The sequence below is a fragment of the Falco biarmicus genome, chromosome 8 (genome assembly GCF_023638135.1).
Source record: "Falco biarmicus isolate bFalBia1 chromosome 8, bFalBia1.pri, whole genome shotgun sequence".
Lineage (NCBI taxonomy): Eukaryota > Metazoa > Chordata > Aves > Falconiformes > Falconidae > Falco > Falco biarmicus.
In genome coordinates this window covers 65,249,615-65,392,030 of record NC_079295.1, presented here as the reverse complement: position 1 = coordinate 65,392,030, position 142,416 = coordinate 65,249,615, and the positions used below count along the sequence as shown (strand labels likewise).

The window sequence follows — 142,416 nt, the reverse complement described above, 5'->3', positions numbered from 1 at the left end:
CAGTTTAGAAGGCTGTATATTAATAATACACCATATAGACCTTCCAACCAACCAGCCAGCCTTCAGGTGCCAAAAACAGTTTCTGTTGTGACAGACGTTGATTTTGCAGCTTCCTTGGGCTGCTGAAAGCCTCACTGTAAGTACACATAAAAGATGTATATTCCACCAAGAGAACATGCACGAACATGCCTGGGTAAACATACAGCCACAGATACGCCCTTTTCATTTCCAAAACACTATTATAATGTTCATGTCAGTCTCCTATCCTATCTCAAACAGGAGGATCTTGCATTACGTGAAAACTCTGATTTGCATGAATCAAACTCAGCTCATACTGCATTTTCTTGAGAAGCTTGATCTATCCCTTTCTCTTCTAACTCCTGTGTGAATCAGGCCTCAGCATTACTGCTTCTTCAAAGGTACACCAGCAGTCTTAATTTGACATAAATCATATTTTGTAAGATGCCTTAATTGGAGTTCATTTTCTTTTGATTAAGGGAACAATCAAACAGGAAATGAAGTTCAAAGCAGCAATGAGAGAACACAGCGCGAGCACCACTGCCGCCTTCCGCACTTGTAAGACAAGCAAAGCAACAGCCCATCCCAACCCATCCTTACAGTTACCTACGGCTGCTGTCAAAACACAGGAAATCTACCCTGGCCCTGTAATTTTCAGGTTAGAACCACCCCATCCTCTGCAGCACTATCAGCTGGATGTGCTGTTTACTTGAACAGCTCGGGGCTGCCTGCGCAGGGGAGACCCAGCCTTCTGCAGAAGTGCAGAGTCCTACAGCCACATGTTCCCCGTGTAAAGCCACGGTCAACGCACCAAGGCTGCTCGCCAGGCTTTGCTGCAGAGGGATTCCTCACTCACCTATGCACGCACTTCATTTTATGTCCCTGTACAGATAAATATTGCAAAGAAAAGATTTCTGAACAGCCTTTCTGCATTTGTTAGCTGTTCTGAACAACTTGGCTCGACCTTTCCACATTAAATATCCCAAACAGGGACTTTCCAGGTGGTGTTTCATGAGGCCATCTCCAAGGCCGTACCTGCCGCGTGCTGGGGGCAAGCGGCACAGCTGTGAGAGCTGGGTATCGGCGGGTGAAGGATGGATGGATGGTCTATGAGCAGCTTGACACTGCCTGCTACAGCCCTGCCGGCCTGGCAGCATTCATGCTGTTCTCGCGTCAGCATGGGTTTATTTCCCACAGCTAGCACAAATCTTCCTAATAATACAACAATGATCATTTTGCATTCAACAGTGAAATCATTAAGTTTCATGATCTAGATCATCACTGCACTGTGCTTTACCTCAGACTCTGTATTTTAATGACATCTGTCTTTCAAAACGGGCCCTCTCTTCGCTGTCCTCCCCATCTCAGGAAATACGAAGTGATTGTTGGAAGCGTGCTGGAGGCTCTGCAGAACAAATTGAGACAGCCCTTGCCCTAAGGAGTGTAACATGTTGGGTTAGATCTATTGCAACAAAGTAGGGTATGTACAAAAAAGGACAGAAAGAAAAGCTATTGTGAACTGGACTGTAAGGCTTTGAAGGCATGTTTCTACCTGCAAGTTTTGCTGAAAGATGTTTTGTTGTGTTTCACTCCCTTGGAGCAAGTACTACAATCCTCCTCAGGAAAGCACAGGGCAGGCAGTGCATCGGGATGGGGAAGAGCATTGTGGTTTCAGCTGCAGCAATGCCCAAACGCTTCAGTCCTACCCCACTGCTCACATAATTCTGAGCATGCACAGCATCAAAGTAAGATCTCTGGGTGACTGCTAGAGAGGAGAGAAAAAAAGGGGGCCTGAGACAGCATTAGGGGCTACAGAGAAGAGCTAGAGGTCATGGATAAGACAGCAGGTCAGATACGACAGAAGCAAAGGAGCAAAGCAAATGCTTGAAAGCAAGGACACAAGCATTACATTTGCCTCAGTGTGAGAGTAGCAAGCAGAAAGGTTCAGATCAGCAGGTCAAGAAGATTTTAGCTGATAATTTCAAGGAATTGGAGCAGGCTCTGTGTGTGCTGAAGAGGCCAACAAGTAAAAGCAGGAGCAAAAAGATGTTGCACGAACTCACAAACAAAGCTGCTTGCTGCTGCCCTAAGGAAAAAGTACATTTTGGATATGTGCTAGGAAAAACTCACCAGCATTTAGACACATCTTGGATGCATGAAGAGAAAGAAGGGAAGGAGTCAATATTTGCAAGACTTAATGGCAAGACAGACAGCGGCATTACCACCGTAGATATGGAGGTGTGCATGAGGAACTGTGAGGCATGCCATGTGAACCATAATTGACCGTTAGTAAAAGAAGGAAACTTTTTTCCCCTGTTGTTCTGGGTTTCCTTGCAGCAGGGGGACAGCCTGTCCCTCACGAGAGAGGAGCACAGTTAGACACACCCAGCACAGGCAGGGCTCGCACCAGCGCATCTCTTCTAGGGTGAGTTACTGAACCCCTGAATACAGGGGTCTGCACCACACTGGGCTTGCCCAGCCTGTGTGCTGCCGTGGCTGCGATACTGCACCATCCCCTTCATGAGCTAATTAGGCAGCCGGGAGCATCCTGACATCTTGGCCCCTGCTGCTTTGTCCGAAAGGCTGCTACAGATGCTAGTTTGTTGCACAGTTAGAAATATTCTAGCTTCTGGCCTAAATTTATTCACAGCCCATTGGTACTCGTTTATGCTTGTGCCAATACTGTCCTTTAGTTTAATACCTCTTCTATGCTGCTATTTTTTACCTCCTGATGAATAGAGAGAGCAGTCATATCCCCTCTGAGCCTTTCGTCTGCTGGGCTTAGCAAGCCCGTTAGCTGACGGCTCAGGCATTGAGACAAGTCACTGGAAAGCAGAAAAACCAAACAAGGTGGGGAGCGTCAGGGGGTTTGTCCAAGCCAGAGCTGGGTTTTGGCTCTTTGGTGGTTATTCACACATTTGCCCTTTGGTCCAATTTTCAGGCCTCCTTCTGCCATGCTCCATTTTCCTCCAAATTTCAGAATTGCCATCAGGAGGTTTCAGAGGCATTTCTGTGCCCCAAGAACAGGTCTCTCCCTCCTCTGCTGCTGCCAGCAGCTGGGGGATCCATGCTGTCCCTGCCCAAGGGGCACCCCCTCCTCTCCTCCTGCCCTGGGCCCATCGATGTGCGCAGCGGGGCTGGATGTGCTGCTCGCCACAGCCACGCTGCCCACGGGGAGGCTCGTGCTTGCTGCCGGTGGGAGGGTTCACAGCACGGTGCCAGCAAACTGAGGATGTTTCTCAACATGCTACATGACAATGAAAAAAAGCAGGGCTTGGGATTCCCAGAAGGGTGTTTGCAGGCAGCACGGTCACTGCTCCACCTGGCCTGACAGCCTGTGCTTAGATTTCATCATTCATTACAAAATGAGGGTTTTCCATATATCATTGAACAGACTGCGTGCAGTTTCCTGATAGCATCTGCTCTGCAGGACTCACTCACTCAAACCTGCCAGCCAGGAGGATTTGCCACCCAGCAGGCAGAATGGCTACAATAAACCCCTCATATTTCTGATCTCATAAAATAAAGAAAAAAACAGTTAATTCCCTTCTAAACCAACTTGCTGCAAGCACAGACTGATGTTTGTACACCAGCCATACTCCCTCACTGCTGGGGCCAGCCTGCAGAGGACCAGCCGTGACAGGATGGGCGACCAGGCCAACAGCACCCGGACCAGACACGGGGAGCGGTGACATGGTCTGCACATGGAACAAGACATTTTGCCCACTGATGCAGGACAGCCTAGGAAGTTATGCTGGTTACAGGAACCTTGCACCATATATAGTGCCACAGCAGGTGCTTGATGAAGGGAGTGGCTGAGACCAGACTACTTCACCCACCAGCGTGAGGAAGATATCCATGAGGCTGTTGCCTAAATACAGCACTTGTTTCTTCATCTGCAGAAAAAGCCTCCCAGTACAGTGTGTGGGGTTAGACTGGGACCTGGAGTAAACATGTATTGATTTGTCTGGTGCAAAGTCTCAAAGCTCTCAAACTAGGGGTCTTCACTGTTGCTGGCTCCCCTTACTTCACCCAAGTCTGTCAAACACCCTCCTGCATTTTTAGCTGAAGAAGTGGTGAAACACAAGCCTCCTCCAGCCAGGCTTCCATTCCAGTAAATGGGAGCATGCCATTGATACAAAGAATCACATTTCACCATTCCTCTTTCCATTAAGTACTACCACAACACATGGATCTGTATTGAAGAAAGTTACAGTAATTAAGCAAAGCACAGCAATTCTGAGGAAAGATGGCAAAAAAGACAGGACCAGACCAGTCCTTATATACGTAGCGAAAAAAATTCTCCCTTTTGGCATGCCTTAAATGTGTTTCAGAAAGTCCTATGTTCCCATGTAAAAGAAACAATGCAATACAGTGCCTGTCAAGCAGTGAGATCACCATCTTTTCATTTCAAGCACTGAACCTTTCCAGTGCTCACACTGGATCACCACCTTGATCGGACAAGGTCTGCACTTGAATCACCCAAAGCCCTCCTTAAACCCAGATATTTCCCTCCAGATTAGTTGATAGAAGACTTGCCATCGCTGCAAGCAGCAACACGGCATGCCAGGCTGCATCATTTTGTCCTCACGTGGTCCCCAGCAGCAGAGCCTATCAGTTCAGTACGGCCACCTCCACACTGGGGACATGACAGTGACACAGTGCAAATACATTGCAGAAGAACGCAGGTGGAGATGCAGAGCATGGACATGAGATCTGGAAGACTATAACCTTATCCCTCTGCTTACCCAAAGTATCAGGAGATATTGGCATCTGCAGCTACAAGTATATTTTAGCAAATAAAAGTATTCTGCAAATTACTGCTCTGTATTTTCCTATTCAGCAGCATCAAGAAAGTCTTAGCTGAGGTTTTATACTGGGGGCCTTACAAACCAGTCTACATGAGAAAAGACAGGCAAAGGTCTGCTTCTAGATATCTTCCATTTATCTCTGCAAGCAGCTCATAGTATTTGTAATCTTCTATCTGACATTAAAGATTGTATCATTTTTTAAATGAACAATTTAAAAGTCTGAATAATTTTCTTAATATGAGTTGCCCCAGCCAGATCTGACTGAACAGGGAGGTCACAGGGTGCTCAGTGCTAGCTATACAACGCTCATTATTAGATTTAGGATCACCAGGGTGGAAGTGACCTCAAGAGGTATCTAATCCAGCCTCCTGCTCAAAGCAATCTGTTCACTATTCTCTGTTCCTACAGATATGCATAGCAGTGAATTTGTTTAACAGTATTAGCAGAAAACAGGCACAAAAGAGCAACACACAGCAACTGAAATGGGTGGTACCAGTGAAACTAATTAGCCTGACAACACAATTTCAAAATCATGGAAATCATTACGAGATTGGCTCAGCCCTGGATGCAAGTGTAAGCTCTGATGGTCAGATCAGGAAGCACTACGTGTTGTCTCCATTTGGTGATGGTGAGCAGTCTGACCTGCACAGTGCATGGCTGAAATCCACAGCCATCTTCATCCTCTACCAAAGATTTACATAAAAAACCCTGAAGCATTGGGCAGGCAACTTGTTCCTGCTACGAAATACAGGGGCAAGCATGGACCCTGCTGAAATTCCAGGGAGCTGAAGCAGGGGTTTCCCTAAGGCAGGGCACACCCCTGGCTCCCACAGCCAAGGGACCCATGCTGCTGCGGAGGGTTGGTGGGTGCAGCCCCAGCACTCCCACTCCCCTCTAGGCTGGGGTTGCTCAGTGCCAGTCTGCTCCCCCAAAGGTGTTCATTCACTTGCTGATGAGCATGTGCATCAACTGGCAATCAGTTGCTGCTCATTCACCACCAGCCCTTGCTGAGCATCCTGACCATGGGGCTTCTTAACTCACTTTTCTTTCTCATCCTGCATCCAAACTTCTTGTTACAGAGGGCTGAAATCACGGGTCAATACACCCCCTATAGGCTAAAGGACCAGGACACAGCATAAATGAAGCCATTGGTATTATGGTAATAACTAGCAGGCTTATGTGTAGAGCAGCTAAAGCAAGCCCGATTCCATATGCATTTAGCTCACAGTTGGATTCTCTGATGTCCGTTAATAGGCAAACATCCTCTCTTGTTTGGAGCACCTTTACCATCTCCTGTGGTGAGTTGTGAGCATCTAATTAGATTTGAAATAAGGCATGAAGACATGTTGCATCATCTCCCTTCACGAGAGGGCTAACAGGGTTTCCTTCTTTTGTGCTCGGCCTCCTGTTTTCACAGAAGTCACAGGATACTTAAAATTCTGGATGCTTTTACTCTCCGCTGAACTGGATTCACAAGTTATAAGGATGCATAGAGACAGAACTACACATGCTCACCTTCACCTACACTGCGAGTTCGTAAGACTCCATTTTTGTAGGAACCCAAGCTCAGAAGGTCTCCTTCTGCTGGCTGCTGCCTTGCCTGGCGCAAGGCAGGTCCCGCCGTGCATTCCTGGAGGCTGAGCTCAGTGGGAGTGGAGGACACCCAGCACTTCCAGGAGCGTGCAGGCTCCCTGATGAAAGCCAGCTTACTTAGCACCCACCTTAGCCTTAGAGACTCTTACATGTGCGGGTAAGAGTCCCAAGTAAGCATAAAAATCTTGAAGTCACAAAGAAAAAAAACCAGGAAAAAGCACTTCAAAGAGGGAAATTCCCAAGGGTTGAGTTTTACCTACAGAGGCAAACATCCCTTGGCTCCAGCTGAGAGCAGCAGCACAACCTGAAACTGGAGTGCAGAACACCACATGTGCTCTGGGTAGAGAGCAGAGCAGCAGAGACCACCATTGTGCAACAACAGCATGGCACCACAAACACCCCCAGAAACACTCAGTGACTACAGCTGTGGAGAAGAACAACAGGAAAGAAATGGGCAGTGCTTGGATAAACACCACCTCACATCAGAGGCAAGTGCATAAGGAACACAGGTCTGTCCCATGGCTGAGCTACAGCTCCCAGGCACCTGCAGACATGGAAACTGGCCTGCCAGTGTGGAGTAACTCTACCACAATGACTCCAACCCCACTGTGCCTTTCCACTACACTCTTCTTCACAAGGCTTACAGGCAGCCTGGGTCCTGCTCTCCAGACCTCCTTCCACAAGGAGCACTGCTCTGCAAGTAGTTGGAGACACAAACTCAAACCACCAGCCCTCAAATCACCATGTGACAAAACAGAGCAGCAGCAAACAGCTCATCCAGCTGCTACTTAACTCAATAATGCAGAGGTACATCTGCAGCAGTCCACTAAATACTTACCCCCATCATGCTCACTCTCCCTCCCACAACCATCCCACCCTAGTGCTTCCTCAGCAGCAGTATTTATAACCTGGCTGGCTTCACTGGCTGAGCTCCAGGCCCTGCTCTGGGCTGCAGCACACACTGTTGGCCAGAAGCACCTGGAAACACTAAAAGGTGATGCATTGTGGCAAGCAGTGTTGTTATTTGCATCTGTGTTTAATTAGGTAACTGAAGCCTGATATTTTCTGTGGTCAACCTATGTGAAGAACAGCTGAGAAGTGCTCAAAGCAACTTGCAAAGGCCTGTTAAGTGGTGCTCAGCTCTAGTGCCACTTGGAAACACTTATTTCTTCTTGTCTTAAAAAATGGAAAATTGCATCTCTGCAGATTCAGCCCTTATCAGGCAAATCCCAGTGAAGCAGGATTTAGTGCTTGTGTTCTTTGGTTCTTCACTGCACTGTAGGGAAAAAGGATAAACGTACCAGCAAGCAGAGAGAGAGAAAGCCGCAGCAGGAGAGTGGAGCAGAGGCTGCCAGCAGCGACCTCTTCAGCCCTGGCTTTGGTGCCAGGGCACCCGGGGCATTGCCTGCTGCAGGGGCCACAGCCGCACAGGCAGCTTAGGTCCAAACTGGGGTTACTTGAGAAGAGGCTGCCCAGTGCCCTTCCCTCCCCAAGAGGAAACTCCAGCACCAGCCCTTGCAGCACATGGCGCCCAGGGTACCTGCCCTTGGACGGGTGGCGGTGCTGCCCCATCGCTTGCCAGCGGCACCCACTTGGGACCCAGTGCCTGAGCTCAGACCTCGCAGGTGCTCACTCAGAGGTGTCAAAGCCTCTTCTGGGGCTGCCCCAAAATCTCATAAGCCTGGTTTCAGCTTTAATCACCTTCGTTCCCCTCTTGGACTGGCGCTGCAGCCCTTGGTGCAGCAATCAGGTGGCAGCAGGAGGAAGAGGAGGAGGAGGAGGAGGTGGACTGGGTGACCTCCCCAGGCACTGGGAGGATAGCATCCATCCACTCACTGCTGCTCACCCAGCTCCACCACCAGCTACTTCTAGTGATATTTCAACAAACACATAACAATCTGTGTTAAGGAAAACCAGTGAATAAATTTCATTTAAAAATACTTCTCTATTTCTGGATAGGCACTGCTCTGCTCCAGCTACTTCAGAATTGGCTGAAGCCTTCACATTACCCAACAGCAAGACTGCACAAGGCTTTTATGGGCAAAATACAGCATTCAACTCTCCACGAGATTAATAAACAGCTCTTTGAACCACTCTTCTTACATAAGGGTAGATATCTTCTCAACGTTTGGCTTCTATCCACCATCTCAGGCATAGCTCATGAAAGGGAAGAAGGTGAAAGAAAGACTACATATCCAGCTGCTGGTGGGTTTGCCCCTGCTGTGTGTCCCTCCGGAGGCTGAGGAGCTGGGTGCTGGAAGCAGAGAGGTGGTGGCGGCTGGCTGCCTGCCATACCAGGACGTAGCAGAGGGGACCAAGCGCTGGTTTGAGAGATGGAAAATTTTAGGAAGGCTTTTGCTCTGCTGGCTGCAGGTCCCTGTGCTGTGCACATCCCTGCAGATTCACACTGGCCTAATTATGCCTTCACACAAATGCAATGTATTTACTAAATGTGCAGGCTTCTCTAAATTAGCATTAGCCCATGTGTACAAAACCCACTGCTGCAGCTGTGCACAGCCGCTTGCCGCAGCCAAAGGTGTGCTGTCAGCTGGGGAGCCGAGTGGCACAGCAAGCCACCCCATGCTGTGCCAGGGGACTGCTCTGCGTCCCGCTGCTCGGGGTCTGGAGGCATGGGCAGGTCCTGCCATTCGCCCCCCTGCAGTGGCAACACTGGGCGTTATGTTTGTGGGTGGGTAGGAGGACAAGCTGTTAGCTTCAGATCTATAATTTGTAGCAGCTTGTAAGAGGCACCCCCTCTCCCTGCCCTCCGGGAGCTAAAAACAGCCTGAAAGGTCCCTCTTCCCAAGAGGAGGAGGCATGTGCCATCCACTCGCAAGATGCAGAGTAGCGGAGGCTTTTTATAACTCCCAGGAAGGGCACAGGGAGCGCTGCCGTGGCCATGCCCTCTCCTAGCATGCACAGTCCCCTTCTGAGGCAGTGCTGCAGCCTTCAGCCAGCCACAGCTTGGTGCCCCTGTGGCACTGGCGGGGGGCGCAGGGTCCCTGACACCCACAGGGTTGGCTGCCCGGGCACTGGGCTGTGTGGTGGGATGAAGGATGGGGCGAAGAGGATGGTCCTGAGCAGACGAGGAGAGGGGTAACAGAAAGAAGCTCCTCTCACTTGCTCACATTATTCCCCATTGTTATTTCGAGTAGGGAGCCCAAAGGGACACAGAAACAAGAGCTGCCCCACCTGCTGCCAAAGGGGCTTCCCGGGAGCCCGCTGCCAGAGCCATGCGGGATGTCGGTGCTGCCGCAGAGCCGTGCTGCCCAGCCTGCACACCGGCAGGCAGCGTAGAGAACGCGGCATCCTAGAGGTGCAATAGTCCCACCGGCATGACTCCCTATGCCGGGAGAGTGGAGACACAGATGCACCGTCTCCATCGTTTCAGCCAGAAGACGGAAGGTCGCAGAGCTCTGTGAGTCAACTTTCTGGTGGGTCAAAGTAAACCTGTTTGGTTGGACAGACCAGACATGTAAAAATGGCTTTGGCTGTACGGACCAACTGTTTGCTTTGCAACAGCAGGGTTTTCACGATCAGTTTCCCCATGTTCTGTTGCCCTTCAATATTGAAACTGTATGATACATGTGAAATGAGTGGAGTTTCCCATTTCTTGTAACAGTGCCTTATCTTCTGGTAACTCTGCCCAGACAGCCACAGGAAAAGTGATAAAATTAGTTTTCATACTGTAAGGATGCATCCCAGTGCATCAGGCCATGAGTGAGGCAGAGCTGATCACAGAGGCTGTTTGATGTAAGCTCCCTTCTCCACTCTGCCACTGATTGCTTTTATGACCCTGAAGAGTCACCCCACCTCTGGTTTTCCTCCTCTTTAAATGGAAGTAATTATATCCAACTTCACGGAGCTATTTGTGATCTAAAGGTATTAAATACAAAGCCTCTGTATATGTCGGAGTCTCATAACCACCAGAACTGGCAATAGCCAACGATATTAAAACATGAAATTCAAAGCTGGTAAAAGGCAATACTTTTTCACTGGTCTCATTATGCATTGGATGCTCACAGCCTGCTGGTCAAAGAGAGAGGAGGAGCTGCACACACTCAGGTAAACACAGAAATCTGTCCAATTTTTCTCCCGGAAAAAACAAACAGAGAAAGGTTTGGAGCAAGGTGGTGGGAGAGACTGTGGCTCTCACAAGGCACTTGCCATGACAGTGTGGAGAAAACAAACCTCACACTTCTCACCATGGCACATATCGCCAAGCCTCAAGAGTCAGCAGTGAAAAATACTGCCGTAAACCCTCCGTGCTCTCAGGAGTGACAGGGCTGGCTTCCCATCATGCGTTGTGTGCTCTGGTAACAGCAAGCCTTCTCCTTGGGGGAGCACACAGATGAGCTGCTGCAAGGCTGGGCACACTCAGCCTGTCCCCGGCATTGACGTGATTTGGGTGCACAGAAGCGCTTACTGGACAGCCCGGCTCCTGCAGGACAATGGGGACAAAGTGTATTTGCTATTTGGGACCTGTCTGAGCTTTCTCTGAGTCCACTGTGGAGGTGGGGGAAGCCAAGGGATGCAGCTCTCTGGCGAGACACGGATGCACAGCCACTCAGCACCAAAGTGAAGAACAGGCCCGTCAGAGCAGAACAACTATTTCTGTTCTCAATGTTGTTTCTTAGTTTCCAGCTTCACGACAAACCACCTTGATTACAAGACTCACAATACGTATTTCAGTAGTTTCATCCCTGTGGTACTGGTAAGCCGAAGAGAGCTCCTGCAGCCAAGCGGGGCCAGGATGGCTGTGCCCGGGGAAGGAGCTCTCTGCAGCGACAGTGCTGCCTGCTGCCCGAGGAGCAGCGTCCTCCAGAGCAGGCACCCCACTGCATCCAGCCTGGAGTTAATTACAACACCAGCATCAAACAGAGACTTTTAAAATGAAAGGGAAGGACCAGCAGCTTTCTAGTTCTGCCTTTGCTTTTTAACCCCAATTACGAGACACATTGCAAGGGAGAGGCGGAGGCAGATAATAAAGTTCAATGGGATGGTCTGAGTGTTAAGTGGAGAACCAGGAAAGCCTCACATCATGATCCCAAATTGGACATTGATATGCTGTGTGGCCTCATCTCCTGGTTTTCTCCATGCAAAGTGGGGGTGATGCTTAGCCCGAGGGGCGTTCCACAGATGAATTAGCATTTGGAAAGTGCTTTGAAGATTTAAAGTGTTATATAAATGCTAGGTGTTAGCATCATCAACTTTTATATTGCAGCAGAATGCAGAGACTGCAATCAAGATCAGAGCCTCGCTTCGCTGTACCAGGCAATTTAGAAACTCCTGCTTGGAAAAAGCCCCTGTCCCTGCCTCGGTGACCTGCAGCCTGCTTGCTCCAGGGAGGGGGATGGAATCACTCTCAGCTTCAGGGGGAAAGGCTGCCCCAAGCTTAGCACCTGGTGGCATTCTGAAGCGATGGACAACACTGCATGCTTCCCACAGCTGCACATTGCACTGAGGGGCAAGACCCAGCCCTGCAAGGAGCCCAGAGAGTAACTGCTGCCTTGGCCTGGCCACCCTGCAGGCACAGTGCTCTCTGGACCCCCCGGATCCCCCTGGATCCCTCGAGTACACTCAGCGCCGCTGGATCCCCTGGGCTGGGCCCTCCCGAGGTGCCAGGTGTGCGGGCAGCAGCTGCTGATTTCCTTTGGGAATTTGCCAGGAACTGTGCTGCAAAATGCACACTCTGCTCCCCAGCAGTTTCAGTCCTGCCTGTTGTTTTGGTAGCACAACTAAAGCAGACTGGCCTTTAAAGTTTAGGAAAAATTGAAGAAGCACTCACAAAACAGATCTGATCAGAGATTAGCATTAACTGGCGTGCAAAAAACTAGCCGGTCAACTTCATTTCCACCACTACTTGCCCACTGCAAAATATTTCATGATTCTGTTTCCTTTCTAATCAGATGAAAATATGACATGAGTGTTAATCACAGAGCACAAATATGGAAGAATATGTAAGAAAGAAAAACAACCTTCAAAACCTTTGTTTTCAAAATAGTTTATGTCACGCATTGCATTTAAAAATACCAGTAGGTAAGATGATGTTATTTGCAACATTCATTAAAAAGTGTGCACTCAGTCAGCCAAGCACAAATCAACATATGACAGACTACAAAGAAATACCAAAGTAAAAGGAAACTCAAGATGAAACAGAGTGAGGTCATTGGTTTCTTGCATTATCCTGAAGATGTTTGTCAACATTTTAATTTAGCAAATGGCCACTATTTTTTTTAAAAAAGAGAGAGAGAAAAAAACCCTTTGTTTTGACAAAATCATGATCTGGGGGGAGGAACTTCTGAAAAATCACATTAACTATTTCCACTCTGTACTTCTGAATGAGTCCTCCAGCGAAAAGGGAAGGGACGTTATGTGCAATCTGGTAGCGTTATCTGTGAGAGGATCAAGGAGAAACCATTCCTTCAGATTTAACTCTCCTCCTTTAATATCTGTCGTACTTGTAGGTTGTAAACACACAACTGAGATATGGCAAGGATTATAAGGAAAACTATCTTGGATCTTCACTACATCTGCTGCTCTCATTAGGCAATCCATCAGTATGTGTGAGCAAGGCAGACCTCAAGACAGGAATTCAGCTGATAAAGTGAATGCAAATCACAGATGCCATGAAATGTCCCCTGGCCTTCCCATGCCACAGCCAGTGCCTCACTGGGGTGAGAAGGCGCAAAGCCCACACTGCTGTTGTTGGGTTTGGGTCCCACTGCAGCGTGTGGGCACATTTCCTGCGGGGAGCTGTGGCAGGAGCTGGACGCACTTGGCACCTCATTGTGGCCACCGCACCCCAGCACAGAACCCATTGCCCCACCAGCCCGGGAGTGGGAACAGCCGGGAGCTGCTGGAGCGCGTCGTGATGGCACTGAAGGTCACACAGGGAGTCAGCTAACAAACGCATGCTTTTCGGCTTTTCCCTCTTGCCGCACAGAGCGGTTGCTGTTGAGGCGAGCATCCATAGGGATGAGCAGCTGGAGAGGCTGCTCCCTGTGCCGAGGGCACAGAAGGCCGAGGCTGGGTCAGGTCTGGCACACGTGGCTGCTCCAGCAGCTGGCCAGCGGTGGGCACGGGGCGTCCTCTGCGCCGTGGGGATGCATGGCTGCCGCAAGTCCAGACTTGAATCACGACGTGGTGTGCACTTCAGTCTCAACCAGCGTGCAGCACCGGGGGAGCTGAACAGGTTGAGTGACTTCAGGCTGTGGGAGGAATAATCGTCTTGGGTTGCTTCAGAGAGCTGAGGCAGCCAAACTGGGCGAGGATGGCACTGCGGAGTGCCTCGCGTCTCTGCCAGGTACCTCCGGAGAGTGTTTGTGTTTGAAGGACTTTTTATAGAACTGCTGTCAAAATGGGTAGAGAGAAAGTTTAATTGGGACTGATCTGAAAAACGAGGTGGCATGTAGGTGTGCGAGGGATGTATGCAGCAAGTGGCTGCTTTCAGCCGGAGCCCAGTGTGAACAGGTCCAGTCTGATGTTTATCATGGACTCATCTCCTGAGCTAGCAATTTTTTTACTGTTGTGTCAGTTATGATCCGCAGACCAGGAAGCATTAAAGACAACTTTGTGTACTGTGTAAGTAAGGCTGAGCATCCTGTCCTGCTGCAGCCAGCGCTGCCCCAGCCGGCAGTGGGGAGCCAGCTCGCCCCATCTGAGCTGCGGGATCTGTCTGCCCAGCGAGCAGGACCTGCCTCTGGTGCCAGCCCAAACGTCGTCCCCTCGCGCATACTGAGTCACAAGTGACTCACTTCAAACTTGGATGTGAGCGCAAAGTATACATTTGCAAATTGGCTGGTGAGGCACTGCTTTGCAATGTAGGTGGGATGTATTACATACTCCAGCAGTCAAGTTCTGCTCTTTTTTCCCTCCTCCCTCTCCCTCTGTGCAGGATAGCTGTTTCAGCCCAGGATTTTGGTGTGGTTCTTGCAGGCGCAGGAAGGCATATCAGCCTGCTCCAGTGGATGGGGCATGTGGATGGCTCTGCTTGTGACAGAGCTCTGCACTGAAGATGGATGATTTAGCGCTCCTTGACCTGTTGGAGTGTCCTGTGTGCTTTGAAAAGCTCGATGCCACAGCAAAGGTGCTACCTTGCCAGCACACTTTCTGCAAGCCCTGTCTGCAGAGGATCCTGAAAACCCAGAAGGAGCTCAGGTGCCCCGAGTGCAGGACCCTTGTCCTTTGCAGCATCGAGCAGCTGCCCTCCAACCTGCTCCTCATTCGCCTCCTGGATGGAGTCAGGTGTGGACAAAACGTTACCAGGTTTGGCTCAATCCAGAGGTCAGGGGTCCTGTCCTCCCCTGCCTCCATCAGGAGAGTCCCCAGGGGGTTGCAACTTCATCAGCACCGGCTGCTGACCAATCCCAGGATCCACATGGAAGGGGTAAGGAGGGTCCACGTTCTTTACTCTCTCTGTAAGCATAGAAAGCTTTCTATCTGTGTGCCAAAAGCTATGAAACTTTCCTGTTAGCAGTATTGCAGAAATGTTTGAAGTAAGAGAGATCATTTTGTTTGCAAATCTGTCTGCTATTTCCTTGTGTATTTGACTATTTAAAGTTCATCACAGCAGTAATTGCACGCTCAGGTTGAGACAAAATCAGCTTGCCCTTCTCCTTACAAAAACTTCACAGCAGCTGTTTTCCCTAGGAGTTTTCAGGTGGTTTCTGACTTTTGGGGGGCATTTCAGGTGCTTTGACTTTCAGGCAATGTAACAATTTTTGAATGATAGCAATTAAATCAGTAATTGCAAAGCTGTAACTGTTAAGAGGCAGAGAAAGGTATTTCCCATTGCTGCACCTCAGTTTCCCCCACCATTGGAAAGGAAGGAGAACACCTAATGATGCTTATGTCCATGGCAAAATACTCTGAGGTTTACTAATCAAAAATACTAAACTCAACTAACTTACCAACTTTATGTTAGTAAACTAGGCTGATTTTAAAATTCTAAGATGTTTCTGTCATTTTCTTTAACAGTACAAAAGCTGTTCTTAAATAACGAGGACATGATATTAGACCTGTTAAAGGAGCTTGGCTCAGATTGAATTTGGGGCAGAGACTGACTTGTGGATTCACCTTTCCTGCATAATATTCCTGGATTTCCATTTCTCCCACCCAAACTATTCTTCTGTACAATGTCTCCACAAACCTCTCCATAATATTCAAAAGCTTTGCTTAAACGGCTGTTAATTCTCAGAGCATTTTTCACAACTGCAGAGCTATAAACTCCCAGGCAGACATAGGACAGGTTTTCTCACCTGCGCTACAGGGGTGCACGTGTGTGGCTATCGCGGCGGAGCTGACCCCCTAGGTCGTGTGGGCACAAGCTGGTGTGCGTATCCCAGGGAACCTCTGTGGCAGTGTTAAGGCGTCTTGGATGGATCACACATCAAAACCAGGCACCTCTCAGGTTTTCCCACTGGGAAACAGGGCAGCATGGCCCTGAGACACAGGAACTGGGTGCCTTTCCTGGGAGCCCTGCCCAGCCCACAGCTTGGCAGGCAGGCAGGCACGCTGCCCGCGCACGGAGGCAGAGCCTGGGCCGGGTGGGCAACCTGGGGTGGCCTGGAAGCGGCCATCCGTTTCTCCCTCATGCACCTCGGCAGCTGTGAATTATGCCTTAGCTTAAGGCAAGACATAGCTCAGTCCCTGCAGGCACGGAGCGATGCTGTGCTGTTGGTGCTGGGGTGTAGGGGTGGGTGGGCAACAGCGCAGCCCAGCAGCCATCTCCCATCTTCAGCACCCATGAGGTGGGTGGTGGCCGGAGTTCACAACAGAGCAGGGCGAGGGTAAGCACGGTCCTTGGGCTGCCGTGACCTGTGGGGCTTGGTAGTCTCCGCCGCAGCTGGCCCTGCTCCATCGGTGTCAGCCGGCTCCTGCCAGCAGCAGAGCCACGGCCAGCAAGGCCCCTCGCCGCAAACCAGCTCCCCAGGGCAGTGGCAAGGGGCTGCTGGTGCCGTTTGCGCACGGGACACACCATCGGACAGCCACAGCTTCCAGCCACTGCCGTTACGGGCGGCATCTCAGCTGAAAATGAGGTTTGTAGGTTTTCCAACCCGCCTCCCCGAGCTGTAGATAAAGAAGCACAAATACGCTCATCTTTTTTCCTTCTCTCTCACCTGTTTCACATTTCTTTTACTAGTTCTCAGGTCAGGTAGGGACTTGTTGCTGATATTACATAATGGCAACATCCATCAGTCTGCAGCTCCCAAAACCCTTTTAAGACCAAATTCCTGGGCATCAGCAGAGCTAGCGAGCACCAGTGAAGGGGCTGGGGCCCCGCTCCCTGCAGCGCGGGGACACGGCACTGGGATAGCCCTCCGATTCCCTGTGCCTCTCCAGCAAAGGGATATAAAAACACGTTACACTGAAATGCTTTTAGACTTAATTAGTTAATGAATTATAAAACACTTCGGAATCCTCAGCTGCAAGGTGAAGAATGTAACATATTAGTCATGTTTTGGTGGTTATAACTACACGCAGACAGGACTAGGTGTTACTTTACGTGCTCCAGTGGGGTGTTCACGCATGCGGAGCCTCCCCTGAACCGGCCCCCGGTGACAGCAGTGCTTCACCTGGCAGCAGCAAGGCCTCATCTGGAAGTGCCTGTGTGCTGCAAAGTGACAAGGCAGTCATAAGGTCTCCCTACACTGCGGAGTGCTAGAGTTCCATGAAGGGTGTTCATCTGAAGTAATCTGGGTGAGCAGAGGCCTCCAGACAATTCCAAAGGCAGAACAGATGCTTTTTGTCAAGAATCACAGTGAGAACAGCTATCGTGCAATCCTGCTCCGCCACAGTTAATCCCACCACAACTGCTTTCCTTGGTACGCTTAAATGCAGTATCCATTTGCAACTGCAGTGGAAGGTCGTGTACTCTCCAAAGAAAGACTGCCCCAATCTGCATAGTCCGCTAATTACTGCTAAAACTATGCACCACTTGGTGCTACAAAGCAAATAAAATTAACGAGCACCATGCTGCACTGCAGCCAGATATGCCATCAAAAGCAGGATACAGGATGTGTTTTGTTTTCACCAAAGAACCCATTCTATAAATAAACTTCCTTTACTCCATGGAGCTGAGAAATTCACAACTTTGAGCAAAGTTTCTTTTCTCAGCAGAGATGTTCCTTGCCAGCTTTTTGCTCTTCATCCTCATGAGCATCCATGAAGACAAAAAAGTAAAATAAATCCCCTCATCACCAAGCAAGCCAAGAACGCATTCCATTCCGAGAGGGAAGTGCAAGCAGGCCCCAGAAGAGCTCTGAATTAGCAGTACTGCAATACTCATTTTTCAGTCAGGAATTTCACACAGCCAGTCCTTTAAAAAGCAGGGAGTATTCTAGTTACAGCCCATCCCAAACTATTTTTTATTTTCTAGCATATAAATCCCTTTTGAATCCACTTCCTATGTGCTGATGTGGGGTGGGCACATGCCGGGTCCATGCACGTGGGCACATACGTGCGTTATTGATGCACAGGCTGTGCTTCGCAGGGATCCGATGGGCCCTGAGCAGCCACCGTGGGAGCAGCCGCTCAGGCAGTGCAGTGCTGGGACCGCTGGCACTGCCCAGCAGCAGCTCCCGGGATGTCTGGCCAGGTTTTAAGATCGTTTAACATCTATGCAGAGGACAAGACTTTGGATTTTCAGGATCTCCACATAATAAACTGTCTGGAATTTAAGAATAAAAGGATTTGCTAGGAGGTGAATGCGTAACTAATCTACACTGAAGCCTTTGAACTCTTCGGAACCGCCCCTGGCATGTGCCAGATGTGGTTACATCTTGTGCTGAAGCATCCTTCTTATTTGGCCTCAACCCTGATGTAAGCTAAACATGGCTTTGCTGCTGGTGAGAGAACAGAAAGATTGTGTGTGCTGAGGTATACACAAAACTCCCGTACTTCTCTGATGAGTAGCAAACCTAAACCATACCCTGCACACGGCAAAAATCCATCCAGGCCACTAGACAGCTACTTGGATGATGAACTTTGTCATGCAACAAATACAGGGCAGTGAGCCAGAGGAGAAAAGTCCCGAGTATGACATCTTGCCTTTGGAAAACACAGACCACACAAATTTAACTGTGACTTCGGCTGTTTTCTCTTTGCATGAACTCAGTGCTGTAACACCCCCCTCCAGTATTTCATGGGAGATAGACAGATAACACCTCTATTGGGATAAAAATACACTGCGCTCCAACATCGCCACCTTCACACGGACGTCTATATATAGTGCCTGTGTCTTGATATTTTCTTCTCCTCCACAAACATCTCCAACTCCTTTCCAAATTTGACAGACAGGACTTAATTGCTGGATCTTTTTGAAACCTTACTCAAAGCAACCTTCACATCTGCACCCAGAGGCAAATATGTTTCCTGACCCACTCGCTGTGCAAAAGCCCAGTAGTTCCTGTGCAGTCACGGCAATGACCTCATGACGCATGTCATATCACCTCAGGCTGGACAAGCACTACGCAGATGTTAGAAACCCAGAAACTCTACACAGGCACATTGGCTCTGACTGAACAGGTGTCACCAGCTGCTTTTCTGCTGGAGAGGGGCAGCATCCTTTCGCCCAGCAGTGCTGTGGGTTCTGGCTGCTTGTGCCACAGGGTCCCTCAGCTGGAAGTGGAGCCACTTTATTTGGCTAAAACAATCCTGCTGGCCTTACAGCCTTCTGGGAGAAAGGGCTTGCCCCAATTCTCCTCCACAGCCACATCCCATCGGGGTTTGTCTCATTCTAAAAAAATGCCGAGTGTGGCTTAAGGAGCTGTTTGCACAGTGCTGGCTTGCACCTTGCGCAGGATACTGTCGTATGCCTTTTTTCACCTTTGCATGTAGTTTTAGCACTTTTATCTACTGCAAAGTGAGAGTGAAGTCACCTTGATATAGATTGCCTGACAATACACGCCCCAAAAGCTGTGCGTGCAACAACAGATTTGGGAGCACAGAAGCAGGAAGCTTCACAGTAGCTGCAAGCACTGCTGCAGCCACGAGAACGAGTTGGTGTTACACCAGGAGACTGAGCCATTCATTTCTGTCGGAGAGGAGTGTGGGGCAGAGCCACAGCCTCAGGGTCAGGGGATGAGGGCTATGACAGGCTCCCTACAGAAAGCTTAAAAAGAAAACACCGTTTTGATGGGACAAAGGATGAAACACCCAGTTGCACTGTAAATGCGAGGTGGCACTGTTGCACTCCAGGCAGGACAGGGTGGTGTGAGGGTGGCTCTGCAGTGGGCTGGGGTGGGTGCGTGATTGTTTTAAGACTATTCAGGTCCATTTCACTTACCAGCAAACAGCCCTCCATACTTTCGAAGGATGAGCAAGGCGGGACACGGGGCCACTCCCAGGTGATACCGCAGAGCGGGGGAAAGCCGAAGGACCTCCACGAGGTCCAGTTTCCCTGGTTTTACAAAATTAGGTTCCGAGCTGCAAACACATGGAAGTGTTTTAATTTGTTACCAAGGCAATGAGTCAGGCTCAGATGGCAAGTCAGGAATAGAACAGCAGGGTTTCTCAGCATGTGTGTTCACCTGCTAAGTATCGTGGTCAGGCAGGAGGCTGGAATTCTGAGAGTCCTCCTCTTCTCGCAGTTTCCCTGTTGGTGGCTGGACGACATCCCTGGGTCCACAAAGTTGGTCATTGGCCTCAGTTTGTAATTTTCCACTCTGGAGGGAAGGGAGAGGAGGAGGCACGTTCATGTGCAGCTCTGCCGATGCGCTGGGGCTGGAGATAAAAGATGTCCTGAGAGAGGCAAGACCGGACCCTGGCAGGGAGAAAACCCATTTATTGCTGCCGTCTGTACCTTGCCTGGCTCCCCCTTCACTGTGGCACTGCTTCACTGTAGGAAAACTGCGGTGCTGGCACTGAACACTGGACTTTGTTCTGCTGCTACTAATTTTCAGGTATTGGAATTCCATTTACCATCAGGAGCCCACGAGCAAGGCACTGGGCAAATGAACAAAGAACTATGACCTTTTTTTTTTTTTAAGAAAACCTTTTCCCTAGGAGCTTGTAGGTGGAGATTTGCGCTTACCCTGATTTGGGGAACCTCCGTTTTTTTGATGTCGGCACAGGGGACAAAGTTTACGATCTTGTTTGTAAGAGACAGGCGCGTCCTTTGGCCATCCAACCCCTTTAAGGGGGTTTTCTTTGGGCCATGAACAACTGATGGGCCCAGAATTTCTCACTGGCTTTGCAGGGAGGAAAGAGCAAGCCTCACCTGCTGGGAAACCACACTGGCGTGCAGCGTGTGTAACTGGGCTGCGGAGTCAGTCGGTCTCCCGAGGAGATGGAAGTAAGGAAGGGGAGAGCAGCTCCCTCACCCAGCCCCATGTCTGGGCAAGATGAGGACGCCCAAGGCCAGGTGGACAGTGTCCTTCCTGGGCTCAGCCTACAGCTGAGGCAAGGCCCAGCTAGCGGCCATCACTTCATGACAGCCGTTAATTTACCATCAAAATGGCTGCTAAGTGGAGGTGGCAGGCTAATGGAGAGAGGTACCATCACTAATTAAGGACTTCCTTGAAATACTGTGAAAACCCAGTCCTGGGCTGTTGGGCAGTCGGAAGGCACAGGGCACCAGCAGGGCAGCACTGCTGCCAGGCCAGGGAGAGCAGCGGTGGCCACAGCACCCGTCCCCAACGCAGGCAGGGCAACGCGTTGGCAGGGACAGGGCTCAGCAGCAGCAGGAGGGAGCGGGATGCAGGTTTCCTCCCTGCACAGTAAACAGCCACTTCTGAGAACTGCGGTGCTGAGGCAGAGCATCATGACCGGGCACGCCAAGGGCTGACACAGTTTGTTTTCTGCACGGCTTAAAACCATGACACACAACTCAACCATTGCCCGAGATTGCTGACTGCAGCAGAGACAAAAACATCTGATAGCAGCAATGAGTGGAAGAGATGCAAAAAGGTTTCGTGCAGACACTGCAGCTCAAACGCTGGTCCCCAGCATCACCCTGCCATGCCCTGAGCCAGACTGCCCTCTCCCCTCCCACTGAACAGCTCCTGCCTTGTGCCCCTGGCACCCCTCCTGCCCACTTGAACCCCTTTTGGGGCAAAGGGAAGCCTGACCCAGCACTGTCCTCCCGCAGAGCCATGGGGACAGCACCGGCAGGCAGCCAGGCACCCTCTCAGGCTGGGCGTCTGCAGCAGCACCTCAGCCATCACCAACAGGGCACCCACTGGGCCTCTCCGTGACAGAAGTTACTCTGTATTTTCTTCAGTCTTCTTCCCCATTTTCCGTTTCATTCCTGCAGTGCAAAGCCAGAGTTAGGACAGGCAAAGTTCAGAAGTGGCAGCAGCCCTGGTGCCGTGTCACACCAAAGGGGGTCAGTTGGCAGGCGGTGGGAGGGCTCCCGCTCGCCGCCACCAGCGCCCACAATGCACAGACTTTGCAGCACAGAAACCAGCCCCAGCACCCTCAGCAACAGGCTCCAATACCTGCTTCTGCAGACTCCTTCAGCTGCTTTAATCTCCTCAGTCTGTAAATCACACCCACTTACACCTGTAACTTAAGATGCTGTTTTCCACACCCAGCTAACTCTGTACAATCGACACCTCCAGCTTGCCCCCATGCCGGCCTGTTGGCTCACGGTGCAGGAGGGCCACCAGCTTTAGCCATGACCAGCGCTGGCCTCACGTCCTGGCAAACCCCAGAGGGAACGGGGCAGATCCGGTCAGCTCCAGCACCAACGTGAGCGGGAGGGGACTAACTCTGTTCTCCCTGGTGCACTCAGTCAGCTTGTGCTTGGAAGATGGGAGCAATCCTCCTGAGGGGAGAAATAATGCAGAAACCACCCAGCTCTCTGAATCCTCAGAATATAATTATACGAAGAGATTGAAATGACAAGTTCACTTCTGATGGTTTTGTTCTCTGTGACAAGGCTGAAGTTATCGCCTCTGCTGAAAAGCAGAAAAACAGAATTGTAATGGCAATTAATTTACATTCAGACAGCTCTTTTCATCCAACTGGATCCTAAAGAGCCCTGAAACTGTGCTAACTGAGTACACAAAGGAGACTATGTGGGGCTCATTCATCCCATTGAAATGTGGGCAGTCGGTGGCAGGATGCTGAAGGCAGCTTGCAGAAGTTAGTAATCAAAATGTATGGCAGTTGTTGTTGATTATCTCTTTATGAAAAGCCAGCATGTCCTTTGGCATCAGAACGTAGGTAATAACCAGTTCTCCATTCATGGTGTGTAAATCACTGCTCATCAGGATCGTGGCCTGGGCTGTGCTCTCAGATCTGTCCTGGAGTTGCTCTCTGCCTCTAGGTGAGTCATTCACACTCCCCTGGTACTATCCCCGCAGGTAACGCAGGGAGAGTACCTCCACCATCACCCCAACCTTCATCTGCACAGTCTCTTAAATTGCCGGCTCTCCAGGGCAGGAATCTGCTGTGCTTGTACAGTGCCTGGCACAGCACTAGCCTCTGGTAACATGTACCGTGCCTGAGCATGGGGACCACTGGCCATCTTGCCCTCACCGCCCGCATGGCGGGGTCAGCACACAAGCTTTCCATTTCCTTCATGCATTGAGTATTCTAGATGTTTCCATGTGTGCTGTGGAACAGCCTGTCCCTGCACTGTGGGGGTCACCGCATTGAAGATGCAAGCATCTCTGTGCAGAGCTGGATGGGTCACTCTGGGCCCAGTCGAGAGCAGAGATACTCGTAACATTTCTTTAGCCGCGCCGGTACACCTCTAGCACTCGCTTGTGGATCTTGGGAATGAAATGTGCCCTCACCTACCACATACCACCTCTTCACACCACGCAGTTCTTATAGGGTTGGTAGGAAGAGCCTTCTCCATCCTTTGGTGTTGGAGTGGGAAGTTCTTTCGAGCACCTCAGTACAATTTAACTGTTAGGCTGTACTTGGACTCCTGCTTCTAGGCGTAGAGCTGGTGCCATGGAGTTCAGAGGCTTGCAGGACCCAATTCAACATGCTTCCCCAAAAAGCAAGTCCTGGTGAATCCTGGTTCCGGCACCCCTGATGCCACCTCGTGCAGCACACCCATGTGCCAGTCCCCTCCGACTGACACCAGTCCTGCTCCAAAATAAAAAGTAATCAAAAAACACCTGCAAACCGAACCCACAGTACCTAGTGGGGGAAAAATCGAACTGGAAGACATCCAGGACTGGATTTCTTTTCTTCCTGGCGCTATCCTAGAAATAAACTGTTCCTCTCAAGGAGGCTGTTACGTGTTACAGAAATCATGTATCTACAGGAATATCGCTGCCTCTGCACAGCACAGCTGTTTAGCTCTTTGCACAAATAACGCAGTGCCGGGGGTGGGAGGGGAAGGCAGAGCTCGTGCAGAGCACGGGGCTGAGCTGCCTCTCATGTGGGCTCCGTGGACTGTGCACCAAGGACGGGCGCATCTCCCCTCTGCATCTTCTCCATCCCCTCAGACCTTCCAGGTGATGCAGTGGGGCTGGCCCGGCTTGTCACAGCTCACCTGCAGTGTCCTGGGTCAGTTTCTGGTCAACCAGCTTCTTCCAGGGTGGGACAGCCCGGCAGTGCCGCCGCTGCTCCAGTTCAGGGGACCGGGGCTCCCAGGCATCCCACACCTGGGCTGCTTCTCCCGCACAGGGTCCAAGGGGGTGACTGCTTCCCTGCACGTGGGGCAACACCCATGAAACCCAGATCAGGATCAGGCCCTCGGTATTTACTGCAAAGACATTCAGCCAGTGGGGGAGGAGACCACATGCTTGTGGTGGCTGTCTACCTTCGAGGGACGAGGCACAGCGAAGAGCCACTCCAGGGCATTCCCTGTGTGGAGTTATGAAAATCAGAGCTGGGAAACCACCTGGGTGCAGGTCCAAACCCGTCTGAGGCCATTCCTGATCCACCTACCAGCAGCCTCCTCAGCCCCATGTGTCTGCCTCCCCTGCCGGAGCCAGCAGGGCGCCTGCCAAGGGCTGGGGTCCCAGCTCCAGTGCTGCTCCCGGGCAGCGGAGCAGGAGCAGGGGTGCCCGCAGCAGGCAGCGCTCTGGGGTACGCTCCTGCCAAAACAGCTCCTGCTGCTCTCCCTTCAGCATGCAGAAAATCAGAAGGAAGCACCCCTGGACATCAACAGCCATAAGCTATTCCAAGGATTAATTCGTCACTCATCCCATATGTCCATCTACACAGTCATGGATGCTGGTGAACTCAGAGCATCTGGGAATCAGAGGGATCCCACCCAGCATCGTTAGCTGTGTCTCGCTGAAGCCATTTGCAGTGAGCCTTGCTTGGAAGTGGGTGAAGGAGTAAACAAATCCCAGGTGCAGGGAGGTTTATGGCATTGTGCTCATGCTCAGCCCGGGGTATCACAGGCAGCGGCGCGGTCTGCTTGTGCAGGGACAGTGTCACTACGGGGCCATGCTGCTCCTCGGGGGGCGGTTAAATGGAGTCACCTGGGACAAGGTTTACAGGCATTCACAGCCTCCATCAGAAATCTCTCCACTGCACTCCCTGGCTTTGCTTTCCTCCTACGGTGACAATTTTGAATGTCTCTCCCTGGTGACCACCACCCCAGCCAGCCTCACACATTTCTTTCTCTCTCTCTCTCTCTCTCTTTTTTTTTTTTTTTTAAATACCAGTGCTATGAGTGTGTGGTCTTACATTAATCCACTGCCAATAATAAGGAAGTTATAACTAGCTCATTTAAGATAATTATAGTGTGCATTTCTCCCAGCTATGAAGAGATGCTTTGAATTGCTTCCTCACACACACATGTACATATTTTTAATTTGCTTCTTTGTTTTGTACGGAGGGAGACTCAGATGCATTGGATGGCTGCCCTAGCGCAGCTGATGTCAAATGCCAAAAATAGGAAAAAAAAAATATTTTCTCCCTTAATGGCCTTAAATCCACTAAGAATGGGGACAACGCTTTGAGATGCATCTGCCATGGCCATCCCTGCTGGCAGTACGGCCAAGGACAGAAAAGTACCTCACCTAGACACTACGCACCACATAGCACACCAATGCAAGAGGCCGTCTCTGGTTCCACATCCCGGAGTTCACCTGCTGCATCTTCTCACCTGGGCTCTCGCAGCAGCTCCGCAGGCAGCCCCACGGCAAGGGGGCTCTAGCTGCTCTGACAGACTGAAATACCTCCGGGGGGCAGGGTCATGTCTCACTTGGGCATGACAGAGAAGAACACAGGGGAGGGGGGGAATCTGAAAAAAAATGTAGCAGCGTTGAAAAATGTTACAACTGCCTAGAAGACAGAGAGAGGGAGAGGCAAGGCTCTCTGCAGCCATCAAAGGCACCACAGGCAGGAAAAAAAGCATTTCCTCAGCACCAAAACCCACAGGGGTTTGGGTTCGTGACCATCGGCTGCCCTTGGCCCAAAGGTCTGGGCAAAGCATCCTGTTGGTCTCCATCTGCCTGACAGCCTGAAAAGTACCAGTGGGCAATCTGATGTACTATGGCATTCCCTTCTTCTGCTCAGCTTCCCACTGATTTTAGAGGCTTTCACATAGGAGTACGTGAAAAACTCTCCTCTCTCCCTCTCATTTATTTAATTTAGCATTGCTACTAGAGCTGCAGTATGGCATGGCATCACGGGAAAAGAGCCTGTTCTGTTCACCGGTGATGTTTCTTTGTAGTTGCTGCCTCTCTGCTACAGGGCAGCAAATATTCTACACAACTTCTCAACCGCCTTTAGCTGAGTTTTTCACGGAACTTCTCACAGTGTTTTCCCAAATGAATTTAAAAACAGGTGCTGAACTCTGCAGCAAGGGAGCTGCTAATATTTACAGTGTTTGGCTGAACATTTTGCTGCAGCTACCACCCTGCTGAAATAAAATGCTGCCTCGGATTAACAAAAAGCAACTGGACATGCTAACGGGAGAAAAACCCATCACAACAAAGCAGCTCCCTCTTCACCCCACGCCCACGACCATGTCCTCTCCTGGGAAAGCCTCTCCCTCTGCCCTTAGCCCGGAGCGATCTACCTCCAGGCACACCTTGTCTTTATCACCAGCTTTAATTGGCACCCCAGTTTCTGTCATTGCAATTAACCTACTTTAAATAAAGCGAAACAGATGCCTTGTAGAGGATCTTATACATCCAGGAGTGGACAGAAACCAGCCAAAGCCTGAGAAAGAAATCAGGTCTGAGATGCACCTACAGCGGCCTGTTTCAGCCCCAGGAGGAGCGATAAGCAATGAGCTCAGCTCCCGCGGAGGGCTTCTGCTGGCTGCCCCCCCACACACACCGGGCAGTTGCTGCAGGGGGTTTAGCTGCTTTTCTTTGTCTTTTCTACATCTTAGGAACACATTAGAAAACAGTGACCCTGATGTATGCCCTTCTGAAAACTTCAGCTTGACTACTTTGTGAAAGGCCTGCAAAGCAGGAAAGTGAAAAGTACAGCGAAAACCACACTGGTTGCTCCATGTGGATAGATAAAAGCTTGGTTTATGTCCTAAGTAAAGTTGGGAAATCAATGGGATATTTTTGGCTCAGTATCTGAACAGACAAAGAACATTTTTTTAAAAAAAAGCAACAAAGATAGACTTGTGAAAAAAATTACTTGGGCCTTAAAAATTACTTGAATTATTTACTATTATTTTTTATGAAGTGAAGATCATTAAAACCTTCATTTCAAGTTAATTTCAATTGGTTCCAAAGCAAAATGCTTTGTATTGCTATGGCTTCTTTAAATTCTTCTCCTCTTTGTTTAAATTACATTGATTTTTGCTGTTAACAGACTATTAAAATATTAGAAAAAAATATTTTGGCAGTTACAAAGAATATGTAACTATGAAAATGTCAGTCATCAAGTGCTGAAACAGTCCAGTGTGATTACAGTTTTTCCCTGTTATACAACTAGAAATGCACATCCAGTTGTGGAATAATCATTGAACGGCTTGGGTTGGAAGGGATGTTAAAGACCACCCAGTCCCACCCCCTGCCACGGGCAGGGACACCGGCCACCAGCCCAGGCTGCCCCCAGCCCCGTCCAGCCTGGCCTTGGGCACTGCCAGGGATGGGGCACCCACAGCTGCTCTGGGCAGCCCGCGCCAGCGCCTCGCCGCCCTCATGGGGAAGGATTTCCTCTAATATCTAATATAAATCTCCAAATCTCTTCATAACACCATTCATCCCTTCGAAACAATTCTGAGGTTCCCCACCCCAAATATGGGGAACTGCAGAGCCCTTCCCTGGAGTACAGGGAGCTTTAGCAGGGAATAAGTGGTACAGATCAAAGGGCCACCAACGTCACAATAGTTCCTGAGCAAAACATCTGTGAAGGAATATACCTGCATTACCTTGTAAGTGTTTGAAATTACTAGCAAGCCCCAAAAGACCAACGTTCTGAGTACTTTTTGGGTGCTAAAGCAGCATGTAGGCATTAACTGTTAATCACTTAGATCCACAAAAGTTTTACAACAAATTTCAATGACTGAATACAAGCGCTCTGCTCTATAAAGCGAGGCGTAAGATTATGTCAGTGGTCTGCAAGCTCCAGGAAATGGTGACAGGAAAGAAAACCAGGCTTAGATGGAAACCTGAAAACAGAATGGCTGTGAGATTGGAAGAGCATGGAAGTGGGATGAAAGGTGAAGAAAGGAAGGTTGTGACCATGGTTAGAGGAAGAAACAGCCCATCCATCCAAGCAGGAGAGGCAACTTTCAGCCAGCCCTGATGTCACCAGCACGCCTATCCTACCTAGTTTTCAGTTATTTATTCCAGCCTGCCTGCCTGTGTCATCCTTTTTCTTGCTGAAGAAAGAATATTCCAGATTCAGCACCCTACTGCTTGTTCACTTTTCCCAGTTAGTAACAGGCATGCTTTTCATTTCAGAGTTTCTCTTACTTTTAATACATTTCCATAACTCGTTCCTGATGCCTTTTATGTTTTGCTTTATTTTGCTGTGCAACCATACTCTCATCATCCCCGTCCGTTTGCGCTCCTCCTTCACAAGCCCTGGCTTCACAGTTTGCATGAGTCCTGTTTGTTTTCTGGCTGCTCCTGAGGCAATCAAGAGTCTCTTTCTGTGTTCCTTGTCCTTGGTTCACACCAGAGAGTCTGTCAGCTCAGTCTTTCCGAAGGAGAACGGCCCTCCCGTGATGCTGTATTCCCACAGCCTGTTTCTGTGTGTGTGGAAGCGCGGCCGCCAGGCCCAAGTCTGCAAGGAGCGTTCCCATCCTGGCACACGGTCCCCACGTCCCATACGTGCTCGGGGGGCTGATGGAGAGCAGCGCTAGCCACAGTCTCACTTTCATCATTTTCTTTTTTTTCCAGCAATGTACTTTTCAGTGTCACTAAGCCGAGTGCACGTCTTTACTACTAGCACAAATTACCAGACAAAATGTGTTAATTAGAACTAAACATTAAACTAATTGCTTCCTGTTTCAAGTGCTTTGAAGTAAACACGGTACATGACATTTTTCTCTTCTTGGTTCCTTTTTCCTATCAAGCATCAGTATTTGAGAGTGCTGGAAGATGTTATCTTCCCAAAACCTAGATCATTTCCATGAAAAATTTGATCTTTTCCACACTTCAGGAAACTCCTATCAAGTTTCTGTCTTCCACCTTCCTGACCTCCCAAACGTGGCTGATGGGGGCGTGAGCCCTGCAGAAATCCTGCCCAAGCCCGGGGCACTGACACAGGCAGACCTGGCGAAATGGGTTTATGTCCTTCCACAGAAGAAGGCTGGAAAAGCCTGACTGGGTCACTGGTACAAATGTGCCATCTCCCACGAGGTCGGCAGGGGTTTGGTGACTATGGCTTGGAAAAACAGCAGTGCAGGGTCCTGCTCAAAGGCCGCAGCACTTGGCAGCTGACAGACAAAAATCCACCCACAGGAGCTGCAGAGCCAGCAGCCCTGGGTCCCATCACCCCCCCCAGCACGCTCCCCTTTATCCCCTTCACACCTGGTGCAGCACAGCTCTCATGGGACAGGACCAGCTCCCCGTGGTGCCCACACATCTCAGCCAGCAGACCAGAGCTGGAGAGAGCTGGGTTTGAAGCACTTGGCCACCGATGGAGCTCCTCTGCCATCCGCAAAGGTTCTTCCTGCAGTTCCCACACGTGACATTACAAATACTAAAAAGTGGGGAAGGACAATGTAAATCTGCAGACTGGCACAGAAGCAGCAGAAAAGCCTCTTGTCCCTGGCTGACCTGGGCACCGGCACCTCTGCTTAAAACTGATGGAGGTTCTGGAGCTGTGGACAATCACAGCTTCCCAGTTTCTCAGCATGTACCTCATGCAGCTAAATAGAGGCCAGAAACAGAGCTCAGCATGTGGTTTATTTTCACTTAAACTTTAGGGGTGCATTGTGTGCAGAGGCACCGCTGTGGTGAGGGCAGGCACCCCCGAGGCAGAGCACAGATTCCCACGCTGCAGAGGTGCAGAGCCGTGGCTGCCTCCATTGCAGGTGCCCAGGAGACACTTGATGGGGTTTTTATCTCATCGACCAGCACAGGAGGGGCAGCCAGGACCCTTAAAACTACTTTCCCATTCCAAATTCAAGGATTCCCCTCTTGGTCCAAGGAATCCTTTGAAGCAGCTACTGCCATGTCTTGGAAAGCAGGCAGAAACCAGAAAATGGATCTGTTCCTTATTTCCAGATTCCTACCAATTGCAGTGAAGGTCCTGCAATGAGAATCAGAGGAACAGTTATTCAAAATTAATCAAAGAAAATGAACCACAACGCAAGATATTAGTGAAGCTGAGAATCTGGTACAGTTCAAGGAAACAGCAATATCTGCAGCATTAACAGTTCAGATAATAGTTTAGTTACAGCTGTCTGTCTTCATGCCAAAAACAGTCACTGTTTGCCTCCAGCAAAGAAGGAAACTCTCCCAGTGGCGCACTGTGCAGCAGAGCCGAGCGCATCATCTTGATTGCTGCTTCCAGTTGGATGTGAGGCTGGATGGCCCACTCCCCCAGTACAGCACAGAAACGCTGCGTACTGACAGGGGCCCGTGCTAGAATGGCATCATTAAGCCATCGAGGCTCCACAAACACACATGAGGATATTTGTTCTTCCAACTTTTATTTCTAACTTGTCTGCAGAGATGACAGGACAATGGGTCCACTGGCAGCCTGTCCTGTGAGCACGGCACACCTCACAGCGTTCAAACACACGGAACAGGACGGGACGGGACAGGATTCCAGTTGGAAGGGATCCGCAGTGATCACCTGGTTGAGCTGCCTGACCGCTTCAGGGCCGACCAGCATTTAAAGGAGCAGCATTCGGTTCCAGCCAATGGGCCAGCGGGACAGAGCTTAACACTCGGTGTTTTGCATTTCATACACAACTGTGATGTTGCAAATGGCAATACACTCAAGTTGCGTATTTGTTCTAGGATGCACTTGTGTGGGATGCAGTACTCTAATCCAACAAACATGCTAAAGGTATCTCCGCCTTGTCTTTAGCACAAGTAGGTAAAGATTGAGCCTTTCAGTGTTGCTGATTTCCAGTGCACAGGACCCCCCAAACACATACCTAGAACAGCTACACAGAGCACAGAAAAGGGTGGCGTATCTGCACTTCTCCCAGGAAAAACACCCCTCAGGCTGCCCTGGAGTTGTACCGCGTGGGTTCACAGCACCGGGCTAGGGACAGCTGTGGATTTATTCAGCTGTCTAAATGATCTGTTGCACTGTGTATTAAATTGAGGTTTTGAGTATAGATAAGTGTCAGTAAAGCAGTTATTTTAAGTGAACTCTGTAGTTTCATTTTTATGAGAGTCAAGACGGTAAAGTTCCCTCATCTCTTCTGGGTTTGGTATATCTCTTCTTTCTCATATTATACTGAAACAGCAATATTAAGAAGCCTGTCTTCCTGTAACCCAGAAATAAAATCACAGTGTTACAGCAGGGCGATAACCACAGGAGAGCAGTAACCTGCACTCACCTTGCTCTTGCTATGTTCTTGCAGACATGCACAGTTGGCCACCGCAGGTGACAGCCGCCAGGGAAGCTGGACGATGGCCGAGACCTCCGGTCATTCTGAAATAGAAATACTTGGGTTCATTAAAATAGACATTGTATTAGAGGAGGCCATATAGCAGGCAATAAGATCCCATGGGAAGACTAGTTTAAGGCATTAATTGTTTCTTAATATTCTTAAACAAGTTCAGCCTGCTTTTCATCTTGATAGAAATTTAGCATAAGTATTTTGGAGCTTGTCTTCATTAGAAAAACAAATCAAGAAAGGATGTGGGTAGTTAATCCCAGCAAATGCATGCTTAAGCCTTAGACCTCTAAAATTTTCCCAGTAATTATTTTTGGGGAAAGCTTTTGGGGAATTCTGTCTATGGTGAGTATTGCTGTCACAGATGAACTGCAAGGGCTGTTTCTCATCCCACAGGTCCCAAGAGCCAAGGCCCTGTACACCTACCGAGGGCACAACCCCGGGGAGCTAAGGTTCAACAAGGGGGACATCATCATGCTGCTCCGTCAGCTGGACGAGAACTGGTATCTGGGGGAGGTCAACGGGATCAGCGGCGTTTTCCCAGCCAGCTCCGTGCAAGTCATCAAGCACCTGCCCCTGCCAGCACCCCTTGGCAGAGCACTCTACAGCTTTGACCTGAGGAGCAGGGATAAGACTGAAAACAAGGACTGCCTGACGTTTCATAAGGTAACAGCACCCCACAGCAGCTGGGCTGGGCGCTTTTCTTCTTTAGGCTGTGTGCTGTTCTGCTACTCCCCAACTCCATAGGAGCTCCCCTTTGGAAATCAGTGAGGTTCCCAAGCCCGCTCAGACACTGCCACCAGCAGTTAAACCTCCTAGGACTGCCTCATGGGGGTACGTGCAGGATGGGGGCATCCAGAGAGGGATGCTAGTGCCTGCTACGAGCAGCGATTGCAGTCCCTCAGCTCAGCTTCTAATCATGCTGCTGTTGCTGATGAGGAGTGGCCAACGGTGGCAGTCTGCTCTCTCTTGACCAAAACACTCCAGGATCTCTAGAAGACACCTACTGACATAGTAAAGAAAATTGCTTCCAGGTCTGGGGATACATCATTTATGCAGCTTGAACATACCCAGCCTACTGGAGGCATGGATTTGCAGAGCTGAATTTTTACTATATTTCCCTTTATTCCCCAAAGGCTACAGAGCTTGCCTCTACTCTGTTAGAGGACACACTCTTCTGAGTAACTGCACCTCCCAGCAAAGTCAGCTGCCCCTGTAGTGTCAGAACGAGGTGAGGCACGGCAGAGCAGAACAGCAAGTGCTGTCCAGAGGCATCAGTGTCCTCGCAGAGAAGTCATCTCTTTCTCCGTCCAGCCAGCAGCACAGCTGCTCTAATGGGTGGGAAGAGGCAGGAGAGAGAGGCTGTGGCCCAGGCCAGGTTCCCCAGGGAGTCCATGCTGGATGTGGAGTGGCTAGCAGGGGGCAAGAGAAATCAAACAGCTGAGAGCCAGTTGTGGCTTATGATCAAGGGGAGGAACTGACAGAGAGAAGTCCATTCAGAGCAGCAGCATTACATCACCAGCAGCTCTATAAAATGTGGGTGCTCAACTTGCTAGTGCAGATGCAGAGATGCCAGGCAGCCAGCAATCCTCCCTTTGTCATTTGGATTCACTTATTAGCAGGAGGCACCTGCCTTGGTTTTCTGCTGTCTGCGTTCACTTGTTTTTTCTCTTTCACTCAATTTGCCTTTGTTTCACAGCTTACTCATTCTGTTTATTTGCATCAGGAGGCTGTGCTCATCTCCACTCCCACAGCAAAGTTCACACGTGGGGAGTTAGCGCACATCTAAACAAACAGACGCTTCTGCAAAATGGCAAGAGCATCTTCCTGTCCCCCTGCTTTGTGACAGTGGTCGGTTGTTACCGTACGAAATTACAAAGGCTGAAGGAGTCACTTCAGCAACTCCCTTCTGCAGTAACCTCGAGGCAGTGGCAGCACTCGGCATGTTAGTTTAGAAGGGAGAAAAACATGAATTTTTTTCTGTAAATTCTCTTTATTCCCCCCCCCCCCCCAAGGCAGATATCCTTAACAAGATGAAATGAAAACATCTTCAAAGTTAACAAAATTTACTTCTGCTGGGCTGCTCAGGAGTGTAAATCTTTCCAAAGAGATGTACCTATCAGTCAATACAAACTAGCTTTTTTTCCTCTGCATTATTTCAAATACCTTACTCCAGCAAATGTCAGGTGATCTCGGCTGCTGAAATAGAGATGGGAAGTTCTCAGCAGTATGACACCAACTGCCTCTGCACTTACATAGGGGTTTTTCTCTTGCTTCCTAGCTACAGTGCTACTTGTATTATTAGTTGTGTGCGTGGCAATTACAGAGGCATTTCCACGCCATGGAAACCACCCAGCAAGTCAAAGGCTTCTCATGCCCTCACCCTCAGACTCGTGTCCACAGTCCCGGTTCAGCCACGCTCCTGCCTTTAAATTAAAAGCAAGTTTGAGCTTTGTGCTGAGTTAGGCCAGACAAGGTGGCATTTCAGAACACACAGACACCAAAATCTGTGCTGAACAGGACCCGACAGGACCGCGCCACGGTGGGTGTTCGATGAGGCCGCTCTGCGAAATGGCAGGGTGAGCCCTCTCCCACCCTGGCACCCACCTCTGCCGCAAGGGAGGGCGGGTGACACCATGTTCCTGCCCTCCAGGGTGACAGCATCACCACCCTCGCAGGGCTGATGGGAACAGAGGGCACGTTAGGTGACAAAGCAGGGCTGGCCCTTCCCCATTTTGGGGGTACAGCCCCACCGCCACTGTGCCCACCCAATGCCATGCCGGGCAGTGGCTGGTGCCAGCACCCATGGGCAGAGCCCCGCTCCAGCCTGGCAGGGCCCCCTGCCCCAGCCCTGCGGGTAGCCAGCCAACAGCTGTCCCTCACCGCCGCAAAGCCTCCACAGTGACAAAAAAATCAGGGACAAAAATGGAAAATTCAGGCAAAACATCAAAACTGCATTTTTAGCAGGTTCTGTTGTAGCCAGCTCCTGTGTAGCTCTGCTCTGCGTGGATCTGCCCTGTGAGCCCCCCCCCAGCTGCTTCCCGGGGCTGCATGGGGGCTGCAGGGGTGTTGGCTGGGCACAGTGGCTCCCAGCCACCACCAGCACATCACGGGTCGCATCCCCAGCACTCCAGTTCTGCAGACCTTTAAGCCACCCGCTCCCTGACAGAACTTCGTTAGCACTGGTCTAGACATTAATTGTATTCCTGCCGTTTAGCTTGAGATGCAGGGTGTAAGTGGCACCAACAAGAATTCCTAGAAATAAAATTAATACTTGTAATCACCATAATTACAGCAAGCACTTCTTTGTGGCTATTTTATAAAAGGATACTAGTAAAACATCTTATTTGAAGCTCTCATACATTTTGTAAAATGTCTTTTCATTTAATGAAATCATTTTCGTTTCAGTAATTACTTAAGTCTGGAGTTAACAGAAATAAGTTAGTTAGGGCCACATAAAGCCACGAAGGAATTAGAAATTAATTATGGAGAAGGCAAAGGTAGGTCTGTTTTGGGAGATGCCAGGCTTTTCTTGGCTTTGACACTTAGGTTTATGCTCCATTTTATCGTGTCTCCTGGTGTTTAGAGAAGGCAGGAAAATGTTTCCAGTTTAGGCTAAAGTTTAATTACATACAAAAATGACAATATTGCTATCTTATATATGTACAGATGCACACAATATGGTTTTTAAACCTTGCTTTAAGGAGTGAGGAGGAGGGAAATGTGAAAACAATCCCTGCTTTAAAATCATAATGCTTGACAGACACCTGTACCTCTCCTGCGTTAGAGTCAGCCTTGTCCATCCCAGGAGTCGGGCACATTGCCTCATATGAGTGGGTGAGAATCTCAAAGTTTTGCAATTCGTTAATGTCAGCAGTAAATCATGATTAATTCCTCTGGCAGTCATCGTGGTAAAAAACACTGTCACCACATGCCCTTTGCTATTAATACTGTATGATCAGCAGTTCCCAAGAAATACTGTTTGAACGTTGCCTGTATGCAGACTCAGGGCCTGACTCTTCCCTCATTAAACCCAGTGGTTAATGAGCCAGGCTTTCAATGGAAGCAGGACCAAGCCATGAACGTTTAGACCTACAGAGACGTAACTGGGTGGCTTTACTTCTGCTGGGAAAGTCACCATCAGTGAGGGCTTCTCCAAGCTCTTGACTTCGAGTCAGCTGCAGGGCACTGACACCCTGCTGCCAGTCACACCTAAGCATGCCAGCACAAAGTAGAAAAGAAAGATGTGCCCAAATGTCCCTTCTAATTTAGAGTTAATTTTTTATAATGCTGCTAGAGAGTCAGCCAGCTCTCCTTATACCTCTGCAAGCCAAAGGGTTTGACAGGAAAAAAGCTTCCTGTAAAGTACTGGGCAGGGGGGGAACGCTCAGCTTCAGTAACATGTTGTCTAAGCAACACATTTTTCAAACCAGTTTCAATTTTGCTGTCAGCTTTGCATCAGTAATTTTGCATTCGGGATTTGTTACTGAAAACATACCAGGGAAACGACTGAGCCACGGGTTTTTAAAGATCACCTGTAACATCATCTGAAATCTGCTGGCAGCTCTGCTGCCAGGTAGGAAAAGAGAGGAAAAAGGAACAACTGAGCAGGTGCTGGGCTGTGCCAGGCGTAACTTCTGAAGCATGCCATCACATCTCCCTTTGTCTCTTCCAGCCAAACACCACTGCAAGGCAACTCCTGCAGACCAGCAAAAGCCACTGGTCCCCTCAGTTTAAGTGCACATCCCTCCGAACGGCATCTCCCAAAGCAAAGGGCGCGGATTCACCAGCTTTCCCCAAGGTGCCCGACTCCAGGTGCAAGAGCCTGCGGCAGTTCTCCATCACCACTGCCCTGAACACCCTCAACCGGATAGTCCACGCGCCTGCTGAGCGGCAGGCGCTGGAGATCAGCTCCCCCGTGCTCATCAGCTCCAGCAACCCCACCGTGGCCACCCAGAGCAGCGAGAAAGCACAGTTTCCCTGCAGCAGCCCTCTCCAGGTAAGGAAGTGGCAGCATGGATGCTGTGGGAACAGTATGAGTCCAAAATGCAGGTCCTGGGTAGGGATACTCCATGTGCAGGTGGCAATGCAAAAAGCATACACATGCAAAGGCAAAGCACCTGTGCTGATAGCATCAGTAAGAGATGTCACCCACATCAGGCTGCCTGGGATTTTTTTCCACTCTTTTTGAATCTGAAAGGTCTGTCTTCAGAGTTCAGGGGCCCAAGGGAATTAATCAAAAGAGAAAATCCGTTATCAAAGCACATTGGTAAAGCACATTCCCATTCTGATTTCTGCCCTACTGCGGTGAGCTCCATGTGCAGAGGGGGAGAAAACAGAGAGCTTAATTTGCAAAATAAAATATTTTTCATTTTAGGAAGTAAGGAACGTGACTTCCCAAGGGAGCTAATGGAGCCTCAGTCCATTCAGACATGCACGTGTGTGTGTGCTTGGATTCACACTGCAAGCAAACATCTGTTTTGTCACATCAAGATGTAGATCAAAACCAGATAGTTCTGCAGTTCTCAGCATTTGCAAAATTAAAGCTAAAACCAGCCATTGCCCATGTTCACCTGTGTTGCTTTGATGATGAGCCTTTCTGAGCTCCTCACAGAATTAAGTTGCACTGGCATGGCAGGACCTGCAGAATCAGGCCCTGAGTTATGAGCAAATAAATGCCCAGTAAGATCGGTGAGGAGGCTGCCCTGCGCTGAGCGGATCTGTACTGCCAGGGATTGCTTGCACAGCTTTTTCATCTAACCCCTATGCTTAAAAGGAAAGGAGAAACCTGCTCTTGTTAATAATTGGTATTTCAATTTTTCTGGTAAAGTCTCAAGCATATAAAGAGTCCCCGGCATCCCCAATGCTCATCCTTAACGGTAAGCATTGGGCTTAATTGAAAAAATTTATCAAGTTTAATCGCTGCCTGAAATCTCAGCCCTGGCGCTCACATTTGGGTATCTATAACCACCACCTTTACTCTGCCCGCTGGGGCACACGAAGGCGTTGCGGAGGCACAGAGCTCCATTACTGTACCCTAAAACACAAAGTTGTCTCCAAAGGCAAACTGCCTACAGAACAGGCTTCCTCACACAATGTCACCTCAGCAGTGTTACAACATCTACAGACATAATGAAGAAGCCTCCTGCTTCTTCTAACCAGGGCTGTCAGCCCTTCTGAAAAGCAGTCGGGGTCTCTGCCACAGCCCACGGCAGCCTCTGCCTGCACCTGCCCACCTCCTCCCGGGCACCGGCTCCTGCCAGGGCAGCTCCTGCTGGGGCAGGGGGCACCCCATGGGTCCCTGCCAGCCTGCTCTGAACCCAGGACTGTGCTGAGAGAAGATGAACCTGTGGCCGAGATAATAAACATAGACTGACCTTTTGGAGTATATCTGCTCCTTACTTTAGGAGGCAAAAGATTCTTATTCCTTCTTCACACTCTGACTAAAGATCTCAATACAGAATCTTCACAGATCATCTGAAATGGGAGAAAAAAAGGTTTTGTTTAGATTTATATGACATCTTTCATATTCAAGGTTGCTCTAACGTTTTATAAAGCAATAAGCCAGCCCCTGGTAGTTCAGTGTCTGCAATAAAACCCAGTAGGCATTTTGTACTTAGCAATAGCCTGCAAAAAGCCTTGGATGTTAGATCCTGTTTTATGTGAGAGGAAATGAAGCCTTACAATAGAACTGTAATTCAATTGAAATGGTATCATGTCTCGCGAACCCAATATAATTTTACCAGAAACATCTCAGTGTGAACTATTGTCAATAGCAGAAGCAATAGAGGGAACATGTTAACGCTGTGCCCTGGAAGGGTTGGTGTTTCCTTTCTTCTAAACAACGGGTTATCTCCCAGAGGGCTGCAGGAGGATCCCTCTTGTTCACAGGGCCACACAGGTTGCAGCTTTTCCTTTTTCCATCTCCGGGTTTGCGTTGCAATGACTGACCTGCAAAGTTGTGACTCCTCTGCAAGCCCAGATACACGCTGACAGGCTGGACCATGCTGGCCATATCCCAGTGAGGTCACTCATCCTTCCTCCTAATATTAATCAGATGCAAAAGCTGTGGGGGTGAACGTGTTGATAAGGCAGCTCACATGATCAGAACAAAGTTGCAGCATTGAGGAATAATAGGAGAGACAAGAGCTGATGCCGATCCCGAGGGCTGGTCTGCCCCACTCAGCAGCTTCTGGTGGAAGTTCAGCTTTGACAGCAAGTGCTAAGACTTTGGAAAAACTGCAGTGCATCTCCAAAAGTATGGTTGTTCCATGGCAATTGGTTTTATATACACAACATTACTTGAAAGGAAAAGATCAATGTTTCTTGGGTTTAAACTACTCCAGATAAAAGTTTGGAAGCAAGGAGCAGTTCCGTGCCTACTGCCAGCCCTGGAGTACAAGTTCCAAGCTGGGGTCTTCTGTTATTAGCAATATAGTAAAGAGTGGGTTGAATCACACCCTTAATTGCTTCCGTGCATTTTCGTGCTCCCCGCTAAGCCTGCAGAAGTTGAGTAGCCTGGATCTTTGTGGGTGGTCACAAATATGGTGCAGCAGATGGAGCTGAGTCTACAGCACCGCTCAGCCTTTCTGACTCTGGGCTGAAACCCTGCCCAGGGCTGACCCGGTGCCGCGCCTGCACTCACACACGGCTGTGCTGCGGCGGGAGCAGCGGTGGCCGCTCTTGAACCCCCAGGAGCCAGCCCCAAACAGCACAGCCCCTGCGAGGAGCTCCCGACACCCGCTGTGCAAGACTGAACAATTTGCGAGAATGAAGTAGGCAAGGATTTAACCAGTTAAGTGGGAATTATCCCAGGAGAACCAAGCCCAACATTGGATAACCTCAGCTGGCAGGCAAGGGTGAGGTATACCAGAAAGGCCGGGCGATGGGGGGGTGGAAAGTGCCCCCCTGGCCGCCAGCGCTGACATCGTCCTCCACGGAGCAGAGGGACGGTGTGGGAAGGCAGCAGCCTGCCCGAGATGGCAGGCGAAGCCACGGAGGCTGCGCATGGTTAGAGGATGAATCACTGGCAGAAGGAATGTGCACCACAGCATCCGCCCTCCCTGGGAGCCAGGGAAAGCCTGCCTCCCCATCTGGGGCTCCATGCGGAGCCCTGAGAAATCTGAGAGCATCCCAGGCCCCTGGGCTCCGCACCCGAACACCGGAGCTTTTCTCCACCCACGAAAGGAGCTGCCCCAGCAGCAGCAGCGCAGCCCCGCGCCCGCCTCCGCGCCGGGCAGGCACCCGCTCGCCAGGAGCGCACCCTCCACCGAGCACTCGGGGCTCTTGTGTCCTTTCAGGCAACGACCCCGTTTCATTCCCAGTTCAAGACAAGGATTTAAGGCCCCACAAGAGCAGGTGGAAGGAAAGGAGCTGTGCTGCGACCAGGTTTAGCACTAGTGAGGGTTAGGATCACAGGAGGGGGTGTCTAGCAGCAGCCATCACTTGAGGATAGGGCAGGAGAGCAACCTCAGCCATCAAACTGGAAAACATGGAACCCTGAAACTACCTGAGCATTTAAATCCATCGCCTCTTCCAGGACAGGCTTCCAGACAGATACTGAACATACGTTTGGATCAGGTAATTTAGAAAAAAAAGATTCCACACATTTTGAATGGATGCATTCATTGCTTTCTTTGGGGTAGGGGTCAAAAAAAGTGGTATTTTTCCAGTAGCATGTAGTTATGTGACATTTTCCCTATGCTATAAGACTACACATGCCTGAGGGGGACAGAAGAGATCATTAGCATCCCCCAAAGCACCCTGTGCGTGACACATTCCCCCATGGCATCACGTCTCGAGCGATGCTGGTGCTTGGTGAGGGGAGAGGGAGCAGGAGGGGCTGCACCTTGGGCACACACCGCAACAAAGCACGGCTTAAGAAGCGAAGCTGAAGAGGCTGTGCTAGGTGCTTGTATGGCTTTCCAAACCACAACGCGTCTGCCTGCCTGGCATTTCCACCACCAAGGCCCAGGTCGGACTCATTTCAGCCCATAAAAGGGAAGAACCGGCAGCAGCCAGCCCTGCCGCCAGCCCTCCTCCTGCTCTTCCTTCCCCTTCCAGGTGCCAAGCCAGGCTCAGGCGGGAGCCAGAACCAGTTTGCAGGGCTTGTGGTGCACCGTGTCTGTGCATGTGCCTGTTGTGCAAGCCCTGACTGCCGGGGCAAGGGGAGCAAGCACTACCGAGCTGCGCCCTCCCTTGCCGCGTCCAGCAGAAAGCACCAGCAGCTGCAGGAAGCTCTTCCCGGTCCCAGCTGAGCTTATCCCGCTGGGCTGGCCGGTACGTGGGTCAGGGAACATCTGGCTAAGAGCTGCTGCTACCCTTTGCTGCTCGTTCAAGTGAGCTGATAAACCCGGCATCTGCCTTCTAGTACATTTGGCTTTTCTATGCAATAAATGATCTGAAACTGGCGGGATCCAACTTTCAGCAGCACCAAGAGCACCGGCTGCCCCGTGATGCAGTGGGGAAAATCCTCCTCCCCACAAGGCATCTCATGAACACTCTCGACAGGGAATTGCCTGAGTCAGCAGGGCACTGTAGAGAGGAGCCAAGCTAGAAATCATGTTGGTGACAAGCTAGGTGGGGAGATGGAGTAAGAGAGGGATTTAAGGAGAAGCAGGAAACAAAACTCTTTGTACTTACAAGGGCTTGCAAGGTATTCACAGGAGATCAGCAAAAGTGAGTACTGAAATCAGTTTTATGTGGCTAGAAAATATTTCATTCAACCTTTTTTCTTCTCTGTTGAAAATTCAAAACCAGCTTTGATGCAGGCTCTGAAAGGATTGCTGCTTCCACGAAGAGGGGGAACAGAGAGAGAAAAAACATTAAGCTTTCCATCCAGAGGTGGACATTTCAGCACAGTTCCATCAGGACAACCAGCAAAAGGTTGTAATTTTGCTCCAATGCAGGAAAAAGAAACTCCAAATCCCCAAATTCTGAAGGTTTTGATTATGAAAACTATTAAAACGGAATTATAATTTCCAGTCACCTTTGATTATATGAGAGCCTAGTCTGACCCTACCTGGACTAGAAAATGAAGAACACAAAGATGGTTTGAAGCTGACCTGCCACTCTGGGTCCAGAGACAGAAGCTATAGTTGCTGGGTTTTTTTAATTAACTTCATTTACTGGAGAGCAACAGAGCTGGTGAGTCATGTTTTTTTTCCCCTAGGTCCTTGCTAAGCCAGTGCTTCAGCACCGTGTTACAGACATGACCACTAGAAATTAGATTTGAAATGAATAAGAGATTAAAGCCCCGACAACTTGCATCATTAAAGGTCCTGTGGTCTTGGCTGGAGAGCATGACTGCCAGCCACATCCCAGCCCAGCGACTTTCCACTGGGCTGAGATTCCCCAGAGACACTGCTCCAGCTGCCCTGCCTTGCTGGGAACTGGCTGCAGCGGCACAGCTTGGCTAGTGCCTTCCAGTGCACATAGTGCTGCATTCCAAATGGGATGAACTACTTGCTCAGTTCACCCCAGGACATATTCTTTGCTTTAGAAGGGACAGATCAGCAGAAGAGAGCATTGTCAGGATGCCAGTTTGAACGCTGCCATCCTTTCCTCCAAACCCGCAGACCCAGCCCACGCAAACAGGCCAGGACGCTGCTGAGCACCCTCCCTCACCGCCTCCAGCTCTACTGCTGGCCAGAAAAGCAGAAGTAGAAAAGAAACTGAGGAGGAGGAGCAGCATGCATGGTGGGCACAGAGCAGCGGGGTCAGTGACTGGGACCTTCCTGGGCCGGGCTCAGCAGCACCGCTTGTTCTCACTGTTTTCAGAAGCCAGCGCTGCTGGGGAAGGGCAGCAGAGGGACGCCCCCAGGCCAGCGCCCCAGAGCTGCGGGGGGGCTGCGCTGCCCCACCATCCCCTGAACGGACTCGGCCCTCCCAGCTGAGGAGCGGCAACAGCAAACTTGCCAGGCCAGAGAGACCCCGCCACCTCCTCAGGCTCGCATGGCCCCCGGAGAGCCCCCGAGCAAGGCAAGAACTGCGGGGGTTACCACCATGGCTGGGTCCCTGCCGGCAGGGACCACCTCTGGAGGACACAGATGTCTTCATCCTTGTACCAGCTAAACCCCTGCCTCGCTGCTGGGCACAGAAACAAGGCCAGCTAGACTGTCCACCAAAGTTCAGCTTAAATTATTTTGCTTTTGCCATTTGAAAGATAGCTGGGTTTTCACATGAAAGGGAAGGGTCTACTACCTTCCCTAGAAAGTTCTCTGTTTACATTGAAACACCTTCTACCCTGACTGCTACAGAAGTTTGCAACCAGCAAGGAAAATATTCCCTTTAAAGCACGCCATCACACAGCTCCCAACAGGATCTAGCCCAGCACCTTCCTCCTCTGGCATGGCAGGAATTCCCCCATCGGATAGATCAGATAACCCACCGGCACTCCAAGGCCAGAGATGCCAACACACAAACTTCCAGCAGGAGCTGCAGCCCCAGCAGAGGGGTAAAAGCAGAGGAGGCACTTAGACCTACACCTCCACCATGCACTTCAGCAGCTTTTCTTGGTGGAAGCACTTTGTATAGTTGGCTTAGGAGGTTTTATCTGCATGTTCTTCAGATGGTTTTGGAAAAGAATTAACATTTCCCATATCTAATAGCTCTAGTGCTGATTTTTTACCGCTCAATCAGCCAGCTACAAAACACTAATTCACCTTACACCAGCAACCAAGTGAAACATCTCCACATCTTGTTCTTGGCATCTGGAAGCTCCCTCAAGCCTGCACAGTACACTGGAGATGGAGGTGGAGAGTTTATCAGCCTCAGAGAGGTCATCCTATTTACTCCTCAATGTGCAGGGCACGCAAGCAGCACTGCTCTTACACAAGAAGCTGGTGTTTGCAGAAATTTCTTATATTCTTTCCACTGCATGGCCTTCACCCTTTGAACAAAAGCCCCACCTCCTTGCAGTCCCCTCATGGAGGTGAAAACCCTGCAGAGATCAGCGCTATGGGAGGTGGGGACAGTGCCCATGGTGGGACCACGCCAGAGCCCAGCAAGCACAAAGGACAAATAACCGAAACCAAACTCAGAAGAACAGGGGCACCCTGCAGGCAGGTTCTGGGGTAACAGCGAGATGCTCAGCAGGACGCCGGGCAGAGGATGCCCAGCAGCGCATGCTCACCTCAGAAACCCCCTAAGCAGGTGGATGTCACCTGACCTGTGAGACATGGAGGTACAGGGGAAGGGGAACGGCCAAGCACACTGCCCGCATCCTCACCAGCACAGCAGGGAGGTCCAAGGAGGCATCTCCTTGCCTTTGGTGGGCAGCGGCGGGGCCAGGCGCTCGCCCACTGCAGCAGCAGGTCAGGCACGGTGTGCTCAAGGCACACAGTTACCTTGACAGCAGAAACGGGGCTGAGGTTCCTCCCTTGAACGTGAAAGGCCCCCAGAAGAGGACAGAAGGGGCATTATGGTGGCTGGTACCTCTCCATAGATGAAAAATGATGGTGGGGAAAGGGCCACCACAAACTAAATGCAAACCCAGGTGAAGTGCCTCTGCCCGCGCAGCTGCTGCCTTTACCCGGCACAGTCTGCACTGTACACACACATGGGTCTGTGGAGCTCCTCGAGACACCACAGACGTAGTAAATACCTTTAATAATAGTTATTAAAAGATCACTGGGGCAAGGACTGTATTATTTAGGGTTTAGACTATGCCAATACTCCCAGATGGAGCTAAATACATAACAAGTAGAACAGCAATGATTACACCAGCCCTCACCTGGCAGACGTGACTGTCTCCTCCTGGTTAGCAAAGTCTGGGCTTGAAATGCTCCTTTCCCATTCTGAAGCAGGCAGCAGAGACAATGAATCAGAGGTACTCACCTTCTTCAGAGCCAAGCAAAAAGGGGCAAGAAAATGCTGAGGACACGGAGAGAGGCAAAGGAGTGCTCCCCTGCTCCAGTGGATCTTGTACAGATAGGATGAGCAACAGTTACAGGTTTAGGGCTCAAGCTGAACTCCTGGAATCCACGGCTGTTCAGTTAAGCTTATCCTGTTTCATCGTTGCTGTGAGAGCCTCCTCACACACAGGTTACCTGTCCCAACAAGTTCCCATGGGATAAGCACCATCAGTCCCACTGGGCCATACCCTGGAAAGCATCTCACTGTTGAAGTGGAAGGTCTTCCTCTTACTGCCTGCTCTTTTGTTTGCCAAATGCTCCAAACTCATCTTTCTCCCAAAACATCTTTGGGTTTTGGTTTTGGTGGTGGATATGGGGTTTTTTTGCTGTTTTTTGTTTTTTTTTCTGAAGGGTAGATGAAGCCTGTGAAGTGTTTTTAGTTGCTCTTCCAGTGGCTAAAATAAGTCTACATTCAGGTTAATATATTGGTTTCTTTCTCCCTCTAGGTCAGTGCATCTTACTACCCTGTGCCAGGATCACTGGGGCACTCTGCAGCCATTGTCACTCTTCCCCATCTGCAGCATCACATATCAGCTTATATGTACGTAACTGAGATACATGCGGGCGGGGTGGAGGGGCGTGTAATTTTCTGTACCTTCACCTTAGGCTTATCCAGCTAAAGGTTCTTGCATGCCGGGAGGTAAAGGCAGAGCAGAGTGCAGCTCCCATGGGCTTGGATCCAAAAGCAGATCCTCGTAGGAATGTACTTGGCTGGTCTAAGCAGGGGGTCACAGCGACTTAATATCACTGTTAAATTATTATATTCCCAGCAGGTGAACCGTCCTTGCGCATAACTACCTTACTTCATATCCACAGATACATAGTTCTGCCTACTTGTCAACAGTATGTTTTACATTTTTTTAAAGAAACTAATTACTCCTTAAGTGCCTGTAGTTATTTATTTTAAAACAGTGAAGGTCACTGGTGTTTTGAATGATCCAATCTTTTAGTACTTTCCCAGGGTTAAAATTTGCAGATTATATATTGTAATGATCTGGTTTCCTCCAGATAAGATTCATCAGCCTGGCACTGTAGTAAGCTACCTAATGACAACAAAACAGCAACAAGCTGTCGACACGGTAATTAGCACCTCCACAGTATCAAGCCAGACCTGTGGAAACACTAGTACACGTGAGCAATACCTATAAATCTGTACTACGCTCATAATGTTTGCTACTTGTGTGCATTAGCATAGGTCACCCAAGACTATTACACACAATTAATCCTAAACACTAGAAAACTCCTTGGACCCTACAATAATTTGCAGAATGAGGAGTGTGTTAAAGCGTTCCATCAGCTGCCTATTTTGCATAGCTCCTTTTTCAACCCTATAATACCAGACCAGTATCTGCATGTCCTGCCCTTCAAGATGAATCCTGTATAAAGTGATAAGCCACTGCGGAATAAGAACACCCTTACAATGAACCTCGCCTGCTCTGGGCAAGTAACAGAAGTCACTTCATGTAAATGCAGGCGTTTCAAGTCAAACTTTCACGTGATCATTCTGAACAACAGGGAGAGATAAACCTTTTAAAAAGTTATGAGATAGTCAAGGACTATCTAGACAACTAGGTCTGTGGTTACTATTTCTTAAATAGTATTTCATAATTGCTGTACTGGTCTGTAACTCATTAATATGTGGGAGTAGATCACATTCCCCTTGGAAAAAAAAACAACAATGCAATTAGATGTGTTACACTGGAAACAAAGTTCTTTAAAGAACAAATACAGAAATGTTTTGAAAAAATATGCTGTTTTCTTTTGTTCCTGTTTTGCTGCGTGGTCACACGTGGTTCACAGTGGAGAGCAAAGCTTCATCATCTAGTCATAGTCCCAGAATCACTACAGAGAGGTCTAGAGGGGATCTCAAATCAGTTTCTAGCCTGGTTTCCTCGCTAGCCCAGAGCAGAGCCATGTACCTCCTCTGTCGTCCACTCTATTCTCAAAGGCCCCCAAGTGGCAGCGACTCGATCTCAGTGTTAGTCTCTGCAGGGGCGTCAGTCTCTGCAGAGAAGAGGAAAGGGAGGAAGATGGGGTTCACGCGCCTTGCCACAGAGCAGCGCTCCTCCCTGCGCCTCTGCAACCTCCAGATGATGCTCAAGGCAAGCAGATGCAAGGCCTCCGGCTCACCACACACTTCAAAGGCAGAACGTATTCCTGATGCTATCGTTCGGACAGAGCATCGTGCCTGTGCTCTTTCATGCTGCTTTGCCTTAGGACAGGTACACACGAGCCCTTAATCGCGAGGTGGAGAACAGCAGCTTTCTCCTCCCTGACGCCTGTCGCTGGCTTGGCTGGCACTTCTGGGACAGAAACCATCGACAGGATCTGTTCTCCATTCCTGTTGGTTCTTCTCTTACTCATATCCCCTTTGGCCTGAAGTTACAGGCGGTTTCTTCCCTGCAAGTTCTTTCCACAATAACGGCAGCACCCCAACATTTGATGTGAGTGCTGGCTGAAGAGGCTTCGGGCAAAGAGCCACCACTCAGCGGAGCAGCAGCAGCTCCCAGCACAGTTAAACATGGGAGCTTCAGGGTGCGCTCCAGCCATCCTGCACGGAGCAGCTCCTGCCCCGCTCCCCATCACCCCACTGTCTCCCCAGGTGCGTGGCTCTCCATTCCTACATGGCTCATGGACCAGACGAGCTGGAGCTGCAGAAGGGAGAAGGGGTCCGCGTCTTCGGGAAAGACCATGACGGCTGGCTGCGGGGCATGTCCCTTGTCACCGGGAGAGTGGGGATCTTCCCCAGCAACTATGTCGCTCCCCTCTTTAGGTCTGTTTTTTCTTACATGAAACAAAAGCATGCGGAGAGGGGAGTGGGTAACACGTAGGATTTGGGGTCTTCTTGTTCCCGCAGAGAAATCACGGCAAGGGATCCCTGCAGCACTAACACAAGCCAGGGATTCCTCGCCCGGGCAGGATGATGCCTGGCAGCGCCCACCCCCTCAAGTTCTCTGTGCACCGACTGGGCTGCACGCACCACACGGGAATTGCAGCTCCCTCCAACAGACAGGTGTCACGGCAGGGAGCAGTCATGGCAGTGTTCCCCTCACAGGGGGCACAAGGTCCAGAGGAGCGAACAGCACATTGTCAGCCTTCACCTGCTTGTTTTAAACCTGGGATGTTGACAGAGACATCAGCAGCTCCTCCCGTGACTGTTTAATTCAGTCCAGGAGCTTTGGCAGAACCTATAGGTGACACAACCGGCACACTTTGATGAGTTAGTCTGGGAGCCAGGACGAAGAGCAGCGTGTCTGTGCTCGAACTCTCTTTTATTCCTTTTGGATGACTGGTCTTTTTTTTTTTTTTTTTTTCCCCTGCCAGAAGGGAAACCATAAGCTACAAGCTCTTTTAGAGTCAAAATACTGTCTTTAGAGCAGGCATTTTAAGTACTGGACGCCATTGATCTAACTAAACAAGCATGCATTAGAAAAGGCAATAATTACAAGTATACAGCGTAGGACAGGGAAAAAAAATTGCCTGTGCCCTTAGTTCCCCTGAGAGACACTTGGGTTAAGCAGAGAAACAAAGAACAGCTTAGAAATGCGGAGCTTTGCTTCTACAAATAGGAAGTGGGGATAAGCCAGGACACCTCTCCCAGGACTGTGATTTCATTATTTGGAGCCGGGCTTCCATGTCTGGAAACACTGCGATGGTCCAGCCCCGTCTGCAGGAGTGGGGTTGGGGACAGATGGGCACAGTGAGCTCTGCTTGCAGGGGGCACCTCAGCCTCTGCCCCCCTAAAAGCCTTCCAGTGACACATCGAAAATTTCCCTTATGCTCCCCGACACTCCCACACCGTTTGGTTTCTCCCCTCCTTGCTTCTCTTTCCCTGCTTATATTTTATTCTGCCAAGTTGCACAGTTCAGACTGGAGGTCTCAGTGCTGCTTTAATCTCAGCACTGCCCCCCTGCACCCTCCCGCATCCAAGAGCGCTGGTGATTACTCTTCGTCTCTCTAGCTCATTTCTTCACCATATAGCTGATAACACTGCAGCCCCACCTCACCGATAAACAGAGCAAACCAATAATCGAGAGCACAGCCCAGTCACCCTAAATAGCCTCATAAAGTGCTCCAACCATAAGCACTGGTTTTGGAGCTGCTATTCTGTCCTCCTTCAGAAATTTCTTCATAATAAATTGATGCCTGAGTTATTTGATGAATCACTGCTTCAGTTATTAAACCATAAATCATTCCTCTACCCCGCCAAGAAAGGTAAAGAATCAGAGAAATGTTTTTTCCTTCCTTTAAGGAGTTTGCTAAAGCACTTCACATCATGGCCCACTCTCTCCAGGAATCCGGAGTGGTATTCAGCCAGTGGTGGGGAAGTCTGATGGGCTTTAGCAATTTAGTGGCTTCAGGGACTTGATGATCTCAAAGATCTTTTCCAACCTAAATGAATCTATGAAAACATGCAGGTGACCTCTCTAGGGAAGGCAGGGGAGCAGAGAACAACCCCAAGTAGCTGCTGTGCACCAGAGAGCTGCCCAGACAGCAGCAGGGAAGCAAGAGCCAGGCCAGAGCACGAATCCTGCCCGGTGCACCAGGACCCACCCGCCCCTGTGCCAAGAGGGGCTGTGCAGCGTGCCTCCACACCAAGAGGGGCAGGAGGCAGCATGTGGGGCTAAGGGCAGAGGGAGGGCTGGTGCCTGCCAGGCCCCTTTGAAATACCACAGCGTTACTGTAATGAAATCTAACCCTACTTGGGAATAATTGATGTCAGTGCAGAAAGATGAAAGCCCTCATTATAACGGAATCAGAAACCTGAACTGTATCCATAGTGTTGCCCACCAAAGTCCTGACTTCAGAGCAGTACAGGCACATTAAAACCATTGATCTCCCTGCTGGGCAAACTGCTACTTCCCTTACAAAACCCCAAGTCTAGTCTGAGCTTATTTTCTTTTCCTTTTTAAACAGGAAATCTAACCTCTCCGACTCAAAAATGCCTTCCCTGTACGCCTCGTGGACGCTGTCGACCTCCTCACTCTCCTCCCAAGGGAGCATCTCAGAAAACAGCCCCAGACAAAGCAGACCTTTGAAACCAGCGCTGCTGCCTGTGCCCATCACCTCACCCAGCAGGAGCGCGGCAGCCTCAGGACAAGCATCACTGCGGCGCGGACGCAGCAGCACGAGGAAGAGTAAGTGCTCAGGGGGGGTCTCTGGGAGAGAGAAGGCAGTCACATCCCCCCCGCACCCCCCACCCCCCAAAAAAATCATACTGGCTGCCTGCAGTTATAGCACCAGAGCCACACACACACAAAAAACCCCCACAAAAACCAAAAAACAACACACCACAACAAAACCCAAAACCAAATGCAGGTTGGCAAGAGGGCAGCTCTGCCAAGTGGTCCCCACGAGGGCTAGGCTCCTGCATCAGGCTGAGCACAATGCCAGCAGCGACCAGCCGTTCACAGGGCACTTTCAGCATCTCCCCACAGCACAAGCTGGGGTGGGCAGGCATCGTGGCTGACATGCTGGGTTTGCAGACACAGAGTGACAGCGCTGTCACCCACAGCTGAACCCCACTTGTGAAACGGGCCCTTGAGAAAGGTCTTTCCAAGGGGTCTCGTTACAGCCAGGCTGCAATGCCAAGGCCAGGCAGCATTATCCTGCCACCAAGCAAGGGGCTGTATGCAAAGGAGAACAGAATTTTCTAGGTTGAGCACAGCAAAGCATGCCCTGACCTCTGTGGATTAATCCTCCAGGCTGGCAGCGGCGGGGGGAAATGCCTGGGTGGGTCAGTGCCCCACAAAGGGCTCACCTGCACCAACCAGCACCACGCTGGAACGTGGCACGGCTCCCTTCTGCAGAGCGGCTGATGACCATGTCCTCAAAAGGCATGGGAATGTGGCTCAAAATGCACTGGTTAACCAAAACCATTTAAAGAATAGAGTAAGGGAGGCCATTAGATGTAAAAGCAACCTCGTGTGGCAAACAAAGAAAATTAAATACAAACTCCAGCAAGGTAACCATGAACTGTACCAAGACAATATTATCAGTCCTTCAAGAGGCTTCTGCAGTGATCTTGGAAAATGTAAATCAGCAAATCCAACCTTTGAAATCCACAACACCCAGCAACAGGATACTAAACCACTGAAACATCAATACACAAATATGGGGAGAAATAATCCCTAATTATACACACAGCCTTGGGCCCCTAAATTAGCTTTTTTTTTTTTGCTCTGGAGAGAGGTTTTGGAATTGTCACAGATGGCTCTTTGAGACCTCCAACTCCATGCTCAGAAGCAATTTTAAAAAAGGTTAATTTAGAGTATTATTAGGAATTATTAAGAAAGTAACTCACAACAAGAGAGCAAAACAGCCATGCCATTGGGGGAGTTGCAGTGAACTCATATCCTGAACACTTCACGTATTTCTGGTAACTCAGAATATGGTAAAATCAGGAAAAGTATGCAGGAGGATGATCAAGAGAATAGAGCAACTTCTATTTCAGGAGAAAAAAGTTTCAACTTGGAAATATATGAGATGCATAAAATCATGAATAGCCTGAAGGTGAGAAAAGATACTTCACAAGAAAAAAAAAAAAAAAAAAGCAGCAGGAGTTACCCAGTGAAATTGTGAAGTAAAAAGCCTTGATGCAGCAGGGAGCTAGAGGCAAACTCCCTCTGTATCAGCTCTATTTTTCTTCTCCTTCATAAAGATCAAAAATGTGCTTCTCATTCGCACATGCCCAGGGCTGTAGGAAACACCCCTCCCAAGGATGGGGGACTGGCAGAGGGAACCTTGGTGATCCCCTCCCACACGGCTGGCGGGGACCCCAGGCTCCCACACCACTGGTTTTCCCCAGCTGTGGTTATTTTGGTAATTCTAGTGTTTTACACTTGGCAAAGTAAAACTCTTTGCGAAGGTTTGTGCAGAGCTCAGTTGGTTAAATTCTTTCCAACAAGGCTGTCAAGGTTTATCTTCAGCCCATCCACGCTGTTCTGGAATACATTTCCAAGCGTATTTGGGCAACTAAATGGCACATTGTCCAATGCTCACAGGCAGAGCTGCTACTGGAGGCAGGCACATTTGCAAGGGCCACTGTCAGTGGTTTTAGGCTCGCAATTGGATTTATCTTAAGAGTTGTTTTACGGTAAAGGGCTCGGTTCCCTGTGGTGGCTGTTTAAAAGAAAAAAAAAAAAAATCAATCTTGTGAACAGCAAGTAACTGCAGAAGAAATAAAGTGCGTGACTTCCTGTGCTGCAGAGAGGAAAGCAGCTATGGGATGGAGCAGCCAAACAGGAACAAACGGCACAGGATGATGAGGGCTGGCAGCAGGGCTCCAGGGCAGGGCTGGACATTCAGCAAAGAAACCGTGGAGACCCTGTCACAGGAGGTGATCCCCAGGGAATGCTCCTGCTCAGGGGGCTGGCTTCTGCTCCCTAGCAGCATGTGCTGGTGGCAGATGTCCTGCATCACCCAACACTGCCTCCCCCTTCATCCCTTCCCAGTGGGGCCACGTCTGGTCCTACCTGCTTATCGCAGTGCTTCCCCCCACACAGCCCATGGAGCAGCGCTGCCACGTCCCCTCGGCTCAGGAGCTGGGCAGGAAAACCCAGCCCTGTCATGCTGAGGCTGTGCAACCCAATGTTTGAGGTTAGTGCATTCCAGCGATTGCACCAGGAGGATTTGTGGTCCAGGAGAAGGCAGGGCAAGCTCTCAGAAACTAGACCGGTCCTATCCAAGATAGAAGAATTTCTGTGGCCATGAGTTATTATGTAAATACAGGAGGATTGAGGGTTTTGGTATGTTGGCTTTGCCAGTGTCCAGTGGCGCGGCTGCCTGCCAAGGAGAGGCTATGGAGGCAGACAGCATTGCTGCACCCCAGTCCCGGCACATGGGGGCAGGTGCCTGGCAGTCCCCGGGAGCTACGAGCCCACAGCATCTCTGTGAGTGGGGCTCTTAGTGCGGGGTTGTGACCACTGCTCGCGTCTGCCTCTTTGCTTTGTCTGTGCCATTCTGGATTCCTGCTGACTTAACTTCTTTTCATATGGTTCTTGGTGCCCAGATGGATCCCTGCAGAGGCCGGGGCAGGCAGGGACCCCCGTGCAGGTTGCCGGCTCCCTCAGGCGTCCTCCCACAGCTGTGGCGAGACCTCAGCAGTTTCAGCTTTATCAGCACATCAGCCCCCAGCCGCACAGCATCCCTCCTGGAGCTGGCATGGCCGAGGCAGGAACGAGGCCAAACTTCTCCCACGATGCTTCACCGGCACTTGCGGTCAGAGGAGGGGAAAGCCGAACCCCCTCTGTGTGCAGCTCAGTGATCCTGGATGCCAAAGACCCTCCAGCAAAGAGCGAGGCAGCTCCGAAGCCACCTGCATCAGCCCCACCATCCATCCTGGTGAAACCAGACACCTCCCGCAACAGCGCCGAAAAGGTAAGGTCAGTGGCCACCTGCTGCTCCGAGGGGTCCCTGGGCCCTTGGGGACCAGCATTCGGGATCAGACCAATACTGACCACAGCCAAATCCCTTCAGGGCTTCACTCCTTTCTCACCAGGTTTTCTTCTGATAGAAATCACTGGGATAGGTGCCTGCCTTAGACTTTTGTGTTAGTGGCACTGCTGTTCAGATTGAGCCCCTTAGAAAGGCAAGATGCTACAGCAGGGTCTCCTTCCACTGGGGTAATCCAATGTTAAGTTACAATCAAATCTTGTGACTTTTCTCAGGTCTTAAATTGGGCAAGACTCCCACTGAAGTCCCTGGGAGTTTGGGAGCAGGTGAGCAAACACCACAGACCTGGGCATTAGACCTTATTTCAGGCTGGTCTCTACAGAGCTCTCCCCATCTCCCTCGCGTCACTTTGGCTGAGCCATTTGGAATGGAAATTTCTTTCCCCTCTGACAGCCGGAGTGAAATTTCATAAAGATATAATCATCCTGCAAATTGCCCTAGTAACAGCTTTCCCTTCCCATGGCACCCAAAGAGTAAATCGCTCCACAAGCCCCCAAAAGCCCAACTGACCTCAGAGCTCCCAGGAGGAGCATCATCAGCTGGAGAGAAACGCAGGCTCTCCTGGAGGGGCACAGGAGGGGCCCACCCCCACACCCTCCCTCCTCATGTCATACTGCCACCTGCTCTGCCCCTCCCTGCTCTCCTGCTGCCTCGGGGGATGGCTCTCTGGGCCAGCTCTCCCAGGTCTCTGATAGCCATGGCACTGCTGCACCACACTGGGCGTCCCCACACCCTCTGCCCCCGGCAAGGAGCCAGACACGCCCTCAGCTCATCCTCCCGGGTCTCCAGAGCAGATCACAGCGAGGAGGGTGGGTGGCTGCTTTTCCCACCATGACTCTGGTCCCCTTCTTGTTGCAGCAAGTGAAGACGGTGCGGTTCCAGAACCACAGCCCCCCGCCGCCCAAGCGGCACAGCCTGCAGCCTTCCCCGAGCCTGCCGCGCAGCAGGATGGAGCCGGCGGCCGCAGCAGAGGCTCTCCTGCCAGAGGCCAGCCTGCCCGGCCCTGAGCTGGCAGTGCTCTACTCGCCCAGGACCAGCTCCAGCCCCCTGCACCAGCGGCGAGCACTGCACCCGAAGGCACTGTCGCTGGACCTCTCCGGGCAGCTGACCTTCCCTGTCAAGAAGAACTACAGCAGCATTTCTGCAAACTGACAGGGTAACTCCTCCGCTTGCTTTCCTTCATGCACCTGCTCCGCTCCGCTCCTCCCTCCTGTGAGGGGCGAGGGCCCCGGACCCCGCACCAGCATTCCCCATGTCCCCACGCCTCCACACCGCCAGCATCCTCAGCACCTGCAAGTCTGAGGCTTGCAGAGAACTGGGGGAGCTCCCGAGAGAGCAGGACGGGACAGGACAGCATCCATCCCTGCACTGGAGAGTCCTGTCCCAGCCCCTGCCGTGCTGAGCGTGGCTGGAGGAGCCCCCCTCCCCCAGGGCTGCTGTGAGCACCAGGGAGATGTGAAGGAGGGTTGTGGCATCCACCAAAGGGACGTTCTTTGGTGTCATATAAGGCTGCCTGTAAGGTGCTGGAGGAGGAGTGGGAAGAGGAAGAAAGCGTGCAGGTATCAGAAATAGTTAAAGCTTGTTTTGATCTCCACACTGCTGCAGGAAAGCCTACAGAGATCAAAACACTGGTTCATTACCTTCCTGCTTCTGCAGGATAAAGAAACCATAAATCAAAATCAGTCAGTTCCTAGCTGACGATTTGTGTTGCCTTTTGAGGGGAGGAGGGGGTCGCTCAGATTTTTTGTTAGGTTTGTTGCTTGCTTGCTTTTCTGTTTGGTTTTAGTCCAGGAGTTTTAACACAGAATACAATTTAAAAGGTGATCTGGAGAGGAAAGAGACAATGGAAAGGGAGGTGCCATTACCGCAGTCACTTAGACTCTGTAGACAGGGGTATTGAATCTTGCTTCTCCTCATTGCTTGGTTTCCCCTAGTTACCTGCCAGCTACCTCCTAGCAGTCCATGAGCTCACTCCAACTTCTTCCCACCAACCACCCATTCAGATACTGCTTTTGTAAATATCCTAAGTGGAATTCATGGGCTTAAGTCTACATTACGATGCATGAAAACATAAAAGAAAGCAGAATTCAGCAATTACTGTGCCACAGGCCACCCCTCTGTCACAGCACACCAGCTCCAGGTTTCAGCTGACCCCGTTTCAAGCATCTTTCTGTGAATCCATGGAAGGCAGGCAGAGTCAGAGCACTGTGTCCAGCTTGCCAGCTGGAACCTCTCTCCAGCAAACCCGTGCATGACAGCTTTTGTTTTTATTGTTGGTTTATAGACCAGCAATTCTCACCCTAGCTACAGCCACCAACTGCTAGATCTCCTAATAGCAGTAACTGTGCTTCATCCAAAACTGCTGTAAAATCACATCTTTGGTTAATTGCACACAAAACCCATGAAATTAACTCCACGGTCAACAAAAACTCTCTGCAGCACTAGCACAGCTTCAGAGAAGGAAGTTTTCTTCTGGAACTAAGAAAAGGAAACTGATAAAGTAATTTAGTAGTCTACAGCCCCTGCTCTTTTACTCTTTCAGACTTTTTCTGTTTGTGGAACAGGAAGCCGGCATCTGCCTACAGGGATTTTCAGTAGCGCAGAAGCCATCAGTGGCACAGATAAGTTCTTCACCTTGTGTTCTCTGTCACTATTTAAGCTCTGCAGAAAAATCCTGACAAACTGAAAATATGCGGTTTGCCCAGGTATAAAAGGTGGTTGTGAGCTGCAAATCAGAGCATGAATATGACTCTCAGCAATGCCACCTCAAAAGCAGTTGAGCATCTCAGAGAAGACATGCCAGTTCTTTGCTGAAGACTCCTCTCATCCCTTTAAAACTAAACCAGAAAACCTCAAAAGCTGACTGTATAACCAAGAACATATCCACTTCTCCCAAGCACATTCAGAAATAAATAGAATTGCATTAAGTGTGTCCAGGACCAGCTTGGGAAGTAATTCATAGTGTTGGTTTGGAGGGGCTGCCTGCTCACGCCTGGCTCCAGATGCGCTCACTCGCTGCCTGCATGCTAATGAGAGGACAGACGGCTTGTGAAGACCTGATCTGCACCCACCGACGAGCATCTAATGCATTCCAGCAGCTGACCTCCCACAGGACTCACAAAAGACAGTGACATGGGTGGCTGGAGCTACACGAGAACTAATTATGCAGATGGAAATGCTGGCAGGCAAAGAAGGAGCAGTAGGAAAAGTGAAGCCCAGCTGAATACTTGGCAGGGATGGTGTGTGTAGGGAAGGAAAGGGAACATCCATAGTTTACTGCCCCCCAAAAGCAGTGTCCTCATCTCACGCCAACGTACCAGAGCCAAGGTCTGGCAGGACTGCCTGGGTCACTGTTTGCTGAGTGGGGTGACACGCTGGGAGCAGGCTGGGCTGTGCCCTGGGGAGGGGGACAGGCTGACCCCTGCACACGCACCGCAGCTGATGCCGATCCCCAGCTTTTATACTCTGCAGCGAGAGGCAGCCGTGAGCCCCCCAGCTCCAGCAAGCTCAGTGTCCCCAGAGAGTTGGGAACAAGGTGATGGGCCAGGGACACTGCAGCAGCTCTAATCAAAGATCTTCCCTTGTTACTGGCAATTAACCCTGCCCTGCAAGACCCCAGTGCCTCTTTCATCAGGAACTCAGAAGAAACGTTCCTCTGGGCCAGGCAGCACATCAGTAACTGCTGACACTCAGGAGGGAGCTCAGTGCAATCTGCATGCAGAGAGTCAACTGAAGATGAGGGGCAAAAAGAAAACAACAAACCGTAACTCACCAGGGGCTTCAGACAGATGTACAGTGATGTAAGTCACCTTGTAAATTTAATGTACAAGTGGGGCAGGTTTTCTCATGAGAGGCAGGCATGCGAAGCCAGGCAGCAAGGAAGAATCTGAAGTTCAGTTTGGGGCTCCAAAATGAAAGGCTCCAAGAGCAACAGACAGAAGTGACTGCAGCTCTGTTTCTCATGCCCCAGTCCTGCCACCAAAGCCCAGGTTTGAGGAAAGACAGCACCTCCCTCAGCCCAATTTATCAAGATGCACTAAGCTTCAGGGGACACCAAGAGCATCAGGAAAGGCTGAAGGTGCTCAGCACGCCTTAAGATTTCACAAGCCATATAGTCCTTCTGGGCTCACAACACACCACTTGTCAGTTCAGAATATTGCCTTCCATAAACAAAATCACCCTCTTATCCTCTCATATGAAGATAAACAGCAATAAGGTTTCACAGCACCCATGCACACAGGGAAGCCTGCAAAATTGTTCAGGCCATTACACGATACTGAAGTCTTACGACAAATAACACCAAAAAGTACCATAAATCTCTCCCGGACTTGGCCTTTAACCCACCGCATTATGCTAACAAGTGACAGTGCTGATGGGGAGGGAGAGAGCTGTGACACTCATGCACACACACGCACATCATGGGCAATGCAGAAAGGAGGCACTAACAGCCAAATTGGTGCTTTGGTAAAAGAGCAGACAGCTATTTTAGGACAGATGTCTCAAGATTCTTGCACAGGATATTTGAGTGCTTTGATGCTATGGTGATAAGTGTCCTAAATATATTAAAAATACGTAGGGAGAGAGAACTGAAAACAAGATATATTTCAAAGCAACAGCTCTAATAAGCATCTTATTCCCATAGACATACCTGCCCACTGGTCTCATACTGCAGCCCACTGAGCAGAATCGCTAAGTCCTCCTCACCTTCTCCACTCCTCCCCTGGAAATACCTAAGAGGAAGCATCTGGACTGTGTTATTTCACCAAGGAACATCCCAAGGAACAGGGGCTAGTACTCAAAGAGTTTTTTCTTCAAAAAGCCCAGGCTAAAGCAGACTCTCCTGGAACCAACCTGGAGCTTTGTCGTGAGCCCCGAGCGAGGCAGTGTCCAACAAGTGGCCCTTGTCTAAATGGAGAAGCCGATCATGCTGGGGAAGACATCAACCAGGCCTGGCGCGGAGCAATTCTCTGAGTGCACCAGACTAAAAACATCTGTTCTGGAACAAATACTCTGACCACCTTTACACTGCAGACAGAACCACCACGCTGGGTTCTGGGAGCGTGATCAAACATTGATTTTTTTGTTTCACCTCTGGGCTGCTGACCTGAAGCACATGGCATCTTCCATGAGGATCTGCTCCAAACCGCTGTCCCTCTCTGGCTGCTGTCATCCAAGTTTTATTTTTGTTAGTTGGGTAGCAACTGAAAAAGAGGCATCACATATTGGCAGGAGGGTGGTAGCTTCACATGGAGGTGGGTGAGCTCTTCAACGGTTTCTGTTCTTTTTTGATATATATATATAACTTAACTTCCCTCCTGTCTTCCCACCCTCCTGACACTCTTCAGCCTATTTCCCCAGTGAAGAGAGGTTAGACATCAGCACTGGGACCCTCTTTTGTCATTCCCAAGTTGGCCAAGAGGGCCCACGGGCAAAGGCCACCCCCTTCCCCCCCACAGGGATGTCTCCCCTCTGCACACTCAGTGGTCCAGAGAGGCTGCTCTGAGCCCTGGTCCTGCTAAACCACCATGTGTGCTGTCTTCTGTTTTACCACAAACCAGTGTGTGAAGCACACAGTGCAAAGAAAACATTAGGAAAGGCAAAATACAATTGCAGTTGTACTGCAGCGTAATGTATTTCTGTAATGAAAATACATTGTTCTCTGCCTACACAGCTGAAGGTGTGGGCAGGCTGATGCAGGCTCTGGCCACCTGGAGCATCGCCCTTGTCAGCAGAGCGCGGGAAAGCAGCTCTACAAAAGTGCATAAAGCAGCAGACAAGGACAGAGGGACCATTAAAAAACCTCTTGCAAGTTCTTGAATTAGCCTTATTTTCTATCTGCTCGTTTCTTATCATTAGTTAATGAATTGGAGCCCGAATCAGATCATTCATCAGCTCAGTTTTAATTGTCTGCCTAGCCTGGCAGAAACCTTGGAGCGCTTCAGTAAGTAACCTGCCCCCTGAGCTTGAACTGCAGTCATGTTTCCTGATAAATTACAAGCAGAGGCAGCGGAGGTAAGAAAACATAACATTAACTAATTCTCTCCAGCATCCTTCATGTGAAGAATGCCTCCCTGCCCCAGCAACTCATCTCGGCCACGGAGGAGGATGCAAAAGGAGCCTCCCAGACCAACCCAGCCCATTCAAGAGCTGGAGCTTTAGGTCCAAAGGGGATTCCTCTACCACTTGCCACAAGGAAGGTCAAAGTGATGATGTTCAGTCTCAGGAGGGAACTCTGCAAGGCAATTTCAGACAGCAGCTGGCTGCTGCATCGCTGGCAACTCCTCTCCTGAGAACTGTAGCCAGGCTGGAGTCCATAGGAAGTCCCCTGGGATCAGTCCTTGCTCTGTTGTTAAGAAGATCTAACAATCCCTTGGTCGGAAAACATGAGTTATACAAGATGATGCTGTGATCACATGCAAAGCATTTAGCATCACGTCAGGTCAGGTGCCACCAGAAACTGCGCTGCCCGCAGCAGGGGATGGCCAGGCTCGAAGCTTCGCAGGCTGGATTCGGGTATGGGCACGCTCCAGACACCCACAAAGAGGAGAAATGCCAGGGGTGGCTCTGTAACCATGACGAAGTCCTGCCCAGAGTTTTCCTACAGCCATGAGGGCTCCTCTTTTTACATGAAAGTCAAGGGGAAATTTTTTCATCATGACCACATGATTCCAAAACCCTTGGGCTTTAGGTTATCAGGACTGGAATACTTTTTTCCTAGTAAAAGACCAGTGTGCAGAGCACCACATACTTGCTTCATTCACTCTCCCAACCACCCTGCTTTCCCCTTGGTAAAGGTCCATTTTCTAAAACTAACATTAAAAAGACACCTTTAAGGCTGTAGTGCATTCAGACTTCCAATCCATGCTATATTCTTAGTCATGAGGTGTTTTAATGAACACTTATTTCCATGCGTTTAATTTCCTGACTTCACCCTGTTTAATTTTTCATAAGCCACCAAAGCAAATTAAGAACTATTAAAACACCAAGCATCTCCTCTAGATTCAGAGGACCCAAGAAAGGAGCTTGAGGAGAAAAATCTGAGAGAATAAACAGTCCGTACAGAAGAGCCCCCAGCTCCTGCAGCCCCTCCAGCCCACAGCCAGCTCTGCCACTGCTGAGCCCTCGGCACAGCCCGGGAGCAGCTGGAGGGGTCCCGTCACCCCGTCCCTTCTCTGTCCCTTGCTCTAGGAATGCAAACACTGGCCCCAAAACATTTAAGTTGGAAACACCAGAGCAGCCCAGGACTGTGTAAGTTCTTGTGTACATTTACCATTATTTTAGGAGGTTTATTCATTGCCCAATAGTTATTCCAGTTCATTTGTGCAACTACATGTTTTAAGTGTAATAATAGTTACAGACTAAGTTTTTTCAAGTTTTTTGCCTTAAGTCTCAGCATCTCCCCCATTTAAAAAGTAACATTTCAAAATATTCATAAAATTGGTGTTTAGAACCCAAACCCATCCAGGTGAAGCGATGGGCACTTACCAGCAAGGTCAGCGGGAGCTCACGCAAGCTGATCACTACGTACCCGTTTCAAACAAAAAGTTGGGAATGCATCAGAAACCACCCTATGGGCTGGCACACGAGACACCCAGTGGTGGTCGGGCTGGGGAAAAGTGTGTAATAAAAGTGGGAAAAAGTTCTATTTATACCAAAGTTCCAACTGAAATTTTAAAGGCAGTAGGGATCAACAAAAGGTGGTTTACCTTGATCCCCTCCATAACAGGCCAGGGAATTTTTTTGTCTTCTTTCTGCACTGAGCCCAGGAAACATTATAATGAAATGTTACAGCCACATTACTATAAATGAGAAAACAGAAGTGACTATTTTTACATGTATATGCTTAGAAACAGTAGGCTACATAATCTTACTTGGTGATGGGTAGGAGAAATAAATAAAATATATACATTTAGTTTATTGTTCAGAGACATTTGTACAAATTAAGTGATGCTTAATATTTTTTCCATGACTTGAAGTTCATTTTTTAAAAAGGTTTTTCAATTTAACATACTATTAAGGGAGAAGAGAGAAGTCAATAAACAAAAAGATATTAGTTTTCTGGTTTGTATTAAACTTCAAGATATTTATTTTCTATTTCTGTAACTGAAAACAATGCTTTAAAAACATTCTAAGTTTTCAGAAGTTTATTCATCTAAGTTTATAGCACTAATGCTTAGATCTGTAGCCTGTAGATTAATTAACTGGAGCTGAATGGATTATGGCACCTTATACACTGGAAGCGTAAGCTGCAGAACTGAGCTGCAGCATGTAAGCACCAAGAGATCCACTGGCTGGCGTGGTGGGGGTCACCCTGGGGAACACGGCTCTCGGGAAAACTTTTGGTGCCCAATGTGTGCGGTATTCCATCCCATGGAAGCTACTGTGTTACCATTAAAAGTTTTTGCATGAAAAAACCCAGGAGTGTTTTTCACTTTCTTATTTTGTGTTGCTGTTTCACCTGTCAGGAACAAATGGTGAGGAAGAGGAGGGTTACCTGGTGCTGAGGTCGGGAACCAGGGCTTTGCTCTCCGGCTCACCAGCCAGGTTCTGGCTTGAACAGAGTTCCAGCCGGCCTGAGCTCGAGCTCCTGCTTTCTATTTTTTATGTTCTTTGCCCCAGCAGGAACCTACAAACAAATATAACAATAATATTTATCATTGCTTGACCTGTTTCGATTGGTGGGGGTTTTTTTCTTCCTAAAGTGCATTGAAATTTCCAGCCAGGAGGTGAGCACAGCGCTTTCCTCCATTTCACACAGCAAGAAGCAAGTCCCTGCAAGCAGGGAGAGGCAGAGCACATGGACAGACCCCGGTCCTGCCTGCACCCTCACCGATGCTGTAGCACTACCCCTCTGCCAAGGCTCTTTGGCTGCAGAGCAAGTGGGCCACTGCTGCTCTCCCAAGAGCAGCAAATCAATCTGCATTAAATTTTCAGAGCACAAGTCCCAGCTGAAGATGGCAATTTAGGTTCACCCTCTCGAAGCCACTGCTGGATCAGGAAACTGCTGTGATACAGCAATCTGGCAGGAGCAGGTTACTGGGCATTACATCCAGGTTTAACTTACCAAAAGGGACCAGAAGCAGCAGAGACTGCTATAAGATACTCGTGCATTTTATTTTTAAAAACAAGGCATTTCGCGTGGTGGGTGGTGAGGAAGGAGGACTGGACGGGTAGAAAGAACCATGACTCAGGCTCCCTCACTGGGAGCTGTTTTAACTAGGACACCCCCAGCTAAGCGGCAGCGTTCCTGCAGGGTCTGGTGGCAGCCAATGGCTTTGGCTCTTGGGCCACTTGACCAGCAGCCAAGAATGCTGCCCAGCATCCACCCAGGGTCCCCTGCAAGGAGGGAGCAGGATTTACACAAGCAGCACAAGCAAGGACCAGCATCTCCACCTCACCCTGCACACCCTGCCGAGATCACTCCCCAGCCAGAGTAAGCTCATGGGCCAGATCCAGACCCGATCCAGTGAATCACCCGGTGCTTGGCTGCTGGGATAGCAGAGCGTGTGTATGTTTATATAAAAGAGATATCTTATGCATCCCAGCTTGTGACCTTGAATCCTCTGCCCAGTACACCTTCAACACTGAGAAGACAGATTCTGAGGGGTGCTGGACACCCACGAGTTTCACTGAAAGCAGGATGTGAGGATGCTGGGTGTCTCCTCCCCACTGCTCGATCACACAGCGAAGTATCTTGTAGAGCATCCGCTCCAGGCTGTGCAATGCTACCACAGCTGCACAGACACACACAGTCCTGCTCTTACAAAGTACTTAAAAAATATGAGTCGTTGCTTGGAGTTGCCATTCCATTACAAAACAAATGCTGCTTTTGCCTCCATGCAGGAGACAGGGCAATTCCTTAGATTTAATGGATTAGTTCTGCATTAAAAACGCATCAAGGTGACAGAACAGATTTTCAGATCAAAAAGGAATCTGGCTACAGGATCTTGCACACACATGCTGGTGCAAACAGCACATGGGGGGCAGTAGGCAGGATCCATCTTCTCCGGCACTGAGCCCCAAATGAACTTCTCACATCCACATCATTTTAACAAGACGACCATTCAGCGCTGCACTCCGGGACGTTGATCCCGGCTGCATGCACTGAGCCACAGCGGTGCCCCTGGGGAAGGGGCACTCGCCGGGGACAGGTGCCCCAACTGACCCCCCCCCACACACACACAAGGGAAGAGCTCTACCCCTGCAGAGACTGGCCCATGCTCAGCACCCCTCTGGGGCTCAGCTTGCAGGGCAGGTACCAGCACTGCCAGCAGCACCCACCGCCGAGGGGAGGCCGAGCAGTGCAGCTCTGCTCCAACAGCAGGGCAAGCACGTTTGGGTAATAAATCTGCACAACTGCATATCCCAAAATTCTTAAGGCTGCTAGACAAGAAAAATCTCAGCTGAAGTTCTCAGATCCCCAACAGATTTACACCAAAGAGGGATGTTTTCTAACTGCTCTCTGTGTGTACGCATTTCAAAACCTTGCTTCAATTCCAGTAAATTCCCTGTATTTATGGCAAATTCTATCTCCGGCACTGCACAGAGTCCCACCACACCTGGGGCCCAGGTGTCATCATCTCTGCCAGCTGAACTGGTGCTATTAACTGGAAGAATGAAACCCCTTTGCTGGCTATATCCCCAACAGTAGTGAAGACAGACTTCAAAGTCTGTGAAACATCGTTCCAGCAGAAACAAAGGAGAAACGCATACAAACTGCATCATCCTCAGAGCACCTGGGAGGGCAGTACCAACTCCCATTTGGATATCTAGCTTCCTCTCTCATTGCTATTGCCTGAAGTAAATTCAATAGTACTTTGCTATTGCAGCCTGTTTCCATTCATTTGCATTGCCTTTTCTTTGCAGTGCACGGGGAAATGCACCCAGCACAAGGCACCATCCCCAGCAGAACCAAAGCTCTCAGACCTTTGCGATGGAATCACATTGTTTGAATCTGTTTTCGAACAACAGTAACAGTACTCTACACAATGTACTATTATAATGACATAACGCTTCCTGCTCTGTTAAACTCATCGGTAAGTCCCTGTTTATGAAAAACCCCTGCAGTGCTAAAGTGAGTTCTTTAAAAATGCCAAAAAGCTGGGAAACAAGAGGCCCACAGCTCTCCCACACACTGTGATGAGGACACTGCCTGGATTTGTACCTGTGAGAGCAGCTGGCACAGCGAGAGAATCAAAACCCCCGAAGGAGGGTACTTTGGGCTGTACAAGAAGGATGCTTTAGGCTGCGCGGAACACAAGTCAGAACTGTGCCCCCAGTTTTAAGTAACTGGCACTTGCAGCACATCCTTCATGACCCAACTGATCCAGCCAAAACAGAAACCAAAAAAGCTAGGAAAACTGATCAAAAGCCTGGGTTTGCCTCCTCTACGTGAGATCCTGGAGCAGGGAAAGGTGTGAGGTAGGAACTGCCGCCCACAGCAGGGCCCGAGGTCCCCCACGCCGCTGGGCTCCCTGCCCCAGCTCCAGCCCCAGCGCTGCCACTGCCCCAGCTCAGACTGCTCAGCCCTCTCAGCTGTTTCGGGTCTGGCAGGCATCTGCACACCCTGTCTCACATATTCAGCCAAAGAGCATTATAAACCTCCCTCCATCAAATAAACAGCCCAGCTTTTAGAGTGGTGTCGGAACAAAACCCAAAGAACTATTTTCAGAAAGCACTGCTGAAGTGCTCTGTGCCTTTGAATCTAAACTCACATCCTTAATGCAAATTAGTGGTGATGATTTTCTCCTCCTCACGCGTTATGAAAGGCATAAAAGAAACCTGGAAGAAAGTGATGTGACCCCCGCCCAAACAAAGAGAAAAAGGGACACGAAAACCCAATCTGCTACTAAAGAAATAAAACATCAAAAGAAATAAAAATTCTTCCTATTTTGTCTCTGCTTAATGGATCAGAAATTACTTTAACAGCCACTGCTTAAAGATCAGAGGAGCAACAGCTGAAACCCCTTTATGCCACAGATAAAATGCAGGTTTATCTCCTCACAGCTTTTTAGCTGTGCTTGGGCACCCAGCCAGGGCACCTGCGCTGCAGGCAGCTGTGCCTCACTGCCGGAGCCCCTCCACGGCGGGGGGCAGCGCAGACCCCCAGAGCACACAGGGCCACACTGCTGGTTCACAGGGAAGCCATGGCAGACACTGCCCAGCCCTCCTGGGTCACCCCACACAGCAGCTGGTGACTGGCACCGCAGGTGGGACAGGCAACAGGAACAGGTTCGAGCTTGCCATTATCTCGGTGTTGCTGCAGGAGCTACAGGGACATTTTGGGAGTAACAAGCAGCCACACCAACTCGTATAAATTGCCTTGTTGTGGCAAGCATCGAAGGGGCCGGTGGTCTAGCCCCTGCAGCAGTGGCGACAGCAGGACTGGCTGGCTCATCTCAGGCTGCCCTGGTGCTTTGCTGTGCATTGGAGAAAGGAACAAGAACACATAAAATTAAAAGATCCTGTCTATTTTTAAATCACACACACTACATATTTGGAGTGACCTTGTGGAGGAGGGAAGAAGAGTCATGGGATTGCTTTACTTTACACCCATTCCCTTTCAAGGATTTGCTTGCTCCTGCATCTTGCCACTGAGCTCCACACTCATCTCCAGCACTGATCTTCACCACCCTCCACATCTATAGTGAGGCACAAGTGCTTCCTGAGCAAGCTATGATACCCATAAGGACTTCAGCATCCCGCAGCCACGTCACCACACACAGCCTCTCAGATGCTAAAAGCTGTGCTGTGATCAGATCTCTGGCTCTCCAGCTCTTCTTGTAACCCACCAGTCACAACCTCGCTGCAAGGAGCACCAAGGGCCAATACTGATTTTTCCAGGGTAGAAGGTTTTGGTGGGGTGCTGGTGGTGTCACTCCCAAGCCCCAGCAGCACTTGTGACAGGACGGGGGCAGCAGGGGCCACACAAGGATGGGGGGAGGCTGAGGACACCTTCAGTCCCTTCACATTAACCAGCTGGAACAGACGTGCTCTGCCACAGCACGGAGGTTTACTGCTGCCACACGGACAGTTCAAAAACAGATCAATATGAATGGTAATCCTCAAAAGTATGGTACAAGTATTAAAAAAGACCATTCTAAACCAACCTCCCCAGCAACTGTTCCCAGGCAGCTCTCCCCAGCTCAGCAGACTATGTGCATCTCCAGCTCCATCACGATTTCTGTTGCTCCCCGCTTCATCAGCGGAAAATAATTCAAAGGTCACACAAGCCTTCCGACACAATAAGGCACTGTTGAAAAATAACTGTTTCTGCTTTAAACAAAATATAGATTCTGGATACTTTGCTGGTGCCACAGAGTCAATAATTCTCTCTTCTGCCTACAAAGCCTGGAGGGATTAATAAACTGCTTTCAACTGAATTCTTGAGTAACAGAAGCCCTACCCAAGTCTCACTGCAGAGAGATATTTTACAGTGCAATATGCAACAGCGAGCATTCATTTCTCATCAGCTATATGGTTTTTTTATTATTTTTTTTTCATATACCAGACTATTTATAATGTTAACCAAGGATGGAGCTCCTAACTTTACTCCTTACTTGAGACCAGAAAGAAAAGAAATCCTGTCCTCAGGCACTACCCCAAAAAGAATAAACAGGGATGAGATCTCAGAGACATTTATCCTGCCAGCAGAGCAATGACTTCCAGCCAGGCATGGAAACAGATGCCTGGGAGCAGCCCCAGCCCATGGGCCAGGTGACACCACCATATTCCATGCCCTGATGTCATACCAGGTCTCAACTGCCAGGACCACTCCTCATCCTCCTCTTCCCCACCACCCAGGCAGGAGGCTCTCAAATTAAAGCATTCAGCTGAATTGCGTTTGCAGGACAGAGCCAAGTCCAGCTGACAAGAAGCACAGCTTTAGCAGGTCTGCCAGACAGCCAGGAGCACCTTCCTCCCATCGAGCTTTCCCTGCCAAAACGTAGCAAACCCCCAACCTGCCAGTGGGTGAAAAGTACACCCAGTGCTTTGCTGGTGCAAGGGGAGATCTAACACACCAGGGGGGGGTGTTTCATTTTTGAAGTAAGACAAATACATCAAGTACCTGCAGAACAGGCACAGAGAAGGAACATGTCTTCATGGTGCCTCGGTTGCCCATTGCTGCCTCCTCCATGATGCCGGGACACATATAGGAGACAACTTGATCCAAACCTGCTGCTTCTCTTGCACATGCCGAGCTGCGCAGCAGAACAGCACCACGCAGATTTACTCCTTTCACACACTGGAAAACATCTGCAGAGACAATTAAGTCGCTTTCTGTCTTGAGCAGATTTTCCCACTGCTGATGCTGCTGTGCTGTGCCAGACTGTCCAGCTTGGCATGGCATCAGGTGACGCAGCTGGTAGCACTTGCTGTTCTCCTCTGAATTTTTCCAAATTATTTTAACTTCCTTCTGTAAGAAATGTTATTTATGCACCACAAGATTTTGGAGAAAAGTATCCATACACTCTCCTGAAGACAGGAAAACTGAAGGGCCCAGGAAGCTAAGGAAATAGATCCTATGGTGCTACAGCAGGAAACTGGAAGAGCCAGGAAATAAACGCGATAACCCTGGTTCTTTATGGCTGTTAATTTATGCACTTCCAAAACTGGCTCAGTTAAAAAGAAGAAAAAACATTCCCTTTCCAGATTTCTCTAACCAAAAATCATACCATGAAGACTACTAGGCAAGGCCAGAATTTTGTCAATAACGTGGGAAATCTAATAGCAAGAAAGCCTCTTTATCTGTTACTATTCTTTATTGGGAAAAAAAGCACAAGAACCAGCATAGCAGTGACATCTCCTGGATGCCAACAAACCATCACGGAAAAAACCCCAACTTTTTAACTCTATCTTGCTCATTAACAATTAGTTTAGCTGATTCACTTGAACACTGAGACTACAAAACATGCCACTGTTTAACCTACACTTAATGGCAGGAAAAAAAAACAATCAAAAAAACAAAAAAAACCCCACCCAAAAAACCATGAACAGCATGCACGCACGCACACCCCCCTTTAGAAACCAGCTCTCTCAAACATCTGTAGAAAAGCCTTTGCTCTCTGGACAGCTGCTGAAGGAAAAAATACCCCACAGATTATGAAAGAGTAAGGAAGCAATATTTATTGTTCTAAAACTCTGACCTAGTTTTTACCTGCTTAGATTATCTGGCTGCTACTTTGTCAAGATATTGGATTTTTATTGCCATAATCACTGCTTCTTGGGACTAATAAAGGTGGTTTTGTACAAGACACAAAGGTATCTTTCTGATCAACTCGCTTCACTCAATCCTTGGCTGCTCTTTGTGAAGCACTGGTGATCAAAATGTGGTAAGAGCACCCACTGACAAGTTACAAGGGTTCCAGTTCCACAACATGTTGCCTCTGCTTTCATGCATCCAATGTCTGCCCTCCTGCCTGCAGACAAAAGAGCAAGTCTTGCATCCATCTCAAACTATTTGGAAACCCCACAACCTTTGTCTTGTCTTCTGTAAGAGACTTCTGCTCACAGCCTTGGAGCCAAATTTGCCCAAAGGGAGCCAATCAAACAAGAGCAATATTCCAGATGCCTGGTTTTGTGAGCACATCGGCCCCTCACCACTTCAAATCTTTGTCAGACTTTTTAAAGCCCCCTCCCCATGGTGACCCAAGGTGCTGTGTCACACTGTCTCAGAGCTTACGCACTTAACCACAACAGAGTTGGGTATGAAAGTCTCCCAGCACAGAAGATATTTAAACTTTCTGCTCTGGTGGCTGCAATTTCTCCCCCAGCAAGTGCAGAGTTCAGATCAGGTTCCTGGTCCTGCAATGACAAATGCTCCGCAATCGCAATGCTGAAATACCTCATTTTCCTGCTGCCACGCTGCTGTTGGGGAGATGCTGGGGCAGCCTGGCTGGCTGAAGCAAAAGGGGTCCCTGCACTGGAAAAACGAGGGGACCCGTCAACCCTTTGCACTGCAAAGCAACTGTTACAGAGCAAGAAATGCAGAGATGGTGTCTGGGTGTGAAACACCACATACTGAACAGGAAAATGGAGTTCTCAAGGGCACATACCAGAGCAGCACTAGCACAGGCATCTCACCATCGCGCTCCAAACACCTAATGAAGACAGCCACATATGAGAAGTGGCACCAAATATTTGTGCTGGGGTTTATTTTTCCAATTCAGAAGGGAAGTCACTCAGACTACACAAAAGTAAGTCTTCAGCAAAGAACCAAGTCCCGGCTGCGGTGGTGAAGGGTCCCCACGGCCATGCTGCACCCAGGGCTCTTCTCCCCCAAGGCTCCACTCAGAAGGCACCACCAGCTGCCCACCCAGAAGTCCAGTGCACAGAGGGAGCAGCTCTTCTCAACCAGCAAGCAGATACCTCTGCCCATCACAGGCGTTCCCCTTGCCCACTGGTATTCCAGCAACTTAAAAGGCCCATCAGGATTGGGGCTGGCAAAGGTTGGGGTTTTTTTCCCCCAAGACCCTGCAGCAGCAGGAATATTTAGGTCAGCCTTTTAACTTGCCGAACCCCAGTGCCCAGGGACTGCCTTAAGACCATGGAATCACCCTTTTTCTCTTGACAAGCAAACCTTTTTAGAGAACCACATGAGTATTTGCTTAGCGGGACCAGGGAGAAGCAACAGCGACAGAAAACTCATATTGCGTCTGTGTAACCACAAACAAAACCTGCCTTTACAAAGGAATAATAAAGGGAGGGGCAGAAAACAGCACACTCAGCAGTGCTGGCACTCTCAGTATGGCAGTCTTGGGCTCTTGCACTGCTCTTTCCTCCCACACTGCAACATATTATTAGAGGAAGTTCAAGTGTTAAACTACATGGAGCGTAAAGAATTGTGAAACTGCCAAAGTGCAATGGTGCAGAACAAAGTGTGCTGTTTGTCACCAGCCACCTCCATGCATTTGCAGACAGAAGTCCTGAAGCTGTATGTGATGATTCATAAATCAAAAGGAAAAAAGCAGCCTGCGATAGCCCTGAAATTACCAAAAAAATATCAGTTTAAAAAAATCTATGAAAAGAACACTTAACCTTTCTCCTTAAAACAGATCTACGAATAGTTTTACAAAAGAATAAGAAAGGAAAAGTCAGTCTTTTAACAGTGTTTGCTACAGGCACTCCTGTTTCAAGAGCTGGGAAGCACAGAACTTTCCTTTCTAACTCTTGCTTAAGAGTTTGTCAGCATCAAATTACTTCTGAACTGCTAGTTCGTGTAAAAATGGTGTTCAGTCACCTGGGTCATTGAAAAGTAAAACACAGAAGTGTGCAAGCATCTTTTTCCCCTCTATTACAGGAGATTTACAACCAGTTTCTCTACCCAGATCCTAGCCTATTTAGGAGGGAGAGTAACTGAGCATCATATTCTAGTTTGCTTCAGAAAACACTGGTTCAGCTGAAAAGGAAGATTTGCCAAGTTAACAGTCAGGAAAACTGTTTCTTTTCAAGACAAGCCAAAGGGCCAGAGGAAAATAATTTTATTATATCCACGTTTAAAAGAGTAGGGGTGAATTTGCATGCAAAATTAAGGTGTTTTGGGTGGTTTGTTTTTTGTTGTTTTTAAATAGAACAAATTCTCATCTTTGTTCATTACAGATGCTTTCAAAATCACTCTATGAGTTGTCTCACTGCCAGGTATCAAGCCAGCTACATTCCAGTTTAATGAACTAGATAAACAATTGTGTCACCAATGTCCTTTTTCAGACCATTCTCAGTAATGTGAACATGTTTCTTTTCCAGGTTGATGTGGAAGATAGCTTGCTCCAGAATAGGCGTTTTCTCTGCTGCTTCTTTGCCAAGGACTGGAACACGGCGGGGCCCAAGCACAGGATCATCAAACCTCATCAGCTTCACTTTAGAGACATCTGCAGTAAAGAGACTGGCTAATTAGGCTACGGGATCTACACACAAGCGCTAATATCAACTGAATTAATCAAAGCAATGCTTAATACTTGGCACTTCTATACCTGCTGCAAGGAAATACATTCTCTCAGGAATAACACTCATGTTAAGACTTACACCAGCTACAAAGATGTCATTCAGTGGTTATGCAGCAAGTTACCAGCAGAAATGGGAATAAAACACATAGAAACACCAACTCCCAGCACCACACCCTAAGCACTAAATTTGCCTTATCAGGCTTTGGAACAGTTATGAGTAACTGAACAGTTATAGTAGCATTTTCTGAGGAACTCATTTCAGAGACTGACAGAAAGAAGGTGAGATGTTTTAAATACAATTCCCTGTTAAAATGCACACTAGTAAAAGACTACTAAGCAGACCAAGAAAAAAGCTCTAGGAAGCCTGGGATCTTTCAGCCAAGCCTTCCTCCAGGTACAACCTTCCAGCCCTTGTGCACCAACAGAACAGTGACACCTCCTGGAAAAGGCAGAGTGACAATGTGGCTATTTAACCTCACTTGCTTTCAATCATTTCTAAATACTCACCTAGCAGAAGGCTAGCACCTATGCATACACATCTACTGTGTAAACCATGCACTTCCCCCTGCCTGTATTTTACTACGTACTTTATCATATATTCCTCTCTGTGTGCACCATCATCAGTATGTAGTTGTCTTTGTTCTACAGATAAACATTAATATAAATACAAGCTGTTGAAAGATACTGAAAGAAATAATTCCTCTCCTGTCACAAGCTTTTGGATGAGGTCCAGTTTTCCCTTTATACCCAAGCTCACAGTGCTTCAGATTTGTTTTATTTTTAATTCCCATATCCTTCAACAAAAACACAGCTGCTGTTCCTTTAAGAAAGCTATTTTCATTCATTACACTGGCCAGAAACTTAATGCTTGTTTCAACAACATCTGACATGAAATTTTATCACACTACCCTGTGGTTTCCTAAAATATCTTTCCAAGCAGGTGGATAAGTGAGGAATACTGAAATTATCAATATGTAGGCCAGAAAAAACATCGCTTATTTCCAAGAAAAAATCAAGGAAAAGCACCCGCCCTGAAATATTGCTACCTGCAAAGACCACAAAGACTGTTGAGATACCACAAACATTTAAACTGATCATAGCGGTACTAAGAGGCAGCTTTTATTCCAACTGCAACATGGCAAGAAACAGGAAAGCGCCAAGATTTTCAGTGCCACACAATGAGACTGTGACAAAGATGAAAACCACCTCTCCTCTTCTGTCTTGTCACTGCACACCACCCCAAGAACCTAATGTGGCAGCAGAAGAGCCCTTCATAAAGCTGCTAGACAGAAAGCTATTCAGAAAGCAAACAAGCAAGAGGAGGCAAAGTCATTATTGGCAGCAGTCAGGATTTTCACCCCAAAAAAGGGACCTCGACAGAGTTGGGGTTTTCCCCACCACATGGGGGGGAAAACTCAGGAACACCAGCCACTTCAGAGCACTCAACAGGCTCTATGTAGCAAAAGCAGCACCCCTAAGCTCTGCCTGAAGACCTTTGTCGGAGCCATCGCTGCACCACCACCGAAACACCAGCTTCTGTTAAGCAAGCAGTGATGACACTGTCAGACATGGCAGCAAGTTCTGCCCCCTGGCCACTCCGGCCTGGGTCTCCACTACTAGCAACCAGCCAGCACCAAGGGACTGGACAGGCAGCGTTACAATGGCTTAAATGCAAAGTCAGTCCGCAGGTGAGGATTAATACTTTCACACTGGAATACACTATTGCCCAAGGACTGAGCACTTTCAGAGACATTCTTCCAGTACTTACTGTGTCTCTTAAGACTGCAGAATTCTATGTTTAACAACAGCTCAAATAAAGTATTAGCACATAAAGAATACAGGAGTAGAGAGGGAAGAAATGGCTCAGAGGACAGAAAAAGAGTATTGAACTCATTCCTACAGAGGTTGCTAGTTTGAGTTTGGCATAAACAATGGTAATTAATAGGCCATTGAACAATTCTTCAGTAATACCACTTTTAAGTGAACAGACCATTTTCCACTATGAATTGAGACTGAAATTATTAGAAGCCAACATAGCACTGATAAATTCACCTTCGGCTAAACAGAATCTAGTAATTTATTTTATTTCCATCCTTGAGGTCCAAAATAGAAGTGGCAGAAGCTGCCTATAACCAGTTACGGGACTAACCCTTTTTCTTGTAAATTCAAAGCACAAGCTGAAATATCATCCATATTCACCTCTGGCTGAAGCTAGGTTTTTGTGTACCAGTGGCAGAACGAAAGATTAATGAGGAAAATGCATAGCAAAACCTGCTTATTTGCATGTTATCTCTTTTCTTGTTCACTCAGACCCAAAACTTCTTGCTCTTTCCTAAGCATCTATTACAGCAGCACAAACTTCATCAGCTGTTTCCAATTCTCATGGAAATGTTAATCTAATCAGCATGTGACAGCTGTACATCTGTGCTAGTACTGTACCTTTGATCCCTCTGTCCATCTTCATTAAGCGCCTGATCACTGTCTCTCTGCTGTCTCCTTGCCTGATTTCAATTCTTGTAGAGAAGTGGCCATTTGATGGTTGAGGGTTCACCAAAAATACAGACACACTGGGCTGTAAAAAAGTTAATACAAATGTTAAAGGAGAACCTGTACTTGTGATCCAAGCCTCGGAGGAAACGTGAAACTAAAAGAAATATACATCATCTATCACCAAATATTCTGGATGGATAAACTTCATTTAGAAACACTGACTGCCAGTGGCAGAATGCAAGCAGTCCCCCAACTCTAAAATATGCCAGAGTATGCACAAGTTTTTAGGATATACTTAGGGAAATCAATGCATTTTTTTACTGTTAAATGTCTTAGAGCTAGAAATATTCACACGTGATACCACTATTGTAGAGTTTCACTGATCTTACACATTACTCACTAATCCTTCCAAGAACACAGCTGTAGAAAAACTTCTGAAAGGCTTTATTTTTATGCAACTGAATGGAATTTATTAGACCATTATGGACTAATGGCTAAGCACAGAATGTTATTAAAAAACACTTTGGGATTCAAGAAACAAGTAATACAAACTTTCACATAGTTTCACTTATACCTGCCATACTTGCACAAGACCGTCTCAATTCTCTATTTTTGGCCTGTGTTCTACCTTATCTAAACAGCAGTCATTGAGGCATATGGCTGAAATGAAGTAGTATAACAGTATGTGAATGTTAGGTCACCTGTTTTTAGCAGTCTTCAGGACAAAGCATTAAATTGTGCTGACTGGACGAGCCTTAAAGCTAAGGTACAACCATAGTCACATTTAGGGCTCTATACAGAGGAAGGAAAAAAGCACAATTGCTTCAGGAAATGTTTCTTGTTTCGAAGGGGTGTGGGGTCAAAGGCAAAATAAATACAACGTTCATGTCTGATTAAAGTCTTAAATGCCATATTTGCTTTTATCTGGGTTTTTTTTGAAATCCAGCTTTCAGACTTCCAGTATCTGAATTGCTGATTTTACCTCAGTTCTGAATGTAGAAAATGGTTTTCCAGGACAGCAGTCCTCTTTTATTTTATCTTCTGCTTCAGAAGCAAACTTCACTTCAATGTGATCAAGCTGTAAAAAAGAAAAAAGGGGGATGAGGGAATAAACAGGAGTTCAGTTGTTTTAGAGGGAACAAGAGGAGTTAAGAACCAGGGCTATCAAACAACTGGTTGTACAGTAAAACAGAAAGTAAATATGCATTGGCATAAGGTAACAAAAGCACAACTGAAATCACAAAATATTGTTTGGAAGGGATCTCTGAGAGTCACCTCTTCCCTGCGTGGACTAGTGCCCCCGGGCAGCTCTGAGGACAGAGATCCAGCCCCTCTGGGAGGCCTGCTCAAAGGCTGGTCCTCACGTCCCATCTCACAAGCTGCAGCTCCAGCAGTACCTTCAGGTTTCTGTCCCTTGTTCGACTGGCAGCCCACCACCAAGACAGAGGTTGGCTTTATCATCTTTAACTCCCTAAGCTGCAGAAGGTTTCCCTGAAACCTTCCCCTCAGCCAGTCTCAACCAGCACACCTCCTTCAGCCTCTGGCTGTATGTCACTCATCTAAGCTCCCTCCAGCCACCACAACTGCAAGTCCCCAAAGCCTTTCTGAACTGGGGATGTGGAGTGGGGGAGGACATGACACTGACACAGCCAAATTCAGGCTCAGCAGAGCAGAGTGGAGAGGGATGACTTCCCTTGACTTGCCAAATCATGTCCTTATATTGGTAACTCCTCCTAATGTAGGTTAACATGCAGCGTGGCTCCTTTGTGGTGACAGCACACTCGCGTGAAGTTTACATTACTCTTGACAACCCCAGGGTAACCCCAAAGTCCTTTGTAGCAGAGCTGATGGCCACCCAGCACCAACATACAGAAATACAGGGTAATTCTGCCCTGGTACAGAACTTGGCAGGTCCTGTTAAACTACAGGAGATTTGACAGCCCAGTTCTCTAGTTTCTCTAGACTCTCCCACATGAAAGAGACACTGTTTAAACAGATCAGCTGTTTAACTGCTCCCTCCCCAGTTCAGTGGGTTTTGCAGATTTACAAACATTTTAAAATAAAAGTTGTTGCTCACTCTTGACTGTAATATGGGACAAGTCCAATAAAGCCACATTTGTTTCATACTGTACAGGTTACAAAATGAAGTGTTGCGACATATATACACACACACTGCAAATTCTTGAAAGAAATTCCTAAAACAGTTGCTTTTGGTTGGGTTTTTTTGGTTGTTCTTGGGTTTTGGTTCTTTTTCTTTTTTTTTTTTTTAAACATAATCTACCTGAGCTATCCCCTCATCAACATATTACCTATTGAACTAAATTCTGATTAGCATATGAACCAGCATAACTGCTACTAGATTGGCATCCATTTTACTACATGCCATAGTTTTAAAAGCCCTGCCCAGAACCTGCTCCTTGAAGAGGGCAACGTGATCTGCTGCAGTTAATGTGTCGTTGTAAGAGTCCAAGGATACAAGGCTAGGGACTCTGATCATTCTTGCTAATAATGCCTTGAAACATCTCCTTCTCATTTCTTCAGCTAAAAAAATGTAAGATACTGGTTGGGTCAGAGGAAAATGTCTCTTTAAAAGCATCACTGGACTTTGCTGTTACAGATAAAACCAGCACTGCACTAAAAGCCACCTCTGTTCTGTGGGAAGATGTTTGTATACTACACACCTACCACTGTGTCTCGAGCCTGTATTTAACAGATTTATATAACTATAGTTGACAAATTTAAACAGCAAGATTGAAATACAGAAAGTTGATTAAAAAATATTACTTGAGCAACATAGACTCAGAAGTTAATGTAAATAGGTTTAGAGCTTCAGGAAAGGCAGTCCTCCAGCTACCCCAATAAAAAACAAGTAACGAATATGCCAAGAATGTACCAACCTCCAGAGAATTTGTCAAATAGACAATATTCTCCACGAGCACTGCACGTTCATCAAATTCCAGTTCCAGATTAAGAACACGTGAACCATTCTTCTCCAGATTTTCCTGTCAGAGGAAAAAAAAAACTTTAAACCCTCTAAACACTGCAAGTAAAATGACACTTCAAAATGGCAAACTATCTACATTAGTCATTAAAAGAATAGGCTTTTGAATATGAGAGCTCTCTGCTGGCACAACATGCTAACGTAAGAGCAATAATTTTCTTGTAACAGGGTTTCTTCTACAGGGAGTAAGTGACACTGATGGGAGGAGTAAGAGCAATTAGAACATATTTTTAATAGAGAATTGAAAAGGTGTTTGACATTCACAGTTATTTATAATCCCTACTTAATGTGCAGGTTGAGAATTCACAAAATAAGTCAGCATTTCAGTGGTATTTCACAGCAGGAAATTCAGTCTTATGACCTAGTTTAAAATAAAGGACAAGCATACAACAACTGGACATGTTCACAGCAGTCATAAAACAAGTTCTCTGCAGGGAAATAACAACTACTTTATATGTTAACATAAAAGGAACTTAATTAGTCCAGAAAGCCAACAGCAACAGTCACAAGAGACAGAGTATTAAAGGCAATATAAAAAACCACGTTAATTTTTTTTTTTTAACACTAAAACAGAACTTCCTCTTCAGAATTTAATCTGTCCCTTTCTTGCTTTCATATGCTGAGCCAGCTGTCTCCTTTAAAGATCTGCTTTGTCAGACTCAGCATGGTTGGGGTTTCCTCGCTTCCTTGTCAGTTTAATGTGAAAGATTCCCTACATTAACACTGAATTGCTTCCCTTTGTAAATCACGAAGTTTCTTCTACATTTAAGCCTTCCTTTCACGAATAGGAAGCGCAAGCAGAATTGCTCCTCATACACTAGACTTGCTGAATAACTGGTTTCAGAGAAAAACATACTGATCCAGGGAGTTTCAGCTCAGATGTTTCTGTCTTTATGTGAAATTGCTTGCTGCTCTTTACAAGTGAAAGGATTGATTATCGAGTAAGCCTCAGCATGCCAACCCATTCCCTGTGTGCACCAGCATCACTACTATTGCCAGACTAAGGACATCAAAAAACAGGGATGTTTCAGACCTAACACTTGTAGGACTGAAAGCTTGTCTGACCTTTTACAACTGCATCAGTTGATCTAACACATCACTACATCTCGTTACAAACTTTAACAGGAAGCTTCATAGCCCATTTGTGCTCTGCTCCTCTGAAGGCTTCTGAGCTACCATGAAAAGGAAGAACTAGAATAACCCTAGAGAGAAGGCAAAAGAGCACCTCCATTTATAAAATATGACAGAGCCTACAAACAGAAGACAAATTTTAAAAATCAAGCTAAAGCTTAAGGAGAAAAAGTAGTATTTTTACACTTAAGATTTTTTTCCATTACTAATCCCTCTCAACTTCCACAGACTACGAGTAGAAGTCAAAAAGGTTTTAAATTCTGCTCTGCCCACCTTATTTTTTTATTTAAAATTTTGCTTATATTATACTTCTTGGACCTTCCTAATTGCTGCATTGAATTTTTATGTGCAACACTAAGCACAAAAGTTTCTTCCAAAAAAAAAATAGGCTTGCATGACTCTGGGAAAATAATAATGAAATATCACGGTATTAGTGATAAAACCACATGAATGATACACAAAATTCGTAATTCCATTCAGGGCTCAGAACAGTCCTTTTTAAACTCCCTTAACAGTAGTGCAATTAATTATCTCTAGCATTGCTCTTAACTTTCAAATGCTAAGCATTCTTACATTTCCAGACGAACACCTTATGCTCATATCAGCATGAAAAGCTGGAAAAGGCAAATATTATTCATTTCAAATGCAGAGCAATCCACATGTATTTGAAGCGCAGATTATATAACCTGCAAAATACACAAACTACTGAGCCTCAACTAGACCATCAGTTCACCTGGGCTCATTCACGTAGACACATTTTTATTATACCTTTCTTCCAGAGATGTCAAAGAAGTTTATAAACAAAAACATGAAGAAACCAAATAAGCAAGGGCCAAGATACAGACTGAAGTCAAATGTTACTAGGAGATCCAGGAATGCAATAAAAACACCACCACCCACGCATCAAGTTACAGATTGTTGCCTTTGTCTAACATATTTCATTCACAGAAGCTTTTTCTACACAAGAACCATCCCTCTGACACCTACCTTAATCATGGCAACAAAAGGCATAACCTTCTTTGTATATTTCTTCAGCTCTGGCAAAGCATTAAGCTCACTGGCAATTACTTTATTATCTGGCAGTTGACCTCCACCAACCTAAACATTGATGAACATCCATTAAAAAGTATAGGTATCATTAAAAAACCTTGCCCTTTAATATCACATAGCCTTTGTGCTTTCCCATAAATACCAGGCAAGGTTTGCCATCATCATTGATTCCACATAAAATTATTTTCTCATCCCTTTGAAATGTCAGGCCAAACGGCAGATTTTAACATGGATTCAGGAGGAAGCCTACGGAATGCCAAAACTTTAATACCCCAAAAACAAACACATATTCGTCATGTGAAAATTTATCTCAATACCACAATTTGGAATAGTCACACCTCTCTAATCTGTCAGCTACTATAATGTTTGCTCAAGCTGAGAAGGCTGAAGAATCAAGAAAAAGGCCAAAAGCCACTCTCATCAGTTTCTTCGTGTCAGAAGCAGATTTTTCTGCTTTTGGAAAAGCTTATTTCTTCTACTTATGACCGATGTATTCCATTTCAGTGTATTTCTTGTAACTTCACTGGATCGTACACACCTATTCAAGGACCAAAACAATGCTTCTAAGCCCCCCTGCATAGCAGGGCAGCATTAATCTGTCAGTCAACAACGCTTCCTCAGAAATATACTTGGGAAAAAAAGAGTAGTTTAAAAATTAATGACTTAAATGAAAAAAATAACAGAACACATGCCATTTTTTCCTCAGATTGTAAAAACCAATGAAATCATACTGTCAAATCAATGACATTCCTTAGGACATTCTTATTAAGCACCAAAATCTATTGCACAGTTGTGAAAGCATAAATATTAAAAGTATCTTGCTTATAAGCTTTTTACAGATAGAAAAGGAAAGAGCCCACAAAAAAGCAGATAAGCAGCACAAAAACATAGAAGGATGACCACCTGATAGTGCTTGTGCAGAACTGATAAGGTGATGTGTTGCCAAGGCGGGTAGCTCTTTGCCACATAGATGGTACAGTGAGAAGGCTTCTGGGAAGGTTCTTTAGTACCTTTCTAAAGAAACAAAAAAAAAAATTAGGAAGGGATCCTGAGGCAATACAGAATTATCAAGTATGCACACTTAAAAAGATGACCTAGCACACTTCACCTTTCCTTTCACAGGTGCCATGTAGTTCTTGAGATGGAGTCGGAGGTCATGAGCTGCTTCCATAAGGTACTGAGAAGAGCGAATTAATACCTCATCTACAGGACCTGCTATCGGCCATGAGGCTCTCATGATGGAATCGGGCTTTGAAGAAAGGAAGATATGACATGAACCAAGATGAAAACACACTAGTACCTGGTGGGTTTTCAACCTGTTATAGCTTGAGTGGAAACTGGAGTTTAGACAGTTTGAATATCATTGAGCACCCACCTATAACTAGGCTGTAAAGGAATAAGTGTACAGCCAACAAGCATTTATCTGCAAGTGTGTTAAGGACTATACAATTACACATGCCATATAGCTACATAATCTCATCTATAAGCACAAGGCACTTGGAAAAAAAAACAACCCTAAGTTTCATGCACAAGCATAGAAATATGGCACCATTTGGTTTATTTTAGGTCACCTCTTGGTCAGTAGACAACCAAAACACTTGTATTAAAGTCACATGTATCATCACAACAGACCAACTCTGTACGTTCACTGTCCTACGCATAACAAGCTATTATGACTCTTCATATTATAAGACATGCTTCTTCTACTTCCATATGTAAGACATCTGTAAGCCTGATACGAGCCTTACTAAAAATCAGTAGAAGTTCAGATCCAAATCAAATGACAGAACTGAATCATTAGTACCTTTCCCAGCAGTGACCAGATGTGCTCACATAAGTGCGGACAGATAGGAGCCAACAGCAGAGTCTGAACTTCAATAAAGTGAAACACCAACTCTCTGTGCATTCCTTCTATCGCCAGCTCACGGTATTTATCTTTTGCTGCCTGAAACACAGCCAATGCAACCATCATTAACACACTCCAACTGCCATGGAGAAACACTTAGAAGAACACACACACAATTTTTCTTCTAATACACCTTTAGAATGTAAGCAGCTTGGAACTCAATAAATAGATTATTTCAAGAACTGTATTTTCCTTAAGTACCTGAGTGTGAATCTGTCAGTTGGTCATTTGACTTTTGCATTAATATGGTACTTTCTAAAAGCATTTATTGGCACAGACATAAAAGACAAAAATAACCACAACTGTTTATCAGGTGCTATCATCCCAAATAGCTTGCATGAAGATACTAATAATTATTAATAAAAAGGCAGTGAATATGATCTATCATTATAACTCAGCCCACTTAATCATATTCCTGAATATCATAAAAGAGCCACATAAAGGAGTCTCTATAATTCATTAAGTGAAGTAGCATGGTTCAGCAGACACTCCAGAGACATGGTTTATGGAATATACCAAAAAGTACTCCGCTTTAAAACAATTTTGTTGATACATTATCTGGATTTCTGATTAAGAATTCCTTATTACAAAGGAGCTAAAGAAAGGAAACAATTTTTAATAATGTCTTTTTTTTAAGCAGCTTTTTGGTCATATTAGATAGCAGGACTATTTGCAGCATCACAGTTGTATTCCTCTGGACATTTGTAAAATGACTCAAGACTACCTTTTCATTTTAGATTTATTCCATTAAAGTACTCATTTCTTGGCACAATTCTGATGCCAATTCAGCTGTGTAACTAACCATCACAGACATCAGGATCAAGAGAAATCCACAAAGTAACAAACACTAAGTGTTAGTTTCTTACACCTGAAAAAAGACCTCCCACCTGAAATTCAAAGAAGCAAGTTTTCAGAGCTTCTTTAAACATCATCCGCTCATAATTTTGGTCTGTCTTCATTATGCCTGCATTCATTTCACTAGGGAGGATGGGGAAACGAAAACATCAGTATTGCATAGTCTGCCCCACATAATGGCAACACTGTAAAAACAACACTATCAATGTCAACAGTGCAGCACAATCCCATAACCTATTCTGTAATGTGTTTTGTAAAATTCATTAATTTGTAGGGAAAAAGATAACTTCAGAGATGCTCTTTGCAAGGAAAAAAAATGGACCAAACTGTATTATTAGCCTTTGTACAGTACCTGGCAAAGACTCTGTCATTGAAGGTGTCGGCAGGACCACTTCTCAGACTGTCTCTGTTGGCAATCATCTCCTTTACCCACTCCACCCATGTGTAAAGACGAAGAATGCCAGCATCTGCCATAGCTTCCACAAAGTTGGCATCTTCAACAGTGTCTCCAGCATCAGCCAAGGCTAAACGCATGCCTGAAAGAAACTGGATCAGCTGACATGGCTGGCATGCAATTAGCTGGTAGATATAGATACAGAAGGCATGGGACTCAGAATGAAGTGTTAATTGTAATTCATTATGAACTAATAAAATGCAAAGTGAATTTACAAACTGCCTGGCCAACTAGAGAGAGATGTCTCAAAGAGTACACTTTATCCAGGAGAGGTACACTGCCCTCCTTAGTAAGGAAAACAGACAGACACCAAGAACCAGGAGACTAGCACAGTCACTGTCCAAAAAACAAGGTCATGCAAGAGGGAACACAAGTGTGCATGTATACACACCATGTGCATCAACAGTACATGTCTTATGGTTTGATCTCTTAAATTAACGTGGAAGAATGAGACAGGCACCCTCTAGAAAGTCTCAACACCAGTACCAGTTCCAGGTTGAAATATGTGTTGTGCTAACATGCTTCCTAGTTTTCTAACTAGAGTTTAGCTTTTCAAACAAGAACAGGTGGTAAGCAGTAGATTTATTGCATTCCATACTCCAATAAACCCATGGCTCCTCTGAGAGTAAAACACTAATTTTAGTCATTCTGGCACAACTGAAAACCAGATGTAGGTCAGAACATACTTACCATCTGCAGAAAACTTGTCAACAGCTTGAGTTAGGGTAAGAAAGTTGCCTGTAGATTTAGACATCTGAAAAAAAAAAAACCAACCAGAAAGAGTCTTTGTTTTCTCACACATCCATTTTGTTGTTCAGTAATTAAGACAGATGCAACAAGAGTTTGGGCAAACCATTGAGAAAGTATTTGCTCATGAATCACAGCAAAAGCAATTTAGTAAATCTGAACTAGATGTCACAGCAAAAGCAGGCTAAATTTTGCAAGCACTTATTCAACTCCTGAATGTCAAACTTGTCTTGAGATTTGCACCAGTTGTTACTACTAAGGTCCATAAAAGCCACACCTGCAGGGAAGTGGCAGCTGCCTTCTGCATCATTTGGGTTCAACCCCAGACCTTGTCAGGCTTTGAAAAACAGGGCAACAGGTACCAAAATTTAATTCCAGGAATCACCTAATTTAAATACTACTTCAAAATTGGCATTTTCAGCTCATCCTGCATTGATTTTTCAAGACAGACTCTGGTGGGGGTTTTTTGATTCACATTAGACAGTCTCCAAGACCCAATTTCTATGTTCAGGCACTTCTAATTAAATTCAATTTCAGAACTCACACACATTAGCAAGTTATTGCCACAAACTTATCTCTCATTGTACCTACCCCAATGCTTGACAAAGCTAAAATTTAGTAAAACAAAAAATAAAATCATTCTATATTACCCTAAAACTTAATAGAAATGTACTGATATCTTTACTAAACTGGTGAAGATATACAAGAACTAACTTAAGAAAAGCATTACATAAAATTGGATGAGAGGCAGATCTTTGCTTCTGATGAATGGAAAACTGGAGGGCACCAATGAAGACACTAGAATTTTCACTATTTCCTCCTCTTAAATTCTGAGAATTTTTCTAGTCTGGCTGGCAAGTGCCTATTTTGACAACCACCAAAGCCATCTCATACATGAAACCTCACTGTACCTTTTCGGAATTGAGAAGAAGATGTCCATTTGCTCTCACAGCTACTGGCCATTTCTCTCTGTTTCAAGACAAGATATAAAGCCTTTGGTAAAGCAAATACAATTTCTCTTTTAAAAAAAGAACAAAGATTTTACGTTCCAGTTTGGGATAAACACCTTAAGTGGAATCTTCAAAAAATACCTAGGGGGTGTCTTAAAATTAAGGAGTGTCTTTGAAGATGAAAAGAACTACAATGCAAGGACTAAGCGATTATCATGGCTGAAATGCAAAGCAGGGAGCACTGCACCTACAATTATACTTCATTTACCCCACCTCCCTCTATTCAGCTACATTTAATTTAAAGGCCAGTGACTGGCATTGCCCAACAGAACTTGATCGAGCTAGGTCCCACATATCTCTAATGGAGGAAGCAGACACCAAATTGCCCACGGTCATCTTTACTACACATCAGAAAACAGCTTTTCCTATATACAGTTTTATACAATGCTTAAACAGAGGTTGAAGGGAATGCAAACACAGCTTCTTCGTGCACAGAACTACATCTTTCTAAAAGCACCACGTGATCAACAAAGACTCTCAACCTGTATTGCAGTCCATGGCAATATATAAGTGTAGTTCTAACGATCCTTGAGAAGTAATTAAGACAACTTAATAATAACAGTGTAATTTAAAATCCCAGCGCAGGAATACAATTCCACACTGAAAAATCCATAGGAGGAGATATTTACAGAAGACATTTGACTCTTACAAAACAGGCCAATGAAAGCTGAAGTTAAAATTTGTTCTCTACTTTTGCACATTTGCTTTTTCAGGTGGCTACTTAACTGATCATTTCATGCTTGCATAGACAGCTAAAACAAATGCAAAATAGCATCAGGCACCACAATTCCAACAGTGGCTGCAATTGGATTTAGCTCTAGATGCTGCTGCTCAGTATTGTCTCCACTCCCAAAGGACGAAAAAAACCTGAAGATACACCAACGCTGTCTCAGTATGTTTTCACACGTATCCTCTAAAGAAACACCAAGCCAAGGTACTGTTTAGTTAGGACATATTAATCTTTATGTTTGCTCTAGAGCTAATTGAAACTGCCAAGTCAATTATGCTGCGTGCTAGAATTTCAGTATTTAGAACACACAGGATTTCAGCAAGTCAACTAAAGTCATATTACACAGATTTCAGTTTTTCTTTAAATAATGTTTTAAAATTTGTACTTAAGAATCTTGCATCCTAAGATCTTCAAAGGATTCCTGAAAATAACTGGGGAAATAATAGTAGAAAGCATTCAATTTCAGTAACTTCTACTATAAACAACTGGAACAAAGCTGCAATATGGAAGAATGCATTTTCAACCTAATTCTGAATGTTGCACACTCCAAAAAAGCCATTAGCAAATGAACCAGAACTGCAAACTCCAGCTTTATCTCCTACACAACTATTTTGCATTATCTCCAAGCTTACCTTTGATCTGACCACATAGCCACATGATTGTAGAGGTAGTATGACAGATGATTTGGAACAAGATCTTTGCCAGAAACTCTGAGATCCACGGGATACCAAAATTCAAACTCCTCCTTTAGCTTATCCAACTTTTCTTTTGGAATCTCTGTTTTAGGAAATGGAGCTGCCTTGAAGAAGATGTAATCCCAAACTTCTTTGCTCATTTGACATGCCCTGCACAGAATTAATCCCATACTGAGATGTCAGTAAAAGTTCGCTTACACTCCACAGAATTTTGTAGAAGACAGCTTAAAACTGTCGATTCATTCTCACAACACACTCCATTTGATAAGCAGAGCAAACACGGACGAAGAGTGCACAGGTACTTTGTCTAAGATCAGACGAGGGAGTCCAACATCAGTCACAAAATCAGAACCCAGAATTCCAGAATTGGTCAGGCCATGCCCTGCTTAAATTGCCCTTTGGTATTTCCTAATAAAGTATGAAGTCTTGCATAAAGTAATTAATAATGAAAGCATTATCCTGAATGTTCTGGGAACCTGATAATTTCTTTTCCAAATGCTGCCCCCACCCCACCGCCAGCACCACTTGTGACCTTAACTGAATACTGAAAACCTGTTACTAGCACATATGTTTCTCTGCCCTTCCTTGCACTGGGTCACAGCGCCATTCCTTCTGGCTTCCAGAAAAGTGAAAGAGCAGGAGTACAAGAGAGTTATTCTACAATTCAAAGTCACCTCCTACATGGAAAAATCCATGATCTTTTTCCACTTTGAATAGAATTAATCCATTCAAAATTAACATTTACTGTAAGACGTATTTTACCAATTACCAAAGATAGGATCCACAATTTTCAGTGAAAATACTGATGAGATGCAACTCAGACCCACAGTTCTGCAGCCACTAGCCTGCATTAAAAAAATATCCTTCTTGTTTCTACAGAGATTTTTATTCCTGGCCCTTCAGAATTTCTCTGGAGTCCACCAGATACTACCTGCACACATTTCAAATTAAGTAATTTCAAATCAAAGTTTACTATTTGTTAACATCTACTAAAGTGCTTTGGACTGTTAAATTATGCAGAGAGGAAGAGCATTATGGATCCAAAGCACTTCCAGCACATATTAAACAACTAGTTCAGATGACAGTCGATACCACCAGTCTAGAAAAAAAGTCTTACATGCACCAGTTGGCTACTTTAGTTCTGGTAGTTACTGTTCTATGCTCTAAATGGTGTGCTGTGACTTAGCTTCTATGTTTGGTGCCAAAGATTGTTGTAACTGAATGATGACTGACATGATGTGCCATAAATCCCCTTTCACTTTACCTCACAGAGTAAGCCTCAGTAAAAAGTGTTTGCTAACACTGTAAGAAAGATGTTATCTGCTCACATAAGAGTATGCTCCAATTGTATATAGATCTCATGTCATTAAGTATAATTCAATGCTCAGGTTGCTCACTTCAAAGTTTGTTTCCAGATATGACTAGTACATAAGTAGCCTCTATAATTAAGAGAGATTTGAGCTAAAATGAAAGCCTTGCCAAGTCTTTCAGAACTATTTCTGTTTCTAAGAATTGTTACTTTGAAAATGTTTCTCAGATTGATTATAGTATCAAATAAGGTAAGTTCCAGTTCCAACGCGTAAACTACTCCAGAAAACAGCTCATAAAACATGCAGAAATAGAACATAAGATTCAAGGCAAGATTAAAGTGTTTTTTTTCCAATTCCAGATGAGTTGTACAATCTCATCTCTCTCACTGAAAGTTCACCACCTCTCCCACCCAAAAGGGCACAGAGCAGTCTTAGGTATTTTGGTACAAATGTCTTCTTCTCCCTCTTACTTTAAGGGCTTCTACATAGGAGTTGTGCATAAAAGATCATTTTAAGTTTCTAAGACAGTTACCAACTTTTAATAGTGTCACAAAAACTAAGTGCTAATGTTGCTTGCTTTGAGCACCGAAGCATGCAACTTTTTATAGTTGCAAAGCAGTCTCCATTAGCAGAGACACTTCAGGAGCCACTGAAACCAATCACTCAAAAACACCTGGCAAGGACCATTTCAAAGCAAGTCAAACAACTACTAAAAAAGGTGATTTACTCTGCATATAGTTTGCTTTCAGGGACATTCCTCCTCTCTCTCCAGCCACGATACTCCTTTCTCTTTCTTTATTCCCTTTCTGTAGATTTGCTGTAACTTTGCTAACAGCAGGTTAAGTTTTAATAACAATGCTTTTTAAACACAAAAGCAAAGAAATCGGCCCCCTTGGCAAGTCTGTGTCAAGAGCAATTCAGGAGATAAGCATACCAAATTAAACAAGAAAATTTAACAGTTCGCTCTCCTCACCCGATGCCTAGAGGAGATTCTCCTTGGCCCCTCAGGTTGCCCCCCTGTAACAGATGAGCCACTGTGTAATAGGCCATGTAGATGGTTGAGTCGGAGAGAGATTCTATCAGCCACTGCTCATCCCAAGGCAACCGGGTACCTAAAAGAGACGCAAGCCAGGTATCGGTACAATCATAACACCCCTACTAACACGCATGACACTCGAGCATACCTAAGCAGTTTATGACTTTCAGTGGAACACAGATGCGCACACACGCGTGCGCAAGTACTCATGCTTATGCTTTTAAAAGTCCTTTTGTTAAAAATTCAACTCAGACATTTGAAAATTTTATTAAAAAATACTTGCTATTTCTCTAGTCAGCTTCTAAACAAACATATCGAACAAATTTCAGCTCATGATCATTTGCTGTGTATTCTAATGCAGTTATAACAGCTGTCCCATGTCACAAGCTACACAAGAGGAAGGCTAGCCAGAATGTAAGAACAACACCTGAGAAATGGTGTTAGTTTCTTCCTCTGAAGTCCCTTCCAAATCAACGGCCCAGGCAAAAAGCTACAGAGATGCCACACAACACCACTGTAGTAATGCAAAAGTCAAATTACCCCTGGCCACGTGCATTTTCAAGAAAGGGTGTCTTCTCTGGCATGCTGCGTCAAGGTGCAAGTTGGATAAATCTGTTCTACACTTAACTATACCATTTTGGATTCTAGATAGCACTTAAGTCTTCCAAGTGAAGGGATGAGTACCATTCTCATGAAGCACTGAGTTAGAAAAGGAGTGTTTTGCCTACCTAAACCGTATGTCCTGGAGCAGGCATGTTCCTGTAGCCAACCTAAAGTAGCTTCAAAATTTCTCCTCGTCTCTTCACAAAACCTGTAAGAAATAAACTATTACACCTCTCAGCCCTCTTAGACTGCCACCACCAGCAGTAAACAATTACTCTACTTTATTATCTACTTTTACAACTTACGTCTCCAGATGTTTCAAGCACTCAGATGCCTGTTTCTTCCAGGTCACTTCACCATAATCTAAATACCTACAAGGAAAAGTTTACTGTAACAAAGCAATCCACAAGTAGAATATAACTTGGCAGTAACTTTATAACTACAGCTTTACTTCACTTACCACTGATCACAAAGGGCCACAACACATTCATCAGCAGACCTCGATATAACTTGTTTCTCAGGTTCCATATAAATCATGGCTTCACCCTAAGAGTTTAAAGGGCAATAAAAGCTAAGATTTAAGTACTTAACAGTCTTGAAAATCCTCACATCTTACTAAAAATTATCCTCTCCATTCTAATCTGTTTTACAGCATTTCTTACATGGCTTTCATCACCGCACAGGCTCTCTGTCTCAGCACTGACTTCAGTAAAATGAGGGCAACACTTGGCTATGTACTTCTCCGAGGTATTGGTTCACATAATTTTGTAAAGAATGTCTCCATGCATGACAAAAAGGAGGACAGAAGCACAAAATATTACTGACTATGCCCCTACTGATTACAACAGCTTCTAGAAAGCCCTGGGGGACAGAGGGATGGGGGGAATGTAAAGAAAAATAGAATGGTGAGCTTTAACTCTACCTTCACAAACCATGTATTCTTACGCAGGATGAAGTGTATTATAATCTGAACAGAACAATGCTGCAACAGCAAAGGAATATTGACTAAATAACTGAAGCCTCTCCCACTTCCAGTCCTCATGAGGAAAATCTTAATAAAGAGATGACATTATCATGGTTCATGTACTATTCTTCTTTCTCTGCACGATGAACCCCAGAAATGGGGTGTTTGCACACCATGAATAACCTTCATTGGCAGGCTGGAAAAAGACTGTCAATTCAGATCCTACACTTCCAGTATTCTCCCAACTATATCAAAGATTAAATCAAACCATTAAAATATTTCCTAGACAAGGTGATGGGATGAAGCAGGGAGTAAGAGATCTCTAAATAAGCTATTCATCCCACTTAGTCCAAGAGCACAAGGTCTTTCTGCTAGCAGTTATTTTGGACTCTGTCGCGATCCAAAGCACCACTGAGAGGACTGCAGAACAAAAACAGAGAGGTTTCTTTAGCAACTCAGCTACTATGAAAAGGACAAAATGGATAGTATGCATGCAGCTGCTTCTAAATTATCACATACATTATCCACCATCATCTTCTGAATAAGCTTCTTGACATCTTGAACTTTTTGTCCTTTGAATCCATCCACCAACATTACCTGTAAAAGACAGGTCACAGAAGTTGCTTTTTAAAAAAAACTAACAATTAATAGGTGCAATAGCTCTTTAGATCAACATAAAGGAGCAGTCACTGCAATCTTTGAAATGCAAAAAACAGCAACAAAGCTTGGCTTTTTTCCATTAAATACAGTCATCTTTACCCAAAATGAGTTTGCATACATGTCAGCATGCACACAGACAGTCAAACACGGATAGTCAGAAATAAAAATTGTTGCCAGCTTACGAGAAAACAGCTGAGGAATACATCATAGTAATCCACTACACAAGTAAACACAGGAGGGAAAACAAACAAACAACCCACACCAACACATTGCTCTCTTCATATCAGCTTCCAAAACAATACTTGTAGCAAAATTGGTCAACTCCCCAGAAAGTGATCACTTGCTAAGAAATCAGATTATAAATCTCAGTTTGCATTCACACATTCCTCCATTCTCTTTCTTCAATTCTACAAAACTCCTCCAACTGCAGAAACTGATTGTAGAAGTCTAAATGAAAAGTGGTCCAGGGAAAAAAGAAAAAAACCCCTCCCTTCTTTCTTACAGTCTTTTTTAAAATTACAATTATTATCTTTAGCCACTTTTTCTCCTAATCAAACTCAGCAAGAAAACACTTATCAAAATCTTTTATTATTACTCACTCCTTCATAAAATCCTTTCATGTACACTCTCTCCTTGGCCTCAGCAAGCTTCTCTCTGTCATTCTGGCTCTGGATTTTGAGCTCATCACAGATTAATGGAGCACAAAGGTTGCCATAGCCAGGGATTTCAATGATGGGCACCTGAGAATTAACAAAACAGCATCAGATATTCAGTTCACGTTATCGCAATGTCTTTAGACATTTATAGTCTACACAAAGTTTTGTTCCCCAGATTTCACAAGCTTCACAAAGTGATGCATTGAATGCAACTGAGACAAGTACACTTTGCTTGGTTCAGTCCCTAGGCTGATGTGGGAGTTTGAACCAGGGATTACGAAGGTGGGAAAAACCACAGTCATTACTCATTACTTGAAAGAATTTGTGCTACATGGTATCTTGGCCAAAATCAATATTAACCCAAGAACCCCAATGGCAGCAAAAGCAGGTGCTAGGGCATGTCAAAGTCCTACTGTATTGTGCTACTCTGTAAATCTGCAGCATCTAATACTAATCAAGTTACATCGGACTTAAAAAGTATTAGTGCAATTCTACTCATCAAATCAAAAATCCCTGGCAGTCCCCAGTATACTACTGATGTGCCCTGCTGCAAGCGATAACCCAGCTTTATCTCCTGACATGACACTGGTACCAAGCTGTACCAGTACTGAAGCCAGCATGTGGAAGCAATGGTAATGCAGAATATCAGGATGGTCTTACCTGTAACTTATATTTTCCAATGAAAACAGATTCAGCCATGAATCAGCATTAATAGTAAGGGATTTGAGCTCTTTGCACAGAACAGATACAATAATAATCTGGCTATTAAGGCTGTAAGTTTTATTCGGTTATCAGTATAATCACACAGCCCATTCTCCAAACGAGTAACTCCCACAAAACAGTATTTCCCACAAGTATAGGGCAGAATAACAGATCTTGGTTGCAACCCCTAACAGACCAAATCGTAAAACTATAGCAAAACATGAAAGCTTTACTCTAAACTTTTCAGCTCTTTCTGCTGAGGAAGTTTTAAATAGAAATTCTGGAAAAGGCAGGCACAGTTCTTGGTACGTTTCTCATCATGAATGCAAAGTCACATGTATCATGGTTGGCCGTGCTTGGGTGTACTTACCGGTTCAAACGGCAGGACCATTTCATCTTTGATGCCATACTTCACCCTCAAAGCCTTTGAAAGTTAGAAGAAAAAATAAAATGCCATATGGATAGAAAAAACCTAGAATTAAAAGGTTTTCATCCATTCATAGGGTCTTCCTTGTACATAACATTTTATAAAGCAAAGCCACTTTTTTCCTGCCTTCCCACCATTTCTCACATGAGTTTAATCCTCATCTCATTTTCAGGTGACTCTCTGTCACAATTGTCTACAATTTTAAGAGCAGAAGAAACAATATTGCTGTACCCTGAAAATGAGCGGGACAAAAATTCAATAGCCAGGGATAGCTGTTTAGATGCTGATGTACTCTTGAAGCTGTAATAGCAACAGCTACTTTAAGTCTCAATTTATTTTTTATCAAATTAAGAAACTGAAATTCATACAGAGGTCTTAATCCCATGTCTGGAAGTCATTTGCACAACAGGAATTTATTTCTGTTTCACTAGTACTCTTCTCTAACATGCAGCAGAAGTTACACGATTCCAAAACTCTCCTTGGAGTCTGAGAAAAAACATCTGTCCCAGCCCACCTGTTTTTAACTTCATTTATTTTTAACTACTTTGATTTCAAGTTAAGAGATGGCAAAACTCCAATTAAAGGGAGTTTCATTTTACCCAGCAGATAACCACTTTTGACCCTCCACACTATGAAAGGAAACAGAAACAGAAGCAGTTCAGTTAACAGGCTGACCTGTTTTTTTTTCAAATCTCTCAGGGCTGCAATGTCATCCGGAGAATCAGAGGGAACACTTGTTACCACTCCAGTTCCTTAACAAAGAAAAAGATACAACAGACAAAAGATTAGTCAACACATACTGAATGCACGGTGCACATCAAACAGGCTTTGGCAAGACACTGCTGTAAAGTTACCTTTATCTTCCTTAATTGTGAGCATGGGAAGAGCATATGTAACTTTGTAGGCGGTGAGAGGTGCTGAAAGTGCAGCGCCAAGAATCTCCTATGTAGAACAAAGGAATATCATTACATTAAATACCACTTTTTCAGCCTAGCCAAGTAAGCTCTCCTGGCTGATACTCTTTAAATTTGCTGGCATTACTTATATATTACAAACAAATAAATACATATATTTAGTTAGACAAAGAGAAAGTACATATGAAAAGTATGCATATACCATTTGAGATGGTATATGGACTATTTACTGGTAGAAAAGTCAAATACCAGATAATATAGACAAATAATATTGTCAAAAACTAGGTTAGACAAAGGCAGAAAAAGCCTATTTTCAAGACTATTTATGCACTGACAGGACATAGTCTAGATGTTGCAGTTGTCTTCCATCTCCCTAATCTGCTTGAATTCAGATCAAGTCTACCAAGAAAGAAAAAAACGCCAAACCCCTGTATTTTCTACTTCATCCTTCAAAGCAGGATCAAGAAACATAGTGACAAGTTTTAGTGAACCGAGATTGAGCGATGCAAACAGCATGAAAGAACTTTGCATTAGGATGAACAAATGGCACTAACTACCCTTATTCAAAGCACAGAAGTTAAGGAGTTCAGGATACTAAATCTCAAACTCACTAATACTCAGCTACTAAGATAAGAAAGCTTCATTCACAAAGATGTACCAGAAATGTCAGCATCAACAAAAAACCTTTTCCACATAACCCTTTCTAGCTCCTATTTTTTTCTGTCCCTTTCCATTCCTCAGAGAAGTCATCACTCTTCCCAGCATACAGAAAAATGTTACCTAAAACCATTCATTCATCAAGTAATGCTAAGGCAACAGTAATGCCCTTCTCCACAGGTAAGTGCATCAGGCTAATCTCTCAGAAGTATCTGTAGCTCAGCTGCCAAGGAAGCTGTCTTCTACTTGCTTTTTTAGTCACTAAACACTCCTAAAATTTTTGTAATAGCTCCTATATTTTCTTTGTAATTAGAATTCTACCATCACCTATGTAAGTGTAAGCTTCACAGGAACAGGAAAGCCTGACCAGCAAGCTGCAAGATGCTTACTTCTCCCATCAGCTCCTTGACAACAGGTACGACTCCATTATCTCTTGTAAAGCCCTGGTAGGACATGTTCCTGGCAGCTCTTTGGGTACAGATAAAAATATCCCCATTCACAGTTTCAAAGCCGATGTACTTCATATCTGGGCGAACCCAGCAGTTAGTCTGCCCAAACATGGTCTCCGGTCTGAGTGTAGCAGCCACCAAGAAGGTATTTTTTCCTCTTAGGCCACTGAGCGGGGGGAAAGAATTTTATAAGTCACCAAAATAAAAACATTCAGGGTAATACAGAACATGCTTTTAAGATAACATGAACTTTTCAGTAACATTTCCCAACGGATGAAAGTGGGTCATTAAGTTCTTTGTGGGTTCTTAATTTGATTATTTTTTTTTTTAAAGAAAACACTCCAATTTGAGTTCCACACAGACTAGGGAATATAGCAGCTCAAAACAGTGATGAAGTCTTTGAAGTGACAGAAATAACAGGGTAGAATTAAGTTCTGCATTAGGCAAAACAAGACTGCTTAATTTAATGGGCACTTCTGGCCATAAGATAGAATTTGTAATGGTGAGTAGGTTCAAGACCTACCTTAATTTTGTGGGATAAGGATCCAACACCTTCATTTTTATTAGCGTATATTCTTGAGGCCCGACACCCTACAATTCACATAAAAAATGCAGCAATCAATATATAACATTGACTCAACCCTTACAGAAAATAAATCCTATTCTGTAGCAACCTAGTCCAAATGCTATTTAAGGTACTGTTGCTTTCTTCAAAGTAAATCATATTTCCATTGAAACAAATGGCTGTTTACTAAAATGCAGACTGGTGAGAGAGGTTATTTTATTCCTACATCCAAAAATTTACTTGTTACAGGCACTATCTCAGCAACACATAAATTAGTAACAGTTTATTTGTTTTATTTCAACAGATAGATAATGATGTGATGTGCCAGCAGCATCAGTACAAATTGCCAAATAATCACAGCAGGCAGCTATCCCAAAAAATACTATCCATAGCTCAAGACAAATATTTTCAATAAAGAAGTTAATTCAATTTTCACACGACAACTGAGAACTGGTAACTCTATACATACAAAATAAATTTTGCTCCAAGATACAATTTATTTTTCCATTCAGTACTTAAGATCATAAGCAACACATAAAAATGTCAACTGAAAATACTACCTCTCCTGTTTGCCTGTCATGGTCCATGCAAGGCTGTCCATCTTTTGGAGAATAAATTGTGTATCTGAAAAAAGGCATATACTCATACAGTAGCAAATATAATAATGAGTACACCAAGCTGGGGGTGGGGGTGATGGTGTCACAGGGAAGATCTTTACGAAAAAGACACCTCAATGGTATTTTCATATTTTCCACCAATGTCAACATTCAGTTTTTGTAAGAGCTTTAGTATTGGCCTTATTTTGCTTTGAGTGGGTATCCATGGAAAAACTGAAACAAACTCGATCTCACAGTCTGCGCTAGCACATGCTGCTTTACTGTCTAGTTGAGCATTTGAAATTAAAGGATTCCACTTTAATGTGAGTTATAAGCATATTCTAGAGACATGTCATAGGGTTCCATCTTCGGTAAAGCTAAGCTTATCCATATTCACAATAAACTCAGAGTTGAGCGGCAGGCTTACCGTTTGCCAAACTTGATCTTATTTCTTTCCCTCAATGTAAGAAATTGCCATCGTACAAAGGAATCATAATAAGGATTAACATCTGTAGTAATGAAAGAACGCCTCCAATCCACCTAGAAATGTATACGTGTCTCCAGTAAGTAAATAAAGAAAGAAATTCAAGGAACCTTACAACAGCAAAACTGTTTTAAAAATAAAAAGAAACTTCTCTCCAAAAGGTAACGCAAGTGCATTATCACACAAAGGGTGCATGCATAAGAACATAACTATGCAATCTGTATGTACATGGTCTTTCAGAGCTAAGATGCCAAAGACTCAAAGCCCCATCTACTGACTGTGAATTTGAGAGGTTTTATAAGTTTTAACCAGCCGCTCAAGTTAAATTTCAGCACTACCTTGTTTCATAATCTCTACCTGTCTTTATTTAAAAAAAAAAAAATCTGTTGTCAGAAGGACAAGTATCTTTATTTAGTATCACATCATTACTCTTCCTAATATACTATCAATACTGACTACAGAACAATTACTTAATCTGGAAACAAGAAGTGAAAGTCATAATTCATTTATTAGATTCTTTTTTCCAGTTGTGATCACTGCATAGGGTATAAGCACTATGTAAGCAAGCACTTAATCATCACTCAAGTCTATTAAAAGTTTAAAATAATAATTCCATAAATACCAGAAGTATTTCCGGAATATTGTTGGTATTATGCTGAAAATAGTCCCAAAGGAGAAGCCACATATTCATAAATATAGTAACAATACATATATGGCTGCTTCTGTCATTGAGTTTTAGATTTCAAACAGTTACCTTCAATCCCATGCTTTTCAGATCCTGCACAGCAAGGGGAGGGAAATAATCCAGCCAATGCTCAGCTTCAGAAAAACTGACTACTTCTTCATCAGAAAGACCCAAAGACTTCATGATTCCCCACTGGTATTTGGAAGAGCCCGCCTTGGCAGCAGCCTTACTCTGAAAGGACAACTGTGATTAGGAAAAATTGCACATTCTTGTATCCATGACAGCTTTATATGCTCAAGAGCATTCTTCTCCATTAATCTTATGGTTTCTATTTCAAGGTACACAGATTCCATATATTCAAGATATATTCCAGGTGTTACCGATTAGTTTCTGATCTGCACTGTTTCCTAGCTTGTATTCAACCACACATACATTACCCCCTCGTCTTTTCAAGGGTTACATGCTTACATATACCCGATACATCCGCAGAAAGGGCATCATGACAAATGGGCAAGAAATTACCAGTTTGCCAACAGTGTAGTCAAACAAATAGGGGTTTTTACCATGAAAAGACAGAGCAGCCCTCCACTATATCCTTGCATCAAAAACTTTTTCTGCTGTTACTTTGCTGGTATTACTTTCTCCAACTTTTGTCCTTCAAATACGTCTCTACCCAACAGCAACTTACTACCTGCAAGGGTAGGCAAGATCACATCTTTGTTGATGTAGAGCAGACAGAATCCCAAATCTAATGCTTCCAGTATGACAATCTCTTTAGCATACATAAACAACACACCAAAGAACATCTCTAAGCTTTTCATAGACTTGATTCCTCTCTTTGCTTTATGATATCCCAAAATCATAAATCTCATTAAATACCCAATAAGCCAAAATAGATTGGATGATTTTACTTAGCTTATCTAACCAGAATAGGCTAGATACCAATTTACAAGAAAATAATCAAATAGTAGGTATATACATCCCCTACCTCTGACAAAGCAGGGTTATTTCCTACAACTTGTTTGTGAATGCTTTGTGCAGAAAAAAAAAAGAAAAGAAAAAAATCAGAGTATCAGTCTGGATGATCTCATTTTTGTCAGGAACCTTTTTAACAATGCACCATTTCACCATTAAGATTTCATGCATTAAAATGGTATCTCTGAAACCATGCAGTAGATGCATTTTTCTCCAAGTCTACCTCAAAAGTACCCAGCTACCTTGGAAAGAAACAATCAAAATATTTGTATTGCAGGTTTCTCTAAGTGTGAAGGAGGAAAAACCCTGAATGCATACTTCGAAGCTTTGAGAGCACAGCTACCAATCCAGAAAGTCTTTAAAATCTTACCTTTTTGCCTTTTGCTTTGTCTTTGATGATAATTTCTTCTTTTTTAGCAGAACTGTCTTCCTCTTCTTCCTCCTCATCGGGAAATTCAGGTGGGCAGCCATATAATTCCATTTCTCTCTTCAGCTTATCCGCACAAGCCTGAATAGAGTTATTCATAGTCTATCAGCACTTTTCCTCAATCATAGCTAATGAGTGCTTTTTACTGATAACACTTTGTATTTCACTACAATGCTTTGAACTTTTTCTGGACATGGCATTAACTTCTATGAGATCTTGCAATTTCAAGAACGCCTGCCATGGCAGGAAGAGGCTTATAGCAAGGATCTTCTTGCAAATCCAAAAATACAATAGGTAAACTTATTTTTAAAGCATTTTATTTTCTAGAAACTCATAACATACAGTTCAAGCACATCAGATCTTTACTACAAATTCAGGTTCCAAATCACACTGTCTTGATGAATTTTTTAATAAGTTAGTGTGATGTTCAGGATGGGCAGTAAGTAACACTCAAAGTACTCTTTAGTATAAGATACATTAGAAAAACCTCTCGGTAAAACTCTGAACACCTTACCTTTATAGGCATCCCAGTGCAGTGTAGACCAAATGGAAATAAGCAGTTCTTTCCCTTTAGCCTCTGGTACCCAACTGCAAACTATAAAGTGGAAAAATGAAACAGATGAAACAAGAACAGCATAAGGCTAAACTAGCACCCTTCTCAAAAAGTAATTGAAATTCTTTAACATGAAACCACTGAGAGCGCGCTGACTGCGGTCAACAGCATCTAGGAAGCTAATTAATGGAAAGAAGGTGAAACTAGACTTGGTTATCAGGTCTGCCACTGCCTGCCTGCTTAAGTACAAGCTTCCCTAATTTTCAAGGGGCTGTTTTTGACTAGAGAAAAATGGGTGCAAAGGAGAGATCAATTTTGTGGAATCCTATCCACTAGCCTAAAACTTGTTAACACCCAGGTATCAGGGCACAGTAATCACAAACAAAAGAGAGAGTAAGTTTTCTTGTGAAGTTTGTGCCATTTAGCAGCACCTCCTGAAAATCTTGGCAAATCTGAACAAATGAATAGAGGAAACACCTGTAGTCTGTGTCTCCTAGAATTAAAAAAAAAAAAAAGTGATCAGTGGCATTTCTCTTCAACCAGCAGTATTTCCACTGAAAATATGGGAAAAAAGGAAAGTTTGAATAAGTCATTACAGAATCTATAAAATAATTAGCGAGGTATTCTGTTAGCTCAAAATTTAACTACAAAATTAGCATTTGTTCTAGAGTAGTATGTGAAGGTATTAGCAAAGGAAAATGCTTACCTCACATTTAGATAAAGAAAATGTGTGTCCCAGGTGAAGGCGGCCATTCATGTAGGGATATGGAAAGGTAACAAAGTACTTTCCTTTGCTGAGAAGAAATTCAAAGAATTAAAACACACAATTAGCTTTTAAAATAACCATCAGAAGATGTACAGGTAAAACAGTTCACTGATATGTTCAGCTATTATCAGCTTGTAGTGGCATTAAAATATTTCCCCTGCCCGTAATGTCTTTGATTTTAAAGAACGGATACACTAACAGGTTTTAGCATCTTAAAAAAAAAAAATTTAAAAAAACACAAAAGAAAAAGCCCCCATAGGACCGACATCACAAAGAGACTTTGAAATAGGTAGAACATCTCCCCAAAGGCAACAAATTTTAATCCTGGTTCTGTAAATTAATTACTGCAAAGACTTGAAGTCATCTATTTACTCTCCCACTGGCTCAGTTCAGATTTTTTAGGGGCTCACTGTAAATAATTACTCACTTCACAGGATACATTGTTACAGGATGTTTTGAATACATATTGTGTTGCTGTAACCTGACCTCTCAAAGCAAGTTAAAATAATATCCAGATCTTCAGGACACTATAAATTTCTACCTCAACCTTTGCATTCTACTTGGTGCCTTGTCTTTTCTCTTCAGACGCTACTGTTGATGTATAAGCATGCATAAATGAAGGCCAAGTCATTTGCTCACTTGCAAAATATTACAATGTAAGCAGCTGCCACCTGTTACACCGCTTTAGTTATTTGTTTTGTAGGAAAGTCAATCTAAACCAAGATAATAACTAACCTCATATTGCCAAGGTCACTGCTTTTTCAGTCAGAGACCTACCCAAACAACTAATGCTGTTCCACCAGGAAGCCCCTCTCTACACTGTAAAGAGTATCGACCCTATCGACCCAAGAGGAATCAGGCTCCCAAGCATGCTAAGCATTCCCACGTTCTGTCTTAAGTTTCTCAGGGTTGCTCTGGGGCAGAAATAAACCCAGGAGTTAAACAGGCTTTCTTAAACCCACAGCACACTCCCTTCACCCATGAATCACTTCCTCCTGCCAGCAGCTTTGCTCCATCCCTTCCTCAGGCTGCCACCTGGCCCTGAGCAAGCGGCAGCCATCCCCACATCAGTTCAGTCCAGCAGCACTGCACGTACCACCAGCCAACCCGTCCCCACAAACAAAGGGATGCAACAGAACATTAAAGCTTGCCATCTGCTCAGGCAGCACAGCAGACTATCTGCCACATGGAAAGTGAAGAGTTCAAACTCATGCTACACATGCCTACTAGCCCAGAAGAATCTATTTCACAAAGCTGACAACAATTATGAAACCAGCCAGGTGGAAGAAAATTTAAACAAAACCATAAACACCTCCTATAATCAACAGGCAGCAGCTCAGGAATATTGCACCACACAACCAGAAAGCCATTACCAAAGCAAAATATCATATTGACCAAAACCAACATAGACTAAAAGCAGAATGCTCTATAAACAACAACAACAAAAAATCCTTAACTAAGAAAAACAAGGTAAAATTCACAGCAGTTCAAATTAATTAGAAGTGACAAATACTAAAAAAGAAAGGAAAAAAAACAGATAAACTTCAGGACGGTTTCTGTGATCCACACACAGCAATAATGTCAACAGGAGTGGTTTTTTTCTTTTATTTTAACAAAAGAAAAGACCAAAGGTAATCCTACCAATGGCATTATTATGAGGAAACAGCAGAAAACAAAGAGATGGTTCAGACACAGTCCCTCTAGAAACACAGTAAATTACATCAGCAGAGGAAGCTTCAAGCAAAGAAGCAGAATAGTGCTTCTTTGGTCAATAATAAATGCAGTGACTAGAACTGAAGTTAAAGAGAACTTCTTATGTAGATAATAATAAATAAAAAAAAAAAAAAGTCAGATCATTGTTGTTAGCCATTAAAACAACCAAAGAATATCTGTGGTAGAATTCCATTCTTATTTAAATAAAGGTTATTTTTTTCCTAGGGAATCTCCTCTGGTTCAAACCAGAATTATGTCAAAGAATTTATCAAGTTAGCGTTTTGGAAAAGGCCAACCACGTTATAGGTCATCTCTCCTGGTCCATTTTCTTTGAATAACTGAATTTTAACAATGATACAGATATTCCTGCTATCACCTCCTAGGACTGAGTTTTGCGTGAACAGCAACAGATCTCTTACAGCAGTTCCATCTACATCATAGTAGAGCTCTATCTCAACATAAGAAAAGACATTTTCTTATATAAAGCCTTTTCCTGCTACAGGATAAAATCCCACTGTGACTATATAAGGCCTGGCCATGGAAACTTTCTGCCAACATCATCTCTCCCTTCCAGGGTAGCTTTTAGTAGTATTAGCTATTTAACAAACATTGATAGAAGTTTAAGACAAAGCCCTGAAATAAATATATGGCATTTACCTAGAAGTGTAAGAACATTATTTCAGCAAATCAACTTTTTCTCTATTTAGAAGGTGGTCACATGTTAGCATAAAGAACACTGAAATTTCATACTAAATTGCTCTATGTTGTCAAGTAGTGGGTCAGTTTCAAGTCAGAAGTATTAATTGCAGCCTTAAATTTCAACCTGTAAGACAGTGAATACTTAAAAGAAATGCAGGCTTTGATTTAAGTAAAAAAAAAAAAGTGTGAGCAACACCTCCCCACACAACAGTTTTTATTACACCTCCTAATTTACCATTCAAATCTTCTGACCCATTTGGGTCCTTCACTCTTTACTCAGTTCTGGGACTATTTTGCTGGAGCTGCACATACAACAGAAGTGCAAACCAAAACTCTTATGACAAACAAGGTATCACGACAAATGTCTGCAATATAGTTTATGCACGAAAAGAAATCACAACACTTCACCTGAGGAGCAGTAATGATCACACACCTGACCCTCATCCACTCCTACACAAAGTAAAACAGGTTGGCCTACACCAGAACCCAAGATACTTGTTTAACTATTTTATCAGCAAAGCAGAACAAGCCCTCTCACAAGTAAGGGCACAGGCATCACATTGAGAAGCCTCCTCCATATCAAACAGTAGAAGTCACCCAAGAGAATCCATTTTTAAAATCTCAGAGGATACTGCAAATACCAAGGAATGCATCCTGCTGGAACTTGGCCAAACATATGTACGCCATTGCTTCATGTTGTCAGCTACAGAAATGCCAACTTAATGCATAAGTAAGTACCTCCAGATAATCCAAGAATACTACTCATTCAAAAGAGGCCACTTTTTTCCCTCCTGGGTTTTGAAGAAAAAAGTTCCCTTGAAAAGATACTTCAAGCAGTTAAAGATAAAGCCTGTAAAAAAAAAAAAAAGTAATAATACCTCTTTTGGTTCTGTCTACCTGAAGCATCAATCTCAAAGACTCTCTCATCATCCCACTTTTGCTGGATCTGTTTTTCAATTTTCTTCAGGAAATCAACTTTTGCTGTCCCTTTACGTTCCTGTTAATAGTAAGAAGAAAAGTTTGACTGAATGGGTCAACAAATACAGAATTGCAATACATTACAGACCACTCCTGAAATGTTTTTGCTATGGGCAAGCATTTCTCTGGACTCTGTAACACTGCAGCATAACAGCACAACAGAGCATCATTAAGGCGATCAATGACTGGTCTGTGCAGACCTGTATCCTTGAAATTCAGCTTTCTGAAACAAGATCTAAGATCTGTAAGGAAAGGGTTAAAAAACCTCTTTCCAACACAAAGTGCTCTACAGTAGTCAACATAACACACACTACCAAACCCGATCATCTTAGCAGTAGCTAACAAACCTGGAGGTGCCTGAATTGAGTCAATAGGAGTGGACGTAAATCATTAGTGGAAAAAAAAAAAAAAAACCACCACACAGAATTCCGGTTTTGTTCCAGACTCTTCATAAACCCCAGGTAATGTTCCTTCATCTTGCTATACATTTAAGTGGGAATAGCACTCCCTATGCCAGAAGACTGTCACACAACTGTACTCTAACTGTAGTTCACAAAGAGAGTTCTTCAGGTAAGTATGAAGTGTGAAATATTCCTTCTCCTTATTCTTTTATCATCTAATATACTGCAGGCATTAAAGGATACATGCACTACAGATCCCACAGTGATAAAGCTCAACACGCACAATGCTTGAGGGCGTGGGTTTACTTCCCCAAGATCAAGGCACTACTAAGGTATTTGGGGCAGAAGTTGTGCCTACTTTTACTCATACAGGCAAACAGAAGTCTGATTAATAATAAAGGTATTACAGCAAACCTCAAAATGCCTTTAAAAGAAAAACAAAGATACTACAAGAACTTAATGAAAGGCTCTAACTCAGGCCAAGAAGTGTAATCACTAGACTCTTCTTCCCCCATGGTACTGAATCATTCACCTTAGCGCGGCTCTATCATTTTACTCATTATAATGTCACCTATAAAAGCATGAAACCAGCTGCAGAAAGCTCGGGCTTTCAAAGCGCAAGTTTCACACAAACCGTGCCCGCCGACCCCGGCGGCAGGAGGGCTCAGGGACACCCGAGGGGACCGCCAGGCTCCCGCCGCGACCCTCCCAGGGCACCGGGCCCGGGACTCTGCTCCCACAGCCCCGCACACCGCCGAACGGCGCGCTGAAACGGGCCAGGCCGCCCGCCGCTGGCACGGGGGGAGTCCAGGCACCGGCACCGGCTAGTAGCCAGCCGCAGGCCAAGAGACGGCGGCCCCCGGACAGCCAGCCCCGGTCCCGCCGCTGAACAGCGGCCCCAAAGCGGGGACCCCGTAGGCAGGGCCGCGCAGCCGGAGCCCTCGCTCGGCCTCGCTGCGCAGAGCCCAGCTGCCGCAGCCACTCACCGCCATGTTGCTGGGCCGCCGCGCCCGACGGGAAGCAGGCCACGCAGCTGCCGGGCCGTACCAAGGCGGCGGGGCGGGGCTGAGCCGGGCCGTACCAAGGCGGCGGGGCGGCGGGTGGGGCAGGCGCGGGCCCTTGGTGGTGCGAAGGCCTCTGTCAATAGCCACCAGTAGCAGGAGCGCGGCCCGGCGGGGGAGCAGCGCGGCCGTCCGCCTCCCGCGGCCCCACTCCCCGGGCACGGCGGGCGCAGGGCCTTCCCCATGCGCCGCCACAGGCCCGCTCTCAGCGCTGGGCCAGCGCGGCCGCCTGGCAGTGGCGATGCCGAGCAGCGGCAGGGCCTCCGGCCTGCTCGCTGGAAGCGCGCCGTGCCTCGCTGGTCAGACAGCCGGGCCTGCCCGTGCTGTGCGCGCCACCGGCAGAGCCCGCCGAGCCGCTGGGCCCCCCAGCACCGACCCACGTCTGGGGCACCGGGGCGCGTCACTGCGGCTGGGCTCGACAACGCAAAGGCCAGGGCGGCCCCCCAGCCCCTGCGAAAACCTCGAAAAAGGGAAAAATAAAATAAATTCCCCTGCTCTAGCCGGGCTGCGCTGCCCCGCGGAGCTCCCGTTGGGGGCGCCACCGTGGCGGGCCACCCGGGCGGCAAGGCGTGCTGCCCCTTTAAGAGCCCCCCCCCCCCCCCAAAGATGTCGCACCAGGGTTCATGTGCTTGCTCGACCTAGCCTGCTAGTTCTCCTCTGACCTTCAGGACGGGCTCTTCGCGACTTCTATTGGCTCGCAGAGAATGAGCTCCGCCTTCTGATTGGTGAGCGGAGGCCCAGACCCGCCCCGGCTAAGCTCAGCAGGTTGCGTTGCGTGCTGGCGGCTAGTTCCTGTGCTAGGCCTCGGCGGGGGGGAAGGGGCCGGGGCGAGCAACGGCTGCGGGGAGCGGGCTGGGCCCCGGCGATGGCGGCGGTGGTGTAGGGCAGAGCCGGGCGGAGCAGCGAGGCCATCATGATCATAGAGAACGTGGACGCTCTCAAGTCTTGGCTGGCCAAATTGCTGGAGCCGATGTGAGTGCGGGCGGGGGCAGGGCCAGCCCGGCCGGCGGTGCGGCGGTAGGGCAGGGCTCTCCGCCGTGAGGGAAGGCGGCTGCCCGCTGGGACGGGGGGCGGGCAGCGCTCGTCCACCGGCCGACGCGGGAGCCGGGCAAGGCGGTGTGGCGCCGGGCCCCGCCGGCAGCCCTCCCTCGCCCCGCCGAGCCGGGGGCAGCCCCGCGTCCGGAGGCCCCGGGAGGCGACAGGCTCCGGCCCGTCAGGGCTGCCCGGCTTGCCAGGGCTTCCGAGCGCTCTCCGTTCACGGGAGACGCCCGTGTGTACGGCTGGGGCCGCGGGATGGGATTTACCGAGGGCCGGTGCGCCAAGCGTGGCCTTTTGTCCCGAAATCTGCGTCTGGGCCTCCATGCGAACGCGCCGCCGAGCGCGCCCGGCGGGGTGCGGGGCCGCGCGCCGCTCCGCCGCCGCGTAGAAGTTCAATGTCCAGCCGCGTAACGTTGGGCTGTAGCGCAGCGCTTACCGCGGCCGCGAGCCGGCGAGCGGGGTGCGGGGCGCCTGCCGGCGGGGTGCGGCGCTGCGGTGGGGCCGGGGGCGCGGGGTCCGTGCGCTAGGCGGGGGCTTGGGGGGGGACAGTGTTCGGGCGAGTTGTGCGCGGGCAGCGGGAGCTGATGTTCCCGAAAAGCGCCTTGCCCGGGGGGTGCTGGCGGCTGGGGTGTGGCCGGGGGTGCCAGGGTTGGCCTGTAGCGGGGGTCCTCCAAAGGCAGCTCACCGGTCCGTGATCAGCTAGCCTTACAGTTTCCCCGAAGTAAAACTGCTTGAAGTTGCAAGAAATACGTTTACAACGTGTAGTTAACTAATATTTCCACAGATATTTTTCTGCTTTTCGGTTTTAGATAGGTTTTGGAACTACTCATATGTAGCCATTAAGTAGCAGGCCTTTGAAAATTCTTCATGGCTTTCCTTTTTTCTTAAGATAACGGGTCTCTCTGGTACTTTGTCAGATCCTGTCGAAAGTCTCTCTAGACTGGAGCATAAATCTGCTCCTGCGCCTTCACTGCTGATTCCAGCCGACCTCCTGTCTTGCTGTCCAGCATTCCCTGGGTATCTGAGCGGCACTATAGGGATGTGAGCTGGGGGATGAGGGTTCATGGCAGAGGATCATAGAATCTGCTACTGGGTCCTGAGTGGCAAGTTTTCAGCAGTGAAAATACAAAATGGTGAACCTGGAGAAGCGTACACACCTTACATGTGCTCCTGTAATGCCTAATGTAATATCTAGGAGAAACTAGTATATGAAGAAGGGAATAGGAATGGTTATAAAGTCACGAACCATCTCCTTATTTTAATTTGAAGGTTTATAGTAAGTTGCATGTGGGCATTTGAACTGAATACATTACATACAGTTTATTTCTTTTTGTGAGTGCATGTTAGAGTTGTAAAATCTAAATTTGTGGTTTCTTTGTTGTTAATTTTGTCGATAATTTGTTGTAAATTGTCATTTAACATGGCTTTCATTGGATGGTGGAAATGGAGCAAACTAATTGGGAGTAGAGCTGCTTGATTGGCTACTCATTGAGGTTTTTTATTTTCTCTAACCAGTTGTGAGCTGCATGGCTTTTTGCACTTTGTTTTCTGGAAATTATTTTTTTTTCGCTTGAGATTATTTTGAGGTCTGTATGCCATTTCCTTCTATTTCCATAGTTAGTGTTCTTAGAAAATACACAATTCCCTCCTTAAATGTTAATCTTAAAAAAAACAGAAAAATCTTCACATCATCCACTGTTAGGTTCCTACCTACCATCTGATAGCTTGCATCTGCCTCTTTTGAGAGCGGCAAAATGAAGAGCTATTGCTTAATCATTTAATGCTGTCAATCTAGTTCATACTTTCAAGTGTTCTTCTAGTAGTTGAATAATGGAATCTCAAGTAATATTCAATTTAAAGATTAGTGGCAGAGTATAGCTGCATGAAGTTGGCTATCTTTGGCCTTCATGAAGCTAGATAAGGGCTTGGGTAGTGAACCTATACAAGTATTTGCACCCCTTTAAGCCATTTTGCCAGTGTTAAAGGATTATTGTGAAATTTGTAGGCACAGAAGTAGCCCCTGGGGAAGGAAAAGCCCAGTGTGATAGGCACAGTAATTTAAGCTGCAGAATGTATCTGTGTGCATATTTAAAATGTGCTTTTGTGATATATCTCTCTGGACTACTTTCGATGGTGGTAATGCTTTAATTTTAAATCCAGTTTAACTTTTAAACCACTTTAATACTCCACAGTAATTGTGCAGTGACTTTCCTCATACTTACTCTTCTCTTCTTGTAGAGTCATACCTGGTGGGGTTGCTGCGCTCACAGAAAGTTAAGAAAAAATAGCATCTGCTCAGTTGCCCTAGAATTGGATCTTTCTGTAAAAAAGAATGATAGTTTTTCCTGCACAAAGCTCAGGAAGGAGCAAAAGAAGGGGAACATTGTCAGGTGGGGGGGAGGCTTGTCACAAGGCAACTAAAATACTGTTCTGTAATTGGAAAAAGAAACCCAACAAACAAAAAAATCCTTTGCTGGCCCAGTCATCCCAGTGCAGCTGTGTTGGTGCTGGATGTCAGAAAAGCATCCAACATGGTTGCCAGGTTTTCTTTGGTGGCTCTTCTGTAACTGATTGTCTAGCACGGAGGTTTTGGCATACTTCAGCAGAATCAAGAATGGTTCTTTCTCTCTAATAGATGTGATGCAGACCCCTCAGCCTTAGCCAACTATGTTGTGGCATTAGTCAAGAAAGACAAACCTGAGAAAGAGCTGAAAGCTTTCTGTGCTGATCAGCTGGATGTCTTTCTGCAAAAAGGTACTGTGCTCTCCACTGCCTCATCTGTTCGGTGGTTTTCATTTTGGGGGGAGGAGGGAGAAGGGAGGATGATGCACCGTTGTTGCCTTCAAAATATTTTTTTTTATCCATGAATTGAATATTTCTTACAGAGTATGAAGGAATATAAGCTCTTGTGATTAAAAAAAATAATAATAATCTTAAGATGAAGTTTTGTAACTTAGACTCATTCATGGTGGGTCGGAGGAGATACTCTGAAACAAAAGGTAGCAATTTCATTTTGAAGTGTCAGTTGTGCTGCCAGAATTTTCTCTGACAGATGTTTGGTAACTTTTTGAAAACCTGGTCTATATTGATCTTTCAGGCTTCTGGTCAGCATTAAACACTTGAAATTCTGACCCTCGCTGGGGAAGTTATTGTGCAGGTTTTTTTGTGATCTGATGTTGAACTGATGATTAGTCTTCTGTGAATGATATACTCAAAATTTGCCGTAAAGAGGCTGCAACTGTAGCTAATGGAATAACTGTGGATTTATTCCTTAATCATAAGTTATGATCATTCTTGCCCGTTAGAACACTTCAAAGTTGTAAATGTGATTGAAGGAAAAGTCTCCATTTCTTTCTTTCATATACCTGATGAATTTCTTTGTCTAAACAAACAACCTCAAGTTCCACAAATGTAATCACTGGAACTAATGTTCATTAATCTAAGATGACGATGCTGATGCTGTGAGCATTCCACCTGGATGACACTCCCCCCCCCCCCCCCCCCCCCCCGTACTTCTCTGGTAAATCTAACAATGCCCTTAAATCAGTATGTAACAATATTTTCTTGTGTTCTGTATCCTCAGAAACTTCAGGGTTTGTAGATAAACTTTTTGAAAGTCTGTATACAAAGAGTTATCTTCCTTCTCTTGAACCTTCAAAAGTAGAAGCGAAGCCTGCAGGTCAGGAAAAAGAAGAAGTCAAGGAGGAGGTAACATCATTTTTTTTCTGCCTACCTGTATCTGATTTGCAAATTAGCCATCCTCTACATTTGTGAGGCAAAATGTGAAAGAAAAAATCACTTTATTGTGACTAATGATCTTTACAATCTTTGTGCATCTGAAGAAAAATGGAAGATGACTGTTCACATAAGAACATTAAGAACATTTTAAAATCCCTTTGTAGAATCTACCTTTAATCTGGATTAATAGCATTCAGAAATCCTATTCAGGCATCCCTGGGATTATGAGCTGGTAATGATTTGGAAGGGTTTAAGAGAGGGGGAAGAAGCAAAAACATTCTAAAACATTTCCTTTTCCAATTTTGTATATTCTGGGAGGCATAGAAATTATTTCAAGGGTTTTCTATAATCCTTAAAAATCAGTGAAATATGGTGGCCTCTATAACAAGGGATAATTGCCTTTAAAAGTGAGGTAGCGTTCATTTGCAAACAGTTCTGTTCTCTTGTTTTTAAGTTTTATTGACAGAAATGAAAACAATCAAGTTTTTGGGAAAAGCGAAGTAATATTTCCATAGTTGTCTAAATTACTTGTATATTGTATAATCCTCTGCTATCATTTGTCTAAGATAGGTGGTTTTTTCCTTACGAGTTGCTGGTCCAAGGGAGGAGACCTCTTTGTGTTTGTAGCATCCTAATGTACCAGCTGTGAGTGTGTGCTGGGGAAAAAATTGCTATAAAATTAAACGTTCTTTATTTCCTTATACTCTGATCACAGTTTGCAAATATACTTCAGATCGTATATGTGGTTTAATTACTATGGAAAAGATGCAGGTGAAGTTAGAAAGTATATATGAAATTCTGGTCCTTTCCCCTTGCTCCAGGGATGTGTGTGTCATGCAGTGTTAAGAGCAGAACCTTGCTCTCTTTATAAATGGACCATGGGGAACTTTTTTTTTTCTGACAAGTACTCTAAATGGTATTCAGATTTGTGCTTTTGTCTGTGAGCCTAAAATAACACCAAGGAAAGACTTAGCTGGAGTTACTTGTTCAGTCTTCACAGTTAAAACTGGCTGATGGTCATGAAGGTGGCAAATGGCTGTAGATCGAAATCTGTCAGTCAACCAAAACAAGGCTGCGTTACATTATCGTGCAGAACACAGTCATCATTTGACAGAATGTGATTCATCAGTTGATTTAAATTAAAGTTCTTATTTTTAGTTTTTTTCTTTCTTTTCTGATGTCTTTTTTTTTGGTTTTTTTTTTGAGGATGAAACCCAGAATTACAAAAATTTATGGAAGTAGCTTTGGTGATGGAAGTTCGTAATTTGCAACTATATAGGGCTTTCACTTTAACAGTTTTCCAATCAGTTCTCAAAAGTACCGTCGTAATTTAGAAAAAGTGTTTTAGAACTACTTTTGTTGATTTGGTCAGTGCTCCAGTGGGGGGAAAGTGGGAATTTTTGGGTGTATGAGGGGAGGGGCAGGGATGAGGCAAAAGAAGATATGTAGGACAGCTTTGTGGGACAACTTTACAGGATCAGGACATGAATTAGTTATTTCAACATCAGTAAGGCCTTGATGATTTATCACATGGCTCAGTGTATTACAGGATTCTTGCAAATGGAGGACAGAAACCCGGTGCAGAATCATAGCTAAGTTGAGGTTGGAAGGGACCCCAGATACCATGCGATACAACTTGTGTTGACAGCAGGGCCTTAGGTTAAGCTATCTAGAGCCCTGTCAAGCAAAGTCTTGAATATTTGTAGCAACCTTGCCCAGATAGCCCTAAACAAGGATGCAGGAGGCCCTCCTTTTTAATTGGAAAAAAAATCTTTTAAATATTATTGCAAGTAAACTTTAGCCACTAAAATTTACAGTAACTTCTAAGCAGTGTGAAATGGTAGCAAAGGTAGCAAAAGCACAGAGTAGTTTCAAAGTGATTTACAGCAGTGGTATAGCTGACAGACTTCTAAAACTCTTTTGTTGAGGCTAGCAAGGAGTGTGACTAGTTCAACCATGTGAACAGTTTTTTGCTTTAAAGCATTCATTTCAAAGTGTAAACTAGTGACATACCTACTTGGAGAAGTAGTTTTCCTTAGTTGTGTTCCAGTTACAAGATTCAGAAAATACTTCATTTGTAGAATTGCTCACTCTAACTAATGAGAGTGGATAGAGAAACTGTCTTTCATTAATCCTGTTTAAAAAAAAAAAAAAATTATAGTAGTATGGTGTTGGGGCATCCCCTCTGCTGAAAAACCTGGAAGATTTGAAACAAAAAGCCCAACAACCTCTGGTGCTTGATTACTTCTAGTGCTTAACTATTCTGTGCAAGTAATGGCTAAATACCGTTTTTCTACGGGATGCTAACTGTACCTTGAACTAAATTTTGGTCTTGTTTTCTTCATTTATAAAAAAATAAAGTGATACTCTTGATTGGTAGTTGTCTGTTAAACAGAATTTTCAAGAGTCAGTTGAGGAAGAGCGCGATGGCAGGAAAAAGAAGTATTCCAGTCCACAGAAAAGCCGTGGAGATTCCAGTGAACAAAGGTTAGTTTTGAACCAAAATATTAATATATTATTCTGTATTTGCTGGCAATCTATAACTGTGGATTTTTTACTTCATAGGTAGTGATTTTTCATAAAAATCATGATTTCCTCCCTATTTTCTCTGTCTCAATGTATTATCTGTATGCTGGTCACGTGCACGAGAACTCTTCACCACAAGTTGGTCTCTTCCAAAAAATTGACAGTGTTTTTTAATTGTTAGTGCCTAGGAATGTCATCAATTGCATTCTTTCCCTTGTGATATAAATGAAAAGCATTGTTGGGGGGGGATTCACACAGTGTCAGCATCACTTTTAAAACTTATTTTGTTTTGATTATCTAACTTCACCTTTCCAATTCTATTTAGTTCTCCCCTTGCTGTTTTCTACAAATAAGTGATTCAGCTTTGAGATTCTGTACTTCTCTTTGTAATTTGTGAAATTCTGGCTCTAATACTTGACGGCCCAGATTGGACGGGAGGGATGAACAGTATTGTCACTTGTTGCAAGCTTTTTTTTTAATTTGGTTTCTCTTTTCATAAGCACATTCTACATATGTCTTTTCTAGAACCAGAGAGAAGAAGAGAGATGATGGAAAATGGAGGGACTATGACAGATACTATGACAGGAGTGACTTGTACAGAGAGAAGTCTAGCTGGCGACGTGGCAGGAGTAAAAGTCGTAGTAAAAGCAGAGGGTTAAGTCGAAGTCGTAGCCGCAGTAGGGGTAGAAGCAAAGACCGTGATACAAACAGAAGTGCTGGTGAGTACCCAAGGTGCTGCTTTAGGAGAATATCTAACACTAGTGATGTGAGGTGGCTCCTACATACTGTATGGTCTAGCAGGCTGTAGATGTCCTTGAGTAGTTGGAGTAAATTCTGAGAACTTTGTGTTCCTGAAATTATTAAGAGGCTGTTCTTCAGAGTAGAACAATTAAGGGGATTGTTTTCTTCTTTGCTAACCTCTTAATTTATCCACAGGTGTATACCAGTGGATATCAGTAGCTGATATGTTTGTGCTGTGTTTGTTGACAAAGCTGTTGACTCCTTTTCTTTCACACACACACAAACCCTATCTTTTTGGAAAATAGTGTTACCCTCTTTCACTCTGTTACTGTGTATTTTTTAGAGAAGGTTTCTTTGTAATTGATGGTGGTTATTATGTGATTCATTGTTCTTTTAGGGCTCATTCAGGGCTGTTGGATAATTAAGAGATGCAGATTACAACAGATTCCAACATGCATTGAGACCACCTTAGTTAAGGACATGGAGTAGGTTTGTTGTTTCAGGCTTTCCCCTCCCTCTTCCTACTTTAAAAGAGAAAGAAGCTGTAATCCAGAATGGAATAAGGACTAGAGGAATGAATGCATATTTTGCAAAGAAAAACATTTAGTTTTCTGAAGTTAAAACCCTGTTGACATTATATCTAGGTTTTATTCCGTTGATAAGGCTAAGCTCCTTCAAGAACAGTTTAACATGCAGAGTACTGAATATTAAAGGAAATGTTTATACTGTTGTGTATTGTCTTTTTCTCAAAGCTCTGTTACATTAGAACGAAGTGTGAAGACTTTGCCTAACTTTTTTTTTAAAACAGAGCACCGGGAGAGATCAAAATTCAAGAGTGAAAGAAACGATGTTGAAGGTTCATATAATCCAGTTTCTGTGTCTCCCAGTAAATCTACTGAACAGTATTCATCTGCACAATCTATTCCCAGTGCTGTTACTGTAATTGCACCTGCGCACCATCTTGAAAACACAACAGAGAGCTGGTCAAATTACTATAACAATCATAGCAATCCCAGTTCGTTTGGCAGAAACCCTCCTCCTAAAAGAAGATGTCGAGATTATGATGGTAAACTTTCTTAGTTTTCAGTTTCACACCTTGTTTCAATTATTCTGTGACCTTTCATTTTTTAAGGTGTTCGCTAAATGTAGGCAGCAAGTCAAAATGCAATAGCATGTGGAATATACCTTGTATGGGAAGGATGCATGTATGACCTATATTTTACTGGGGAGGCAACTAGTCTTTCTGGAAGCAGTTTATTTGGTGGATAAGAACATGTGAAGTTTTTTCATAATTGTGTATAAGCTTGGCAAATATCTCAACCACTGGCAGTTCTGATAAAGATTGTAGTATATGTGTTTAATATAAAACAGATGATACTTCTGACTTTTTTTTCCCATAGCTTTTATGATGGATGTATGTAGGTTTGTATGCTTTTATGGAAGATTATTCAAATTTGAATTACTTTGAAACTTCTTCTGATAATGTCATGTTGGATCAGTGATAGAGTGTTTTCTTTAATAAGAAATTCTGGCAGAAACTGAGATGCTACAAATCACTTGACAATTTATTAATTTTTTTCCTAAAAAGATTATTAAATGTCCTGTTTTGCAGAGCGAGGATTTTGTGTGCTTGGTGACCTTTGCCAGTTTGATCATGGAAATGATCCTTTAGTAGTAGATGAAGTTTCCTTGCCAAGTATGATTCCTTTTCCTCCACCACCTCCGGGACTTCCTCCTCCTCCTGGTATGCTTCTGCCCCCTTTGCCAGGTCCAGCTCGTAACATGAGGTTACCAGTTCCACAAGCTCATCCACAGGCACCACCTCCTGTTGTGCTTCCTGTACCAAGTAAGTAAAAACATTGTTCTTTCTTTGTTACCAAGTTAAAATGATAGCTTTCTGGGAAATCCATGTGTATTCGAAGTAATAAGTTCAAATTGCTTTGCTAGCCATGTTCTATTCAAAATATTGCCAAAGTAAGTCTGTAAAATAGTTTGTAAAATACTATGTTCCCTAGCACTCCAAACTGAATTAGTTAAATTGGATGGGGAAGTGGAGGGGAGTCTCTTTCAGATTATCTCATAACCCTGCTGGTGTTTGGATTGATCACTGACAATTGGATTACTAGCTTTTAACATTGATGCATTAAGAAAAAAAAGATTTAATCTAAAAGTTCTAATAAACTTCTGTGTTTGTGCTATATTATCTGCTACTAAAAAGCAGTACATAATTGATACATCTAAGATCAATTTTAGCTCAACAGTGATCTCTGTGATGTTTAGCCTTTTCTGTTGTCTTACTGTATCTTACAATGTAAATTATATGAAGAAAAAGAGTATTAGAGATGTGGTTACTCTATTCCAGTAACACAATACATGCAGTGATAGTTGCGTCAAATAGCAGCAGTTATGGGATGAGAAATAATTTCATGTAGGTTTAACACTAAACTTTGCATGAGCCTTTCAGTGGGCAGAATTGGCTTGCTATGGAGTGAACTGACAGTGCTCCCTCATTGCAGCTGTGTGTTGATAGGTTGAGTAGTAAACTCATCGTCCTTTTTTGGGCATATTGTAAGTAGGAATGTGTGTATTTGTATATGGTGCAAGCAAAGCAAAAATAGCTAGATAAATTTCTTGTCTGTAAATGCTTTTTGCCCTGTAGTTCTTGTTTTAAAACGGTAATCTAAATGTCGCTGATACAATCTCTTGCTCTGAGCAAGCCTTGATTCTCCATGGTCTTGCTGAGGGAGGAGGTGTTTTAGTTAATGCAAGCTCTAATAGTAATTAATCTCTGGGGAAGAGGAGACACTTTTTTTTTGTCCTTTCTGGGAAAGAAAAGAGGTGTTGGAATTAGAGTAACTTCTGAACAGGGCTTCTCAATTTATTTTACTGTAGTGGGATTGTAAATATTTGTAATTGACCTTGTTCATAGCAAGTCATAAACAAATTGCATTGAATTGTTTGCATAATTTATCTATGGAGTTCTAAGTCTTAGTGATCTATTCTACGATGTCATTGTAGGACCACCTTTAACACAGTCAAGTTTGATAAATAATCGTGACCAGCCTGGGACGAGTGCAGTGCCCAGTCTTGCACCCGTAGGAGCAAGACTACCTCCTCCTTTACCCCAGAACCTACTGTATACAGTATCAGAACGTAAGCAAATTTTACTTTTTTTTTTTTTTTAATCTGCTTGAGATATAAATTTTAAAATTCCTCTGTTGATGTGTGATTAGAAGATTAGACAGATTATCTCAGTCTTCCTCCAGTACATACAAATCTAAAAAGAAGTCTGATGGCTTTCCTTGCGGTCAGTCCATCATCTGCAGTTACTGTGTGAAATAGCAGGAGTGTTCTGTCACTCTCTTGGGAAAGATCATTTGTGGGGAGCTTTGGTTGGGTTTCATATGCTCAAAGCAATAAGATTGTTGAATCCAAGACAGGGATCCGTTCATCTTCACGTTGTTTAGTAGAATATGGGTAGGCAAAAGATAGATTGGCAAACCTGTAATTACTGTTTAACTTGGTCTTTGTCTGGTTTTGGCTACTACAGATGAGAGATTTTCTTTTTATTTGATTTTTAGCTGTGTATCACAATAGTCTTTACAGTCTTCATATACATTACTGCTTTCTTTCTGTCTTTTTTTCCAGAATCAACTTGGTTCTAGCATTCTAATTTAAAAAATAAAAAGATGGCTTTCAACATGTCCATCTCCTTAAGAGAGCTCAAATTTTTTAGAAGTGGGTTTTTATTAGGGGAAGTAGCAGAACACCTGGAGAGTCCTAGATTGCTTGATTTAAATCAAAGTCTGTATTTCTTTTGATAGTGAGAGGAGTAATGGCATTTCCATGTTTTATGTGAGCTAAATAATTAAATCTCAGTGTTTTATAATCTTCCTGTCTGGGTTTTTTTCCCATAAATATTCTGAATTTTATTCAAAGTAGGGCTCTAGTTCATGATCCATGTCACTTCCTTTGTGACTTCCATGCTTTTTGGAACTTCAGTCTCTCAAATATCTTGTTAGATACTATCTGTTAAATTATCTCCAAATGCTGTCAGGCATTTAGATGTCACCATCAGATTCTTTCGGCTTCAGAACTTAGCTTCTAATGGGCAACTGTCCATCTTAGCTGGCAGGGCATCACTGACTTCAGTTACACTTCATAATTCAGTTCTCAAGAACATCTGTGGAGATTCTTGTGTCCTGTTCTGGGACTGGTAACAGTAACAACTGCTGGTTGCCCTCTTGCAATCAATTGTATGCCAATCGCGGAGAAGGAACTTGCGGTTCAGCTCATGCAAGGTTAATGAAACTTCTTGGCAGAGTCTGAAACTAAACTGTATGACATCAGCATTGAAATTCTGGGGCATCTGTTTTAAATTGTAGGGTCTTCATTGTTGTTATGGAATAAGGCGCTGTAAATTTAGAGTGCTTCAAGTCTATCAAGTTCCCTTGTATAGGCATTCATTTCTGTTCCAGGATGTAGTGTGTTTCTGTGGAGGCTTTTCATAGACTTTATTCGTTCTTGTATAGCTTTTCCTTTTTATGGTTGAAAAAATGCATCATCCTTGATTTGGACCTTGGGCTGGAGGAACAATAAGAGTCAATTCTGTCATCTTGTGTTCTCATGGTTACCCCTTTTTAGTGAAAATAATCATTAGTACCTTACTAGTACTGGAGCTAGGCAGCTGATCTCGCTTTTACAAAAATTAGGAGAATTTAATAGTTAAGTATTGGTCAAATTACCTGATTTCTCAGCTTTCGTTGATTGGAATAATTTAAATATGTTCTTCCCCAAAAATCTTTTTCTGAAGTGAACTAGACTGTTGGGCAGCAAAGACTGAAAATCTGTTTGCATCTTAGGCCCTACAGAATAAATGCTCAAACTAAATCTTCTGTTGCTTCCCTTGAAACATTGTCAGACGTTGTGAAGGTTGTCATATAGACACCATGTTCCTTCTTCAGGTAGCTCATCAGCAATACTCAATTATTGTGATGTGTGCGCTTTTGACAAACAATAACAGATTAAAAACCCTAAAAGAATATGCCCCCCCGACTTGGGCATAAAGTTCAGTTGAAGGTTTTAAATAGCTACACACATTGGCTGTACGACCCCTTTTCTCTCTTCTCTTCATCCAAAACAACTTCTGATTCTTGGACATCATGCATTTCCTTAAAGGAAAATTAACCCTGAGTCTTAAACTCATTTGAAAAACTCTTTCATTTCTCTCCTTTTTTTATAGATACATATGAGCCAGATGGCTATAACCCTGAAGCTCCTAGTATTACCAGTGCTGGTAGATCTCAGTATCGACAGTTCTTTACAAGAGCACAAACGCAGCGTCCAAATCTAATTGGCCTAACATCTGGGGAGATGGATACAAATCCAAGAGGTAGGAAGGGTTTCTAGTCATTGCTGTTGCTATTTTTGTCCAAGGCGGTCAACACTTACTTTCCCCTTTTTCAGGCTGAAAGCAATATTTTTTTCTCACTGTTCTAGTATTTCAGAAAAATTTTCAGAGATCTCTACCTTTTTAAAAATGCTAATATGACCATATTAAAGTCAAAGCGGCCTTTTTCTCAAAAATAACCACTTGCTTGGGATAATAATAAATAACTTACAGGTTGGGGTGGGGGGATTGGTTGGTTGGATTTTTATTCCTCTTTAGCCTGTGAAGGCACTTTTCAGGTGCTGGGTGCTTCTAGAAAGGAAAATGGTGTAGAAAGGTGGCTTTAAGTAGTATAGTAGCCAAGGGTATGTTTCGGACCCGGGGCACAGAGGTGGTGATCTACAATACGTGGCTCAGCAGTTATGATGGTAATAAGGAGGAAAACTATTATGGCATGTTTTTTGTACTTGGTCTGACTCTGTCAGACAGATGTTCTCTCAAAAATGAACATTTTAGATAGCATTCTAATTCTCCTAGTTGGTTGAAATCCCAGTCTGCATTTAAGTAATTCTGATCCTTAATTGTATGGATGTAGATGTAGTCTCTTAGAGGTGACATGTACAAAATATCTTTTAGGGGAGAGAACAAGTCACAGCTCTTTAAAGAATTTTTATTCTGTTTGTATAACTTTCTTTCTCCATCCTGCTTTCCCCACCCTGATCCTTAAAAGAAAAAAAATGTTAAATTTCTTTGTTTACTGTTGCACTTCAGTGTTTGTTATTTAGTGGATTTTTTTTTCCAATATTTCCTTCCAGTGACTCATCCTGTAAAGAATGTGTTTAAGTATTATTGCAGAAATTGCTGTTGCTGTTTGCATCTTAACAGACATCATAAAGGCAGGGTTGGGGCTTTGTTGCTGGCCCTCAGATTCTCTGTAAGACCCATTGCTGTTGTAAGGCATGGGTGAATGTTCAGTGGTGATGCTTCAGACCACTTGTTTTACTGTCTTTGTTGTGTGTGTCTAAGGTTTAGTCTAAAATCATCCTCCAAAGTAAAATTAAAACTATGCCCAAAAATGCCCAGTCTTTGTTCTCACCAGTGTAATCAGCAGAACTCTGACATATATAAAAGCCATAGAAAATTAACTTATAACTCAGACTTCTTTTTAGGAGTTAAATGTTTGGCATACACAGGATCCTAACAGCAATAGCATAATCTTAAAAAGGTTGTAAATAAAAAAAACAGTGAAAACTGTGATCTAGCACTTCAGCTTTCTGTTTGTAGAAGTTGCTTCAAACTTTAATGTCTCAGAGTATAATTTCATGCTGTAATTGTACTTAATTGACAGTTTGTTTCTGAAAACTGGATGGACGGGTGACAAGAGGATAGCAGTGGGAGGAGTGGGTTCTTGGTTGGTTTTTGACTGTCAAGGGTTAATACAAGGAAAGTTGTTTATTCAGCCCATGCCACATTGCAGAAGTCTGGGAACCTAGCCTTGTTTCTTTTCCTCCCTTTTTTTAAATTTTTTTTTCCCCCTCTTCCTGCAGAATCTCAATTTTCAGTACCTGAAAGGTGGAGTTTTAGCTTTGTTTCTTCAAGCTAATACTAATGTTAAAAGTCAAAATCTCATCTCTGCTCGCTGGGCTAAATGTTTGTTTTCCCCACATTGTTTAGTTAGGCTAGCAGTGATCTTTGAAGTAACTTTGGAAACAAAACTGACCAACTTGATAAAGTCTTCCTAATTTTTATGGTTCTAAACTCAACCCTATTTTGCTGTTTAAATGACCATTTTTTCCGATGTCTCCATTGATGTGTGGTGAATAACACAGGCCATATTCCTTTCCTCCAGCTGCCAATATTATCATCCAGACTGAACCTCCCATTCCCATTACAAATAATAGCAGCAATGTAACTAGAGTTGTCCTTGAACCAGACAGCAGGAAAAGATCTCCAAGTAGCATGGAATGTCCACCATTAAAGAAACCGTGGCTGGCAAAGTAAGAATTAACAACTGCAGTTGACTAATTGGAACGCAATTTGTTGCTGTCAATGCTGTGAATGTTGCTATTCACCAGTCCCTGTAATTTGAGCTGGTTGGGTCAGAAAATCTGTGTCCCCATAATCTGGTCTACTACTAAATGTTTAATGGTGGGAGGAGGGTTTTTTGTTAATGTCTAGAGCATATACTTTTTATGAGAAAAAGTTAAATGTGCTAACATTTTCTGCCCTACTTAAGTATGTGTATGCCTGTCTAAATTACTATCTTGGTCTCATGTTCTCTAGGCAAGCAAATAACAACCAGAATAAGCCAGGATTTTTGAAAAAGAATCAGTATACTAATACAAAGTTAGAAGTTCGAAAAATTCCACCAGAATTGAACAATATTACACAGCTCAATGAACACTTCAGCAAATTTGGAACTATTGTAAACATTCAGGTAAAAAAAAAAAGTTTGATTTTTATGCCTGAGTGGGGGTACTTTATTTTCCCTGAAGCTTTCTTGAATATTGCAGCAGAACCACATTCTTAGTGGAGGCTGACTGGGAGAGTAGGTAATCAAATTCCAAGAAACCTTTTCTTGATCTGCTCTGTATTATTATCATCTTAATTTTGTACAAGTACATTGGCTTCTGCCTTTGTGAAGTCTTGCTAAATTTGAAAGGCTTACAGGTTTAACGGTATCTAAACCAAATTAGGTTTTGAGCAACTTTTTTACAAGATATCTTCTAACACTTTCTGTCTTGTATGATGATCCTACAGTATTTCATACTCAGGATTTTGACAAAGATGCTACAGGAGAGTGTTATATGCATCAGTTTATTACCACTTTGCATCCTAGAACTGACTCCAGTTCAGTGGTGTTCGTTGCCCTGTAAGAAGGGGAAAAGCACTATGTAAGAAAACACAGGTAGTTACACAGTCAAAATAGCATTTAATTTCCATTTATTTTTCTAGACAAAACAGTTGCCTCAGAAGTCCTCAGGGGTTTAAATAAAATACAGATACCTGGGAAGCTTCTGTATTTATTGAGTTAATCGTTTTATGTCTTAGCCCAAAAGATACGGTGGTGCTTTCTGCACCTCGATAATGAAGTAATGCATTTAAAACATGCTGTCTCAGTCATTATACTAGAAAGTCCAAAGTTTGTTTTTATTCCTGTGATACATTTTTAGAGAAAAATAGTCTTATTCAGGACTGTTAGATAGTGCTTCTTTCAGAATGTGGTGAAACTTCACATTGTGCGTCCTCGGACAGCCGTGGTCTCTCAGGAGGCTAGAATAAAGAGCTTTTGAGTCAAGGTCTCTTCTGCCATACCCCATGGTGGCAGTTCACAGTGCTCTGGATATCTGATGCTATTTTATTGCAAGTACGTGTTATATTTGCCAAAAGGTACTTGGTTTCAGTTATGTAGAATGTTTTACCTGTATTTTGAGCTGTTGATACCACTATATATCCCACTCATTGGAGATCTTTAGATTTGTTTGCTACTGGTTGAGATGTTTTCTTCCTTGAGAAATAATGCATTCTAATGAACTTTTTGATTTAGGTTGCTTTCCAGAATGATCCCGAAGCTGCTCTCATTCAGTACTTAACTAACGATGAAGCTAGGAAGGCAATTTCCAGCACAGAGGCAGTTTTGAACAATCGGTTTATAAGGGTACTGTGGCACAGAGAAAGTGAACAGCAGCCTTCACTGCTGCAGCAGCAACAGCAGCAGACACCCACACAGTCTCTTCATCACCAACTTCACCTTCAGCAGCAAGCCCTGACTGCAACTCCAGCTGTAACCATGCATAGCAATCTGTCAAAGGTACTGTGCTATTGTAAACTAGTGATTGAGCAGTAAAGGTTATCAGTGTTCCTAAATGACTGCTACTTCAAAAAAGCAAAGTATATAATTTTTCATTTTTTTAATGTCTATTAATGCACAGCTGATGAATAAACCACTGGCATCTGGTGCCTATGTGCTTAATAAAGTCCCAGTGAAACGTCGCCTCGGAGCAGCAGGTGGAAACCAGCCTGACTTAAGCCAGTCTGGGGCTGTAGTAGAGGATTCTCAGGTACGTTTGTGAAGGCTGACAGTCTTCATGCTTTCAGTTCAAGCTTTGGCCTGTCAGCAGAGCTGGAACTAGCAAATAGAACTTGCAAATTGTTCCCACTTGGTTCTGTTTCTTTTCACTAATGTTCCATGCACCCATGGTCAGTTGCTGCTTCCTAGTTTTGTTAGCTGTTTATATAAAACGGGTACAATGACTTCAGAAACAAAGTATTTTAAGTAGCATAAAGTATTTTTGGCCATACTTCATAGTAAAAAAATTTGACAGCCTATATGTGATGTCAACTTTTTGTTGGTGATCTCATTGCTTTCCCAGTGATTTTTCAGTTTATGCTGTGTTTTAACAGTAGTGCTAGAAGCTTATGGAATACTTCTGCATAGAGTTCAGGTTGATACTGCTTGATTCACACTGATACTGTAGTGCAGCATGTGTTCTTGGCCACAGAGAAGTCCTCCTTTTAAGAAAGGAAGTATACGGGTGACTTTTGCTGCCTTATTTGATCAGAAAGGGTGGTGTTGGACTATGACTGCGAAGCTGAATATAATGCAGATGCAGAAGATCAGCTTCAGTGATCTTCCCAAATGGATATCAGGATGCAGAGGGTGTTTCGGATGAAGAAGGAAAGAAAGTACCTTTTGCAGAAAGCCTTTTAACAAGCATTTAAGCTGATTGCTTCTGAGCAAGTTGACTGCTAGACCAATGCTTTTATGCGTGTGTTTTAATTACCTTGGTCTTTTTGTCTCATTGCGCAAATATGGAAGTTTGTGGTCATTTTTCACAGCGTACATTCCTCTAAAATTCATTGGCAGTGTATCGCATTCATTTTATGCTATTACATATTTTTGTTTGTGTGGTTTTATTATTTCAGACGTTTCCTACTTCTACAAGCCACTCAAAAATGGTTTACAGTTCTTCAAACTTAAAGACACCTATGAAGCCTGGTGCAGGGTCTAAACCCCATGATGTACAAGAAGCCCTTAAAAAAAAACAGGTACTTCTACTGTTCATTGGTTGACTGACAGTATAGCGATCAAAGTACATCACAAAGAAGGGTAATTGCAGTGTACTTTTTACATTAGTGTGGGTTTAGTCATCGTTATCAGACTTCTTGCAAATGTACATGTAGGTAAATCATGGGTATGGAGGTATTCCTTTTTGGGGTGTTTGACTTGACACACTTGGTCACGTGTGTTTCTGGCTCAAGGCATTTCTCCGATTTTAATCTCTGCAGGTATGAGACACTTAAATGGCAATATAGGAAACATTTCTTAAGAGACTTCAGAAAGGGGCAAAAATTTAGCAGAGTACTTCACAGCAGGAAGTTAGCAACTTTTTATTGTTTTCATCTGCATTAGATACACTTGTGCATTTTGCAGACTGCTAGTTTTCATTACAGCCTTCACTTCTGTAGCTTTAAGAAGAAAATAAGATATATACAAGTACATATAATGTTAGATTGCTGTTTACTGATTGAAAGGATTTTCTTCTTATACAGGAGGCAATGAAACTCCAACAAGACATGAGGAAAAAGAAGCAGGAGATGTTAGAAAAACAAATAGAATGCCAGAAAGTAAGTCTGGAATGTCTTCTAGTAAATACATTATCAATTTATAGATACTCTTCTGTTCAGTGTTGGTTTTCCTGGAATTTCACATTTCTGCTCATTTATTAATACACAGATGTTGATATCCAAGCTGGAGAAAAACAAGAGCATGAAACCAGAAGAGAGAGCAGAAATAATGAAGACCTTAAAGGAGCTAGCAGGAAAAATATCTCAGTTAAAGGATGAACTAAAAACATCATCTACAGCCACTACACCGTCAAAATTAAAGTCCAAGACAGAGGTATTGATTGCTCAAGATAACTTACCCACCTGTCTCTTGTAACTATTTCTAATACTGTCTCCTAAAAATGCAGCAACATTAGATCAAAACACTTCCCAGGCAGTGTTTTGAATTTGAGTGATAACCATGGACAAGTGAGCTATGGTTTTAAGGAACTCTGACCTAGTTCTGCATGTAGCACATCCAAACTTGTTCCAATTCTGAAGCAGAGAATTCTGGGCCCTTCAAAAAATGGGTTGGAAAAGGGGCATGGTGGCAATTAAACTGAATATAGGGGAAAGTATGGATGTTGTGTACTGATTTGTCATTTACATAAATGTATTGCTGAAGAAGTGGAACAAAACATTAAAAGCACTCATTACAGTTCTGCTTTTCCCTTCTGTTTTCTCTTTCTGCACCTTTTTCTCTAAGGCACAAAAGGAACTTTTAGATGCAGAGCTGGACTTTCATAAGAGGCTTTCATCTGGCGAAGACACAACTGAATTGCGAAAAAAGCTAAATCAGTTACAAGTAGAGGTGAGTTTGTCTGGATTGATGCTTTTAATATATTTATATTTAAATGTTTTTTAAATCCTTTTAAACAGAGGATGGTTTTGTACATTATTTGCCACCTTTAACAGGCTGCCCGTTTAGGCATTTTGCCTGTTGGTCGAGGAAAGACAGTGCCAGCCCAAGGAAGAGGACGAGGACGGGGTCGTGGTGCGAGAGGAAGAGGCATGTTGAATCATATGGTGGTGGATCATCGTCCCAAAGCACTAACAGTTGGAGGCTTCGTTGAAGAAGAAAAAGATGAATTGTTACAGCACTTCTCTGTAAGTATGAGGTCACATTAAAAAAAGAAAAACCTGAAGAGAAGAATCGTGGCCAAACTATAAATCTGAGATTAAGTAGGTAACCAATACCCAGGATATGTGCTTACTTGCGAAGAGAGGCATGCTAAGATCTTTGTAAATAACACTTTCTTTTCCAAAATCTTGAAGATGCAAGTCTGTTTCTGTTAGTGCAAACAAATCAAAGACTTCATCCTGAATTCATGGAACAGGCTGTGGATAAGCAAACGGTTTCAAGAGTTGTCAAGGATGTAAATGTAATGTCTTTGAGCAGCTACTGCAAAGCAGCTATAAATAGATTCTTTTAATGGGTAAAGCTAAAAAGCTTACTCGTATTAATTCTGCATTACAGTAGTTCAAAACAGATGTTAGAGGGATGAAAAATACCTATCAGCCTCTCACTGTTTACAAATTATTTTTCAGATTAGCAATTCCTACCATTTATCTTGTTTCTCTCTAGCTCAAGAAGTAAAGCACTGTTTTGCTAAACAGAGCATCAGTTTCAAAGTAGTTAAATTTCTTCATAAACTCATGGTAGGGCAAGTAGCTTGCTAGTGTGCAAGTTAAGGTAACAAGGGAGTTTAGCATCATAAGTAAGCTACCATAATAAAGGGAAAGCTGATTTTAAATTTCCCTCAGTCGTGCTTTCCAGAATGAAATGTTTTCATATGCAAAGCTAGTAAACTTCTTGGAGAAGTCATGTAATAGTTCATAAATAGACCCAGCATGAAAGCTAAGCTTGATCAAGTCACTTTGATATTTCTGGATGCTCTTTGCAAAGCAAGTGACTGATATGGAAAACTCATTTTGTAGAATCTTACCCTTTAGAGCTGGATCAGAAAAGCAATAGAGTTCTGGAGAGAACTGGTAATCTGAAAGCTTGCTTGTTCCTGGGTTGAGTGGGAAAAGAGAACTTTACAGTTCTTCATACAGTGGGGTAAGCTTTGCTCTTTGGGGAACTGTTACTCTGGCCTCATTGCTTACCAAAAGCTTAGAGGCCACTATTACTGATTTGATTAGGTAATTCAGTGAAAAATGTTGTGTAGTTTGATCAAAAAGAACAACCTGCTTTATGGTGTAATAATAGTGCTATGAACCCTGGGAGAAGTCCTAAGAGGGCACCAGAGTGCCTTTTCTAAAAAGGTCTTTGTTTTAATTCTATTTCTGAGTGACTTCGTGTTTTTAAAAGTTTTAGCTGGTCTTAGCTGCTGAAACCAGTAAAAATTTTTACAAGCAGCTAGTGCTGTTACTAAAGCTATTATCTTACTGGCTTTTAAACTACTTTTCTTCTGTTATTCATATTAAATCCAAAGTTCAATATGGTTTTCTTTTGTACTGCTTGTACTCCATGCATAAATCCTTTTTTTGTTTGTTTTGGGGTGGGTTTTTTTACTATTTAATTATCATTGCTGTGGTCATTCCAGTTTTCACCATTATGCCATACATAAATAGCAAAAATGCAAACTTTTTAATTTAACCATACTAGATAATACTTTTTTCCTCCTTCCTATAGTATACTGACAGAAAGTATTCAGGAGCTCTATAGCAAAGTTTGATTCCTGTTACTGAAATCTCTTGCAAATTAATGAGCTTTAAAGGACTTGTTTAACAGGTCTAAAGAAGTTCAACAGTGAAAGCAGAAGAGAACAAGGGAAATAGTAAATTCAAATAATTACTTTCTGAGGTATAAATCAATACGCTTCCCTTTCCTCCTGCAAAATTAAGCTCTGCTTATTAGAATAACAAAAAATCTGAGCTTTTGCCCAAAAGTAGAGGTACAAGCGCTGCCATATTGCTGGATGACACAGCTGAGATTCCTCTGGCTTTCACTTTTCTGTCCAAAAAAAAAAAGACGTTTCAGTGGCACTTCAATACACTGCAACTTTAGCACATAATGATCGTGTTTTCAGAGGAGAATATTACCACTGTTCTTAACAGATTTTTCTCTCATAGAAATTTGGAGATATTGAAGACCTTCAAGAAGAGGATTCCCCATTAAGTGTTGTTCTAACTTTTAAGTCTCGATCAGAAGCTGAGAATGTAAGTAGAATAATGGATATATTTTTTTAATGGTTCTAAAATCAGAATTTTTAACTTCTTGTGTTTGCAAAGCTTTGTGTTTTAAAATTTAGCAGGCTTTGATCCCACTGCTTTGAGCTAGATAGTGTGAGTATTTGTTGCCACTGCATGAAGCATCATTACAGGGGCAAATACCTCATGTTTACCTTAATAGTAACATTGGTCCTTCGCTGATATGGGCTCTGTCACAAGCAATTTGGAGCCCTGTTAATCTTTCCAGACCACTGATAAATGAGCATTATTTAGCAGATTCAGGTTTGAATGAAGTTGCTCTCAGAAGACCAAAGCAGGTGATTGTGGCTTATATGCTTGAGATCTTCAAGTGTGCACCTGCATGATGTTCGCTAGGTCAGGCTTATTGTTGTTGATTTTAAAAGTTCTTTACTTGATGTCTGTTTGAAAATACGTTCATTTAAAATACAACCTAGGCTGCTAACCAAGGATCCCGGTTCAAAGACCGAAGGCTACAGATATCATGGTACAAACCTAAGGTACCTTCTGTGTCCACAGAAATTGAGGAAGAGGAGTCTAAGGAAGAGGTATGAAAATACGTCAATAACTTAAATCACTCTTCTAGGAATCTAACAGCTAAGAGTTCTTTGGGATACAATTTTCTGTTTACTGAAGAATTTTCATGAAAGATGTGTCTGCAAACCAGAAACTTAACTCATTTTGAATAGTACATTTTAAAAAAAGGGAAAAAGGGGGGGGGGGGAAACCCTAAACTTTCTGGTTGAGTTGTTGATCTGTCAAGTATGAAAATAAACCTAACATCCTCTATATGCAGGCTGCTCATCTTTTTACTTCACAGTATTAATGCTCCACTATAGGATAAGTTACGTATATTCTTTCCTGTAATGATGAACACATTTAAGCTTTTGAAGGTTTTTCTGTGCAGGCATCTAACAGAAAACTGTTGTTTCAGAGAGGGTGGGTGGTTGTTTATTCCTGCTTTCTTTTCCTTTCCTGATGTGTGAGGCTGCTGTTCTTCCCGTAAAAATGAATGTAACTGTGTGCTTTTAAGTGAGATACGTGGTAAATAAGAACCTGATGTAAAGTACAGCTGATGCTGCATTGCATGACAAGTTACCTAGGATACAGCGTGGAACTTACTGTTTTAAAATTATGTTTTATCTTCATCTAGGAGACTGAAACCTCAGATTTATTTTTGCACGAAGATGATGATGATGACGACGAAGATGAGGATGAATCCCGTTCTTGGAGAAGATGAAACTTGATGTTGGAAATGTATAATTTTAGGAATGTAGTTCAAGCTACATCCTTTAAACATTTATTTAAGGAAGTTGATAAGCCAAAAAAAGCTTTACTTTCTTTTCAAACCACAAGATTTAAAGTGAGCAAAGTTTGTTATAAAAACATTTCGGATACAGAGCTGTGATACTAAGCTAGCCAAAGGCCCAGTAACTTTTTACATAATTATCAAGCTCACCAAGGTGGTGATTTTTTTTCTATTTAAGAAGGATAAAAAGAGAGGAGAGGGGTGGGGGGGAAATACTAGTATTTTCTTGTGTCACCTGTATTACCTTGTTTTGGGTTTTTTATATGTGATTGATTTGTCAGTTTATAATTGAAAAGATATTACAGGTTTTATTTAGCAATATTATGGGGATAGGGGAAAGACGCAAACTTTCATTAAATGTTATGAAAGAAAAAAATTGCCTCATTTGCTAATTGAAAAAGGGTAGCATTTTGTTCCGTGTGGAATCACTTATTGTAGGGATTATTTGTGGCTAGATTCATAAATCATTTATTTCAATATGTTTGAAAGCCACACAGGTTCTGTGTTCTACTGCCTTTTGTGAGAGGAGATGGAAGAAGCAACATAACAGGGTATTGTAGTATTGTCCAGTTCACTCTGTTTCTTCAAATTCTGCTTCACAGAAAACATCAGCAATGACACGTATTCGAGTGAATTTTCACTCGCTGTTGATTTTATTCTGTAGTTTCAGTTTAAGGTGCAAGTTTAAGTTAGACTGTTTACTGCATTTCAGTATTTGTGAGCATGAATGTAATGAGTTTCACACTTCCTCAAAAAGGAAAACAACTAAGCAGGCAACTGCCTACCAGCCAGTAGCAACTCTTCCTCCTCACCCTGTTACCAGCTGTTTATGTTCAAACCAAATCCATGAAGTGTTCAGAGCAAAATGCTTTTTAGCCAATAGAATGTCAGTGTCCTGCTCAAAGACTGGCATCAAACCAGCGCTGTAAGTGATGAGTCTTCAGAGGAGTGTTCAGAGCTGGGTTTGGAAGGTTATTAATTTATCTCCGAGTATAGTTTTGTTGACACATTTAAGATGAACACCATTACATTCTCGGTTGCCTTACTGTTGTACCATTTTAAAAACACACCCGCACCCCATAATGGCGTGTATTATGATAGGAATGAGGATAACAAGTTCAGATACTTGAGCCGTGTATCTTAACTGTTACGCAGCTCTTGCAGTTCATGAACATGTTACCCAGCAAGCATTTTCCTTGACTGTCCATTTGTACTGTACACTTTTCAGTACATTTTATGTACATTTCTATACAAAATAAACAGAATGTCGGTGCAAAAATGCTCTCCTCTTTTGAATAATTAGTTTACCAGTATATTTCCCAGTGAGTTCCCAACTGAAGAAAAATATACATCAAAAATTTAAATTACAATGGCTCTGAACCTGGCTAGCGACATGTAGTTGAGCATGCCTTTGGGTTTACAGTTCCCCTGACTTTGTTATCCTTTTGCCGTTGTGGTGTATCAAAAGTCAAAACCATATCATTTTCTGTTTCCTTGTCAGTTGAAGGGAATATGTCTTTCAGTATTCTGCCTCTTCGCATTGAAACCTCAGTTCTTTATATAATTAGGACTTCCCTGCTAATACTGAGGCTAAATTACAGACATGGAGAAACGAGGGGAAACCAATCCTATATATTTAGAATGTCTTGCTTTTCTCCCGTCATCTCTAATCGTTTTGGTTTTTTTAAATGTCTGTGGCTCAGACAGTGTATATTTTGAAAAAAACATTGCAGCAAACATATTTGAGTCCTGACAGTTTAACAAAAGATAGAGGGAACAAAAGGATTTATATATTTTTTTGTACAGAGTTTTTTCTTAAACTGTATAATTTTGTAAATATTTTGCCTTTTTGTGTACTAAAACTACCAGCGTATAGATTTCAATAAGAATTGTTGTATTTTTGTATTTGGAAAATTAAAATTACAATGAACGAATGAAGCTGTAGGAAAAATTGCAGTAGTCTGAGACACGTAGAACGGGATTCCTTTTCATATGGTTTTAGCTCTGAAGTGACACCTGACTGGCACACTGTCAGGGACAATTGCCCTTGCCCCCGGTCGTGCTGGCTGTTCAAGTTGAGCGAGACAGGAGGGAGGTGAGTGCGGTAGCTTTAATGATTTTTTGAGAGCTTCATAGGATTTCTTTTTTTTTTTTTTTTTTTTTTTTTTTTTTCCTTATCCCCCCCCCCCTTTAACAGTGCACATAGGCAGGCTTACATAAATCCTCGAGTGACATCCCAAACATGATTTCTAAACGCAGAGCTACAAAAGTGAGTTGTGCCTCTGAACTTGGCTTGCGTATTGAAAGCATGCTATTAAATTATTGGGAATTTAAGTGATGGGCAGTATAGCTGTATCTGACTTCTGGTGTTTAAGAAGGAGGAAAGCTGTTTGAAAGTGACCTTCATTTTCCCAGGCTTGTGGCTCTCCCCATATTGTAGGGTATGACAGGCTGCGTTAAACTGTTTGAGGGATGGTTTTGTTTTAATAAGTAACATGGCAGTACAACTTGCTTTATTTTTATGGTAACATTTTTTTATTAAATTCATGTGTACTTTCAGGGAGTGAAATTTTTAATCAATACTAACTTGTGTACACTAGCCAGTGGATTTACAGGTGATGTGTAACTAGATGTTACCAGTCTGTACCTAGTGTGTAAATGCTGAAAGAGTATGTGATAAGAAAAGAATGTAACTGCTATGAAGAATTACCTCCCTTTTGTTCTTGAATTAGCCTAAGCAAAAAGAACAAAATGAGAGCTAGAAAGATAAATCTGAAAACAATTGCCTCCTTATTGTGAAAACACTTTTATTTTTCCTTTTTTTTTTTTTTTTTTTTTTTTTTTTAACAAAATCATGTGAAAAGGAATGAAGTTCCTCTTGGTGTATAGTAAACTTGTACTATAGTTTTTACAAATTGTGAACTTGTGTAATAGTATAATAGGAGATATTGTTGAATTTCTAACTGTTTATACATCTAAATTCATATATGTAATGTTTTATTGATTACGGTCTGAATTTCTAAGATGCATGTTGACTTTTTTGCAATAAAGATATACTGTGGAATGGTTCAAGACTTAGAAAAGACAAAGAAAAATTTAACTTAAATAAATTGGACAGCAGAACCATTCAAAAAAAATTACAACTGTCACAAAAAGAGCGTTATCACTTTTTTTGGGGGGAATTGTATGCGTGGAGGGGATATTTATTTATGTGGAATGTGTGTGCGAGTTTGTTTTACTTGCTAGCATAGCTAGGAGAAAAATCTTCAAGTGTATCAGTGCTCTGCGCTAGTACTAATTAATACAGCAGAATTGATGGGGGGAGGATACGGTGGGGGTGGGAGGGATTCCGTAAAGGCAATTTTACATTGTTGGGGAGGTTCAACATTTAACAGAAAATTGAAAAAATGTTTTACAGACCACGGTGGGTTCTGTGGTCTCTTACAGATTTGCAGCATTGCTGGCTTATTGAAAACTGTGCAAAACATGAAATTAGATACATGCAAATTCTAACCCCTTTGCCATTTGGGCTGAAAAATAATTTATTCTATTATTAACTTTATTCTTGGTCTTCGCTTCTTTCACTAGTTTCCATTATTCCCTTCTCTTTCCTGTGTTGTTTTCATGCATGTAAATGTTTGTGATCCAATTTAAAAGTCTTCTCTTGCACTCCCTTTTCTTACCCGTGTTGTTAGTGTGCTGTTGTGGTAAGATATTTGGGGGGGGGGGGGGCGGGATGTGGAGCAGAGTAGAAATTTTTCACTGATGGGAATTTTTCCTTTTTCCTTTTGTCACTGCACTCTTGGAGAAATAGGGGGAGGAGAGGAAGAAGCATGCTCATGTATTTAATAACTGTATTTGTGTCACACTCTCCCTCACATCCCTTTGTGATCCCGCAATGTAAAAGTTTTAAAACATGACCTGGCTTTTCTGTGTTGATGAAGAGGCTCTTCGTGGTAAATCTCTGGCTTTTGGATGCTTTCTCAGTGCCAGTAATGGAACTTTATAGTCTTTCCACATTCCACTTCCCTGTCAATAACCACCAAATAATCCTCATTCTGCAAGATGCAACAAGGTCCTTCAAGGAGGTGGGGTCCTGACACAGAGTAGGCAATGTTTGGCATTCGGTTCAAAATACTTGTTTCTTCCTATGTGATCAAAATTAATTTTAATGGCAAAAGGGAATAAAAGGAACTTGAAAGGAGGCTAGTGTTTTCTCTCTGTGTGGCTTTGGATTTATTTTTCTCCCCCCTGCTTGGTGGGGTACAGCAGCTTTTGCTGCAGCAGTGGCTCTGCTGACAGCCCTTGGCAGGGGATGAGGTGTGCTCAGCAAGCGCTGTAACAGGGCAAGTACACAAAGGTGAATTGTTGCTACAGTTCTCAGGCCAAGAATCTCTTCAGTAGCTACAGTCATAGCTGTATGAAATACAACAATAATTGGATAGAGAGACTTTTCCCAACAATGGAAATAATTTTAACTCATCTCTTGAAACTTGGGACCCAGTTCTGTCTTGTGTAGCCCATGGAGCAGGTTGTGTAACATCTATCTGGGTCCTTATTGACGAGTTCGCTGACACGAGCGTGTGGTTGAAAACAGAAAAGTAAGTTTGATGTTTCTCTAAAGATTTTTATGTGTACTTCCACTACTTTTTTTTGAGACTGGTCTACAATTTGATGAACAAGATGTAAATGGATTAACTAGAGCTTTTTTTCTCTCTTTGTCCCCAGGATTGCTCCACAGAAAATTTCCGGTTGCTGCCTGTTAATTTTCAGGTGGGCTGATCTGTGCTAGGTGCTGGATGTGCAGAGCCAGATGTGGAGATCACTGCAAGGCCGACAGTGAGGTGCTGAGGTAAGGTCTTGTCTGTATATAACCTGGTGCTTGGCAGCCACTTTGGTACAGCTACTGCTGGAGAGGGACTTCTTACAAGGGCATGTAGCAACAGGACAGAGGGGGTAGATTTAGATGTGGTATTAGGAGGAAATCCTTCCCCATGGGGGCAGCGAGGCGCTGGCACGGGCTGCCCAGAGCAGCTGTGGGTGCCCCATCCCTGGCAGTGCCCAAGGCCAGGCTGGATGGGGCTGGGGGCAACCTGGGCGGGTGGCCGGTGTCCCTGCCTGTGGCAGGGGTTGGATTGGATGGTCTTTAAGGTCCCTTCCAACCCAAACCATTCTACCATACTGGGAAGGTGTGGGGATGGTTCAAATAATGAGAACAGTATCTGGTCTGGAAGAACAAAATAAGTCTTTAAAGCACACTTATAATTCCAGTGGGACGGCCCTCTCTTGTGGTAGGAGCTAAATACAAGAATTGATGAAAAGTGTAGGTTGGAGAAACCATTTGAGCATTTTAAAGGCTGCTCTGTGGAGGGCAGTGGAATGCGGGGGACCCTTCCCAAGCTGGGATCTCTGCACTGCTGCTCCATAGCTGTCGGCATTGCTTCAGCATCTCCCATTTTCTGGCTGTTTGGGGACAGGCTTAATAAAAAGGTAAAAGCATCAGAACCTAATGGTTATCTCAACTTTTTTATTATTATTTGAAATCTGTATCTTTAACCATCTGAATATTTTTAAGTATCTGACCTGTATTAACCAAGTGAAGATTTTCATGTCGCTCTGTTCAAAGGCAGAGTGCTGGGTGAGGTTGCCAAAATATTGGCTTTTATCCTTTAAAACGCTGTCGGGGATTGATTTGCAGGTAGCGCGCTGCATGCCACTCAGCTTCCCAACGCCTGCTTTATTTGAGGTGCTGATGTCTTTGCTCTGTAACAGGATATGCAGTCCAGGATTTATTTTTAATAGATCTGTGCAGCATCTTAAGTTGACATTGGATGCCAGGAGCACAGCAGTTTGTGCTTTTTTCCCTTACAAGCAGAGGGACAGTACTGTGTTTCCCAAGTAACTGCTCTAGACCATTTATTTTCAGGAGGGGTCAGAGCAGCAGCAGCAGACGAGGCATCCTTACGCTTCCTGGGCTGCTCCCTGGGTCGCTTGCTGCACATAAACACCAAACTGCATTTGGGGGAATTTTTTGGTTTATGGGGAGAAGCAGTGGCAGTCCGGTAGGTTGAATATACAAACAAATACTTGCCAGATCAAAGTGTGAGGTTATTTTCTCTGCAATAATATTTTTTCATCAGGAGGGGTCATAACGGGACACTCTGGAGATGAGTGACACCTCCATGGTCAGCAAGAACTGGGCTCTGTCCAGTTGTCCTGGAGGGTGCCCTGGGCGTTGGGGTGGGGGCAGGCGTGCCAGTAGGGTCGGCAGCATTGCCCCCCGCAGGCTGCTCCCCACCCAGCTCGAGCCTGCCTGCCCTGCTCCCCGTCCCTGTAGGGGGGGTGGGATGCACCTCCAGATAGAAGACATCAGAAAAGTTTATTGGAAACCATGTAGAACAGGATTTATGTTAATCTCCAGATAAATGTCTTTTAAAGCAATATCTGCTGTAACCCTGGCTATGTTCATTCACAAATCTTAACGCATTTTACTGTGATTTGTCTGCTTATTTTATTTTCAATTTGATCTTAAACATTCTTCCATAATGGCAGACTGTTATGATACTGACGATACACTGCTCCCATACTTTTTCAATATTTTCTGCTTGCTGTCTTGCTTTTAACCCTAGTATAAATTGGAAGTTTATAAACTTATTTAGCAATGTTCTTGCAGCTTTCGTGTGACCTGAAAATTACAAATGGAAAAAGCTGACGTTGGGGGTTTTAAACTTGTGATTGCATGAACATTGTGCGCGTGAGGCAAGATCCTTTTGGCAGGGAGCAATCGTCCCCACTCTGGCCATGTTTCGGAAGCAGCATCCATCTTTCATGCTTGGGTCCCTGGTGTGGGGACGGGTAGATCCGTGCTTACTTTGGGTCAACATTGTCTTTGCCGTAAGAGAGATTCCACCTGGATACGTGTGACACACAGGCAGTTGGTCCTTGCCCATGGGGGTGACATTGGGCCTTGCGCGATGCGTGGGTCAGTGTTACATGGCATCAGCGGGCGATGCCGGTGGGGCTGAAGCAGATTTTTACTGCTGTTGCTCCCACTTTGCATGCGTCATGTAAACGAGCCGTGGGGTTCTGCTATGAAATGCATCACCTGAAGGGCAGGCGCTGCCAAGGTGCAGCCAGGGCACTGTTTGCTCTGAGCTGGCAGCGGTTACACTCTGCGGAGAAACCTGCCCTGGACCATGGCACAGCCCCCAAAACCGCCACTGCTCCCTGGGCGTGTGGGAGGCATTGGGCTCTGGGACAGAGCCCGTGTCCCCTCAGGGGACCTGCCTGTCATCCCAGCCGGGAGCGATGCGAGAAGGGGGGATCCCTCGGGGAAGACAGGTGGGTGCAGGGACAAGCCAGGGATCCAAACCCGGGGAGCAAAGGACAAGCAAAGGATCCAACTAGACCTGGGGGACCAAGGGATTTCCTTGGCCTTATGCTGTTCCCTCACAGCCAGGTCAAACGGCGGAACTGCCTGTGTCCCTGAGCGCCCTGCTCCACCCGGGCCCTCCCCCTTCTGCCCGCAGAAGATAAACGAGGTTTCTTTCGCTAATTCTTTACAGCATCTGGCAAATATGCTTTTTGTCAGAAACAGCTTTTAGACTTGAACTTCACAAAACATTTTACCTGGTCGATACAGTCCAGCCCCAATGAAGACAGTAACTGTGTCAGTCCCACCGCTCTCTGTGCCTCCTGCTGCAGCAGTGGCAAGTGACAGTGGGGAGGGGGGGGAACACCTGGCTGAGGCAGTGCTGGCCAGACCCCCCAAGCCCAGCAGCGACCCTTGCACCGGCCGCAAGCTGTCTGGGGGGACACGTGCCGGTCAAGGTGGCATTCCCCCTGCAGAGGTTGATGGCTGCAGCGGCTCATGCCAATGGGCAGCATGCAGGCTGCGGCATTGCCGCGACTGCAAGCGTTGGGGAGGGGAAAGCCGGTGTCCCAGCACCCAGGGAAACCCAGCCAGCAACAGGGAGCTGGTGGGGGGAGCCCCAAAGCTAGGGAAGCCCCAGTGTCACCCCCAGCTTGGGGGTTTGACCACTGTGTGGTTATTCATCTGATTTTTTTGTGCTTTGTCTTGCTGCGCCTTGATCGTGTTGGTGCGGCACCCCTGAGAGCACTGCACTCAGTGACGTTTTTGAGTTAATTATAGCCTAGTCTGCGGATCTTGCACCGATAACCTTAAAGCACTTCTGTTCTGTGATTTATTTAAATGCTAATAAATTATACATTTCTGGCACTTTAGTAATTCATGTGAAAAATATTTGGAGTCAACTCAACAAAACATACCTCTGCGTGTTCTCTGGTGGCTAAAGATGTCAGACAAGAATTTCATCCGCTCTTCCTTTTCACTTTTTAACATGACTTTGGGTTATCTGTGGGTCAAAGAATAGTGAGGAGGACTTCTTGTACAAGCACGCTTCCAGCTGTTAGTGTCTCTGTTACAAAAGATGGAATTAAGTCTAAATCAGGTTAAAAGTATAAAACTGTAAATGTATCTAGGCCTATAAGAAAGCATTTACGGGCTGTATTTGTACATACTGGAAGCTTTAATGTCAGCGTGGGGGATTGATGTGACAGGGAGAATAGTAACAAGACTTGTTAATTTAACTGCAAAATACGTTAACGTCTGAGGTTTGCCTGTGGTGGAAGGAACAGATTCTTACAGATTTACAGACACAGAACTGTTTGTGTATTTGGGGAAAAGCCTAATAAAGGGCTGCAAAACTTGATGCCGTGAACTTTAGGGCACTGTGTCCACTAAACCAGGGGAGGAGAGACCTCCAGAACATGATGCGTGTGACTTCAACCAGTAAAATCTGCAAAGCTGTGCAGGATTGTATGCAAAGCTCTGCCCTGAGCCCGAGCCTGCACCCACCCGCTGCTGCAGCAAGCAGCCTCATGCCATCGCAGGCAGGTTTGTGGGGCAGAGCAAAGACTCTCACCCTTCCTCTGCCCGGTGGCACCACAAACCCTCACAAGCGGCTGCACCATTTTCCAGCTCCCCTCGAAGCCCACAGAGCTCCGGGTGGGGGAGAGCCCTCCCAGCCCTGGAGAAAGGGCTGGTGCAACATGTAAGAATCATTGGAGATAGAGCATTGCTCTGACCGGTGCGCAACTATTGCTTAGTGTCCCCTGCAAGCAAAGGTGTAACCTTTGAACCCCTTTCCTGAGCCAGTCTAATTTCATCACAAATTCCTGTGTAGCTGCTGATGGTGGCACCTTTCGGGATGCTGGTAGGATCAGGGACCTATAACCCTGCCCAAGCAGCCCCAGCCGGGTGCCACTGTTGCTATTGCTGTGCTGGACCAGCTCTCGGACAGCGTGCAGTGTCCCTGCCTGCATCTTAACGTGGCTGCATGGTGCCAGGCTGGCTCTCACCCTGCTGCGGCTCAGGGACTGACTTCAGATGGTTCCTTCCATTGTCCGAGCTCTCACCAGCTTTGGGAGGAGCCAGCACCTTCCCTGCAACGCCTGCACTCCCTGGGTCGCCCGTCTCTGGCAGAACCCAACGGTAAGTGTCCCCTGGACATCCTGGAGTTTGTGCAGGCAGCACCGACCTTCCCACGGGAGGGGACATGATGGCACCGCCGAGTCGGGAGCCTGGGCTGAGTAACGCGGGTGCAGGGTGGTCAGTGCTGGGCAGAACCGCAGGTCCCGGGACGCGGCCAAGCACCAGGTTAGGAGCCGAGCACGGCATTCCTTCAGGAATACACCCCAGGGATTTCTTTAATGTTTTTAATATAGAAACCTTTCACTCCTTTGGAAATCTTTATTGCCTACAGAGCTTTCTAACTGGGATGTCTAAATGTAAAGCAGGTTCAGAGCTTGAGATTCTTTCCTGATGGCAGCAAGGTGTCTTGGTGTGTCTGATAGGTGAAAAAAGCTGTGCAAGAAGCAGCAACGTGATGCTGAGGCCCTGCCGAGCTGCTCGCACGCCATGTAACACGTGCAGCCAGCAAGCATCTGCTGTGGCAAGGGGCACTGGGGTGCGGGTAGCCAGTGCGGCACAGCCCCACGTCCTCTGCCACAAACCGAGAGCCAGTGGGACCCGTGGCCCATCAGCACTGGCACCAGCACGGCTCCCATGGGCACATCGCTGGTGGCACGCACGCTCTGGCCCATGACCGTTCGTTCTCCTTGAGCGCGAGTGCAGCAGTCAGTATGACTTCTTCAATTACAGCCCAAGAAATGTGCCCGTGGAAGGGCTGAGTTCAACATCAGGTGGCAGGACTGGTCCCCACCCCCTTTGACTGTTACATTTTAATTTCAAATTTTAATGAAGATTTCAGGGAACGTTAATGTAACAGGGATGTGAAAGCGGCACAAAGCTGAATAATTTTACAGAGCTACAGGGCACGGCAGCACCCAAGAGCTTCCCGGTGTCTGTGCTCCCTGCGGCACTCGGCCCACAGGGCATCGGTCACCCCTAGGGATGCAGACCTTCCCAGACCTCCCCTCCTGGAGACAGCCCCAAACCCTCGATGCAGGGTCCTGTGGTGCCTCATCAAATTGGAACAAATTCAAAATTAATCCCAAGGCAGATGTGGCAGAAAATTGTTTGTTAGAGCACCTGGAGCAGGAAAACTCTGGGTGCAGTTATTAAACTGGTGATCAGCTTGTTTGGGGATCCAGGGAGGGAAGGGCTTTACCTGCTGCAACTATAGCTGTGATGTAGCTCCAGGATTTAAGCAGCTTCGCCTTATTCCTGGATGAGTTTTAAGATGCAGCAGCTGTAATGGAATTTTGAACCTTGTTGGACAAGTAGAGATTTTGTACTATGGGCAAGTCTTAAAATCCCTTCAATTTGAAAAATTGTTTGGAAAGTTTTTGGCAAAGATTTTTTTTTAGAACTTTTTTTTTCCAGTTTGAAAGTGGAAAAAGATATGAATCTGCTCTTACTGGTTTATGGATGACCAAAGAATGGTAAATGAGACAAACAGCTATGCTGGGAGCAATGTGTGAGGATGCTGACCTGCTTTCTGTGGCACCGTTGCCCTGAGTTTCCTTATTGTTGCATTTTGCTGGGCAGTACAGGGCCGGGGCTGTTTCTGCTCCCCATGCTCTGTGCTCCTTTGGGTGGGTGTGGAGACAATCGCCTCCTGCAGAATTAGGTGGAGGATGTCTAAGAGTCTCTGCTTAAATGCACGCTGAACAGTCCTCACTCTGCTCTAGTTCAAGCAATAAACAATGTCACAGCAACTGAAAAATAGCTTCAGGCCACTGAATTTTGGCACAGCAAGAGGATTGTAAATCCTTTTTTGGCTACATAATCTTTGCCCCTTGGAAGAAAATATATTTTTTTATTTTCTTTAACATTCCAAGCTCTTGTTTGAAAGCAACTTGTTCTCTAAATTGCTTTGATTTTTCTTAAAAAATAGGTTTTTTTCTAAACAAAGTCATTAATTTTTAAGTGTGTTGTGTTAGGCAAATATCTAAACAGCAATGTTTTTGTAGGTTCGATTCATTATATTCACCCAGATAAAGGCCCAGCATGAAAAGTCGGCCCTAAAGCCTGTCTACAGCTCCTGCTACCCAGCGTTGCCAGCAGCAAACTGCTGGATTCCCACTGGGGCATGAGGGACCAGGCGTGCCAAATGCAGGTTTTGTTCAAATATTGGGTCTCTAGTTCAGGCCTGAGCAGCTGAATCCCGGTTCTTCCTTTTTCCTTTGGCCGAATTTTTGTTTTCCCTGTCTCATTCCTTTAGTTTTTTTCTACGGAGGGCTGGAAGCCAGCTGGGGTGCTCCCCACAGCCGCTTCACCGGAGTTTGGTCCAGTCTACATCTGACGTTGTGCCGGAGAGTGTCTCAGTTTGACATTCTAACAACGGATGGCATTAAAAAGCAGCAGAAACCCTGGATTCCTGATGGAGAAATGTGCAAACTAAGGGCAAGGCTTTGGGGGCAGTCTGGTACAACACATCAATGTTGTTCCTTCTCCATCCTCCCCAAGATTGCCCTGACAAAGATACAGCTGTTTGACTTGTTGATTAGCAAAAACATTAGCAGACCTACTGTTTCAGGAAATGAATAATTAATGTTTGTTCCTCATTAATTTCTTGTGGAACAGAGTCCTGTTAGACTACATTTAGATGTATTTCTAGAATTAGGAGCAAATATAACAAGAAAGAGATGCCTGACAGATAAGTGCTCTGCTCCACCTCCCTCTGGAAAATATTGTCATGTTGCTCTTATTGTCTCCATCAGGAACAGATCGGGTTTATTTTTAACAAGCACCGATGTGTCCTTTGTTACCATTTTAATTTCAGGGAATGATACAAGAAGCAAGTTCTATAATTCATGCACATTACAAACAAGTACAAGGAAGACCTCCTAGTTAGCAAGAACTGTCTGGCATCTTGCATTCCTGGGACCTCAAATCAAAACCTTGTTTACTGAAAAATTAAAAAATAAGATTGCATCAGCTTTCCAGATGCTGCTGCTAGAAGACAGACTGTTTGTTCTGCCTCCATTAAACACGCATTTCAATGCCGCAGTGTAGCTTTGGCGCTTCTGATTTTCTAGTACGGCCACAACACTTTTCTAATACTAAAGGGTTTTTAGTTTTGATGTAGGATTAATAATTGCAAACACGGGCTCAGCAGTGCGGAGCTGCTGGTGCCAGCTGCCTGTGACCAGTAACGTAGCCAAGGCTTTGCTCTCCCAGAGCTCCCCTACATGCAGCCAGCAAAGCTTCGTTTTCTTCTGCAATGACAGAAGGTGAGGGGAGCACTTCTCATTTCATCTGAAGCAACACCCAGACCCCCGGTGCTTCCCCCCTCCTCTCCCTGGAGGGGGGCTCAGCAGCCAGGCTGGCTGCCCTGGCGCAGAGGACGCTGGCATGGGGAGCCCTGGCCGAGCAGGGCCGAGCTGCGAGGGACGGAGTCCTGGCAGGGGACCCTCACTGCTGCTTCCAGCACCACGAGCAAGAGGACCTGCGTATAGTTACTCTGCTTTCCACACCCGTGGGTTTCCCCGCCCTGGCCTATTCAACACCGGCTTTCCAGGTCTCGGCCATGCCAGAGGGCACAGGGTAGGAACACCAAAAGACAAATCATGGAAGAGAAAGATATGGGAGGAAAGGACACGTCACAAGATTGGCACCAAGGTCCACAACCGGAGCAGAAGCTGCATGGTCACCATGATCCGCGCAGGGACTCACAGGGAGAGCCGATATGTCCAGGGGACCCCGGGCAGAGCCGGGGCATGGAGCCGTGCTGGGAAAGCCGGTGCTCACACCAACCCACCTGCATGATGACTGCAGGGCTGCACGACCTGGGGACAGTTCTTACCAGAGTAGGTTGGTAATGTTGATGAGACAGGTATTTATTGGAAAATTCTGTTTAATTAGAATTGTCTCTTGTCTCAATGAAATGCCGTGTCTCTGTAGTTCTCCCAGATTCCTGTAAGGCAGTCACAGAATGGTCAAGAGATTGTGTCCTTAGCTGCATAACTATATACATTGTGGCTTTCTGACTTTTAATTTATTGCTATTATTCTCTTCTAGGCTCCAGCAGTCTGGGGGGACACAGTCCGTCAGCTCAAGCTTTGTGTCACTGAAGTACCTTCTCCCTGGGTGGATGCTGGGACCCAGCTCCGAGCCCACCCTGCCCTGCCAGCACTGCACGCCCTGGCTCTAGGCAGAGCACAGGCACTGTCCTTGTCCCTCACCGCCCAGGTCCTTACAGCCAGCACAGCTGCCCAGGCCCATGGCTCCCAGTCTTCACCCATTCCTCTGAAAAAAGAATGCCAGCACCGGCGGCCACCTTTATTTCCCCGAGTTGTGCCAGGTTGGTCAGGCCCGCCCATGCTGCACGGGGGCTGTCTGTCAAACCCTCACTGCAATTTTTTTGGTTGTTTTTACTGTTGGCGTGCAGCTTAGCGACGGGAGCCGTGGGGCTTTACCAGGCACTGTGGGAGGCGCTGCAGAATGCGGGCTGGCTCTAACTTCGGTTCACAGCTTGTCCTTGTGACTGTTGGAGACACACACCTTGGGCTCAACCCTGCAGCAGCCAGTGGGCACCCCCCTCCTGTGGCTCCACGCTTCTTTCAGTCTCTGAGTTCGAGTTCATCCCTGCCCACTGGGCTGTGGTGACCCCCAGCAACCTGTTGAGCCCCTCAGTGCCCAGTCCGTTTGCACAGGGAGATGACTCGGGATGGGTGGAAGACATGCTCGTGTCTTAAACTGCCTGTAAGAACCCTCTGCTGCAGGATCTCTGCTGAGTGGTACCTTTGTGGTGATGCCACTTGCTCTCTGAAGTAGTTTCCATCCCACCCCCACTCAAATTAAGGACTTTCCAGAATGACCATAGTCTTTCTCTGGCCCCTGGCTTTAACCCTTCAAATTCTTCTTCAAAACACCTTTCACTCTCTCAAGCCTTCTCCTCTGGGTCAGGCCTCAGCTGACCTCTCGCTGGACCCGCACCAAGGAGCAGCTATAACTGGCGCAGTCCTGCCTCTTCCTTTAACCCCGGTGCTTTCAGGCCTGCGGAGGAACAGACTCTAAAACCTGAGTGCCCTGGGTGACACTATCGCCTCGGAGACCTCCTCGCTGTCGGATCCCTTCCCTTTGAAAGCCTGACATGGTGTGGCCCTGCTACTGAGCCGGGCAGCTCCTGTAACTTAGCAACTTTCTTTTTGCTTTGTTAAGTTGGGCTCTTCAATCTCCTTAATGAATAAGAGAATCAAGCCAGGTAATTGATGCTTGGCTATTTAGCTGATGAATAATTGACTGTCTCGGTAATCCTAGATATTTCCTCGATCAGATTGTGCAGTGGAAGAGCCGTATCATACTGGGTGCAGCATGGCTCACGCTTTCAGGGTACTGGAAATGTGCTGTGCAAACCCAGGTTCTGCAGGAGCCTTCCAAAGTCAGCACTCGCCACTCTTCCTTCACACAGATCAGGGACACAGGCTGGAGAAGTGGCCCGTGGGAACCTCATGAGGTTTAACAAGGCCAAGTGCAAAGCCCTGCACCTGGCTCAGGGCAACCCCCAGTATCAAGCCAGTCTGAGCAGAATGGATTGGGAGCAGCCCTGTAGAGAAGGACCTGGGGGTGCTGGTGCTTGAAAAACTGGACATGACCCAGCAACGTGCACTCACAGCCCAGCAAGCCAGCCATGTCCTGGTCATCACCAGAAAGACGGCCAGTGGGGTGAGGGAGGGGCTTCTGCCCCTCTGCCCCGCTTTGGTGAGACTCCCCTGCAGCACTGCGCCCAGCTCGGGGGTTACCTCAGCACAGGAGGGACATGGACCTCTTGGTGCAGGTCCAGAGGAGCACAAGAAGGCTCAGAGGGCTGGGGCACCTCTCCGGTGAAGAAGGACAGAGAGCTGGGGTGGTGCAGCCTGGAGCAGAGCAGGCTGCGGGGAGACGTTATTGTGGCCTTTGACTGCTTAATGGGGACCTACAGGAAAGGTGGGGACAGGCTGCATCACAGGGCCTGTTGCAGCAGGGCAAGGGGTGATGGTTTTAAACTAAAAGAGGTCAGATTCAGGCTGGATGTAAGGAAGAAATTTATTACAATGAGGTGACCCATGCTGCCCAGAGAGGTGGTGGATGCCCCGCCCCTGGAAACATTCAAGGCCAGGTTGGATGAGGCTCTGAGCAACCTCATCTAGCTGAAGATGTCCCTGCTTGTTGCAGGGGGGTTGGACTAGGTGAGCTTTAAAGGTCCCTTCCAACTCAAACCATTTGATGATTCTATGATAGCAGGCTGCATCTCAGCAACAGAACTTATTTTATCACATGAAACTTGAGTGTGAAAAACATGAGTTCTTTTTCAGCTACACAGTGAAGACAAACGTGAGGACATGACAACACAACCCTGCCGGGGCTTGGGGCAGACAGGGCAGGGGAGCAAAGGCAGGAG

General features: G+C 45.2%; 4 protein-coding genes and 1 long non-coding RNA gene across 7 annotated transcripts in view; 2 read left to right on the top strand and 3 right to left on the bottom strand.

Annotated features, from left to right (window-relative positions):
* Positions 1–1,406, bottom strand: part of GRXCR2 (glutaredoxin and cysteine rich domain containing 2) — a 10,198-nt gene extending 8,792 nt beyond the window's left edge. Inside the window, exon 1 of the mRNA XM_056348591.1 lies at positions 1,316–1,406. The gene's annotated coding sequence lies outside the window, so the exon portion shown is untranslated. The remainder of the gene's footprint in view (positions 1–1,315) is intronic.
* An 11,016-nt stretch (positions 1,407–12,422) lies between these two features.
* Positions 12,423–57,354, top strand: SH3RF2 (SH3 domain containing ring finger 2). Its single transcript, XM_056349828.1, has 8 exons — positions 12,423–14,811; positions 31,741–32,010; positions 36,020–36,343; positions 44,705–44,799; positions 46,861–47,031; positions 49,176–49,396; positions 52,270–52,637; positions 53,571–57,354. The coding sequence occupies exons 1-8, from the start codon at positions 14,440–14,442 to the stop codon at positions 53,862–53,864; spliced, it is 2,115 nt and encodes a 704-aa protein (XP_056205803.1). The 5' UTR covers positions 12,423–14,439; the 3' UTR covers positions 53,865–57,354.
* LOC130154087 (uncharacterized) lies at positions 14,896–44,869 on the bottom strand. Its single transcript, XR_008823603.1, has 4 exons — positions 37,722–44,869; positions 19,955–31,379; positions 19,711–19,850; positions 14,896–16,493 (listed from the first exon to the last, which is right to left on the bottom strand). It is a non-coding gene; the product is annotated as an uncharacterized LOC130154087 (long non-coding RNA).
* Positions 57,355–70,177: 12,823 nt separating the features above from the next.
* On the bottom strand, positions 70,178–103,518 carry LARS1 (leucyl-tRNA synthetase 1). The gene is made up of 32 exons (XM_056349823.1): positions 102,930–103,518; positions 101,443–101,561; positions 98,093–98,180; positions 97,348–97,428; positions 96,777–96,914; positions 95,501–95,662; positions 94,690–94,802; positions 94,227–94,290; positions 93,625–93,692; positions 93,042–93,267; positions 91,936–92,023; positions 91,757–91,833; positions 91,025–91,078; positions 89,896–90,036; positions 89,156–89,233; positions 88,133–88,218; positions 87,978–88,043; positions 87,798–87,880; positions 87,007–87,145; positions 84,661–84,873; positions 83,200–83,257; positions 82,232–82,295; positions 81,440–81,623; positions 81,120–81,210; positions 80,131–80,271; positions 79,435–79,575; positions 79,230–79,340; positions 78,264–78,374; positions 76,042–76,146; positions 74,127–74,222; positions 73,094–73,226; positions 70,178–70,579 (listed from the first exon to the last, which is right to left on the bottom strand). Exons 1-32 carry the CDS (start codon positions 102,933–102,935, stop codon positions 70,374–70,376), a joined length of 3,531 nt encoding a protein of 1,176 aa, XP_056205798.1. The 5' UTR covers positions 102,936–103,518; the 3' UTR covers positions 70,178–70,373.
* Positions 103,519–103,774: 256 nt separating this feature from the next.
* Positions 103,775–129,375, top strand: RBM27 (RNA binding motif protein 27). Of its 3 annotated transcripts, none has more exons than XM_056349825.1 (21): positions 103,775–103,976; positions 106,678–106,796; positions 107,626–107,750; positions 110,176–110,267; positions 110,832–111,025; positions 111,856–112,113; positions 112,660–112,893; positions 114,066–114,200; positions 116,290–116,439; positions 118,286–118,433; positions 118,720–118,873; positions 119,984–120,247; positions 120,369–120,497; positions 121,363–121,485; positions 121,990–122,064; positions 122,174–122,338; positions 122,750–122,854; positions 122,959–123,150; positions 125,122–125,208; positions 125,676–125,786; positions 126,392–129,375. In XM_056349825.1, the coding sequence occupies exons 1-21, from the start codon at positions 103,918–103,920 to the stop codon at positions 126,476–126,478; spliced, it is 3,006 nt and encodes a 1,001-aa protein (XP_056205800.1). In that variant the 5' UTR covers positions 103,775–103,917; the 3' UTR covers positions 126,479–129,375. The 3 variants fall into 3 exon arrangements, with proteins under 3 accessions (XP_056205800.1, XP_056205799.1, XP_056205801.1); XM_056349824.1 differs by having other exon boundaries at positions 110,161–110,267; XM_056349826.1 differs by lacking the exon at positions 116,290–116,439 and having other exon boundaries at positions 110,161–110,267.
* The last annotated feature ends 13,041 nt before the right edge of the window (positions 129,376–142,416 follow it).

What these genes read in the sequence shown, in the direction of transcription:
- RBM27 (XM_056349824.1), top strand. Translation starts at nt 103,918, where the DNA reads ATGATCATAGAGAACGTGGACGCTCTCAAGTCTTGGCTGGCCAAATTG. An exon ending in TGTTGTGCTTCCTGTACCAA is followed by an intron (nt 112,894 to 114,065) that starts GTAAGTAAAAAC and finishes ATGTCATTGTAG; the next exon opens with GACCACCTTTAACACAGTCA. An exon ending in AAGCCCTTAAAAAAAAACAG is followed by an intron (nt 121,486 to 121,989) that starts GTACTTCTACTG and finishes CTTCTTATACAG; the next exon opens with GAGGCAATGAAACTCCAACA.
- SH3RF2 (XM_056349828.1), top strand. Translation starts at nt 14,440, where the DNA reads ATGGATGATTTAGCGCTCCTTGACCTGTTGGAGTGTCCTGTGTGCTTT. An exon ending in CCTGCAGCAGCCCTCTCCAG is followed by an intron (nt 36,344 to 44,704) that starts GTAAGGAAGTGG and finishes TTCTCCCTCTAG; the next exon opens with GTCAGTGCATCTTACTACCC. An exon ending in CCCGCAACAGCGCCGAAAAG is followed by an intron (nt 52,638 to 53,570) that starts GTAAGGTCAGTG and finishes TTCTTGTTGCAG; the next exon opens with CAAGTGAAGACGGTGCGGTT.
- LARS1 (XM_056349823.1), bottom strand. An exon ending in CACAATTAAGGAAGATAAAG is followed by an intron (nt 91,834 to 91,935) that starts GTAACTTTACAG and finishes TTCTTTGTTAAG; the next exon opens with GAACTGGAGTGGTAACAAGT. An exon ending in TGCTTGAAACATCTGGAGAC is followed by an intron (nt 87,881 to 87,977) that starts GTAAGTTGTAAA and finishes TATTTCTTACAG; the next exon opens with GTTTTGTGAAGAGACGAGGA.